The sequence below is a fragment of the Mauremys reevesii genome, linkage group 8 (assembly GCF_016161935.1).
Source record: "Mauremys reevesii isolate NIE-2019 linkage group 8, ASM1616193v1, whole genome shotgun sequence".
NCBI lineage: Eukaryota > Metazoa > Chordata > Testudines > Geoemydidae > Mauremys > Mauremys reevesii.
In genome coordinates, this window is record NC_052630.1 from 11,312,179 (window position 1) to 11,456,357 (window position 144,179).

Here is a 144,179-nt window from a genome sequence, read left to right on the forward strand (position 1 = left end):
CCATGTGATAATAAGACGTAAATTGAAAAAATATTTCTCCATCTGTCCTCAATAGCTGTTTGCACAGATTCACCATGGTGACATTCCCCTGTCTTTGTAACAGGTAGAACAGCATAGGAGTAAATCATGTAGGATGGTAGGGTCAAAACATAGGACAAGGGGCAACTTTCCTCGATGATGGACAACAAACATACTGCATTGCTGAAGTGTAGCACCCTGGCTATCCCACCCAAAGCAGGACATACAAACACACTACTATCGCTAAACCTGTGGGAGAATTAACACAGTTGTTGGATAGCTCCATGAGAGTAAACTCTTCTAAAACACAAGTTCTGAACAGGTAACAAGGCACCAAGGCTTTTATTCAGAAATAACTGGTTGTGGTTCATACCCTGAGCCATCTGTTCCCTGTCAGCCCACACAGTTTATTTTGAATTAACAGTGCAATTTACTGGGGCCTGCTGACCAGTTAATCAACATTGCTAGAAGTTTTAGCTGGCAAGAGAGGTTGGGCAGTGCAGCACAAGTGAATTACTCAGGTAAGAGATATTTCAACCCCTGCTTCCTTTTTTTTTTAATTAAACTTTTCTCGTTTCCATATAATTTGGAGGGGAGGGAGGAATCTGCAATCACCAGACAGACATTTCACGGCATCCAGATTTTTGGAGACAGGCCAAGAACAGCACCAGAGCTTTTCATATAGATCACGTCATCTCATTTATATTCATTAATGCAGCTCTTTCCAGTCTTTTAATATGAAGTCTTTATATAGATTTTTAGCCCCACGTATAAGACATCTACATAGAGGGTGACACTGTGGATATCACTTGCACAGCTATATGAAGGTAACAGGAGTGTACAGTACTGTGATGACCTCGGGTTTCTTTTGACCCAGTTTCAAATGCCTGCTGCCACCCCCAAGCTTCTCACTTGGAAATTTTATCTCAGGGCACTTCTCCCTCTTCAACTTTGTTACAAGAACTCCGTCGCCAGGAGCAGGAATCCTCTGATAGCCATGGTAGGTGTTCGAAGGCCACTGAAGAGATCCCCATTCACTCCAGCTCCACTCCAGACTGAATGAACTAACTTGTAATTTATTATTTACGATTTACAATTATTTACAAACCTACAAATGAACTCTGGTACTGACCATCTGGCAGTGCCCACTGGCCTTTTCAAGCCCCAGAAAGTCCCATTTCATACCTCAAGTTCAGGCTTCCCTTTCATATACAACAGAATCTGATGTTCTCCCTATCTGGTCTCACCACCACCATCTCCACTATTCCTCCACTCTTCAACCCCCCAATACCATTTCCAGGAAGCAGCTTCCTAAATAGTGGGGTGGCAGCTGTGCCCCCCCTGAGGCAGCATGGCTCAGCACTGCTGTCAACCTGAACCTGTGTCTAACAGGCACAATTTGGACCACAATCCTTATTTCCCCATCACAAACAAGTTCACACCCCATTAAATTAATTCTTTCCATGCCCCTTCATCTCTCCAAAGAAACAAATATATCAAAAGAAACAAAAGAATCCTCTAGGATTTGATGAATTTATGGCACTGTGTCTAATCCCAGTACATTAGCCTTCAATAAACTCCGTGTCCTTCGGTTTCTGTGCCAGTTAGTGACATTCATGTCTGCAAGAAAGGTCTTGCCTCGTTTCAAGACTGGTTTGCTAAATTCATGGGATGAATGTGAAAACCTTCCAATTTCATTGCTAGCACTTTGTTGTGGCTTACTGCAATTATCTTGACTCTCTCATGAGTTACGTTCTATCAAATACCTGATGTCCAGCACTGATTCGTTTTTTTTTTAATTTACTATTGCTGAGAAAGGTGATCTGATTTTGCTCTTGCAGGCAAATAAATGAGTCAGTTTTAAACAATACTTTTTTATTTGAAATGAAGTAACTCAGAGCTCACTGTGCCTTAACTAAGCTTAAGGGTTCTCAAAATATTTCATATCAGGAACCACATTTTAATACACATTGTCTCCTTGATGCCTCCCTTTGCATTTGCAATCACTGAGACTCTCTCCTCTCATTTGGAATCAAGTAAAATCCCTGTGGCAACTTCAACTATTGCTTGATATTGGAAAATTAATGTCAGTAAAGTAATATATTTTAATAGGATTTAGCAGCTGAAATAAGAAGTATCAGCTAGTACCATGTGACCATCCAGCTTTCCACAGACTACCCCCAAGTGCTTGGCAGGCCACCATGGATCCATGGGCCACAATTTGGGAACCTCTGACTTAAATTATTATTAAATGCTGGCTCTTACATCCTATACCTTTTTTTAGCACAACATTGGAATAGTACTGAACTTTTCCCTGCCACTTTACATTCAAAAATATTTATATAAAGAACTGATTTTCGATACATGCCAGCACACGAATCTCTCTGCTATATGTGAAACCTGATTCAGGTCATGTATGTGTGACTGAACATAAGAATGATAAATATGGAATGCCCTGCAGATGAGAGACAATTCTTCATTTTTTGTGCTCCGATCTCAGTAAGAACAGGCCTCTTTTGCATTGGCTATGAGGCCAGCAATTAGACTTCCTGGTGCCAGAGTGTCAAACTCATTGTAATATTGCCACACATTTGTATAAGAACATAAGAATGGCCATATTGGGTCAGACAAACGGTCCATCTAGACCAGTGTCCTGTCTTCCGACAGTGGCCAATGCCAAGTGCTTCAAAGGGAATGAACAGAACAGGATAGTCATCAAGTGATCCGTCCCCTGTTGCACATTCCCAACGTTGCAAACAGAAGAAATAGCTACCATTGAATTTTCCCCTTACCATTAATAATAAAACCTAGTTCTTATATAGAGCTTTTCATCAGTCGACTTCAAAGCACTTTTCAGAAAAGATCAATATCATTATTTCCATTTTACAGATTTATTGCCATTCATCAGAGATCTTATTGCCATGTACGGCATTCAAAGCACCCATCAGCTGCATGAGATACCTCACTGACTTTTTTTAAAATGTGTGAAATATGTCACAGTTGTTTCCAATTTTCAGGATTCAAAATGGACCCACTTTTCATTTCTGCAAAATATTTTGATTGAAAATGTTTATAAAAGGTGTTATCGAAGTGGTAATCAATACTGTTCATTTTACCACAAAACATGGTCTTGATAGACAAAAAATACTGATAATTATTTTGATAGCTTTTTCCAGAACATTTTCAATAAAAATGTCATGAAAATTTTCAAAAAAAATTTGTATGACAAATATTTCATTTGGGTGTGTGCAGGGGGGAGGGGGGAAGAAGGAGGGGGAAGAGTCCCTTTTCCAATAGAAAAACTTACCGTAGTTCAAATTTTTTTGTTTAGTTCTAATCATAACTACGTCTGTCTACCAAGCTGGGGAGGTAATCCTCAGTGGGGAATAACCAGGCAACAAAATGAATGTCCTCTATAACAAACTGCATCTGACCTAAATACAATATGGCAGCTGCCTCCAGCAACAGCAGGCGACTAGAAATGTAAAGTGGAGAGCACTGTAAACCTAATCGATTCATAGATTTTAAGGCCAGAAGTGACCATTAAGATTACCTAGTCCAGGGCTTCCCAAACTTGGTTCGTGGCTTGTTCAGGGTAAGCCCCTGGCGGGCTGCGAGACACTTTGTTTACCTGAGCGTCCGCACGTATGGCCACTCGCAGCTCCCAGTGGCCGCGGTTCACCGTTCCCGGACAATGGGAGCTGCGGCTCTGAACATTGTATTTTGTAATGGCATTTGCACATTGCATTGGGGGCATTTGTACATGATATTTCAACAGATTTTTGCAATGTAATAAAATCATATCAAAACCTCCTACATTAGTATAACAAACATACACAAAAATCCAATGATGACAAAATCCCTAAAATTCAGAATCTGGAGAAATATCCTAAAATGCAGATCCTTATCTGAGTCTAGGAGATCTTCCACCATACACAGCCCTTCCCCCCATTACAACCATACATCCACTGCCTTTTCTATCTTAGTGTAACGTTCCCATTTCTATCTCCCCATACAGTGTTAAAGGGCTAGATGCCAATACCCTCAATTCAAGCTGAATAGCACCTTATTCCACAAATAGTCCCACTGAGGTCAACAGGAGTATTTATGGAGTACTGATGCTAAAATATTCATGGAGTAAAAGTTGGAGGCAGGAGAGACTGTAGATTATAGATAATTTAAATTTATGTAAATGGATCTTAGAGCTCTGGATAGATGCTTTTTAGCAATATAAATCTAAATAAATACACAGCAAAATAAGCAGAGGGAATAAAACTGGTTAAGCCCTACATTTGGTTGATATTGGAGGCATTGTAGTGTTTCCCAAATTTTTGAAAACTGTGTTTAGCCTCCCCCTACTCCCTGCCCTTCAGGCAAATTAAACCCATTGTGCTCCTCATGTGTTGTTAAAAGAAATCCAAAATGAATGGTCACTCAAACAGATTGGGTAGATCTTCAGAATATGATGATTTGTGTTTTGATGAGATAGTTAATGCTGACATTTAAATGAGTATCAGTGGCCTTTGAGTTGCCATTGACATAAATGGGGAAATTCATAACTCAGTGCTACTGTTTCAGGCTCTCTGCAGACTCAGGAAAACATCACTGCATCTGTTACACTCAGATTATGTTTTAAAGATTTTCTTCACACCCATAACAGCTAGAGACTCCCTTTAAGAAAATTGAAAGATGAAAACCTATAGAACAACTGAGATGCCCATCTGCATCATCCTCCAAGCTTTGTAAAATGCAGTTGGATTGCTATCAACTCCCAACAGAAAGTCATTGCTCTGCTTTTTAAACATTGGCAATATTAGTACTGTATAACATCATGCCAATAGCAATTTTTTACTTTTTTTTTAAACTAAAATTTGTGGGTCACAACAGCAGGTTGGGTTGGGCAGAGAGAGGCACTGGGAGCATGAATTCTGTTCCGTCTGAGGGAGGAGATGCTTCCTGGGTAGCATTATCAGTAACAAGGGGGATGAGATTGGGGTGTGGATAAGATGAGGAGATGGGAGGGATGTGGTGGATGTGGATTACAGTTAGGGCAAAGTATGCTGTATTCCTGGCCATATCTGCAAAGGCACTGCAGACAGTCTAGGGGTGTATCTATGTCCTTATTGAAGTTAGGAGACAATACCTCTGTGAATCTGAGCCAAGGTGCCTGGCTATGCACGATCGTGGTATTTTCTTTAGCAGGGAGTCTTTGTCAAGAAAGACCGAATGTATCATTAGTGTTTGATTTACAGTAGCAATCAGAAAGTGCAGTCGTATCAGGGTCTCCTTTGGCTGTGTTGTACATATATGCTAGAGTAGTTAATCTGTGGAACTCATTGCCACAAGTTATCATTGAAGGCCAAGCGCTTAGCAGGATTCAAAGAAGGACTGAATATTTATATGAGACCATCCAGAGTTATAATAGAAAAGATTTTAAAACTCCAACAGTTTGGAAAGGATATAAACCCATACGCTTCAGGGCATAAACCAATCTTTAACTGTTGAGGATTAGGAAGAAATTTTCTCTATGGGCAGCTATTAAGTGCCTTCTGCAGAGTTTCTTATACATTTTGGTGCTGGCTAGTGTTGGATAAAGGACACTGGATTAGATGGACCATGAGTTGAATGTTCTTGTGTGTCCTGGCCCAAAGAGCTTTCTATTGGCTGGCAGGTGGCATGTCTCTAATAAGAGCCACTGAACCTTGCCGCTAGCAGTGTCTGCCTCACCTTAGTCCAGCCCCCACACCGCAGCACCATGGAGAGAAGGTGGGAGGGCTGCCTGCATGCTATGAACCCTGTGGGCCTGCTCCTGCTCTCACAGAAGGCAGTAGGCATTTCCATGCGAGAGAGAGGAAATGCTCTGGTAAGACAGTGGCAGCCGCAGGAGGGTAAACTGTCTCAGCAGGCTGTCAAGTGTTGGGTATCTCATGTGACGGTCAAGGGGCTCCAACTCTCCACACCTTAATATCGCACTGGCCACACACAAGCAAGGTAAATTCCACTGCAGTTGCTCCTTCCCATACTAAGGGCCACTGAGGTGCCTCCTGAGCCAGCAGCCTCTTTGCTCCCTGATCCCCATACAGCAGCAGTCAGGATGTGGGAGGGAGCACAGCCAGGCAGAAGCAGCAAGCATGGGCCCTCAGGTGCATTCAGCTCACTGCACACAAATGCCCAGCAGCCCCCATGCCTCCCCCAGGGATGCAGCCTATTGACTCCTGCAGCCATGAAGTTATCGCTCCATCAGGGTAGCATGCGGGCCTGGGAGTGCACGGAGGGGGCAGGTCCTTTTGGGAGGCCTGTGCAAGGAAGGGGGAAGTGGGTTCCTTGTATATGGCCCCCTCCCACTGCATAAAGACCTGTCACAAGCTGGAACGGGGGTAGGTAGCAGCAGCGGGAGCTGGGCAGTAGAGGGGCAGGTGGCATTAGGAGGGGTGCATGTCACAGGCACAAACAGGATGGACGATGAAGAGAGCTTTGCCCCCCTCCTCTCTGTGCTCCTGAGCAGCAGGACACAACTGCAGCCCTTGTGGTCAGTCCCCCCCTCCCCCCAGTGCAGCACTCCTCCCCTCCTAAGCACTTCCTAGGCTTCAGGACATCAAGCAGAGAATGAGACAGAGCCACAGCCCTACCTGCCTCAGTGTGCTGACCAGTCGGTGATGCAGCAGGGAGCAGGCTGCACCCCAGGAAGAAGAGCAGCAGCAGGCACGCTCCCCTTGCATGACAAGGTACACGCAGACGTGTTTGCATCTCTCAGGCAGAATTCCTCTTGGGAGCTGTGCAAGGAAACAGGAGGTGCGGGGCAGTGTGGGTGGCCATAGCCACCCCGGGTGAGGGTGTGTTATCATGTGACTGTGTGGGAGAGAATTAGAGACACTTTCTTCTAACACTGAACAAGGAACTTTATTCAAATAAGGAAATGTTTTCACTCAGCTTCACTGTAGCCTCCTGCTTCCAACCTCCCCAGCCTTTTTATTAAGGAAGCCAGACAAGATTTAAAGAAACCAAGCACAAGGCATGGGTAGCGGCAGGGAAGAGGGAGAGAGGCAGTCTTGTGGGGAATGGTGCTCAGGCATTTTGCTGTGTGTGCCACACCATATTAGTGAGGGAATTCCTCTGCTGTGCTGACTGCCTGGCTCTGAGTGGGAGAGGTAATGAGGCGTTGTCATGAGGACTAGATTGTGCACTACAGACTTTTTCAGATGATGGAGGGGAAGAGGCAGGGACAGGAGGGTACAGGGTGCTGGGCAATGCATGCTGAGTCGGTCACAGCAGGAGGCTGGGGGAGAATCCCTGCAAAGGGAGGCACGAGGTGCTGAATTAGGCCCTGCCCCAGGGGAAAGGGGTATATAGGACAGGTCTGTATTGTAGGGAGCAGCAAGTGCTGCTGTACTCGCCCCTCTGCGTGAGAAGCAGCAGAAGATGGCACTGGGGCTCTGTGTTTTGCCTGCAGTGTAGGTGGCAGGCAGGAAGAGAAGCAGCTGGAGAGGGTGTTGGTCTCTGTGGTGTGCTGCTGCACATTCTGTGGGCAGGGGAGCTGTGGGGGGAGGGAGAGAAAAGAGGTGGGTTGGGGCGTCTAGGGTTTTGTAGTGTGAGTAGGGGAGCTGCAGGGGGAGAGGGAACAGGGCTATTCCAGCAATGTGATGGCTGTGGATAGGGTGTGGGGCGATGCAGGGGCAGGAGGCTCTGTGCACAGGGTGGGTGAAAAAGGAGGGTCCAGGACTCTGTGCACAGCGGGAGTGGTAGGAGGCTGGGTGTTCTGTGCACAGGGTGGGGAAGAGAATCAGGGGGCTGCGGGCTCTGTGCACAGGGCGGAGGGAGAATTGGAGCAGGGGGCTCTGTGCACTGGGGGGAGAAACGGGGGGCTCTGTGTACAGGCTGGGAGGGGAGAAGCAGGGGGCTCAGTGCCCGGGGGGAGGGGAAAAGCAGCTGGGCCTCTGGGAGGGCAGGGAGCTCTGTGCACAGAGGGAGAAGCAGGGGACTGTGCACTGGGGAGGGGGCAGGGGCTCTGTGCACCATGTGGGGAGAAGCAGGGGCTCTGTGCACAGGATGGGAGGGAAGAATCAGGGGTCTCGGGGGCAGGGGTCTCAGTGCACAGGGTGGGGAGAAGCAGGGGCTCTGCACTGGGGAGGGGTAGGGGTCTCTATGCATGGGGAGAGGAGGGGCTCTGTGCACTGGGGGAGAAGCGGGGAGGCCCTGTGCCCCGTGTGGGGGCGAAGCGGGAGGGGCTCTGTGCACAGGGTGTGGAGAGAAGCAGAGGGGCTCTGTGCTCTGGGGGAGAAGCGGGGGCTCTGTGCCTTGGGGGGAGAGAAGCGGAGGGGTGTCTGTGCCCTGGGGTGGGAGAAGCGGGGGGGGGCCTCTGTCCTCGGGGGGGGAGAAGCGGAGGGGCACTGTGCCTTGGGGGGAGAGAAGCGGGGGGGTGTCTGTGCCCTGGGGAGGGGGCAGGGGTCTCTGCACAGGGTGTGGGAGAGAAGCGGGGAGGTGTCTGTGCAGTGGGTGGGGGGAAATGTGGGGGGCTCTGTGCACTGGGGGAGGGGACGGGGCTCTGTGCCCTGGGTGAGAGAAGTGGGGGGGTGTCTGTGCCCTGGGAGGAAGAAGCGGGGGAGGCTCTGTGCACCGTGTGGGGGGAGAAGCGGGAGGGGCTCTGTGCACAGGGTGGTGGAGAGAAGGCACCGTGTGGGGAGAAGCGGGAGGGGCTCTGTGCACAGGGTGGTGGAGAGAAGCAGGGGGGCTCTGTGCCCTGGGTGGGAGAAGCGGGGGGGCTCTGTGCCCTGGGAAGGGGGCAGGGGTCTCTACACAGGGTGGTGGAGAGAAGCGGGGGGGGTCTCTGTGCCCTGGGGAGAGAAGGGGGCTCTGTGCCCTGGGTGGGAGAAGGGGGGGCTCTGTGCCCTGGGAAGGGGGCAGGGGTCTCTGCACAGGGTGGTGGAGAGAAGCGGGGGTGCTCTGTGCCCTGGGGGAGAGAAGCAGGGGCTCTGTGCCCTGGGTGGGAGAAGCGGGGGGGCTCTGTGCCCTGGGAAGGGGGCAGGGTCTCTGCACAGGGTGGTGGAGAGAAGCCGGGGGGCTCTGTGCCCTGGGGGGGAGAAGCGGGGGGGTCTCTGTGCCGGGGGGAAGGGGGCGGCGCGCACGGGCTGGGGAGCAGCAGGGGCAGGCGGAGAAGCCGCGAGAGAGGGGGCCGCTCGCTCCTGTGCCCGCGGCCCGGCAGCGCACGGGTGGCGGCGGCAGGCGGGGCCGGGGCGCCTCACACGGCGGGCGGCGGCGGCGGCAGCCCCAGAGCCGCCCGCCCGGCCTGGCCCAGGCGGGGAGGGGATGTGACGAGGCGCGCGCGGTGCATTGTGGGAGTCCACCCCGCCGCTCTGGGGTCGACTTGTTCCAGTTCACACGGCGTCGGGCTGAGCCCAGGGAGCGGGGCGGCCAGACGGACCGGAGGCGGATCGCGGCTGCGGCTGGGGGCTGCCCTGTAAGTCCCGGGCGGGGTCGCTCCCGGGCTCCGGCCGCCGCGCGGGGTCGCTGCCCGCGAGCTCCTGACCTGGGCGGGGGGCGGGGGCTCTGTAACGTTCCCGGCTCGCCCCCATTGCCGCCACCGGGCGGGCGGGCTCGCCCCGCACCGCACCGCACCGCACCGCACCTGGGCAGCGGGGCTGGGTCAGAGCCGGGTGGTCACTGAGCTCGCTGGCAGCTGGGGCTGAGGGGCAGAGAAAAGAGCTTCTCGGAGCCCTTCCTGGGCGCAAATCGAGGGGTTCCCAGCTAAAGCCAACCCCCCCGGGCTGCCTTTCCTAAAACCAGGAGATCCCCTCCCTTCTCACCCGGGTGGCGGCAGTGGGATCGTATTTGCATTGACTCCCAAGCAGGGGGATGGGGTTAAGGTTGGAAGGAGTCCAGTGAACACCCGGAATTATAGTCTGTTGCACAGTGATTTCAGTGAATGTGTATGTGTTGAAACAAGCTCTTCCCCCAGTTTCCTCCTTCTCCTTCCCACCGGGTCATTGGACAGGAGAAGATAGTGTGTAGCGACTGCCAAAAAGAATGGCTGAAGAACAGTGGGAAGACATTTTCGGTACATTTCACTTCAGCCTGAGTAGACAATGGCACAAAGTTGTTTATGATTGCAAAATGGGAAGGATTTAGTCTAGAGAGAACTGACATTTTAAAAACATAGAGGAACCTAGAAGTGGAATAAGTAAATACTGTACAAGGAATGGGTACTGCACACATTATTTTAGGACTGTCACTTCCTTTAAAGCCTGTGCAAACACATCACAATCCATGCAGTGTGTGCCTGGGTGTGGGTGTTTCTCGCATGGGCTGCACCCTAACTGCATGTTCTGTATTGCCTACTGCAGGTGAATACAGGTTTCTCAGTCTCGGGAATAAGGCATACGATTTAACTGGAAAACTGAAGGGTATGCATGCATATGTGTGAAGAAGAAAATAGGAGGAACAAATACACACAAATTCTGTGTATTTAATCTCACAGGAGTCTTTTTGTTTGCAATGCAGTCTTTAAAAGTAACTTTTAGAATGCCCCCATTTATAGTTGTAGCAGACATTTGGGGCCAGATTTTGTTCAGTTAAACTGGTGTAAATCTGAAGTGACTCCATTTATATTTTTTGTGGGTTTTTTTGAGTTATATTTGAATGGTAGCACATTATGATTTCATATTTTGACCATTAGAATGAGTGTAGCAATTTTTCCTAAGATTACAGTATGGCTGTCATGTAGCAACAGGTGTGTAAGAAACTTTACAGCTGAGGCACCTCCCCCGTTCCTAAAGGTTTGATAGAAATAAATGAGCCAAATAGCAAGTTAGTCTGTAATTAGAGAATCAACAACTGGGTTCTTATGCACAGAATGGAAATAAGAGATTTAGACATAAAACACAACAATTACAATTTCTCTGACAAGCCCATTTCTGCTATTTTAAATGCTGTTGGTTACTAGAAGAATTTATACTGAGGAGACATTAGACAGCATATGTAGTCAATTACAGGACAATTTCCCTAGACTGTTGTTGTTGTTTTTATTTTGATTTTTTAAGCAGTTGAAGGAATTACCTTTAAATATTTTAGGGCCAAATTTTAATTCCAGGGCACTTTGTTGTTATGCTATAACATGGCAAAAATGGTGTAAACAAAGTGAAACCTTTTAGGCCACTTGAACTCCTAAGTGAAAACTTCATTTTAAATAAAATGTTCTTTTGTCCGTTGAGTTGAATGCAAACTATACACACCAGACCAAATTGTACTCCAGCTTCACAGTGATATAACAGAGGAGAATTTGACCAACTGACATTAACACTGGAAGGTACTCTCAGGTGTTCCTGATTTTAGCTTAGTGTTAGCAAAATTATAATGGCTACAAACATCAGTGTTTGGAAATCAAACATTCAAACATTTATATAAAGTGAAAATAAAATTCTCTTGGTGCTGCAGGGCAAATTCCACTGAATAACAGGGAGCTCCTTAAAAAGACCCTTTTGCTGCTGGACAGTTGGAATATTAACACTCCAGAACAGTAGTTGGGATCAAAATTTCCATCTCTCACACAATAAAGAAAAGGTGATGTATAGTTCACCCTACCATTTAAAGGCCCCGGTCAGTTCCCCTGCTCTGGGAGGAAAGGAGAAGGCCTCAGAATTTTAAGAGCTCTGTTGAGAAGAGGGGCACTGGCCCACTCAGAAATCTGCGCAGCATTATGCTTGGAAACAAGCATAGTGCTTTCCAGAGGTCTAAGTTGAGGAATGGGAGCATAACAACTCCTCCCCCTCTTTACCTGACCATCCCTACTGGATGTTGCTGGGGTAGAATAGGAGGAAGGGATGGTCCACGGTACCATCTTCTTCTCCCTTCCCAGCCCACACTGGAGAGACTAATGCCAGCATTCGCCTCATATAGTTCTTAACAGTCAAAGGAATTAAGTGTGAGGATCACATTGTGCCTGGCAGCTACTCATGGGCAGGTCTTTGTACCCTCTCCTCCATTTGTGCACCTGCACAGGGCCACGCAGTATTCTTGTCTATTTTAAAATTTATTCTACCTCAGGATTTTGGCTGAGAAACATCCACATCAACTGTTTGTTGCATTTTTGCCGGCTTCCAAAATAGTGGTTGTGAGGAAGGAGTTTCTGAAACATTCTTTATCTGAAACACATTGTCTTTCTGGACCTATAGCCCCAATTTTAAATGGTTCAATGATGTAAAGTCCTTTCTGTCTTAATTTTATGCCTGCTCATGTACATACAGCATTTCTCTTCCAAGAGGCTTCTTTTTTCCCCAGTGTCAGCACTTCCAAGAGTGGTCAAGAGAGACAACAGTATATTTGCATTAGTCTAATTATTTGCAGCAAGAAATGCCCAGCTAGGAATCATAGCACACTGCTAATATCATTCACACAGCCGTATTTATTTATTAAAAAGGGAGCAGTTGCCTAAATATCTTGCAGCTTTGTTAAAAAGCCCTTTTGTCAATATGCTAAAATTGTGTAACTATTTTCATTCTTGCACACAAACTTAGTGGAAATAAAAAGACCATTAGTGTTTTTTTAAAAAAAAAAGTAAGTTACCTTTGTTAGAAATGCTTAGACACTTTCATTTGTTATGGAACCTCAATAAAATGGACAGCCATGGAGCACTGTAGTTGAGAATTTGTCTTGATAGAATTCTACTATAGATTAATCCATTTTTAACTGTATATTTTGGTGTAATGTTTTTAGATGAGAAATTAAGTAGTAGTAGTATATGGGGTTTGTGCCTATTCTTATCACTTGATTCTTCCATACTGATTGCTGCCCCTTCATAGGCCAAAAGTAAAAAAGTTACCGCCTCTATAGAGCATCCTAGTTTCATGTGAAATCACATTGTTATATCAAATCATTGCTTGCTTACTTACTGATATAACCCTATTTATTATTTGTATTACTGTAGCTCCTAGAAGTCTTAGTCAGGGACCAGGAATCCTATTGTACTAGGCTCACATATTAGAGACCATTTTATTCATGCTTTTAGACACGGTGTATTTTATAAAGTATTCCTAACTAGCTTCTGATTAGCTGAAGCACAGAGCAAATCTGCTGTCAAAGATTGTCAGAATGCAGCTTTTCAAGAGTAGTACAGTGAGCAGTATACGGTACATCAGATGGAATGAGAGCATTTACATTGTTCCTTATTTGGGATAATGGAAAGAAAATGAATAGTATTGCAACAGAATTAATCTCTGCTGGAGCAAAAAACAAACATCTCTCTTTTGCCTTGATGGTGAGAGAAGGAAGGTGGGAAAGGCAAATGCCCCAGCTTCATCTTGATATGTACCCAGTTGCAGGAGAACATTATCCTGTGACAATATTCCCCTTGATATGCTTATATAAGAGCTAATGAAATCTGTCATCTTTGTTTGGTGAATGCAATTAACATGTGGATGCAAGCATCTAATCAGACTAGTTACTGTCTCTGACCTGATTAGTATGAATGCTACTTGCTTGACTAAAATAGCCACTTAAGAGTCAGCACTTGATGACCTCAGCTGCCAGACTGTGGGGCGGGGGGGCGGCGAGGCGCCACTAGGAGCCAGAGTGTAGAAAATGGTGTCTGCTGCTGGTGCATATGTATTCTCTCTGCTCTAGATGCACAGAGATGGTGAAGTGCTGTGCTGGAAGAAGGAGAGCACAAGAGACATAACAGGCAGGTAGGAGAAAAGGTGAGGATGTGAGTGGTGACGAGATGCCTGATCTTCCAGTTAGTCAGAGTGAAGGTGACCTGACAGCTACTGCAGCATCCATATCTTCATCTCACATGGATGTAACCATGCACATTCCCAAAGAAAAGTGTAGATCAGAGAAGAGTGTGGTGGAGGCACAAGAAACAGCTGCTGCTGAGTTTAGTTCCTTAAGTCTAGATGATCCTGGACTGTGGACCCACTTGAGCAGTAGTCTGAGGGACTTTCTTGTACTGCATGGGCCACAGGAAGTGAAAAACTTCATGTTCCCCAAAAACAATGAAAAAAGAAGTTTCCATCCAACACATTACTGGCGTGAAATCCCCAATGGTGACAAAGTGGAGAAGCAGTTCTCATTCGTTGAACTTGGTGGTCAGTGATGCAGCATCAGCTTCTAATGATGATGCTGCATTTTTTAATGTAATTCAAAGCATCTATGTATTTTTCTCTGCATCAACTCATCGATGGCAAATTTCGAAACAACATCTGGGAACATCCTCTCTGACACTGAAACCACTGAGTGCCACACAATGGGAAAGTCGAGTGGAGGCAATAAAGCCTATCAAACACCAAATTGGGGAGATAGATGATGCCATAGTTGCCATTATGGAGGATAATGCTATGACAGGAACTGTTCATAGGGGAACAGTGGCAGAGGGAAATGGAATCACCAGAAACATACATAACTTCAAATTTTTGTATGGCTTAGTGTTGTGGCATGACATACTGCTTGAAATAAATGTTGTAAGCAAGAGACTTCAAGGTGTTGACCTGATATATCTGGAGCAATGGAACAACTGGACAAAGCAAAGTCATACCTACAGTCTTACTGGTTAGATGAGGGATTTCAAAACGTTCTGAAGAGTGCACAGAAGTTGGCAGAGGAACTTCACACTGAAGCTATTTTCCCACCCATTCAAGAATACAAGAGTCATCGAAGAAGAAGACATTTTGATTACGAGGCACGGGATAATCCCATAAGAGACCCCAAACAACAATTCAAAGTTGAATTCTTTAACCAGGTGCTAGATTGTGCAATACAATCAGTTGAAGAATGTTTCATGCAGCTCAAGGAACACAGCAGGATATTTGGGATGTTGTATGATATTCCAAAACTCCTCACTATACCTGAAGAAGACCTACACCAGAAATGCAGGGCACTAGAGACAGTTGACACATGATGACATGCGCAGTATTGATGCGAGTGATTTAGGTGATGAACTGAAAGCCCTTTCAAGATACATTTCAGCAGGATCAAAGGCTGTTCTGGAATACATGTGCACAAATAAGATGATCACCTTCTTTCTAAATGCTTTTGTTGCTCTACGCATACTTCTAACACTTCCTGTAACAGTTGCCAGTGGAGAACGTAGCTCCTCCAAGCTGAAATTAATAAAAACACATCTACGCTCCACAATGGCACAGGAGAGGCTGGTTGGCCTTGCAACCATCTCAATAGAGCATGAGCTGGCCCAGACTGTGGACCTTCAGCAGGAAGCAGTTCAGATCTTTGTAACCAAGAAGACATGGAAAGCACCACTTTGATTATTCAAACAGATAAAAATGCCAGTGTTTACTATGCAGACAAGAAAAGTTACATATGCTGTTCAGGCATTTGAAAGTTGTGTTACTTAAAATTTTTGAAAAAGGCATTTTAAGTTGTTAGTTCTCCTTTATTGGGGTAGGTAGCAGAGCAGTACCATGAGAGGAGTAGAACAGGAAGAAGGCAGAATTGAGATCTTTCAAAGTTTTGGCGCAAGCTAAGGGGCATGGGGGCATCATTTGAGCTCCCCGCCTCAAGTGCCAAAATGTTCTGGGTTGGCCCTAGGGTGACCAGACGTCCCGATTTTATCAGGACTGTCCCGATATTTGCTTGTTTGTCCCGCGTCCCGACCAATGTTAGGTCGGGACACTGGACAAACAAGCAAAGGCTCCGGAACCCGGAAGGGCTCGCGCCCTCCCACGCCCTGACTCCGCCTTCTCCTTCCCCCATTGGATCCCTCCCCAAATCCCCACCCCCTCACTGCTCCATTGGCTCCCTCCCCAAATCCCTGCCTCTTGCCAAGCACACCATGCCCAGGAGACGCAGGGGAGCGCGGGGCCGGGGTGAGTGTGAGTCTGGCCTGGCCCCGAGCAGGCAGGACTCGGGCGCGGTACCTGGAGGGAGAGTAGGGGGGCAGCCCACAGGGCCAGGCGGCGGCTGTTCTCCCCACCTGGGCAGTGGGACTCGGGAGCAGCCGCCGCTGCAGCTCGAGGAAGCGGCCAAGCACGTGGCGCTCGGTGGCTGCAGCTTTGGCGCCCGGGCCCGAACCCCCCAAGCCTGGGCCTGCTGCGGGGACCCAGCAGCGCGCACGCTGCGCCCAGCCCCTGGCCAGTCGTGTCTGGGCTAGCTGCCCAGCTTGTGCAATCCCGCGGCGGAGGCATCGGCAGCCCAGCCCTGTTCGTTCCCCTGCAGGACCCGAGCGGGATGGGGGTGCTGGGGCCTGCTGTCTCCACTCCGGGGCCGCCCGCGGGATTGCACCAGCTGGGCAGCCAGCCCAGACTCGACTGGCCAGGGGCTGGGCACGCGCAGCGTGTGTGCTGGGTCCTCGCAGCAGGCCCGGGCTTGGGGGGTTCGTGGGTGCCAGAGCCACAGCGGCCGAGCTTGGCCAGCGGCTGCTTCCTCCCCCCGCGGCAGTGGGAGCTGCAGCAGCGGCTGCTCCCGAGTCCTGCTGCCCAGGTGGGGAGAACAGCTGCTGCCTGGCCCCGCAGGCCACCCCCTACTCTCCCTCCAGGTACCGCGCCCGAGTCCTGCCTGCTCAGGGCCAGGCCAGACTCTCACTCACCCCAGCACCACGCTCTCCTGAGTCTCCCGGGCTTCCCTTCAGTGCTTGTTGGAGGAATCGGGGGTGGTTTTTTTTTTTTTTTGCTCTGTCGCCATTTTTCTCCCCTCTGCCCCCCCCTCCCCCCCGTGTCCTGATATTTGACCTGGGTGATCTGGTCACCCTAGTTGGCCCTGATGACTATTAATAGCAAGTTATCAGCTTGACCCTCTTACCAGACATTAAGTTAGCGTTGGCTAAACTAATGTCAAATGCAGAGTATGACAGCCACCTGTTATTAATTACCTTTTTACCAAGATGTGCAATATGTAATATGACTTGTATGAAGCTTAGGCTTTCAAACAAGGAAGACATCAGTGTGTATCTGGAGTGTGTATTAAATGTGCCTCTGACTGCAATGTATACATGCTTCACATGCAGTGTTGAATTCAACCAAGAATATCAAGCAGGAATTAAAGAAGTAGAGCTGAATTATCCTGACTTGCATAGGTACAACTGAGCATTGAGCCTATTGACCTCAGTGAACTTAAAGCTAATTCACACTGGTGTAGGTCAGAACAGTAAAGCCCATTGCTTGTGGTGTTCTTTTCTTTCTTATTAGTTATTTTGATGGGGGGATGGAATCCTCCTTTAAGAGCTTGATCCACTGAAGTTAATGGGAGTCTCACCATTGCCTTTGATGGTTATTGGTGTAAACATTAAGCTTTAAGAAAATTCATGGCTGAACCACTGTCTGGTACATTATTAGGGATCTAACTCAGCTAGTCTGTCTTTATCCTTGATCCAGAAGTATCTGTAATATAAATCACATACTTTTGCTCTATGTCAGTGTGTCACAGTTAGAATAGAGAGTTGTATTCCCTACACATAATATTGCAGTGGAAAGGCAGTGGAGAAAGAAGAGGAATGGGCCTATTACATGTATTGTCTGAATTTTTTTTTCAAATCTTGTAACAACTGTTGAGCGCACTATGAAGTTCCTTTTGGTCAGTTTTACCTTGTGTTACCACAGACTAGCAGTGACTCATCAAACTGCTGTAGGTTTCATTAAAGTTGGCAGCATTTCAGAGTTTGTAGTTTTACAGTCAAACTGTTTGTGAGCACCATGTAAAGTAAAATAGATTTGATTTTGCTGCACCCAAACAAAAAGCGAGAACTGAGTTTTTCTCCGACACAGCCAATGAAACTGTTGCATGCAGGCTAGCTGTAGAGTAATGGTGGTGGTTGGTTGAGTTATCTCTGATATCACAATGGTTTAGCACTCTTGGCATGGCCCAGATACTTGTGTTGCACAGGTTTACATCAAAGTCAAAATGGATGAGAATTTAAAAATTGAATGGTAACAGACCACAGATCCCAGTGCTGATCGAACTTGGTGATATTCTGAACAAAGAGAGCTCGCAACCATGCTTGTAGCCGTTTCCATCACTTCACATTGACTCAGACATTTTAGGCTGCAGAGTGACAATCCTAGACTCGGTCTTGTTATACACATTGCATCTTGAAAGTGCTTACTACTAGCACAGATGCCTTGAATATAGTACATTAATGGGAAGATTATTCCACTGAGCAAGAACTACAAGATGGGTTGGAAAGCACTAGCCAGGCTCTTTCTTGCTGCCTTTGCTCAAGCCCGATAATGGAAGTTGAATTGATAACTTACTGCCAGTTGTCATCAATCGTTAACGACAACCTTAGCATCACTTAAATAGACTCTCTATATCCGCGGACAATGACATAGGTACAATCTGTTTCCCCATATGAAAGAATGACTTTCATAACTCACATCTCCATCTCTCATGAGTTGAGTCATTTTCTTGGTAGAAATAAAGTGTAATGCCATGTGGTCCCATTGTACTGTACATTGCGGCACTCTACCACAACAGTCTGTGAAGATCTTCAGTTTGTATTTTTAAAAATCAGATACGCTATATGTAACGCCAATTCAGTCAAAATGTCAGAAAAATTCTGTTTTGCTACACACTTTACTCTTATGAATTGGGCTCCAAGTGTTAGCCACTCAGGGCTAGATCAACCCCCACCTCGCCACTCCCAGTAAAATCCACAGGGACACTAAGGGAAGGAAAATTGAGACTCAGATTCCGAAGGAGAGACTGTCCCATGGAGTAAGTTGCCAGATTGCATATATCCAGAGATCGGAGCCACTTGCAGAGAGGTTTTCTGGGAACTCTGGCATCTATTTCAGTGAAGCCACATTGCCAGAGAATGGGAGCCAAGCTACCAGGGTTTCCATGGGCACAATTGTCCCAGCATCTCCTACATAGGGGGGTTTCTCAGCTCAGACAGGACACAAAATAAACCCTGAAGTAGTGTTGGGTTTTCCTAAGAAACTCCAGGGGGCTGCTGGGAAGATGTGCTCCCCTGTCCAATACCTCATTGCTGCTCACTGACCTATCCTGTTCCATGTGGTAGGGATGAGACATGCACTGAGGTCTTACCCAAATTTGTCTGCCCGTTCTCTGGGTGTCAGAGCTATAGGAACAAATATACAGACACAACCATTTGGATTGTATATTTTTCAAAAGTTTCTAGAGGTCCGACAATAGTATTTGAAAATAACTGTTTGGCCAAGTATAAAAATCTCCCATATGCAAGCCTTTAGAGAGGTATAGCACACTTCAGACCATAAGTAGTGCCACTCTAAATTTCACTAATGACTAGAAGGTCCATTGCAGGTTAGAGTTTTTCTAGTTGATTAACAGGAGGCAAACTGTAACCTGCTAAGCCAGACTGGGCACTAAAGAGATACAGCCCTTGGAACCGCTCCTTGTAAACTGCTGTGGAGTAAAAGCAGCGAAGAGTCCTGTGGCACCTTATAGACTAACAGATGTATTGGAGCATGAGCTTTCGTGGGTGAACACCCACTTCATCGGATGCATGTAGAGTAGATTGGCAGAATAAACTTCAGCCCAATGGGTGAAGTAGACTCCATGGAACATTCATTTACCCCTGCTAATGGGAGGGTGAGTGATAAGGAGAATTTATTCAGCCCCAGCATTTTTCAAAACTGTGAAGTTCTGTTTCACAGGGGTCCTCTATATAGCTGTGGAGGAGCCTAGATTTGCCTCTAAATAATCACCATTTAGAAGCAAGGATAATACATAACAAGATGCATTTTTTCCACTTATTGTGACAGATAATGTTCAGTTTTCATTTATGACCATGCTTCATTATTAAATGTTCACTTCACTAGTAAATGTTCTGTTGTAGAGTTGGAAAAATGAAGTCCTGGTAGTATGGCATCTCACTACAGCCTCAGCTAAGAAATCCTTGCTGAGAGACTGTCAGATGTTTGCATATTTTAAATTATGTGAATCAGCAAAGTTTACCTGTATTTGTAAAATAGCTGGTATTTTGTTTTCCACCTATAGCTTTATTTGAAAACTATCTTACTGAAGATTCCAGCATAGAATAACACAAGCATAAATGTTGCTTCAATTGAATTAGAAGTACTTCAGAACATGTCATATACTTCGGGGATTTCTTATTCATAGAATCATAGGACTGAAAAGGACCTTGAGAGGTCATCTACTCCAGTCCCCTGCACTCATGGCAGGACTAAGTATTATCTAGACCATCCCTGACAAGTGTTTGTCTAACCTGCTCTTAAAAATCTCGAATGATGGAGATTCCACAACCGGCAATTTATTCCAGTGCTTAACCACCCTGACAGTTTTTGCTAATATCCAGCCTAAGCCTCCCTTGCTCCAGTTTAAGCCCATTGCTTCTTGTCCTATCCTCCGAGATTAAGAACAACAATTTTTCTCCCTCTTCCTTGTAACAGCCTTTTACATACTTGAAAACTGTTATATCCCCTCTTAGTTTTCTCTTTTCTAGACTAAACAAACCCAATTTTTTCAATCTTCCCTCATAGGTCATGTTTTCTAGACTTTTAATCATTTTTGTTTGCGCTTCTCTGGACTTTCTCCAGTTTGTCTACATCCTTCCTGAAATGTGGCACCCAGAACTGGATACAATACTCCAGTTGAGGCCTAATTAGCGTGGAGTAGAGAGGAAGAATTACTTCTCGTGTCTTGCTTACAACACTCCTGCTAATACATCCCAGAATGACATTGGCTTTTTTTGCAACAGCGTTATACTGTTGACTCATATTTAGCTTGTGGTCCACTATGACCCCCAGATCCCTTTCCTCAGTACTCCTTCCTAGGCAGTCATTTCCCATTTTGTATGTGTGCAACTGATTGTTCCTTCCTAAGTGGAGTGCTTTGCATTTGTCCTTATTGAATTTCATCCTATTTACTTCAGACCATTACTCCAGTTTGTCCAGATCATTTTGAATTATAATCCTGTCCTCCAAAGCACTTGCAACCCCTCCCAGCTTGGTATCATCCACAAACTTTATAAGTGTACTCTGTATTCCATTATCCAAATCATTGATGAAGATACTGAACAGAACCGGACCCAGAACTGATCCCTGCGGGACACCACTCGTTATGCCCTTCCAGCATGACTGTGAACCACTGATAACTATTCTCTGGGAATGGTTTTCCAACCAGTTATGCACCCACCTTATAGTAGCTCGATCTAGGTTGTATTTCCCTAGTTTGTTTATGAGTATGTCTGTTATGTTTATTCCTTGCTTTCAATAAAGGCCATCTTTTTTTACATACCATAATTAGCCAGCTGGCAATGGAGACCACCTACTTCCACGCTCAGAAGGGCCCCTCGGGGGAAGAAAAATTATATTTCTCTACTTCTGCTTTTCAATTAGAAAATGAGAGAAACCAAAACCCACACCGCTTTTTTTCAACTTCCTCCCCTGCTTTTCCAATGCTTTGGTTTAGTAAAAACATGGATAATATTTTGTTAAAAGTTTGATGGAGTTAGCATCTGTAGAATTGATGGAAACCCAAATTGAGACTATTGACTGTAAAAAAAATATTTGCTAATAGGGCTATAGTAGGTAGAAAAATGTTTATACAATTCCAAGTTGGAGCCGACAAAGAAACCACACCATTTTGCTAAGAGCATGCAATGAGACAGCACTTAGTAGATGGTGCTGTTTTAAATTCGATTTTGAAGTTGTTGTTTTAAAAGGGGATGTAAACTAATCTGAGCAGTTTCCCAAAGCAACGAGGCCAGCTTTTGCTGTCATAGTCACTGAGGAGCTGTTGTGGCAACTGGCTCCGTTGGGTGGGAACTAGCAGAAGTGGTTTGATATTTTTTCCCCTCCAAGGTTGTCTGACTTTGTTTTTGAACAAAGTCAGTTTCATAACGCTAATATAACCTGTGTCCAAGTGAATAGTCTAGAGCTAGATTTTGTTTGCCTTCAGCAGGCAATAAAATAATAATTGATTTCACTCAGTCTTTCATGCAGGTATTGAATTGTTGAGTAATAGAGCCCTCTGTGAAAGGGCCAGGGAACGGGAATGCTCATTAGGTATTTAAAATAAGGTCTTAGTCATAAGAAGTAATCCTGATTTGAGACTGATGCAATCTGGAGCTCCGTGACTAGTTGAGATGTGAAAGTTGGCAAAGTATGTCAACACACATCAGAAGTCATATAGCCAAAGTTGCAGAATTTAAAAATATGGTTGGGTGAACCTGTTTTGCCTAATTTTGTACTTAGTCATTGTGCGTTCACAAGTTTGGTACACATGTTATTAGGTTTGTGTTCCACTGTAAAGAGATTGCACAGAAATAAATAATCCAATAGATGAACAGAATGAAAAATGGAACAGAGAATTGGCAGAGTGAAAAATAAACTTAAACTGTGAAAAAAGGAGAGAAAAAAATTGCACTGAAAAACCTGTCTAAAGGGTGCTCATTTGTGCCAGACTGGATTTGGGGCAGGAGATGGAAGGACTAGGGGCTCTATTGCTAATACACCATTGGTTTCTCTCTGGCTAATAAAATATTTTTTTTAAACTGAATCTCCTTTCTGAGAAAAAAATCTCATTATGATATGTATATTCTGGGGAGCGGGGGTGCAGGGGAAGAAGAGAATCATGAACTGGTTTTACAAACCATTAGCCTAACCCCCAAAAAATAGTTTGGGAGTCTGGGAGCTCTCAGACTCTATGAGGCTTTGCCTGTTTCTGTTTAAAAGTTATACCCTGGCAAATAACAAAAGGTAAAAAGGAATTTGGCAGAAGTATCAGCAGCAGGTTTCTGTACCGCAGTAAGCTAAAATACAGTTATCTGACATCTGTCATGTGTGTATAGACTAGTCATATTGGGGGAAGAAAGTAATCAGATTGAAGTTTATCAAATTCCTGGAGTTGATGTCTTAGTGGTCTGAGCATCAGTTTGGAGATAGCTAGATTCCTATGAGTTCATCTCATCCCTCTGTCCTTCCAAAACAGCTAAGCTACAGGAGTTATAGTTCACTATGCATGGGTCTTCTGGGGAACTTAAAACTGAGTGCTGCTCTTCTGCAGGGACATAGAATCATACATGTGAAGGGCTGGAAGGGACTTTGAGATTATCTAGTCCAAGGTTTCTCAAACTTCATTGCACTGCGACCCCCTTCTGACAACAAAAATTACAACATGACCTTGGGAAGAGGGACTGACACCTGAGCCCCACCGCCCCGAAAGGTGGGGTAAAAGCCCAAGCCCAGGGCTGGAGAGTTGTAACCTGAGCCCCACCGCCCAGGGCTGAAGCTGAAGCCTGACTCCTGCACCCAAGGATGAAGCCCTTGGGCTTCAGCTTCAGCCCTGGGTTGTGGGGCTTGGACTTTGGCTTCAGGCTTGGGCCCCAGCAAGTCTAATGCCAGCCCTGGCGACCCCATTAAAATGGGGTCATGACCCACATTGGGTCCCGACCCATAGTTTGAGAACTGCTGATCTAGTCCGTCTCCCTGTGCTGAGGTAGGACCTAGACATCCGTTGCTTGTATATCTGGCCTTTACGATAATTTAATCTGGATAGGCATTAGTGCAGGCAGTTACCCAGTTTTGTGCGCACACAATCATGGTGTCAGGGTTCCCTCCCCACTCTGAACTCTACCCTTAGCTGTATGTTTATGACACGCCCCCCAAATCATAGACAGTGCTGGACAGCCTGCTCCACGCTGGCTGTGATTTCTTCCTGGAACTCCAGGAGAAAACAGAATTAATAAGACACATGCACCTTTCGTTATACTACTGATTATGTAAAAACTAATAATATTTTTCACATTTCAAGGGCGATTTTAACCAGTTGATTGTGGGAAATTTTCACGGGAGAGTGCATCAGCCACTTTGTTAGAAGCTCCTGAAATGTGTGGTATTTTAAAATTAAAATGTTGGAGAGAGAAACTCCATCGAAGAAGTTTTTTGTTCTTGTCCTTGAAGGTATGAAGCCACTTCAGCGCAGCATGGTTGGTTTGCAGGTGGAAACGCCGTCCTCAAACATATGGGTGTAGCTTCTTCAGCGCATATACAATGGCGTAACTTTTTTTTTTTTTTTTTTTTTGCTGATTGACCAGTGGCTTTCCCTCTCAGACAGTTTCTTGCTGAGAAACACGACAGGATGGAATTCTTGATCCAGTCCTTTCTGCATAAAAACTGCTCCCACACCACGCTTGGACACATCTGTGGTTACTAGGAACAGTTTGTCAAAGTCTTGGGCCCTTAGCACAGGGTCAGACATGAGTGTCACTTTAAGCTGGTTAAAGGCCTGACATTCTTTTGTCCACTGAACTGCATTTGGCTGTTTCTTTTTGGTTAGGTCTGTCAGTGGGGCGGTGATTTTCTGTAGTGCAGTACAGGTTGCCTGTAATATGCACCCAAGCCTAAGAAGGATTGGACCCGTTTCTTTGACTTAGGGACAGGCCACTTTTGGATAGCATCCACTTTGGCCTGTAGGGGGTTGATAGTTCCTTGACCCACCTGGTGTCCAAGGTAAGTCACTCTGTTTAGGCCTATTTGACACTTTTTAGCCTTAATAGTTAGTCCTGCGTCCCTTATGCGCTCGAAGACTTTTTGTAGATTCTTCAGGTGTTCTGCCCATGAATCAGAAAAGATGGCCACATCGTCAAGGTAGGCGACTGCAGATTCTCCCAATCCCACTAGGAGACCATCTACAAGTTTTTGGAAGGAGGCAGGTGCATTTCACAGCCCAAAAGGAGCACATTAAATTCATACATCCCTGCATGGGTGATGAAGGCTGACCTTTCCTTGGCAGGTTCATCTAGCAGTACTTGCCAGTTACCCCTTGGTTAAGTCTAAGGTAGAGATGAACTGGGCACGTCCCAGTTTCTCCAAAGCTCATCTGTGCATGGCATCGGATAGTTGTCTGGGCGAGTTACAGCATTTAGTTTATGACAGTCCACGCAAAAGTGTATCTTCCCATCTCGTTTGGGAACTAGAACCACTGGAGATGCCTATGCACTGTTAGAGGAGCAGATTACACCCATCTGTAGCATGTCCTGGATCTTTCGTTCTATAGCAGTTTTGGCTTGAGGAGACACCCGGTAGGGTTGGGCTCTAATTGGGTGAGCATTACCTGTGTCAATGGAGTGGTATGCCCGTTTGGTCCATCCTGGGGTGGCTGAGAACATCGGCACGAAGCTAGTGCACAGCTCCTTGATCTGCTGTCGCTGCATATGTCCAAGGGTCATGGAGAGGTTCACTTCATCCACGCCACTGTCACTTTTTCCTTTGTAGTAGACACCTTCAGGCCACACAGCATCATCTCCTCCCCAGGTTATAAACTGACAAACTTCTAACTCTCTGGAATAGAAGGGCTTTAGAGAATAAACACAATACACTTTAGGCTTGAGGTTTGAGGTGGGAGGTGCTATGAGATAGTTAACAGCTCCCAGGCACTCTTGGACCGTGAATGGCCCTTTCCATGACGCTTCCATCTTATGGGCCTGAAGTGCCTTCAAGACCATGACCTGGTCCCCTACTTTGAAGAAACGCTCTCTGGCATGTTTATCATACCAGGCTTTTTGCTCTTCCTGAGCATCCTGTAGGTTTTCTTTAGCGAGGGCTAAAGAGGTTCGGAGGGTGTTTTGTAGGTTGTTTACAAAGTCCAGAATGTTAGTTCCTGGAGAAGGCGTAAACCCCTCCCATTGCTGCTTCACCAACTGTAATGGCTCCTTAACCTCGTGGCCATACACAAGTTCAAATGTTGAAAACCCTAAACTGGGATGTGGTACAGCCCTGTAGGCAAAAAGCAACTGCTGTAAAACTAAATCCCAGTCATTGGAGTGTTCATTTACGAATTTACATATCATGGCCTCCAAAATCCCATTAAACTTCTCCACCAGTCCATTCGTTTGATGGTGGTAAGGGGTGGCAACCAAGTGGTTCACCCCATGAGCTTCCCACGGGCTTTTCATGGTCCCTGCCAGGAAATTAGTTCCCAAATCTGTAAGGATGTTGGCGGGCCAACTTACCCTGGCAAAAATGTCTGTTAATGCCTGGCATACACTTTTAGCCCTGGTATTGCTTAGAGCTACTGCTTCCAGCCACTGGGTGGCAAAATCCATGAAAGTCAGTATGTACTGCTTTCCTCTGGGTGTCTTCTTTGGGAAAAGATCCAGAATATCCACAGCTACTCGCTGAAATGGAACCTCAATTATGGGGAGTGGCTGGAGAGGGGCTTTAACTTGGTCTTGGGGTTTTCCCACTCTTTGGAACACCTCACAAGACCGGACATAGGTAGAAACATCCTTGCCCATTCCCTCCTAGTGGAATGACCTCCCCAAATGGTCTTTGGTCCTGTTCACCCCAGCATGGCCACTAGGATGATCGCGAGCTAAGCTCAAGAGCTTTACTGGGTACTTAGTTGGAACTACCAACTGTTTCTGAGGATGCCAGTCTTCCTGGTGCCCACCAGAAAGAGTTTCCTTGTATAAAAGTCCTCTTTTTACAACAAACCAGGATCAATTAGAAGAGCTGAGAGGCGGTGAGTTGCTCCGTGCCACCATCCAAGCTCCCTGGAGGCTTTCATCTGCTTCCTGTTTGGCCTGGAACTGTTCCCTTGATGCTGGAGACATCAGTTCCTCACTGGATTGTGGATCGGGGCTTGGTCCCTGTGGAAGCAATGCAGGTGATGGGGCTGTTTCCATTGACTGTGAACCGCTCTCTGCTGGTGCACTATGTGGTATTTTAGGCTCTGGCTGAGCCTCTTGTGTAGGGTTATCTGCTGCTGCTGTCAGTGCAGGCTCGGTGGTGCCCTGTGGTGTTGGAGCTGTAGACGGGGTTGCAAGTGCTGGACTCAGTGCTGGCAATGGTTCTGGTGCTGGCTGCTTTGCCGGTTCTGGGACTGGCTTTAGCTGGGTCTCTGGAACTGGATCCACTATGGCTGTTGCAGTTGTTGGCAGGGGATTCAGTTCCACCACCTCCATCTGGGTGTCTAGTAACACAGATGGGGCCCTGGTGGAAGGCTCAGGAACAGGGATAGGTGTGAAAGCTTGCTTAGCCTGGCTGCGGGTGACTATTCCCACCCTCTTGGCTAGCTTTACATGGTTGGCCAAGTCTTCCCCCAGCAGCATGGGAATGGGATAATTATCATAGACTGCAAAAGTCCCCATTCCTGACCAGCCCTTGTACTGGACAGGCAACGTGGCTGTAGGCAAGTTTAAAGATTTTGACATGAAGGGTTGAATCGTTACTTGGGCCTTTGGGTTGATGAATTTGGGGTCTACTAAGGATTGGTGGATAGCTGACACCTGTGCTCCAGTGTCTCTCCATGCTGTAACCTTCTTCCAGCCCACACTCACAGTTTCCCTTCGCTCTGAGGCTACCTGGGATGCATCTGATCCCGAGGACCTTTGGTATGACTCCAGTGTAATGAACTGCAGTCTGTCGGGATTCTTAGGGGAGTTGGCCTTCACACACCCCAGCTCATTACATTTAAAACATCACCCAGCTGACTGGTCACTGGGGTGAGGTGGGTTGCTGGAGATGGTGTGGTGGGACGATAAGGTGTTTGGGTTTTTCCCTGGAATATAGGTGGGGCCTTGGGCTGCCCCAGGTGATAGGGTGTTGTCTTGGGTTGCCCCTTCTGATATCTGCTCCAACTGCTACTAGTTTTTTTCTTTTCCGCCACCTGCACCCATTTGGTTCCAATCTCCCCCACCTCGATTACAGTTTTGGGCTTCCCATCTAGGATATACCTTTCTATTTTCTCAGGAATATCCTCTAGGAACCGCTCCATTTTCATTAGGAAAAACAGATCTTCCAGAGATTTAACGCTTGCTCCTGATACCCAGGCATCCCAATTTTTTTCAATCTGGTAGGCGTGTCAGGAAAATGCCATGTCCGGTTTCCACTTTAGGGCTCTGAACCGCCGACGGGCATGCTTGGGTGTTAGCCCCATTCTGATTCTGAAAAACTTCATAACTGTTTGTGTGTTCCTTAGGCATTTCAGCTGCCATCTCTGCTAAAGGTCCACTGAGCTGTGGTCTCAGCTCTACCATGTACTGGTCGGTAGAGATGCTGTACCCAAGGCAGGCCCTTCTGAAATTTTCTAAGAAGGCCTCGGTATCATCGCCTGCCTTGTACGTGGGGAACTTTCTGGGATGGGAAGCGATACCTGGAGAAGGATTGCTAGGGTTGTGTGGTATATTCTGCTTAGCCCTGCCCTTTTCTAACTCCAGTTCATGCTGCCTCTCTTTTTCTTGTAACTCCAGGGCTCTCTTGTGGGCAGCTTCCTGTGCCTTAATTTCTAGTTGTTTTAATTTGATCAGTCTCTTATGTTTGTTCTGTTTCTCCTTTGCTTCCAGTCTAGCCAGCTCTAGTTTATTAGCTGTTTCACTGGTAGTCATGTTTCTGCTTTTTGTACTTAACTAGCCTAACCGAGAGCTATGAAGGAAAAAAAAACTAGCTTGTGAATTCCCTTGTAGAAAGTAACCTACCCTGCCCTCAGGCAGAGACAAAAATCTCCAGCTTCTCACAGCTTAAAAACATCCCTTTGTTACAAGGACCTGATACCTTTGCCTCCAGGCAAAGAGAGATAAGAGCTCAATCTGCTTTCTAAACAGCCAAAAAGGGGGAAAAAATGGTCCTTTTAAAAAATCCCACTGGGCTTTTGGTTTAAAATGATCTCTGGTTCAAAATGATCCCACCGCTCTCTGCCACCATGTCAGGGTTCCCTCCCCACTCTGAACTCTAGCAGGACCCGTGGGGACCCGTATGAAAGACCCCCTTAGCTGATTTCTACCAGCTAAGGTTAAAAAGTCCCCAAGGCATAAATCCTTCCTTGTACCTTGGATTGGGTAATGCTGCCACCACCAAGTGATTTAAATAAACATTTAGGGAGGGCCACTTGGAGCCCTACCTTTCCCAAATATCCCCCCAAACCTCTACACCCCTTTTCCTGGGCAGGCTTGAGAACAATCCCCATTTCCTGGGGAGGCTTGAGAATATATCCTCACCAATTGGTACAGATGAACATGGACCCAAACCCTTGGATGTTAAAACAATGAAAAATTAATCAGGTTCTTAGAAGAAGAATTTTAATTAAAGAAAAAAGGTGAAAGGAGTACCTCTTTAAGATTAGAATGGCAGATAATCGCACAGGCAATCAGATTCAAAACACAGAGGGTTTCCCTCTGGGCAAAACTTTAAAGTTACAAAAAGAAAACCAGGAATACCCTCCCTCTCAGCACAGAGAAAATTCACAAGCCAAAATAAAAGTAAATCTAACGCCTTTACTTACTAAATACTTACTAACTTTATAGGAGTTGGATTGCTTGCTTCTTTGATCTTGCTCCGGCCAAAGCCAGAACAGACAGAACAAAAGCCTCTCCCCTTCCCCCTCAGATTTGAAAGTATCTTGTCCCCTTATTGGTCCTTTGAGTCAGGTGCCAGCCAGGTACTTGAGTTTCTTAACCATTTACAGGTAAAAGAGGAATTAACCCTTTACAGGGTAAAGAGGGATTTTATGCTACCCTTAGCTGTATGTTTATGACACATGGTAACTGCACCTGCACATTAGCAGCACAATTATATACTGTAGTTTGAAAATCTAGCCAATGGCTTTTTCCATTAGAGTAGAGGTTTGCTCAGTGCCTTTGGTCAAAATTTTCCCTCCCTTCACTCTCAAGCTCTGTTTTACTATGACTGCCATGATTCACCCCAGAGATGGCTGCATTCAATGATATTTATCTATGGTAAAATCCTTTAGGATCTTCAAGAATGAGAGGAAGCTCTAGATGAATGTAAATATTGAATGGTCTGATTTCTCACTAGCCAATCTCTGGATCACACATTTTGTATTATAAACAAAGTCATGACAAGTAAATGTCACAATTTTAAGGAGTATCCATTACAGAACAACTTGTAAAACCTTATGTGGATATGTTTTAGGCACCTTTGATACAACTCTCAGATGCCAACTTCAAAGTAACAGTCGAGCATAGCTAAAATTCAGCATATGACATTTTAGCAGTCAAAAAATCTGTTGATTTTGTCACTGATGAAAAAGTGATTTATTCTGGCATCTATGCAAAGAGTACAATAGTCCTCTGAAAGAATTAAGTGTTGTATTCCTTACTGGGTAACCTTATCTTTTCCTTTGTTTACAGTGTGCTGCTCTAGACCCATATAGACAAAATGTCCAGCAGGGGTGGAAAGAAGAAGTCAACCAAGACTTCCCGCTCAGCGAAGGCTGGAGTCATATTCCCTGTAGGAAGAATGCTACGTTACATTAAGAAAGGTCATCCGAAGTACAGAATCGGTGTTGGTGCCCCTGTCTACATGGCTGCTGTACTCGAATACCTGACTGGTAAGTTTAATAGAACAATTCAAAATACCAGCAGTGAGAATGAATAATGCATAAATAGAATTCCTACAGTATACAAGCAATCAGAAAAAAATGGCTCTGCTGATTTATGAATGGCTAAAATAAGATCTAGTTTGGTAGTACTGTACATATAGACCCAAACTACCAGGTCCAGACCTAGATCAAAGTTTCCTTATTTTGATGACATTACAATCCAGGGTTTTGGTTTAGTCTGTTATAAAATCCTCATCTTGCGTATAGCCTTTCTAAAGGATTCTCATGGACCTCAGTGAGTGTTAATTGAACCCTCAGTGCTGTACTCCTGTTTGCTCCCATTCTTGCACCTAATCTTTTTGTTCATGTTGCATTTGTCTGTTAGACTGTAAGCTGTTTTGGGCAGAGAACTTGTCTTCTTCCATGTTTATACAATGCTGTGTACACTTACAGCATTGTACGAACGTGAGATGTATCTTAACTTCCAAATTCAATCCTTTTTGGAGGTGAACTGATCATTTTTGCTGATTATGAAGTTGAGACATGTGCTTTACTGTTAGACTTAATCAACAAAGTCGTGCTTGTGCACTCTGTCCAGCTGTACCAAATCAGCACAGCTTATTTTCATTTATAGTCTTTCTATTACTCCCATCATTGGAGTACACAAGGACCTTAGAAGCAATTAAATTATCCTCACAATACCTTGGTGGGATAGGGAAGTGTTATTTTCCCCATTTTACAGATTAGGACTTTGAGTTGCACAGAGATTACATAACTTTATTATGGTCTCATAGGATGAGGCAGAACTGGAAATAGAATCTGGATCTCCAAGTCCAAGTGCAGTTCCTTACCTACAAGACAATCCTCCCTGTCCTACAAGTCTTAGAAGTTTCACATTTGCTTCTAAAATCATTTTCCCTCTGGCATTAACTTGAAATGAATCTTAAATGTAATGGTTTCAGGTTTTTAGGGCTAATAAATGTGACGTTGTACACTGAATGTAAATAATCAGTAATAAACCACGTGCTCAGATTGGCTTATGGATCCTGTGCATATGGGTTAGAAGCGTCAATGAGAATCAAGATTCAGCAGAGCCAAATTAGTGCAAGAGCTCTGAATTACTAGCAGTAAGGGCAAATGAAAAACCTGCGTTGGGTCTCATCTCTCTCTGTCAACACTTCCACATAGTAATTGCTCGATTTGGTCCTCTGCAAGTGGTCAACAGCTGATGCTTTAGAGGAAGGTATGCCACTTCGATAATTCACTTGATCAGTTGGGCAAGGGTAGGAGGAATTAAATTAACTGCCTTTTCATGAACCTTGCAGCATGCAGTAAAGCACGTGACTTAAGCTTGGGGGGTTTTTTGCGTGGGTTTTTTTATTTTTTGGTAAGTTAAATTGATGTTGCTCTCACCACCAAGACCACTCCTGCTTGCAGTGATCTCAGAGCAGCTACAGACACTGCCACAGCAGATGCTGGAGGTAGGAGACAGTGAGTGCAGTCTAAAAGCCTTCTCCTTCGGGTTTTTTTTTGGTTTTTTTTTAAACCTCAAAAGGAACTTACAACACATCAAATTCAAAACGTTCACTCTACACTGTTCCTCCTTTAGTAGCAGACAACCATTCTGAGGCATGTCCGTTGACCATAATATCAATGGTAGATCTGACTTTTAGGCCTGCCTCTTGGAGAATTCGGTCTCTCTTTAAAGCATCATTTAAAAAAAAAAAAAAAGCTTAGCAGATTGATGGGTGATTTTGTCAGCCAGTGGTTCATTTAATTAAATAGCTAATAGTACAGGTTTGTTAGTTTGTTGTAATTGTTGCTGCACTTTTAAGAATACATTTAATGTATATTTAAAAAACTGAATAGATACCACATGGGCAATGTAAATGAGTGTTAATTCATATTCAGAAAACAACATGTGCTTCCAGAATCCTTCAGTTACCTCCCATTGAATGTGTGTCTATAGAATAGTTTTATAGCATTTTTTTTTCTTAATTTGCCCCACACCACACAAACTTTGCTACTGGTTACATTCCAGTTGGAACAACAAGGCTATCAGGTGTCAAAACTAAATGGGTGTGTAATACTGTATTTAAAGTGTTCATACTATCAGCTTGTTTTTATATGTTAAAAATAAACCCACTAAAATGTTATCTGGGTTTATATTTTAAGCTTTTTATAATATTTTGGACTACCTTAAGTAGTTCCGTCAATTTTCTTTTCGTTCCTACCAGAATTTTATCTCTCTTACTGGAATCCTTCTTCAGAGAGTATAGCTGTAATTTTACTAGCCAGCTGTAAGTTCCTGACTCCTGAGAGCATTCTGGGTACTTTTTGCATCTCAGTCATTTCTTTGCAAGACTGGAGCATGATAGTACTGATGTATCTTTTTTGTACCTGCCTTTTAAGTGGTGTTAGAACAATTTTCTGTGGCTTCTGTTTATTAGTACTTCCGTTTGCACAGCCCATAGTTGTTTGCCTGTTTTTTTTTTTACTGGCGAGTTATTTGGCATATTGCCTGCTAGCCTCTGAGAATTGAAGACATATAAGGACTAGTAATTTAAGGGAGTTATTGGTAATCAGCCTGATTCATGTGCGTAGAAACTATTTCAATTACCTTGTTTTTCTGCCAGCCACCAAACTTCCCTGCCTTTCTATATTTTCTTGCAGATTGATTGTCTTCTTTTTTGCTGGACTTCTTCTTTAAAAGAACTCTTAAACCCTGTAGATTCCCTTTGAAATGAAAATCCCCCTGCCCCCCTTGAGGCTTCACTTGAGCACCCCCAGCTGAAATGTCCCTTAAGAAGAGAGTGCTTTGAATGTTGTCCTTTTAAGCAGAGCAGTACAGGTGTGCTTGAGGTAGTGCTAATGAGCGGCACGTTACCATTTAAATGCTTGACTTAAAGGCTTTCCAGGGCACGGATAGCTTAGTCCAGTGGTTCCCAAACTTGTTCCGCTGCTTGTGCAGGGAAAGCCCCTGGCGAGCCGGGCCAGTTTGTTTACCTGCCGCGTCCGCAGGTTTGGCCAATCACAGCTCCCACTGGCTGCAGTTCAGTGCTCCAGGCCAATGGGAGCTGCTGGAAGCGGCGGCCAGTATGTCCCTACTACTCTAAACATTGATTCACAAAATACTTGTGCTTGTCAGCACATCCAACCTATGTAGGTTTCTACAGACATCCTTAATGCACATCTTTATTGTGCATTTATTTCAAGGAAATAATACATAACATCTACTATGCACCAGAGGCTAACGCTAAAGCATGTGTGGGAGAAGAAGGAGGCGAAGGCATATATTTATTTTGCCAAAGGTTCTGAGGGACGTGGCTGTGAACACAGCAGCCACACACTAAAGCTATAGAATGAAATGAGTACATCAGTTCTACATGGATACTTCAGCATCTCACATCATCATTTTGTAATTCATGGTTTGTGACCTCCCCTCCTTCGATCCAGGCTAGTTCAGACAGTGCTGCCAAATATGCAGGGGAGCTAGGTCAGGACATCCAAAATGCTTGCTCATGCTCCAGAGCCAGTTATGTGGATTACAGACTGGTTCATGCGATGGTAATAATCTTTAAATCCCTGAGGAGTCTCCTCACCTTATCGTGGCACTGTTGGTGGCATGTTGCTGGCTTCTCTCCCTTATCCTCTTTAGCAGGAAACTACAATCCATCATGCCCCCAATTTCCTCTGTAAACTAGCACACAAGTTCTGGAATACCCATGCCTCCAGTTGTCTCGGCATAAGAGATTATGGCAGTCCAAGAAGTCACATATTGAATCTTGGGTCTCTCAGGCAGGACCCCCATTGAAATGATGTTGTGCTTGAACTGGCCTAACCTACACCAAACCACATGTCTTTCCTTTGGGCCCATAATTTGCTGGAGTTGTTACGTCTGTATATTATGACTATTTTGACAGAAGCAAAGACACTCCTTGACCCTCAAAAAGGAAAACAGAAATCTCCCGTGCATGCTTTAAACGCAGCAAGAAACAGCCCTAGGTGATTTTTTTTTTGTTGTTAATTGGCTCCTTTACACAGAAAACAAATTTCAGTTGCCAAAATGTCACAGCATATGAAGAGAGGGAGAAGTGTTTAAAACAGCAGGAGAACAGGAATACAGAAAAAAAATCAGACTTTTTGATTTATGTTTGTTCTGCACTTACTGAAGTCAGGTAGGAGAGAACTTGAAATGTCTGTTTTTTCCATTAATTTTTTTTCTTGACTGGATTTTATTGTCTGTCCATGTATTTTGTTAAAATATAAAACAAGTACTTTCTGAATTCCAGAGCTAAAATTCCATCTCTGGGGTTCTGGTGACTTGAGCTTTGTTCTCATGCATTATGACATCAGTAGAATTTCTCAGTGGAGTTTCAGGTACTCCAAGTCAGTTGCCTGCTGTTTCTTCTTGATTCATTTTAGATGTAGAAAACTATTCCAGGCCATTGACTGGCTGAAAAATAAGTCATGTTCAAGTCCAATACATTTAACTGCTCGCCCCAAATGAACACTTTGTATGATGTCCAAATTCATTAACTTATACTGCTGTTCACCTCCCGTGTTCTGCTTGCTGCTCAAAACCTACACAGGCTCATAAAATAGGAATACAACTTAAATATGTTTTATTTTTCAAAGCAAATGCCCCAGTGAACATTTTTCTGGGGATGCGAAGAGAAAGTGGGTAGCCTAGCATTCCACAATAAATAAAAAAAATCAATTGGTTAGAAGCAGATTGGAGTTCCAAGTTTTCTACGGGTTATTGTTAATTGTAGCACATGCGGGGTAAAATTATTCATTGACCGTGTTCTTTTGAAACAGTTAAAACATTTTCATCTCTAACATGATACATTTTCTTCCATTCAAACAGGCAACTTTTAAGCAATGATCCCATTTTTGGCTCTGCTGTGATCTGGCATAAGCCATGCACTCCAAGGCTAGACTTAAGCATGATCAACTTAAGAGACTTCTAGAGCAGGGGTAGGCAACCTATGGCACACGTGCCGAAGGTGGCACGTGACCTGATTTTCAGTGGCACTCACCCTGCCTGGGTCCTGGCCACCGGTCCGGGGCGGGTGCTCTGCATTTTAATTTAATTTTAAATGAAGCTTCTTAAACATTTTAAAAACCTTATTTACTTTACATACAACCATAGTTTAGTTATATATTATAGACTTATAGAAAGAGGCCTTCTAAAAACATTAAAATGTATTACTGGCACACAAAACCTTAAATTAGAGTGAATAAATGAAGACTCGGCACAGCACTTCTGAAAGGTTGCCGACCCCTGTTCTAGAGTATGTGTGCTTCCTTCAGCATGGGAGAAACCGAGAATTCAGGGGAAACAGTGTCGCTGACCATACACAAAGTGATGTCTAATGCACAGTGCGAACAAACTGAAAAAGAAAAATGCGTTCCTCTAGCTTCTTTGAGTTCTTTTTTGTATGGCAACTAGAAAAGCACCATTAAAGGTTGATGTCCTTTTTTTATATTTGCCCTGAAAAGGGCCATTTTGTTTGAGAAGGTTGCTTTTTAGACCGTGAGACCACTGATCGGCATTCAGACACCACGTTGGTGACATTGGTCATGCTGAAGCACTTAACAGAGGGTTGGATGAAGGTTGCCATCTTCCTCCCTTAAGCTCTAGTAACTTTAGCTGTCCCTTGTAAACATTTACAGACAGATGTGGCTTTTTAAGTTGATGGTGTCTCTCTTACACTGAGTTGTACCAGTGCCAGCCGTGGGCTTGCTAAAGAACTGTAGTGGCAAAGCTTCTTTGTAACATTTCACTTTCTGTGTTGGTTCTGTGCCATCATCCATAGCAGAGGTGAGACTGTCGCAGTTACTTTAGAAAGCTTTATACTTGTAAAATGTGCCTGTTTAACTTTAAAACTTTGTAATGTTATCAATTAAATGTTTAACAGTCTTCCCTTCTAGCCCTATAAATGCATGAATCAGAATGCTTCCGACCTATATAAATGAAGCATTTCCTTTCTCCTATAAGCCCTGCTCACTTTGGCTCGGAACCTGCAAATACTTATGCACATGCTTAACTTAACACACAGGAATAGTTAATTTCAGCTTCCCAGAACAGTGTGTAGTTTGGACTGTTAAGTAAAATAATGAAAACAAAACGGTTTCATGTACTAAACCTTCATAGTACACAATGGAAAATGCTAGTAAACAAAGCTATAGTTCAAAATATAAACTTAAATCAAAATCTGGTTTGGGATGGGTATCTTTTTGGAACAGTGTATGGGACAAAACATGTGGTTTGCTGTCTTCTGATTTCAATCACTGTGATTTATTTCCTCCTTTCATAAATATTAGCTTTGGTTAATATTTACCTCCTTGAGTCTATAAATCTTGATATTGACATCAGCAAAAGTTGATATTTTAGTGGTAATATCACATATATTACTTACCTTCCTCCCCCCCAATAAAACTGCAGCACAAAATTAAAACTGGTATATTTTGCTATACATTCTTTTTTTCTGTTCTAAAAACCTTGCCTGATCTTGGGAAAAGGGTATCTCTTACTACTGAGAGAAATCAAAAACCATCTCTTCATGCAGTTTGTGGTGCCTCTTCATCTCTCCCCATTTGGGACTAACATCATCCCAGGACAGAGGAGTGGGAAGGAGGAGGACATCCATTGTTGTGAACTATGTAAACGTTTCCCTTATTCTACACCTCCTGCCTTTGGAGGGCAGTGCTCAGGGCTAAGCCACATGCAGGCTTTGACTTGTGACTGAGAGGACAAACTCTTTTTCTGAATCTCATTTAGTCTACACGTATGGGGATATGCAAAGGTGTGTACACACTTCAGCTAATGGCTAGACAGCTCCTCTTCGCAAGTTAAATTTGACATTAGAATGACAGTTTATGCAAATGCAACTTCTTTTAAGTCAGCATGTCACTTTTCCAAATGAATTTGCTCTGAATGAGTCAATATTTAAACTCTGTCCAGGCAACATATTTTAATTTTTGATCTTGAACTCCACATTAGGCTGCTAGAGAGAAGTGTGATCTGAACACAAGACTAGAACGTCCGAGTTTTAATCCCTCTTATGGCACACATTGAATGGAGACGTTACAATAACCCCAGCTTCTCCACCTTTTAAAATAGGGGTAATACTCACAAAAGTCTTGTTAGTATTAATTGTTAATGTTGACAAAGTATTTTGAAGAAGTCAAGTGCAATAAAAGTATTTCTGAATCAACAAAATCCAAAACCTGTTAGAGAAGCAAACGTATTTAATCCTTGTATGTGGAAGAGTTGCCTGTACTTTTGTGCAGATGAAGTTCTTCGCTGGCCCACATTGTGAAGGTTCCCAAACCTGTTGCTGCATCTCCTCCACTTTCTTGAAGGTCTGTGATAACGAAAACTTTTTAATGGCAGATGGATTTGATCTGCAAAGTTGGAATCTGGTTGTGAATTTACCCAAAAGTTGAGAGTGCCTTGTTCAATGGTTGGGGATCCAGATCATCCTAACGATGAGAGGCCCTAACTTTGAGGTTCAGGTCAGAATGTAGGTTCAATTCCTGAATCCTCCATCAAAATTTGAGATGTTCAAACTTGGGCTTTTGGTGACATCATAGAGAAAGAGGACAGTTGCACAGTTTGTATCTGGATTTCTAGCCAAACTTTCTCAAAGTTTTCAGACCCAGGATTCTGGTCTTGGAAAAAGTTCTTCTAATCATTTTCATTCTCCATCAATGTTGTCCAAGCCCCTTTGAGCTTCAGTGACCCTGGGCTTTACTCCCTCCACACTAAGAGCTGTCTAGTCCCCTGAGTTCAGTCAGAAGACTCCAGTCTCTGGGCCTGTCAGTCCAGCACTTGCTTACCATGAGCACCAACTTCATTTAGAAGAAAAGAAATCAAGGTGATTTATTATTTTGGGTGTTCTTCTGGTGGTACAATGTGGAAGTTTGCAACTTAACTCAAATGGAGAGAGAGACCAATTGTGGCAGTGATGGCTTAAATATGCTACATCGTCACCACTGCACTGATTGTATGAGATGAGCAGGACAAAACAATGCTGTTAAACACATAAACATTCACTTTCAGAATAACATACAAAGATGTACTGAGTGCAAAAATTTGTGTTTACTATGGCCTCCAAGAAGAGTATCTTTTGATACAGAAAAGATTTGGGGCGTGGAAAGGATGATGGTATGCAATCACTTTTTTATTATTAAAAATCAAAACATTCTCAATCATTAGATCTAGTTTCTTTTTAATCTTAGAGGCAGTGGCTAACTGAAGTGAAACAGATACTATGGTGTGGAGAATGGTATGAAACTCAGAGAGCAAAGCAGTAAAAATATTATTAGACTTGGCTAGATAAATCTTGACTTTATAGCTGTAAGAACTCTGTTAGGACAGTGAAGTCTTGAGGGTTGACTTGTGACCTTACTATGCACCAGTGCCTTGCTATGCCTAGCATGCTTACACGTTATCTCAGCACACAGATACGCACACCCTCCGTACACACACACATTCCATGCATCCTCTCTTTCTGCTCAGACACAGAATATGGAAACTCTCCCTTTTACATAAGTTGAGCCAAAAACCAGACATTCGGTATGAGGTCATCTGCTTTTCTTTCATTACTAATGCCACTGGCATTCGCTGTTTCCCTAAACGTAGGGCTTCAGTGGGTGATTGGCATCTACCACCGTGTGTGTGTGTTGTAAATGCAGGTTTATTACATATGCCTGCAAAGGTCAAAGGCTAAACCAAGACCAAGTCTTAAGACATTAGTAGTCTTCTGTACTCTGAACCAGCTAGGCCAAAACATACTGCTGTACGATCAAGTAACGTCTGGCAGCAGTTAGGTTAATCATGTTTGAATACATTTTTTTAAACATATGTAAATTGTTAAGAGTAAGTGTAAACTACTAGGAAGAGGAAACACCACTGCAAAAAAAAATTTTTTTTTTAGTTTGAGTTAAATAGGAATATGCCAAGTTAAGGGAAAGGAACTGTTCTGTAGGCAGGATCTGAACATTGCACATCAATTTGCATTTAAGCTTGAATTCACTGTCAGAGTGCCCTAAAAACTGAACTACGTGTACCTTTTTAAGTGATTAACCTGGAACTTTAAAAAGCCCGACAGTTGAGTGATATTGATGCTTACAAAGAATAGCTTAAGAGTAGAGAAAGGAGAAAAGAGCTGAACAGAAGTTTGAGTCAGATCAGAACGGTTTAAGTGGAAGTGGCTTTTGTGGCCTCAGCTTGTATTTTATGTAAACATCAGTCTGTTATCTGCCTCACAAAACTTACAATAACTTGACAGAGTTAACAGTTTTTGCTCAACAGGGCCCAGTTTTGATATAGCCCAGATGCCAGTGCATGAAGGTTTTTTATCACATTCCTAAGACTATGATTGCCTTGTTGAGGGTTGAGGTTAGTGGGTGAACACCACGGCTTGCACAGAGTAAAAAAAAAAAAAAAAAATCCCTTTAATAGATTTTCACTACATCAAATTTCTCTGACTTTGAGTCAAGGCTGAGAATTGTTTTATAGGAATGTGGGGTAGGAGTGGGAGGGAGAGTTATTAAATGATTCTACCATCATTAAGACTAGAGGTTCCATGGGGGATTGAATGGAATATGTAGGGGAAAGAATTCAGGAAACTCTTAACAATCATACTTGATTGGGGTTGATTGGGGTAAAACCTTCTGGAACCATGTAAAACAAATCTGAACTCAGTAAAATGCTGATGGAAGGATTAATTTACAGAAATACAATAAACAGATTCCTTGTCATGTACTTGGCTTTGTAGCAAAGACATGTTTTCTCAATGGGATTACACCAACATTCACTTTTCTTTGATTTCTCAGTGTTGTTTTTAATTTTCCTTTGGTTAGAAGAGAGGCTTCAAACAATTTTCAAAAGGCTCTGACTTCTTTTCGTTGGAAGTCCTTTATTCAAAAATTGGCTTTGTCTCAACATGTCACCTGTTAGCTGTTACAAGCTGAATTTGCAAAGCTATGATTTCATCTCCCTGAAGAGAAGGTGGACAAAAGGCTTCCATACAGCAGAAATCATTTAAAACTAAACAAAGGGGAAAATCGTTCATCTGTCCAAAGAACTTGGAGAACAGGGCTGTCAGCCATATTCGTATTCGGAAAGCAAGGCTAGAACTCTGAAAGCCCGCCAAATGGAAAGGCTTTGTCATTTAGACCAGAAAAGACTTTAAAAGACTCACATTCAATAAGGAGAAATAATATTTTTTGTTGAAGATGAAAAATATAGAAACCACCCACTATCCAGAGGGAGGAGAATGGAATTGAATGTGTTTTCATCCAGGTCAAATGTTGCTACTGTGCATGCTTCATTTAGGACTTCAGTGACGTGTTTTATTTGAACCTCAGAAAGTTCAGTGCTTGTTCCTAAATTCTTTAGACCACGCCAGAACAGTGAAACACCATAGTGAAGAAAAGTTTATAAGGCACACAGCTGGTTTGTGGAACACACAAATGAAACTATTTCAAGAGAGAATTTTGTGAAATGCCCAAGAGGTGAGCAATGTTGAGTTTAGACAAGTCTTCAGACGCTCATCCCAACCCTCTAGGATGAAAATTCACTCTGAAAAATCACCCTAGAACACGCTTTCTGTGAAGATTTCTAATACAACTTGGTTGTGGTTCAATAGGAAATGCTGAGAGAGCAGCTTTTCCTGTGGTCTTGTCTCTGACTTATGTGCAGAGGTGCACAACCCCTTTTGTTTTCTCTTAAAACTTTTTTTTTAACTGAACTTTTAAAAACCTCAATAGCCCAAAAAATTAGTTCAGATTTTAGGAACAGGTTCAGACCAGTTTTTGTTACCCAAATCCGTTTGCCCAGTTCTGAATTTTGCAAGGGAATTTTTTTCAGTTGATACAGATAGTCATGGACACAGCATCTTAGCTGGATTGTATTTAAGAGAAATCTTTGTAACATGCAAGCCTCCACTTTCTTCCATTTAGTTTAAAAATCTTAATGGACAAAATATAAACGTAAATCAAACAAACCAACATGCTCACATTACCACTTCTCTCCAAAGGCACTCCACTCTTTTGCTTCATAACCAACCGTTAAAAACAGAGCCACATGACATGCAAACTGGTGTCTTGCATTACACTTTTCTTCCCTAACAATACACCTATCTCAGCCTTTCTTTTACTGGAACAACGTTGTTTTTAAATCTGCGACTACAATAACACGTATTTTTTTAAAAAACGGGATGGGAAGCTGCTAGACCAGGTGTTCTCAACCTTTTTCTTTCGGAGACTCTCCCTCTCTCCCCCCCCCCGTTTCCCACAACATGCTATAAAAATTCCACAACCCACAATTTTTTGTGCATATCCAGTAGATTAAAAGCCAGGGCTGGCGTTAGGGGCTAGCAAGCAGGGCAGTTGCCCAGGGCCTCCTGCCACATAGGATCCCACAAAGCTAATTTGCTCAGGCTTCAGCTTCGGTCCCGGGTGGTGAGACTTGGGCTTCAGCTTTCTGTCCTGTGCTCCAGAGAGTCTAATGCTGGCCCCTCTCTGGTTTATTTTGGCAGATCACTGAAACCTGCTTGCAGCCCTCCAAGGGTCCCCAGACCTCGGGTTGAAAACCGCTGTTCTAGAGATCTATTTTTTAACCCTTATGTTGATTAGCTCTCAATTTTCAGAGGGACTCAATGAGAAAGCTCTCCTATGTATGCGTACGGGTTACAGAATCAGTCCCTTAAATGTTAAACACCTTCTGATACTTGTGTGTTCCTTACTGAAACTTTTTTTTCCAAAATAAATATTTTGATGTGCGATTCTTTTAGAAGGTCTATCTCAGATGTACAGCATCCTATGGCCCTTTACATAAGGGTTGCTATAGTAACTATCCATCTGGAAACAAAATGCTTGAGTACCGTAAATAAATGACTAGAATAAAGGTGTTGCACATCTAGCGAAAGCCTCAATCCTGTTTATTTACCCTCACTTTTGAAAATTGCTTTAAAATTTTGTTGTTCTTGCAGTTGGATGAATGTCTGTTTCCATGCCTTGCCTATTCAGAGATTGGGGCCCTCTTTGATTTCTCTAGGTTGATATGCTGCCTTTTAAGGGAGTCCCACCTCTCTGACGTTATTCTTGTACCAGCCATTAGCAGGTCTGGAAACTGTGCAGTATGATCACTACCTATTAATCAACACACAGTAAATGACTGCCTTGATTGCACTGAAATCTGGGGATGCAGAACATATTTGGTCCTTTGTCCCATTGAAATCTATGGGGAAAAGAAGGAACTTGTTGAAAATGTTAGACTCCTTTCTAGCCTTCCCCATAAATTCTGCCTGTGGCACTGTTCAGAATGACTGTGTGTGTGTGTGTGTGTGTGTGTGTGTGTGTGTGTGTGTTTTTAATGGATATATGCTAGTGGGTAGCTTACTGGGCTGAACATCGGGTTGGAAAGATCTAGACTCCTTGTAATACGAGGTGTGAAACTGAACCAGCAGGGTCGACTCAGCTTTTAAGTCTTGTGAGGTACATAACTTGAATTTCCTGCCTTTTGTGTGTGGATCTTTCAGAAAAGCCTTAAAAATTGAGGTCATGCCTCCTTTGCATGGACACTAAGTGCGAGATGTTCAAAAAGAGAAGCCCATGTCAATTGCATGCTTAGATTTGCACATGCATTTACCATGCACCATAGACATGTGCAACACATCTTGAAGAACAACAGTTACAGAAGGTTAGTAACCATTTTTTGTATGTGCAAATGGCCAGGTAGGCATCTAAAAATACTCATTTGTATGCACAAATACCCAATTTGTGTGTGTAATCATAGCTGTGCAATATTTTTACATCTTTGTTTTAAAAGTGTGTTGCTAAACATCTAGTGGCACTTTCTGAAAGAGCAGGGCTTTGCCCCAGCGTGTCTGTTGGGAAATGTCCTACTTTGGTTGTTAATCTCCTAGTCCCAAGGTAGCAGCAATTCAAGCAGGGCTGTATGTAGTCTGAAGTGCCGTGGGTACACCTTAGGGAGTTACGCATGTATGCGCCTATGTAATTTCACACATAAAACGTCTGACTATGCATTGTCACATAATATTACATAATATTCCTTAGCAGACAAAGACTATGAAAAATGTTGGATCACACTGAGAGTCAAGGGAGCATTGACCGATTTTTGCCAGAAAATGCCATGGCAAAGATCCCATATTGCACATATACCCGCAAAAGAGAGAGTAAAAGATTTTCCTGGACAGGTATTGGAAGATGGAAGAAAAGTCTTTTGCAAAACATGCAGTGTTGTTCTGGACCCTCAGAGGAAATCAACAGTTCAAACCAACTCATCCAATCACAGAAGCATTTAAACAGAAAAGCTGCATTGCATGGAGAATCTCAAAAAATGCAGCATACGCTTTCAACATGTTTCAACATAACCACAGTAGTGCAACATGAGCGCTTAGGTGTTGTCCGTGACTGTATCTTAACATGAGCTGCAGCAAACATACTGTTATCTAAAGCAAACCATCATTTCATATTCCAGTTTCTAAACACTTGAGTGAAGAATAGTAGTGCAATTCCAGGATGTTACCAGCTTCAAGAGGCAAATCTTACAGATGTCTACAACACTCAGAGAAATAAACTTAAGGACAAAGTGAAGGATAACTGCGTGTCAGTTATTTTCAATTAAATGACTGATGATGAGGGCTGTTATGTACTTAACATTTTACTCGCACCAATGGTGTAAGCCAGTACTGGGAAGGGGTCTTCCTATCTTGCTGACATGCACTTCTTGCAGAAAACAAATCACAGCACTGTGTCTCAAGCAGTCATTCAAAACTGTGCAAAGTTACAAAATTGTGTTTGACACGGATATGCCGCATACATGAAGAAAGCTTACAAAATAGTACTGTCTGGACTGTTTCCCGGTAGCATCCATGTAACATGCTTTGCTCACATAATCAGTCTGGTTGGGGGAAAGCTTTTTGTAAGCCATTTGAGGATGTCAGTGCACTGGTAAAAGCTTTCTCACAAATGTTCTATGTGGCAGGGGACAGGAAAATGAGGTACTTAAATTACCTCAGGCAGAAAGTTCCCAGTATAACAATGGCACCAGACCCAGTAGCAACTAGATGGAACAGCTGGTTTACTACTATTAAGTACCATGAAAAACACTTTCAATATTAGCACAGCTTTGTTAAAGAAGCAACGGAGATGTATGACAAGTTGGCACCATATTCATTGCGGGAACTTGAAAGAGTGCTGTCAGATGAAACCCAATGTTTAAGGCTGAAGATTATGTTTTATCAATGAAATGTGCGAGCGAATCATTGACCTAATGGCTATATTTGAAAGCCAGAGACTGTGCACTCTCTTTGCTTTTCAGAAAATGGACAAACTGCTGTTTTTCCTTGAGAGAGACACTCAGTTTTTGGAGGAAACCATTCAAAAGTTTCTCAGGGCTGAAGATGTTAACAAAAACAACTAATCAAAGTAGCTAGTTTGTGCACCTGTTTTATTCGTCTGTTGACAATTCAGCTGAAAAGCTGAAGAATTACATCAGTGATAATTAAAAGCTCATGCTGCAAAACGTCTGTTAGTCTATAAGGTGCCACAGGATTCTTTGCTGCTTTTACAGATCCAGACTAACACGGCTACCCCTCTGATACTTGGCATCAGTGATACCGAGAGTGGGCAACCCTCAATTAAGTTACTAAAATGCATAAGGATTTTCATCCCCAGAAGAGTTCCTGTAATATTTCATGTGAAGAAGGATTACACCTCAATTCCTGGCTTCAGTGACATTTCAGCAGAGGAGTTTGCTTTATGTACCGGGAAGGTGGCACCCAACACGATCCAGAGAACTCTGAAGTCACAGGAAACTGACATTGCCATGTTTTCGTCATCAACAGCTGACCGTCTTCCGAATTTGAAAACATTAGCTTTCAGATACATAAATGCTATAACAAACACAGCTGATGCTGAGTACAGCAACTCACTGTATAATCTTGTCCTCTCCTGTTGCAGATGTTCTTTTTCAGAAGACAAACTGAAAGAGCTGGTGTTCCTTCATTTCAGTCTTGGAGTTAAAAAGATTTTATGTTATGTTAAAAAATCCATTGGTTTAGTCTTATTAATGCTTTATTTTATTTTATTTTTACTTACTGTGCTAATATTTTGGTAAGCAGTGTGACAGCAGAACCCAATATAACTGCACAATAATTTTGTTACAGTGCACAGTACTTGAGGTACCGCAAGGACTCAAAGCATTCTCTTGTTTTAATTGTTTTTTTGTATTGCACTTGGACTTTGAAAAGATGTGAGCATTTAAAGTACTGCAGAAAAAGGGTCGTTTTGCTGAAAATTATTTAAAACAAAAAACAAAACAAAAAAAACCTAACCTCAATTTAACAAGTCCTTATTTAACAACTTTATTTAGCTTTAAAAATCACACCTTCTTCTGGGTCACTTTTTTTTTTTTTTGTTCAAAGAATGATAAAGCACTACAGTAGATTCCGTCATAGTGGAATAAATCTCTTTAATTACTCAAATTTTGTAACTGACAAAAGTGCACTATCCCCAGGTTACTATGTGAGATGGGCCTGACCTAAAAGTTTAGATGTAAACTGGATAGTTAACTCCCACCAGATGCAAACTGGATAGTTAACTCCCACCAGAGTTCAGAGATTTGTATAATTTTCCTATGGAGAGAAGACCAGATTTTCATTTCACTTAAAATCGTGGAACATGTTGAAATCTTGCAACTTACAGTTGGTGTAAAACTGATGTTGGAGGAGAATGACTCTGGCCAAATTATTAGGGTCCAATAATAACTTTTTGACTTATTGACCCCTAAGGTTTGGAGGAAGTGTTGATCTGGAGGGTTGATTTGGATCTGGCTTCAGTTACTATCTTTACTAGATGGGTTCTGTTGCCTGTGCTGGTTACATTTATAATATTGATAATGCTCAGATTCAATGCAGGAGGGGAGGCCAGAGAGGGCATCAGTGCTTGAGAAGGGACATGTGCTTGCAGCTTACTTTTGCTGTGCTGTGAGTCATTTCAGTGCACTTGCAGCTTGTTGGATTCTTGTTGGAGTGATGGCAGAGGAGTAGGGAGAAGCAAAAACAAGAGACACCCCCCCCCACCCCATGGCCCTCTGCTCCAAAGCAAAGCTTTCTACTTGCCTTCTGTGCCTGAAAAGGAAGTGGGTTACCTCAACTTCCCTAAAGGACCATTAGAAAACTGTAATTTCAAAATGAGTTTCCTGTCCAAGGAAGAGAGCTTAGCACTTACAAGAACAGTTCTCCACTGTAGGAGGCAGACATTTTAGTTTTATGAGGAACAAATAAAACATTCCTCCATGCTTTACAGGCATAACACTTTCTTAGGCTCTTTCGTTACAAAATGACCTGTCTACATAGTTATGCTGATAAGATGCAGAGAATAACATGACACAAGTGTTAGCAGTGGCTGATGTCGTAAAGAGATTGGGGGAGGGGGGGCAAACAAAAAGTAACACACTGTGTTACAGCCAATTCCCCCCTTACCTTTCAGTCAGTACTAAACCCTCACACATAAGGATCACGGTGCCTGGATTGAGGTGTTTCAGTTCTTTATTACAGTGGTGCAGTCCTACCAAAATCAGTGGGGATGCACTAGGTGTTACTTAGAGCAGAATCCGTCCCTTGGAATTTAACACATTTCCAATATCACAATAGATGTTTGTATTCTGTATTGATGCAGCTAAGCATTGTGTGTCTGAACTTTGGCTCATGGTGAGTGAATGACGAGGATTATGCAGGCTTTAGTCTGCTCTATGAAGGTTTGGGAGGTGCCTTACCCTACTAGTTCTGATTTTTTTTTTTTACCTGATTTGTTGTTTGTATGAAATACGTTAATTCATATTGAAAGACCAAGGACATGAATGTTCTTTCTCTGTGCCACACTCAAGTCATCTACCCTTTAAGAACATGAGGATATTGAAAGCTTGCTGAAGTCCTTGATGAAACTGAACTGTAATACAGGCAGAAGCAGCTATGAGTTTTCCAATAGGTGTCATAACTGGCTTTTTATGGGAGTCATGATTAAAAGTAGCTAGGGAGTCATATTAAAATCAGTATAATATAAAGTCATGGGCTGTGGCTGTCTAGCACTGCTTTCTCAAGATTTATAGTGTTGGAGGAAAGTGATCTGATGTGAGCTTTGATATATTTTTTAAATCATCTTTTATTCATTTCCAGGATACTGTCTTTATTCCCTTCCACTTGTCCATTAAAGCAAGTTTATGCTTCAGCTTTCATTGTGTATTCAGTTCATTTGTTAGCAGGATGGAATGATTTCAGTCACCTGTTTTAATTTTGTTTTGCATTTGTACGTTTTAGTAATTTTCCTAAAGAAAGGTTGATTCTTATTAGTTGGCGACCATAAAAACTTGTTGTTTGCAACTAAATGTAGCCTTTATACTAAATTTGGTGCTTCTTTTTGCTAACCAGGAGGGTACACTATATTTATATACATTTGTTTAAGCAAATGTATATCTTAACTTACCTTTATTCAGAATCTTAATTTTTACATTTCTTATTACGTTAGAAAATAACGAATGATGCATTATTTATTTACCAGGTGATGACTGATTTTTTTTTTTTTTACTTGTGAATTGTGTCCAGTTCTGTGGATGGAAATTCAAATTAAATTAAAATACACAAAAACAGCATTTTAATTTTTTTATTAAATAAATCTCCCTTAAAATGCTGTATACATGAGAAAAAATTATCAACGTTTATGAAAAAATGTGTTTTTAAACTAACTGAATTATTAAACAAAGGAAATATCTGTACTTCATGAATTGAACTAGTTATTTCAGGTCACCATGTTCTTCAAGATTTTAGAGCTAGTAGGTGTCATTCTCTTACACGTATTTTTTATTTATAGCTTGGAAAGGGAAAACAACTTTCCTGCTTTTTCAACTCCCACTTGATTTCTTAAATTTGAATGAACTAGTCATTTAATCGAGCTAGGTGAATAAACTAAAATGAAGAAAATATTCTTTCTATACTGCAGAAAAGGCTATTGCTGTCAAAAACAGGTTTAGCACTTCAACAAACACTGGTTCCAGGTGCTTAGCTAGTGACTTCCACCAGTTCAGTGGTTTGACTTTACTTAAATAATTGATTTTTATCCACCTTGGTGGTTCAACGAAAGAGTCAGATTTCAGTAACCCTGATGCTCAGTATTCTTTGATATAATTGTGTGTGGTAGACTGAAAAAAGACATTTTCCTTTAATTTCTCCTCTTCAAATATTACCACTCACAGGTTTGCAAAACCAATGATCCAAAAGCAGTAGACAGTGTCTTTCATCTCCCTCTGTACAGACAATCTAAAAGTGAGAGATAGCAATGGTATTTGAATGCGGAGCCAGATAAACATGAGCATGTTGTTGTAACTTCTGTATTTGTGCCCCATACTCTCTATTTTAATTACTGCTGGTTCCCTCAGATTTTTTGCCTGAGGCTTTTTGAGCCGAAAATAGATAAGTTAGTGGATAAAGCACTGGCCTTTCATGTTGTAGACAGTTACACGGAAACAAGTTAATCCCCCCTAATTCCAATCAAGAAACCATCATCATACATGCAGTAGCTAAGTACAATTTGACATGATTGGAAATCTCTTCTAAAGAGATAATCTACTAGGAGTGAACAAACTTGACATGTCAATTACTTCCCCTCTTGGAGGGAAACCTTTCCTTGAAGAGCCAAAAATCACTGAGTCACTGCCATAGCAAAGAGATTTTGCATTTTTGCCTGCCTGCCTATAACCTAACTTAAATGTCTGCCTGCCTGCCTAATGGCACTACAAATGAGAAACACAGAATAAACATCCTCATTCAAGTACGAAAAAAATGTAGGAGGAACAAAAGCCATCACCCAGGCTGGTGCTGAGTGCAGCAAAAAGTTCTAGTTTTACGTGCACACAGTACTTTGAAGTCTGGCAATAACAAAATCCTAGAAAATGTACAAAAAGTTAGTTCCAGGAACTCAACAAACAGTCAAGAATCAAGGTTTCTGATTTAGGAGGACATGAAACATAACTATAGTTTAAATAGTAGGACTTCAAACAGGCATTTAATCTTCACTGGCATAAATATAAAAGGAGACAGTGAGAACTGTTGTGCTCAATCTTTCATGAGACTGTATTTTAGCACAGTTTAAAACAAATTGGGCCTGTTCTCTCTTACATTGGTGCAAATTAGGAAAAACTCCATTGGATTCAGTGGAGTTACACTAGTGTAAAATTAAGAAAAGATCTGAATCCAGCCCTTTGAGTTGCACTAATCTCAAATGTACAGTGTGCATTGCTACATCTTCACAGATCTATAAGTGCACAAATGGATTTTGTGAAACTTCCAGGGCTATGCCTCCGCTCCAAGATTAGAGTCCATCCTCTACCATTTATATTGTATTCCCTGACCAAGTGAGGCAAATAGTTCTCAAAAAGTACTACATAGTGCTTTAATGTTTGTTTATATGCAGTGTTGTTGTAGCCATGTTTGTCCCAGGATATTAGTGAGACAAGATGGGTCAGATAATATCTTTTATTGGACCAACTTATTTGTTTGACTGTTGAGAATTGACATCTTATAGCCCTGTTCACCAAACATCCACTGAGTTTTAACTATCATATTTTAATTAAGAAGGGTTTATTTCCCCCCAGCGGAAATTCTTGAATTGGCTGGAAATGCAGCGAGGGACAACAAGAAGGGTCGAGTCACTCCTAGACACATCCTGTTGGCTGTAGCAAATGATGAAGAATTAAATCAGGTAAGAAAAGTCTCCATCATGTGAGGGCCAGGATTTCCTTTAGGGTTTCTTCCATTATCCTTCCGTATTACTGAATTGTAATTCAAAACCTCTGCTTCTTGAGCAGGCCACTGGAAAGCAGTTCATTCTTTCACTATGTAACTAGTTAAAGTACGCCGCTTAATTACATTTCAAGGAATAAAATGTGCAATGCAAAGGAGATACAACACAACAGTTGCCTCCTCTGAGACACCCAGGGAAAGCCTCCTAGGAAACTGAGTCAGTCAGTTCCTTTGAGTTAATATTCCTGTATGTATTCTGGTTATGTAGGTCTGTCTTTTTTGTCCTAAAACTTTCTTAACCCATTGGGGCCAGACTTCAGGAGTAAGAGGGCTGGATTTTTTGAGAGAGTCAAATAAATTCAGACATAACTAGTATTTATTATTTATCATTTATTTGCATTGGAATACATCACCCAGAGGCACTAACCGGGATCACAATCCATTGTGTTAAGTCCTGTACAAATGCATAATAAGAAAAACTCCCTGCTGCAGTCTAGTGTTCCACTGGCTGAAAAAACAATCTACTCCAGCCATCCTCCCTAGAAATCCCATAATACTACCCTGTTCATCATTCCTTTTGTGGGTCAGGGGCCATACCTTATAGATCCTGAGCTGCAATCAAGGAGTACTCCGCGCAGATCAAGATGGGGAATGCCACAGGGGCTTTAAGTCACTTCTTGCACCCTCTCTAATTCAGGAGAAATCTTGATGCTGGTCTGGTCCAGGGCACTCATTGGAGAGCGGAGTTAAGGTTGTGTTTAGAAATATGCAACTGGATATATTTCCCATGTACTTTTAGTTAATAGCATGCATGGACTCTGAGTGTATTTGAATATTTATCTACCTCCGTGGTTCTCAAACTGTGGGTCAGGACCCCAAAGTGGGTTATGACCCATTTTAATGGGCCCCCTAGGGCCAGCAGTAGACTTGCTGGAACCTGGGGCTGAAACCCAAGCTCCACCCCCACCCAGGGAGGCAGGGCTTGGGTTGCAGCCCCCACCCCCACCCCCCAGGTCATGTAGTAACTTTGTCAGAAGCGGGTCACGGTGCAATGAAGTTTGAGAACCCCGATCTGCCTTTTCTTAACTGTTCTATTTCCATGTTTTTTAAGACTTAGATTCTTTATAACTGTAACGTTTCTGGATATACACCTCTACCCTAATATAATGCGACCCGATATAACACGAATTCGGCTATAATGCAGTAAAGCAGTACTCCGGGGGGGAAAAGGGGGGCTGCGCACTCCGGCGGATCAAAGCAAGTTCGATATAACGTGGTTTCATCTGTAATGCTGTATGTTTTTTTTTGGCTCCCAAGGACAATGTTGTATCGGGGTAGAGGTGTATATACGTTATATACATACATGTGTTATAAATGCATATATACACATTACCTTTCATGTGAAGTTTCTTGTCTGTTAATTTCTTTAGTTTTTAAAGATTCAGGGAAATGCAAGTTTAAGAGCTCCATATGCACGCCTCTCCCTCTTCCCCTCCCCTCGCACTCCCCGCAATGTGAAGCTTAGAGTGCTCCCTTTCGAACACATGCTGCCCTGCAAAGCTCCTGAGTCCACAGATCTGACTTCCCTATTTTCTCTCTAATCTATAGCTGAATAATTTAGTCTTTGTTGCACACATTTGACAGCATAGATGAAAAATTAATCGTGTGTGAGCACAAAAGACATCCGGGATGCATAGCAACATGCAAGAATCTGTGCATTTTCTGACTAAATTGTTCAGTATAAATTCATGTTGTGTGGAAAGTGTTTCTTTACTTCAGAGATATTTATTGAGATATATAAATACATAACTAGGAATAGACCACACAGAATACAGTGCATAGTAATAAACACTGCTTGCTCTTTATCACTGTGGAAATGCTGGATTTAATTAATTGCTACTTTATTTGCATTTAGCTATTGAAAGGTGTCACCATAGCCAGTGGTGGTGTATTACCAAATATTCACCCAGAGCTGCTTGCAAAGAAGCGGGGGTCTAAAGGAAAACTGGAAGCCATCATCACTCCACCCCCAGCTAAGAAGGCAAAGTCCCCATCACAGAAGAAAACTGTATCAAAGAAAGCAGGAGGCAAGAAAGGATCAAGGAAGTCCAAGGTAGAGTAATCTGTATATATCAAACCCAAAACGTGTAATGCAGGAGCTGCTAAAAACTGGAGAATCAGAGAGACTAGATGTGTGTATATATACAGTATAGACCTATATAGTAAATATCTTTTAGGCTATTTCCCAATCAGGGTGCGATCAGGGGTAGCAGTTTCAATAGTAACATAAACAATTACCAAAGGTCAAATAACAGCCCTCACCCCAGAGTGTCTCAAAGCATGAATGTCAGTCAAACTGGCACATCTGCTGTGTATAGGCCTGAGGAGGTGGAGATTGTAGCTGTGGCATGGCAGGATTGTGGCTAGCACATTAACGAACTAAATGAATCCAAAAATCTCATATAGGAGCTATAGTGGCAGCTGTGCAGTGGATGCACAGGTGTCTGTGCTCTGCCACTGGATGAGAGGGGCAATTTAAATTTACTTGGATTTAGCATGGGGTATAGTATTTGGCACTCAGAGTATTTGGATAATTCTATCAAAACTAAAATCACATTAGAACAATATCATTTTTCCTTCAGTTGCAAATATAAAGAAAAAGTATAACATTTCAGTTTGCTGATTTTATTAGGTATCTTATCAATAACATTGCAAAGGCAAGCATTTTTTTTAAAAAGTAGATTTAATAAGGTTGTTCTCATTTAATAAATTTGCTGAAATTCAGAGATGGGTTTTGTTATTGCTTTGAAGTGGAGATAGATCTCTTTCTGCATGGAGAAGTCGTGATATTTAGCTTGCCTAAATACAGATTCTTCAGCAGAAGCAGTGCCATAAAAAAATTTTATTCCACATTTTTAGGTTGCTGTAATGAAACTCTTCTGAATTTTGAGCTGGAGACTTCTTTAATTCCTAAAGACTAAATGTACTTCATTCAAAATTTGAAGAAGAAAAAAGAGTGTGTGGGTGGGGGCCATCCAGATCATGATAAATTTCTTGTACTAAAATAGGGAAATTCATTTTTGAACTTTTTTACTAGAGTTTCCTTTTTTAAAGGTTAGGAATTTCTTTCTAATTCATATGCATACATGCAAGGTTTAGTGTGTGGGAAAAAATTGTGGAAAATTACACATGAAAAATTCTAGATGCACAAACGTTCAGAGGCATTTAATGTGCTGCATTTGAAAATGTTGCCTTCTGTGTTCAACAAAGACAATATCTTTGTCTTGAACACTCTGTTCTGAGGTCCTAATTATTTTCCTGATTTTACAATTACTTTTTGAACTCTTGAATTTTCTCTCTCCTTGTAGAACACCTAGTAGTTGGCAGAGTGCAGAGCTTCTAATAACCATGCACTAATAATTTCCTTAAATCTGGATTTTGTTTTCTTACTTGATTACAAAAGCAGGAAGTCTGTTGTGGGGTTCTGTTTTTCTTCCACACAATAAACTTCATTGTCTGCTTACTATACTAATATTTGGCTAATAATAAACTCCAGGAGAATTGAAGTAGGAGCCATGAAAATCTAATTTTCAAAACATTTGTATAATGTTTGGTTATGGTTACATTTCCTAGAAACACAAATATACTCCTGCATCTTCACCACCTTACTTGTTTACTCGCACACTATGTTAACTATACTTTTGGGGGGAGTATAACACAACAGTAGCTTTGCTTTAATGTCCCAAGTAGAGGTTTGGTTCACAGACGTGTTGTTGAGGCAATACATATTTATGCTGAATGACATTATTTATTTATTTATTTATTTATTTATTTTTATTTATTTTGAATTAAAATATTCCTACCTCTCAGTTTGGCAGCAGTTGAGCTAGTTGCTACAGCAGTTGTTTCACTGCCATGATTGACATCCCTTCAAAATGATACAGTTCTAATTTATATCCAACAATTTGATGCAGGCCAAACCTGTGTTGTTCTAGTTAAATAATCCAGTTAAATGGATGGAATAAACCCTGTAATTTTACTGGGTAATGGAAGATGACTTGGGCCAGGTTTGAAAAACATAATTTTTCAGCCAGTGCCCACAACACCTCTAGTCAGGCATACAGCATAATGGAATACATTATTGATGTTATTTACGGTAACAGCCAAATTTTCAAATAGGTACCTAAAAACACAGCTGTGAAATTTCCAAGTGACCACTTTCATGCACAGATACAGGATTTCGTCTGTGAAGAAGGTTCTTAGGAATGCCAAGAATGTCCACTTGCAAATAGGCGCACATTGCCCTTCTGCATTTTGAGAAAATTGTTAAAAATATTTTCGGAAATTTTAGAAGGCTAGTGAATTCTCTCTAATTTGTGTGGTTTCGTAGGCAAGAGGGGACCTCGGTGGACATGCAAACACTGAGGTCATTTCTCCTCTGGATGCATATGTATAGCTGCCTTTAACATTAATCAGTCACATATGTGACTAAAGGACAGACTCCAATACCATTGTTTGTATTAGTTGTTTATAGCATAATAAATATAGATGTGTGTATTGCATGTCATATTATCAGTATTAGTGAACCATATTTCTCACCTCTGGTTAACTAATTAATTATATTTTTGCAAGAAGAAGCAGGGAGAAGTCAGCAAATCAGCAAGTGCTGACAGTACAACAGAAGGAACTCCTGCAGATGGATTCACAGTCTTGTCCACCAAAAGTCTTTTCCTTGGCCAGAAGGTATGTCTATGCATTTTATAAGCCAATACCTATCTTGAAGTTTTGCTTAAGAGATACACCCAAAAAAGGCCTGTGCTTGATTAGCAGTCACCCAGTCTTGTAGTTCATCTGCACATGCAGTACAGAGCGGATTTGGATAAGCATTTTTAACAAAGAAATCCCCTGAAACCATTTTTGAATTTTTTTTTTAATAAATGGGTCTTCATGTGCATAATTAACCAAACATTCTGATGCAGTGAAATTTTGCTTGCTATGAAACTTTCCACATTTTTTTATTAGATGGCATAATTATTACAGCTAAGCTTCTCCCAATGATGACATTTTGCTAAGGACAAAAGGGCAGCCTGCTTTATTGCCAATATAAATGATTTACAGGCTTCTATCAAAACCTATTTAAAATATTTATTTCTAATAGTTTTTGTAAACAAAAAAAAAATCTAATACCCTACAATAACGAATGAGGCTTTTGCAAAAAGCTATTTATCAACAATTTTATTTACCCTGTGAGCATACTTTGAGAGTTGGGCATGTCAGGGTTTTAATGCTAAAATAGCACTTTAAAAAGACATTGTTAATTCAAGAAATGAACCTGGTCTCTTTTCTTGAAATCAGTCTTTAACTTATGTGATATACTATTTTGCAGTAAGACTCCATCTGTCTTTTATCATTCAGTGACTAAATCATTGTATTGTAAATTGTAAGTGACGAACCATTTTTGTCCCATCATGGAATGTCTCCTTTAACTCATTTTAATTTCATATCGAGACTGTATTCCATTTATTGTTGCACAGCTTGTCTGCTAAGTTCATTATGCATGCAAGTAAGTTTATTTTATTTTCTGCAAATGGTTTCTGTATTTTACATGCAGTTTACACTTGTGGTCAGATTGTCATTTGAAGGGGAGAGATTGGCTGCTTCCCCTGGAATCTTCTTGAAAATATTCAAATTTTAAGACCTTTTGATTAGTTAAAATCCAAAGTTTATAAACTAAATAGTCTCTCTACAGAGCAACCAAGTTAAGGCTCTTGGAATTGATTTGGAATTCTTTTGTTCAAAATAGGAATTAATGTCATGGTATCACAGACCTGACCCTGATGACAACATAGCCAGTGGAATTTTGCTATCCATTTCAATGAGAGAACGCTCTTCGGGGCAGGCACTGGTTTTGTTTGCAGCAATCACAATGGGGTCTGGATCAATGACTGGGTCACTAAGTGATAACAATAATACAAATAATTAATAATAAGCAACTCTGGGCCCCAGTGCTCCTGTGATATGAATCACAGATATAATGGGTTTACCTTGCAGAGTTAACCTTCCTTTGTCCCCTTAACGGTGAGGGATTTCTAACCTTATGCTGGTGAAAGAGTGCAACCTAGCAATGCAATAGAACTCTAGACAACTGGTTCCTTATTCACGTGGAACACAGCTCCCTGAGCGGTGTACTGCCATTCGGTCTCCATGCAGCCATGCTCCTTTCTCCCTCTGAGCAGCTTTAACTCCTCAACAGAACTGCTCACTGCTATGTCTTTGATTCCCCTGCTCAGTGCTACTGGTTTTAGCTCCTCTCTGCCCATGCAAGTGAAAGAGAGCATCTGTTTCACTTTGTGTGCAAATCTAAGTGACATAAAAAAAATCATGCCTATGTATGGGAAGCACAAATCATGTATGAAGGAGCTGTTTCCCAGTGGCTGTATTTGATGGGGCAAATCATGGCTCACGTTGACATTAGTGGGAGTTTGCTTGTCTCATATTTGTAACAGGGAAAAAAATGCAAATATGATGCAAATTACACCTCCTATGAAGAAAAACCCAGGTAAAATGTGCACTTCTGCTCATGTAGAGAGAATACATGCTGATATACATCACCCAGCTATTAAAGGCCATATTCTGCTTTTGCCCCATATTAGGAACTGTTATTAAAGGCAGTGAGTGCTCAGTGCAGAAATCAAGGTTATAAAATTATTGTTAATGAATCTAAGAATTCCCTAAATCCTACTCTCCATCTTTATTAGGTTAAAAATAGAGGGCATTCTTACCTTACGTGAAGTGACAAATAATAAATCTGTTACCGTGGTAATTTTTTTCCTAGAAAAAACATTTAGGGGACTAATTTGATTTTTCATGGATTCCTTTTAAGCCTGAAAACATGGAAAGCTTAAAAGGCAAAGATCTCACTGCAGTGTAGTATATAAAGTGATATCTTTGAATGCATGCATTTAATAAAAACACAGGATAAAATAGTTTGTTTGTTTTGTCAGCTCATTGTTTAGGAATATTTTCAGAAGCATTCCCCAGAAATTATTTTTCAGCAGCTCAGCGTGCCTCAGCGTATTTTCCTAATGATCCAACATAGTGTATTTTTTTCTATATTGAGAAAAAAACAAGGGCAGAACATTGAGCCTGATCTGTGGTTGCTGAGTACCTCAGGTGAAGTCCTGAGCACCCTCAACACTCATAGATGCAGTGGGAGTGAACAGCCCTTTTCACCTACTAGGTTATAGGCCCATTCCACAGAGGCTCTGTTGAATAAGAAAGGCTCATGGGTGTTACAGTATGTCTGTTGCTAAGATACTTACTGTACTAAAGAAGGCAAGCAGGTTAACAGACTGGTAGCTAATTGTTATTGTTAATGATGTTTGTCTTGACCCATTGAAATTTCAAACAAGTCCTTTCATTATTCTGAACATTTTACAGATTACTTATAAATAGTGCATTATCTTGGAATCAATTAAATGCTTCTAAGTCATTTCTACATGCAACTGCTGTTTTAAAAAGACAATCTTGATTAAAATATTTATCTAAAGCATTAAGTCAGAAACTGTGTTTCCAGAAAGAATCTGAAGTTTTGTTGTTGTGGGGAGGGAGGAGTGTTTGTTTTTTTAAATAAGAGTCTAATGATACTAAATTTTCTAGGTCTTCCTGGCACAGCAGAAATTTATTTTAAATGACTAATGCAGCCCAACAATGTGATGAGCGCTGTAATTCTTAGAAATTCCCACTGTACAGTATTTTCAGAGTGTGGGGGAGGGAGAAAGAGTCATGGAAAGTTACTGGGAAGGCGAGAGAGAACCTGGTTTTGCTTTCTTCAGCACTACCTTGCTCTTTCAGAATTGTGGGATTTTGTGCAAAAGGTAAATTACTCATAGCTCTCAGAATACAGTTACCCTCATACTTAGAGGAGACAATGGGATCAGGGGGCTAGTAAAGGGGACTGAGAGTTATGATTCCTGGGTTCTAATTCTGACTGTGCCATACTGTAAATCATTTAATCTTTTGGTATGTGTTTCCCCATCTGTAAAATGGAGATGCATACATACATTCCTCACAGGGATGATAGCAGGCTTAATGCACTAATGCTTATAAGCATTTTGTGATGGAGACCATTCTTCCTTAAATATTGATTGATTTTAGTTTATTTCAAGCAACCTTCCATTGCTCTGGGTGCTCTTACAAAAATTTGAATATAAACATTCAGAACACCAAACAGATTACTGTTACGGCCTCTTAGATATTACTTTTATTCACTGTAATAACAACAAGCACTACAAATAATAAATAAGAATATAACAGATCCAAAAGATAACTACTCTTCCCTAAAACCTATAATCAATAACCTTCAAATGACCCTTCTCCTCCCTGAATGCCTCTATAAGCATGTTCACTAGATCTGCAAATCGGGGCTGTGGCAGACTTAAGGGGAAGCAAGGAAGTAAAATCATATACTTACTACCATGTCATCCATGATGCCTTAATGGGAAAAATCCTTTTTTCTGGCTCTTCATTTGGAGGAAGGAAAGGGTTTACTAGCAAGAACTGGGCTCTGTCACTGCAATATCCCCCACAGATTTAATTACTGAGAACATTGTAGCACACACAGCAGGCTTGGGTACAGTCCATTTCTAAAATGTATTGTTGATTTTAAACAAAATCTTTAAGCAGACATATTAAGCTTCATTTAAATTTAGAGGATTTCAGAAATTGTGTTGCTGTCATTTTCCATAAGGGAAACCCCCCTTCATTTATTAAAACATGTTGAAATCTATTTATTCATGTTATACAAACCTTAAGATAATATTCTAGTTGATTTTAAAATTACTGTGGTGTTCTACAAAAGATGCCTTTGTGGCAACCCAGAATTATTAAAATATTGTATCAGTTAACTAGAGGTGTCCACACTTGTTTTTCTGGAATTGTTGACCAGTTGCTGGATTGGAAAACTTTAGTGGTAAGCATCTGGGTCTGGCTTTTCAAAGAGGGTTCAGCTAGGCCTGAAATAGGCATTCCAGTTTTGTGTGTGCAAATTAAATTAATAGGTAATTACTCAGTCCTTACTCAGGCAAAACAGCAAAGAATTCAAAGGAGTTTTGCCTGAAGTAAGGACTACAAGTGTTGGCCAAATAATAATAATTAGCACTTCTGTAGCACTTAACATTTTCTAAGTACGCTTTTACTAATTCATCTAATTAAATGTTAACTAATTAGAGGCCTACCCAGTGTTGTACGTGCAAGTGCAATTTGTGTCTCTTTTTAACAATGTGACCCTTTAGGGATCAGTTCTCTTCTCTTGCCTGATATACAAACTTGTATTATATGATGCATGCTCACATATTGGACAGTAAAATCGAGCCATTAGTCATCAGGATTTAATTCTCATTGAAAGCTTTTGATTTATATTGTAAATATGTGACAGATACCTAACACTTCACAATAAGTGTCTAATTGCTGCACAGTAAAAAGGCAGCATAAGACTGGATGATGGGTCTTTTGTAGGTGGCTTTTTTTATAGTTAAATTGGGACATACATTAATAACTAACATAAATGCATGAATATCAAGGGGACCCCAAAACTGAAAAGCCAAAACGGTCTGGAGTTAATAAAAGTGAGGGGAAAACTCACAGAAATCTGGGAACTAGGGAACAAAAAGAGTTAACTTTAAAATGAAACAAACAAATATGTCCAGGCCTCTATTACAATTTAAATCCCGTATGGTCAGCTTTTTATTTCAGTGTACACAAAGTTTTTTTCAGTTTTGATTTGATTTAAAGAGAAAAAACAGCAGTTGCTTGTAGTCATACTCAAGACTCAAACTGGATTATGTGAAAAGTCAGTAACTAGATGTGTGAAATATTACTGGGTTCAAATTCTATTTGAAAGTCACTTTCCCACATTTCATTACGAAGTCAAAAATGGGCCCATATTTGCACAGATGTTCAAGTATGCTAATTTTTGGAACTAAAATGGGCCCATTTTTTGAGTGAAAATTGCTTACAGGTTAAAATCATGCAAACAATTATGCATTGGCAAGTTTTTTAAAAACAGTATTTCTATGTCTGTGTGCATAATCACATGAAATGAAACGGTGACAATTTTTGTTGGAAACTCCACAGCAAAAATTATAAATTTTGCACATCTCTAGGAATGACATGTTGACTTTACTGGCATCTAGGTCATACATTACATGAAACCAGTTGTCCAGTATATCGACACGTTTATATTCCTGCTCAGTAAATTAACACACACACAGGAAGGAGATGTGCACTTAAAATTAAGTAACATGGATTAAAATACAACAGACCAAATTCAGCAATCGGTGGAAGTAATCTCTGGGTCTCAATATACTTGATTACACTGAAATGTTATACTTCATAGGTCAGATCCAAAGCCCATTAAATTCAAAAGGAATCTTTCCATTGACTTCAGTGGGCTTTAGATCAGGGTTTATGTAAGTGAAAGAGAACTTTGTCTTTAGTTTTCTTTATCTATAAATATTTGATAGAAATTTAGCATTAGCTCAAATACATACTTGGGTGGCCTTCTGTACTGCGTAGTCAGACACTGAAAAAGTCACTTTAGGTGCATGGATAGCACCATGCTAATCACATCTATAGGCATAATTATAATGTGTATATATCTGCTTATTCTCACTGTTGTGCTCTACAAAAGGGATTAGGGAGATTACAAGTATAAACATTATTGAATCATCATATTTTTAAAACATTTGAGTTAGTTTGGTGCTTATGATATTAAAGACTTTAGAACACTGGCTACAACAAGGGCACAGTGTAGCTAAGCACAAATTCTACACACAGTTTTGTCAAAGTGCTGTCTTCACTAGACTCTTGCTGTCCCAGTGGTGGGTACGTCATGAGCAGAGTCTGACATTCCATATTCAGTTGTCCCAGACTACAGAGTAATTTGTGATATGTATTAGAGACTCCCAAACTTGCGCTCAGTAATGAACAAACTGCACTAATAGTGTGTCACTGAGCACATTTTTACAAATATGTTCTTACTGGTATGGTATTGTAACTTTAATTCTTCTTCGAGTAATATACCTAGGGTGCTCTACTTCAGGTGCACATGTGCCTCTCGTGCCCTTGATTGGAGATTTTCCATTAGCAATGTCCTTTTGGCCTGTGCATGCACTCTATACTACCTCGTGCTGCACACCGAGGGTTTGTAGAGTTGTGCTGGCAAACCACCCTCAGTCTCTCCTCTACTGCCTCAGCCTGAGACAAACCTGTAGCATGTCTGCCTTTGATAATCTTAGCATATTCTACAGTTGTTGTTTTAGTTAGTTCAGTGTTTCTAGTTAGTGTTAGTATAGAATTAGTTAGATAGTAGTGAGGGGTTTGGGTTTTTTCACCCTTTTTTCCAGAAAGCCTTTTTGGCCTGGCTGGGTATGCCTGGCTCACCAGGTTTCAAATGCTGCCTCTCCTGGTCAGCGACAGCCACTTGACGTGTATCCATTTGCTTCAGAGAGTCCCATATCGCCCAAAAGGGTAACTTTCACCAACCTCTCATATTTAGCATGGAAGAATCAGGAGACAAAATGGAGGATGGAACACTCCCTTCAGCCTGCTTCTGAGTCATGTCAGAAGACACCTCCCTCCACCCCTGATACATCTGTGTCCGGACAGATCCAGCACTCCTTCAACCTCAGCCCAGTCTCCCGTCAGAGGGGGAAGACAGCAGAGGACTCAGGGAATGCTCCAAAGAAGAGGAGCTCTGTCTCCCACCAGAAGGAGTCAGCTGCCAAAAGCCCCTCCCCCCCGCCCCCGGGGGAACATTGAGGAGAATGAAGGAGACATTCAGTCAGTCTCCTCATTATCAGTGCAGGGTTCTCCTCAATCTCCATGCAAGAACCCATACTTTGACAAGGATCCTCAACCACAACAGGAATGGTAAGATCAGCCCTGAGTGTAATCCCCTCTTCTAGATGCCCCCCACCCCCAATGGCCTTACTGGGATCTTTGGGCAGCATATTGGCAATAGCTTGCCAAACCTCCAGCTTCATTGCACTGAGAGGCTGGGGTCTCCTGTACCATTCTCACAACACAAGGAGACTTTTGAAGAATAGGAGTCTAGGGTAGATATGGAGGCCACCCCTCAACTCCTGTTTCATCCTTGTCTCTGGAAAAGTCAATCATGCCTCCACTACCATTGACGGTCAATGATTTTCATCAGTTCAGGACCTTTTGAAAAGGGTGTCTGACACCCTTCAGATACCTCTTGAGGAGGTTAAAGACTCACAACACAGACTCTTGGACATTCTGCAGTCAGCAACACCCAGCCAAGTTGCATTACCTGGTAATGGAGTGCTCCTCCATCCAGTGAAGACTATGTGGCAAACTCTGTCACCATCCCTCCAACTTGCAAATAGGTAGATAAGAAATATTATGTCCCTCCCAGGGACTCAGAATCTTTGTTTTCCAACCCTTCACCTATTTCCCTGGTAGTGGATGTTGTACATTAGCGGGGCAAACTGCATTACTGTACATTACGTACAATAAGGACCAGAAGAGATTAGATCTCTTTTGGCTGAAAGGCCTACTCATCCGCGACCCTCCAGTTTCAGATCTCAAACTATCAGGTGATCATGGCCAAGTATGACTTCATGAATTACAAGAAGTTTGCTGCCTTTATTGAACATCTTACATATGAGCATAGGGAACACTTTCAGGCCATCATCACGAAGGGTCAGTTATCAGCCAGAACCTCTCTCCAAGGGTCCTTAGATGCCGCAGACACTGCAGCCAGATCCATCTCCACAGGGTTCAGGGTGTCATGGCTCCAGCTGTTGAGGTTCCCGAGAGAGGATCAGAATACTGTCGAGGACCTCCCGTTTGATGGTCAGAAATGCTTCTTGGGGATTACAGATGAGTCCCGACACACACTGAAGGACCCCAGGGCCATGTTGATGTCTTTGGATATATAAACAGCTAAGAACAAGAGGAGATTTTGCAGGTCTCTAACTGCTCAGAGATCGCGCCTGGCCCAGTTGTCTGGATTTCACTGGACCGCCAAACCCACTAGAAAGAGATAAAGATTCCAGAGGAAGAGAGCTCCTCACCCTCCTTCACTGAGTACCCAGTCATCACAACAATTTTGACAGGTCGGTCAATGGTTTGATTTCTCACCTCTAGCTGGCAAGCTGCAAATTTCACTGACCTTCCCACTTTTGGAGACTGCCTTTCCCACTTGTAACAGACTTGTCATCATATTACAACAGCCAAATGGGCCCTGAAGGTTATAAAATTGGGCTACACCGTCCGCTTTATGTCCCTCCCACCCTGCCACACCCCTTCCCCGTCCCTCTTCAATGACCCCTCTAATGAGACTATACTGAGTCAAGAAGTGCATTCTCTCCTTCATTTAGGAGCGATAGTGCCTGTCCCATCCCCTCACAGGAGGAAAAGGTTTTATTTGAAGTATTTTCTCATGCCCAAGGATGAAGGGTGGAGACCAATCTTAGATCTAAGATGACTGAGCAAATTAGTGAAGTCTCAGAAGTTCAGGATGATGACTCCGGCAGCTATAATTCCTTCTCTAGAGGCAGGAGATTGGTTTTCAGCCCTCTACATACAGGACATCTATTTCCATACAGTGATTCACCCAGCTCACAAGAAATACACACATTTTATCATGGGCCAGGAGCGTTTTCAGTACTAGGTACTTCCCTTTCCCCTCAGCTTGCCCCTTCGGCTACAAGGTGTTCTCAAAGGTTCTAGTGGTAGTAGCTGCTTTCCTTTGGCAAGAGTCGATTTTAGTTGTTCTGTATCTCAACAGCTGGCTACGTAAGGGCCAATTTTACAAAGCAGTGCTGACCTCCACCCAGGCAGCTCTTACTCTCTTCCAGGACTTGGGTCTCCAGCTGAATGTAAAAAAAAACACAAAACACACACTCCTCTTTGCTCTGGTACAGATAATGCAATTTATAGGGGTATACTTTGATTCATTGGCACCCAGTGGGCAGATTCATAACCTTGACAAATCTGGTCATGACTGTTCAAGGAAATCCCTGATCCACAGTAAGGAACTGTTTACAGTTGACAGCTTTCACCTTTGTAACAAGATTTCGCCTTTTGCTGCTTTCAGGGCTGGTTCAGAAGGATCTATTCCTCAACTAGAGACATCTTGGACAAACAGGTCACAGTTCCCCTCCAGATGAAGAACTCCCTAGTCTGGTGGAAAAATCAGCTCCATGTCTGCACAGCCATCACTTTCATCTACCCAGCTCCAGCAGTAACTGTGACAGACGCATCACTTTAGGGTGGGGAGCACACCTCCAAACTATGACAACTCAGGGCAGATGATCACCTAAAGAAACTGGTCCCCATATCAACCTGTAGGAACTCAAAGCAGTCAGGAACGCATGTCTTCAGTTGCTGCCACTCATCAGGGGCAAATCAATCAGGATCGTGACAGGCAATGTGGCTTGTATGTTCTGCATCAACAAACAAGGAGGAGTAAGATCTCCTTCCATGTTCACTGAAGCTATAAAGTTATGGAACTGGTATATAAGCCATCAGATTCAGATCTCAGCCGTTTACCTTCCTGAAGCCCAGAATAGCACTTTTGATATGCTCAGCAGGTGCTTCTCCCAGGACTATGAATGGGCATTGGACTAAAATTCTTCATGGGGTATTCCAAAGGTGGAGACTTCCAGAGGTGGACCCATTCAAAAACAAGAATTATCCCGTTCTGCTCCAGAGGAGGCCTAGGTCATCATGCTTTGAGGACTGCTTTTCTCCTTCCTTGGATGAAGAGCCTGTTCTCCAACACCACTAATACAAAGAGTGATTAACAAGATTAGACAGGGCAAAGACAGGACTATCCTTATAGTACCGACCTAGTTAAGACAGGCTTGGTATTTTTCCCTGCTTCACCCATGTGTCCAACTGGCATTCAAGCTTCTTACCATCTCTCATCTGGTCTCCCAGGATGCAGGTTGCATGCTTCACACAAACCTAGGGGTTCTCCACCTCTGCACATGGCTTCTAAATGGTTCACGGAATTAAAATCCACCTGCTCGATAGGAGAACAGGTATGACTAAACATTAGAAGGGAGTCAACTTGAATTAGTTACCTTCAGAAATGGAAAAGATTCAACCACAATTCAACCGTCTTGTGCCTGAATTCTCTTCACTATCAGACATCTTGGATTACCTGCTGGACTTGAAGAAATCAGTATTATCAACTGGCTCTATTAGGGTTCATATTGCTGCGATATCAGCATTTCATCACCCACTAGAAGGGTTTTCCATATTTGCTCACCCTATGTCCTCAAGATTTATTAAAGGTTTAGGGAACCTGCAGCTTGCTCCTTGCTTCATTTATGAAGACAGCTTTTCTAGTAGCTATCACATCAACTAGCAGGATTGGGGAGATTGGGGCCTGGCTGGCAGACCCTCCATTTATGGTATTTTTCAAGGACAAGGTCTCTTTATGGCTGCACCCAAAATTCTCACCTACAGTGTGGTCAATTCACATCTTCACTGATTTATTCATATACCAGTATTTTTCCCAAACCACATAAAACTCAGCAGGAGACCCCCTTTCATATTTTAGATGTGAAACGGGCATTGGCCTTTTATCTAGATTGGACCAAATAATTTCAGGAATCACCTAGACTGTTTGTCTCCATCACAGAGAGATCCAAGGGGTCTATGATCTCTCTGTGTGTGTTGTTACTTTCTGCAATGAAGCTGGTGCTCTACCTCCCCAATGGATAATAGCGCACACTGTCAGTTCAGGCAACTTCTGCAGCTTTAGTTAACAACATGCCAGTGTCTGAAATATGCAGAGCTACTACATGGGCCTCGGCGCCTACTTTTTACTAAACACTGTGTTTTGGTCCACATCATCAGCTCTGATGTGGTGCTTGGTACTGCTGTACTGTCTTCAATCTTCAAATCAATTCCTAAGCCCCCTCCTCTCTGTGGTGATCCTGCTTGGGAGTCACCTGAGGTGGAGCAACCATAGAGATGCTACTCGAAGAAAAAGAAGAAGGGGTTATCTTTTGCAGTAGCTGTGGTTCTTTTGAGATGTGTCCACCTCTGGGTGTTCCACTACTGACCCACCTTCCCTTCGGCTTTGGACATTCAGATAGAGAAGGAACTGAAAACGGTTCACCCGCACAGTTCAGTGTACCTTCGGTGCATGGCACGAGGTTGTATCAAGTGCATGTGGGGGCCGAATGGCCGTTGCTAATGGAAAATCTCCAATCAAGGCTCAAGAGGTACATTGTGCATTGGCAGTGGGGCATCTATAGGTACTCACATCTCAAAGAACCACAGTTGTGGCACAAGGCGTATATTTCTTATTTGAGCATGACTTGTGACTTAATGAACACTTAATATGCCTTGCTCAAAACATGTTGCTAGATGTTAAAACTATATTGCCTGAGATTCCACTTGATAGTTTCATTTTTAAAGAACTTAAGATATAAATGTGAGGTTAATCTCCTGATGGCTGTGCTAATTGATTTCCATCACCCTGATACCTACCAATGATAAATTCTCCTAATACTGATGGCTGTGGGGATGCCCTGTGTGGGTATAGTTCACAGGCTGCAGGCAGAAAAATATTTAACTAAAAGAAAAAGTAGAACCCCTAAAAATATTCCACTGGATTCCAGCACAAGCATGCACCATAAACACCGCAGATATACAGACAGGGTCTTCCATTTACTCAGTGATGCTACTTCACCAGCCCTTCTACCAATATAACGCAGTCCTGGACAAATGAAAATTTAAGCTACTAAGGTGCAGATCATGATGTCTGCTTCTGTGACTGAAAAGGAAAGACTGGCAGTGTCATTGGAAATAAATGCCTGATTTCTCCAAAACATCTTCACACTTAATGGATTAAGCAAAGAAGGGGAGACCCATTAAAACCACCATGTACTCTGTTAAAAGTCCTGGCCTGTCTAAAGAATTCCTGGCTCAACTTGATGCATAAGAAGTCATTAGAGTATCTTTGAGCCAGGAGTTCAAGGGGGAATGGTTTATCCTTTATCATGTCAGTGCAGGAATTTCAAACAATTCTGAACATAAAACATACACTGTATAAGAGCAAAGCACATTAACAAGAACATTGACTTCCTTTCCATATACAGAACAATGTTTGAGTCTTGTGTTTGAAATTGATTCTTTGTTGGACCAATAACCCCTTTTATGACCTGCACTTTATTTTGCGTATTTATTTGCAGTGATGCTATCTCCATCTGTGTTGCAAAGCTTACTTTTCTGCAGCTTCTCTGATTTCCCAGCTGTCCTGTTATTTCCCACCTCATGCTTTTCTTTTCAGCTGAACCTTATTCACAGTGAAATCAGTAATTTAGCCGGCTTTGAGGTGGAGGCCATTATCAATCCTACCAATGCTGACATTGACCTTAAAGATGACCTAGGTAAATGGGGAATGGGTTGACAAACTAATGGTCACATGAAAATTATGGAACCCAGAATTTATTCTCCAGGACTTCATACATTAAAATATAACTTCAAATTCTTAAGTGCTCAAGAAAGTAGAACCCGGAGAATTCAGTTAAGAAGCATGATTTGCACCAAATCTAAATATTTGTATATTAATTATTAGTGATTGTCTTCAAGTTGATTGCAATTAAAATAAGAAGTCATCTAAATTCCTTTCCATAATGCTCATAATTGACTGTTAGCTACTTTGAGGGGGGGTTCTTATGTGGATTCATTAAGGATAAAAATATTCTTTGTCAGATTACTTTCAAAATAAGCAGTTTCTCCATTCTATCTGCAGTCCCTCCTTTTCAAAGTAGACACAGAAATTCATAAAGAGGGATGATCAAATAATCCCCCAAATTGGCTTTCTACCTTGATTTCATGTTTAATTCAATCAACTGGTTTGTATGTTTTCATTAGTCTTCAATTACCCCTCTCCATCACCTTCATATTCAGTTGAAAACCAATACTGATTTTATAGCAGCATAAAACTTGAAAATATATTACAGTGTACGGTGTATTGCTTTTATGGCTTCCACTCTATTTCAAATAAAATATTACCCTTCAGCAGAAGTCTGTCTACTTAAAAAAAAAAAAAAAAAAAAGTACTGGTCTAGATACACTTCATGTAATACTATTTTTAATATCTGTTTTATACCTGTTCTTTTTTATTACTTTTCAGATTTCCTTAATGGAACAGTAAATTTGGTTCCATTTTCACTGCATTTTATACATGAATGTATATGTGTAAATTACCAAGACAAAGATACAAGAAGGTTACATCATGCACGTATTTTTAAAAATATAAAAAACCTTTAAAATCTAACTTAATTAGATGGATAAAATGTGGATTTTTAAAAAAAATTACTCAGCTCTGTTTTTAAAAGGACAACTCTGCCTGAAAATATTTTCCCCCAACATGAAGGTTACTTTCTTTTTAGAAGCTGACAACGTGATGAAAATTGCAAATTTAGACGTGACAGCAGTGGTGGCAAAAAATGGAGAAACTAATTATTTTGTTTGACTTGATGATCCAGAATTTCTTTTTAAACAGATACCATATTTTAGTGTCATGGTCTGTGGGGTGCTGGTATTAGAGGTTTCTGCAAAGTGAAATGGGGTTTTTAGATGGTTTTAAAACTTTCGAAATGATCTCATGTGATTGCTCTGACTTGTCATCCAAACATTTATTTAACCATGTCATACTCAACATTCCTCCTCCTCTTCTCCACACACCCTTCTTTACACAGACTTGCACGCACCACTCAGAATACTCTCTTGGCCCAAGGTTTGGAGATGTAAAGGTAGGAAAACATGGACGTTGGTACATGTGTAAATGTAGAGCCTGTCCTCGGTCTCTGTCCAACGTGGTTGATATACATTTGTTTACCTGTTGTAGTTGCAAGTTGTACAGGCTGACATTGCCACGATCGACAGTGATGCTGTCGTTCACCCGACAAACTCTGACTTCTACACCGGTGGTGAAGTAGGTAATGGAAAGTTCAGTGCTGCAGAGTTTGTATGTGTGTGCATGGTCAATCAGCAGCAACAAGCTTGTCCAAGCTATGCAGATCTGCATTCCTTTCTCGCTTCCAGCAGTCCTGACTGATCGTAAAAACAAGCAAGTAAATGCAAAGTCATTGGACAGCTCTGACTTCATAGTCAGATCAGACTTTTAAAAGCAAAGTTATAGAACGCACAACCAAAACGCAAGAAACAGAGGTGCAGTGCTCATGTGTGCCCAATTAAAGGGTACTACAGGATTGTTTGTTTTGGCTGTGTAAATGCCTAGACTTGAATAAAGTTGGGCCAGATCCCTCAGATTTCTGACTTAGATCCCGTTTCCCCACTCCTCACCAAATGTGAGGTGTTCACATCTGACATCTTAGGGCTGGCCTCTCTGGAATTTCTAAACTCATATGCTCAGTCATCTGGTCACATGTTACATACGGCTCAATTGTATTTGTGGCTCTCGTGAGCTGTTTCTGTATTCTCATGTACACTTGCATAGACATGCTAGAGCAAAGAGAGAATGCACGGGAGGCAGAATGACTCAAGGAGTTCCATTTAATTTTTTATTCTTAAGATTCATTAAGATGTGTAACTCATTATTTTTAATCACTTAATTCCCTGAGAAGCACCTTGTATCTCAATGATTTTAAAGCACTTCTCAAACTTTAGAATAGAAATGTAGACAGAGGAGGGAGCAAAAGAGTATTAGATCGTACTGAACCTGCCTGGAAAACTCAAGGCAGAATGGAATTATGCAAACTGGAATTTGGACTGAATATTAAGGTTGCTGCTAAGAGTAGCAACCTACCCTTATAATAGGATGTGACAACAGGGATCACAGGCTCATTTTACCACTGAACTTAACCACATCGCCACTGTCCGCACAGGGCACCTTAATGCCTGGGATGTTATTTCACTATTGGCTTCAAGGGGAGAGTGTCTTCTACAGGATCAGCACTTCCTGCAACACCTTGGGTTTTCCTGAAAGACCTCTCTTCCAAGCAACATCCAGACAAACCCAATTCTGCACAGCTTATTAGAGCAGCAGAGACAACAGCCTGAGCTGGTGCAGCTGTAGACTAGCTGGCTGAAGGAAATTACACAGAAGCCTCAAAAATAAAATACAAGAATATTCTGTATTTGAATAATACGCTTCTAAAGTCTATAAGGTTCAGCTAGCTAATGTACTCTTCTCTTACCTTTTGAAGAGATGCTTTTGAAACTAGTGGACAAAGAAACTTCTTCTATGAAAAATGCACTGATTATGCTTTCATGTATGTTCTAATTACATCTGACTGCTGGAAGAAAGAATAAAAATGCACAAATGCTTAGCTTCCGAATATTAACTTTTACCATCCTTCTAACAATTAAATGTACTGTGGGTTTATCCTGAAAATGTTACAAGCCTAAATTTCTGCTTAGGCTGTTTTTCAACACTGATACCCATGCCTGCTTGGAAAGCATGAGATAATGACCTTACTCTCATGGAAGTAACACATATTTATGCTTGTGAGTAAATAAGCCACTAACCTTGAAGCTGTGAAGCAAGACTTTCACCAAGAACCTTACTAATGTAGTGGGAAATGATTGAATACAATATGCCCTTTTCTAGATACAGCTCATAATTGCACAAGAAGGTAGTGAAGTATAATGCAAAATTAAAACTTCACTATCAGTTAAAAAGGCTGAATTTAATTTAGGAATAGATGCAGAAATTAGTGTTGATCTGTATGAAATACTTTTTCTTTTCACCACATCTTCAAGGAGATAAGTATTTGGATTGTTACATGAAAAGAGAAACCACAATTTTAAAGAAATTGATTTTATAGATTTTGTTTTCACAGTAAATGAATCTTCATCAGAAGGGGTGGAAGCTCCATTTCTTGACACAATTAAAAGTAATCCAGACAAAATGCCATTATGTGTACAACAATGCTATAATGGCAGAGTGCTGTCACTCAGTGACCTAATATCCCTTTTCTCTCTGTAGATTCTCTGTGGTTGTGCTAGAGGGTATATGGTCCCTGCACAGTGTGTGCCCTAGTTCTGGTCAAATTCACTAACAGCCCCAAATGGGGTATTTCTGGGTGGAGTGAAAGCTCATTTTCCTTCATCCCTTTATACTCTGGAGTGGCTGCACAGTGCACAGCGCTGGCTAGGCCTGTTAAATAGTAAATGGCACCCTCTCCATCCCTCTAGCCCTATCAAGATATGTTTTTCTAAGGCATAATACTCTATTCAGGTGGTGCAACTTCGCTTTATCCCCAGTTGGCTCAGATGTAAGAGTTCTCCTGATTCTACAACTATAGCTATAAAAATGTGCCATTTGGAACATATCTACTAGATGTGCAGGTAACTTCTGAGATATCATGGAGGTAATCAGGAAAGTTGCACTCATTTGTGAAAATGACCCTAGACCAAAATATTTAGGTGTAAAGTTGAGATGTTTACTGTGAATAATTTAAACGCTGAACAGATTTTGGGTTCATACTAGGACAAAATTCCCAGGGTCTGATTTTGCAGTCCATACTTGGACAAAATGCCCAGTGTCCGTCAGTTATGGCGAAAGAGCATGGGATGCATACTTTCTAAAATTATTAGCATCCGAATGCAGTAGAATAAACTGCATTTAAGAAAAGCAGAGTCAAAGTCAAAAAGTCAGTAGACAACAGTTATTTAACAAACTTTTAATATTAATTTTGGAAGACGTCTAATGATGTCAAAGCAGGCTGCTGCAGTGCTGTTAGCTCTTAGAATTGTAGCCTTGTTTAGCAAAATGAATCTCGTAGGAGGGTCTCTGCTTCACTGAGCATACAATATGTGCATTTCCATCAGAAAATGCAGTTTTCCCCTCCCAATCAGTAAAATGAATGGGCTTCACCAAATAAATATGTGACTCTACTACAGTTTCTAATTCTGATTTATATATTTATTTTAAATCCGTTTTCAAAGTAATATCACAAATCAGAAGCTTTGATACCACTTCTTACTTTGCCTGTCTTATAATAAATGTGCACAGTGCTAAATGGTTTGGGATGCTTAAGTAGTTAGGGAAATGTTTTCTTGGGCTATTTTTATATTAATATATGAAACTAGAGCTGCAAAATAAGATCTAAACCATTTCATGTTGGACTGCCTTTGTAGACTGCACCTTTTGTTGCCCTGAACCCATGCACAGCTCTCTTCCTCCCAGAGCGACAGTGTCCCGCTCATTAGCAGTAGTTAGTGGAGTTCATTGGAGGAGTATGTTCCTTAGAGATTCTCCTTATTTCTGAGGCTCTTCCTCTTGGTTAAAGGTGGCTCAACAAGCTGGGCAGTTGCCAAGTAAAGCAGCCCGCTGCACTCACGAGACTGTTTCATTCCTGGTGCCACCTGTTGGGGTCAGGGATCAAGATCAGGTGAGTTTCAAGTTCTTATTGTGGCAAATTGCTCTTTAAAACAATTTATAAGAGAAAGGGGAACTGAATCCTAGGGGAAGAATTATGAACCATCAGTCACCATTGAACTAGCCCATGAAACACAGCATGGTACCAGGAACTATGTGGTATGGAGGCTACTAGGAATGTCACCACACATGTTGACATTGAAATCAGAATATGAGTGTTAGAGAAGGGATACAAATGCGAGGTCCTGGTGGGATTTATTTTTAAATGACTAGTTGACTCCAAAGTCCCAAAAGGTTTAGATCTTACTTTGCAGTCCCCAAAAAGATGTTTGGGCAGAAAAATCTAGGCTATATGACCACCTAAAACAATGAATCACGTGTCTGCTTCAGCAACTCAGGAACAGACGGATAAACTAAAATATGTCTTTGTTCAGGGAGCACTTTGGAGAAGAAAGGTGGCAAAGAATTTGTGGAAGCCGTCATTGAGCTTCGCAAAAAGAATGGGCCATTGGACGTAGCAGGAGGTGAGGCTTAAATCTCTGAAAATGGACGACTAGAACGTCTGCATGCGTTGTGATTTCTAGTTGACTTGCAGTTTGGTTTTATTGTATATTATGTATAAATCAGTCACAAACAGACCTATTTGAACATAACACTTGCATGGGTTTCTCTCTTCTTGCATGACCCCCATCAACATAGTTTAAGTATTTGAGTGTTCAAAGGTAAAAAACCACACTGAATCCACCCTAAAGTGATGGTCAAGTGGTGTAGTGGTGATATCAAAAACTAAAAATTCATTATTTACAAACATATATTGATGTGTATGATTGATAGCATATGCCTGTATACATGTGTGTCTATATACTTAAAGATAGTATTCTTGCTCTTTAAGGCCTCAATACAGCAAAGCACTTAAGCATGTGATAAGCACATGCTTAACTTTAAACACATTTTCAATTCCATCCTTATTCAGCAATGCACATACTTACATCCCATTGACCTTAACGAAACTTGAGCACACGCTTAAAATTAAGCATCTGCTTAAGGGCATTGTTGAATTGGGACCTAAGTCATCTGTATAAATGTGATTCTTTCAAACAGCTTACGAATTTTTGATGCCCAGTTATCAATATCTCAGTAAAAGGAGAAAATCTCGCATATGGGCAATAAAGTTTGATGAATTGCAAAACATAATATTAGGCCATCTGTAAAATTGTTGATATATGTTGTGAATAAAGAATTCTGATTCTGCCATCTGTGTTTACACTGTAAAAATAAATATAGAGCATGCAGTTTACTAAATGAATACTGACTACAACTAGGACAGAATTTATGACAGGAAAAATTATCACTATTTATGTCTGCTGTTTATCTGCACTTTTTTTCTTTCAAGTTGCTCAGTTTTTATCATATCACACTCACTGCACCATCCTCATTTGTCCAAACTTGAAAATGGAGACATACATTTAATCATAATGCTTACTTTGTTACTAATGGTTCTTGTTTCATGAAAATTATAGAATGAACTGTTCCCATATTCTTGACTGACTACAATACTCTACGGTATTCCTAATTACTGTATAAACCAGACCCACAAACCCAGCTACGCTGAGCTCAGCATAGCATCTGAGACTGCAGGAAAAGTGGCTCTCAGTCACAAATCCACTTCCCCAATCCTGGGACCAGCTGGGCAGCCTGGGCTCTTTGAAGCCAGCAAAAACTGCCACCTCCAGTATGTGACCACCGGAGAATAGTGGGCTCCAGTCATGCCCCCAGCATCCTCTGGACATTTCCCCTGTCTCTGGGGATTCTTGTTCCATAGTGGAGAGTAAACCATCGTTCTCTTCCTGGAGCATAGCTGTAACCATAGCAGAATTCTGCACACAGACCTTGTATGTTTTATAGAAAACTGTAAAATACTTCCTCTTTCAAAGCACTTTAATTTGAAAAAAGTGAAAATTGCTTTGGATAATTAACAATTGTCCTCCAGAGTCCCCATAGTTCCATCAGAAGGCTCTCTCCATTTCAGAGACAGTAAAACTAATGAGGCATATCGGCACAGTATTTTCCTCTTGCAGTTTGAAGGTATTACAAGGTACTGAACTGGTCACATCAGAGTCGCACGATACATAAAATACCACTGACTGGAGATGTGTCTACTGGCTTTATTAGATTTTTCTTGGATTTATGATATATTCTGAATCTGCCAACTTTTTAGAGCTAATTATGACAAAATTGCCTCGCACTGAGGTTATTCAATATGTTAAGCATCTGCAGGCCCCAAAGTGCACAAATGCTTATGCTTCCATTGCCCCTTAGAATTTACCCCGCTGCAGTCAGAATTCCACATGCCAAGGTCTATTTTCTCTTTTTTGCAGCACCTACAGGATAATATCCATATGTGATAATATGACTCCAGGAGTTATTGTATGGAGTTGTTATTACAATATGGCCACCATATTGTAATAACAAAGTGCTCCATAAACATTCCAGCATGGAAGAGAGAATTTCTGCCAAGAGGAGCATTTGCAGGCCTGATTGTTAGAAGCAAGCTCCCATTTCGTACCTACAATTTTGTGGGCACAGATAGCTTCAGCCACAGATGCAATTAGATGTCTGTAAACTGCTATTCAAGTTTGTATTTTGCAACTAACTTTGTACTTGAGCCTATGAATAGGGATTTTTTTAATGAACCAAAGTAAGTAAAATAAAATATCTGTATTTTCCACCACTGAACTGCAGGTGCAGAGTAGAGACACAATCTGGCCCTGAGCTCCCTGGTATGCACATAGTCTGCTCCCTTCTCTGCACCCAACCAGCTGTGCAGAGGAAGGTGAGGTGGTGAGACCATAGCCCTGCTTCCTGCCCTGTCCTCTTGGGAGATGTGTGCTCCCAAGTCACAGGAGCTGTCTCGGCACTCGCTGAGCCTGGAGACTGAGTGTCACTAGTCCATTTGTGGGGTGTCCTTGTGTCCCTTGCACATCTGTGCCAGGGTTGAGGTTCCATGAAATAATTAGCACATAAAATGCCCTCTTCCATTCCCTGGCACACACAAGGTCATGTCTTCTGATGTATAAAAACAATAAATCAAATGCTGTAAATCCATAAATCCATACTGGACAGTTGTCTCATTAAATAATGAAAGAGGTAAACTAGAAAACAACATTGTTTCAGTCATCAAGAGTGAGGTGATGCATGTGACAGAGAAATTTTAAAGTAACATCAATCCAAAACTGTCTGTTGAAATTAGACAAAATAGACTCACTCATACTAAATCAGAAACAGAGTGTCACATTGGCAGGGAATAAAAGAAACCAGTTGGATAATTACTATAGCTTTTCCTGTCGATTTATAGATACATCATAATCTTTGCATTTGAGGTCATTTGGGCTGCAGTCTAATCAAAAGCTGGCTCAACAAATTGTATATTAACACCAAACCTCTAAAGATCACAGAGGTGGTTAATCTGAGTCTGGAACAACATCCCGGCACATACTGTAACTTGACAGTAACATTACAATAAAACAACAGCGGCCCTCTAACAGTTTTATACTCCAACAGACAAACCCAACTTTGTAACATATTATCTAATAAAATGAGAAGAAAGTCGCAATAAAGTGCCCACTTCAAATTTATGTGTCTTCTAAATTGCCAGTGATAGATTTTGTTCTCTATTCATTGAGGTCTATTATAGTTGTAACTTACAAATTACTCCAACAAAACGTGGTAGCAAATGTAAAACAGTCTATGTAATCATGTTATCTCTTCAGGCTATTTGATTTGTATGATAAAGGATCCACCGGGATTATAGCAGTGTCTGTCAGCTGTTCACAGTTTTAATCACACTGCCACATATGTACTTTTTTAATCCTGACAAGATGAAAGCAATTAAATTTCACTTTCTGTTTCTTACTAGCTGTTGTCAGTGCAGGCCATGGACTGCCTGCTAAATTTGTGATCCACTGTAATAGCCCAGGTTGGGGTTCGGACAAATGTGAGGAGCTGCTGGAAAAGACAGTGAAGAACTGCTTGGCTCTGGCAGATGAAAAGAAGCTGAAGTCAATTGCATTTCCTTCAATTGGCAGTGGCAGGTAAGGTTGTCATGCAAACCTATTACCTAACTTGGTGTGGGTCAGATTTTCTAATGCAGCCCTATGTCCTCCAGCCCTTACTTGGGCATAACTCCCATTGCTGCAATATTGATTTATTCTTGTTCACCCACTCAGTTCCAATCTCTTTAACGAAATTGCCCCTTGCTTGTAGTCTAGTTCAACCAGTAAATCCCAAGTGAAATACTCTAGTGAATCATAGTTCAGACTTGAGCAGGTTTAACAATAATCCCTGCAGAATCATAAAGTACTCAAATACATTCAAGTGAATACAATGCATTTTATGAGTGCATTCAAATATATAAAATTAACACATTTTAATAATCTAACAAAAACGTGAAAAATAAACATGAAGAAAAGGAATCTATCTTACCAAGGTTTAGTGTGTAGTCGGCCCCACTGCGAATATGTCGTATGATAGAAACAAGACGTGGCTTAGTGTTAGTCTAAGTATTGGCAGTCAAACGCCTAGGGTACGTCTACCTGGCAATAAAACACCAGAGGCCAGCCCATGCCAGCTGATTCGGGCTTCTCGGCTCAGGATGTGAGGCTATAAAATTTCATTGTAGATTTTTGGGGCGGGCTGGAGCCCAGGCTCTGGGACTCTCCCCCTTAACCCTCCACCCCCCCCAAAGGGGCTCTATTTCAGTGGGGAATTGATTCCTGTATAGCCTTCATACAGTGTAAAGCACTGTTGGAGCCTTTGGAATAATTTGCACTATAAAATGTAAACTATCCCTATCATTTTTATTGAAACAGAAGGCATATACGTCGTACCAGGTTTAAATATACAAGTTAATAGCTCATACAGAAAGAACGTTGGCATATGTCACGTTAAGAGGATGTAACATTATGCAGCTTCAAGGAGACTTTTTGTGGAGAACAATGTTTATGCAAAGTGTACTGCTTGACATGGCAGTCCTTACAAAACAGAACATGGTATATTTTTTTCTCAAGTGGATGACTTACAGAAGCTGTTGTTACAAGGAGTGTATTGCTGTTGAATAGAATGAAATCCCAAATAATCATTCCATTCACATTCAGTTGTGAGCCTGTCTGACTGACGGACAAGATTTTGGGGTATATTCTCTTGGTATGGGCATGTAATTCTCACTGAAGCCAATGAGAAGGTTGGGGATTGCAGCCTTCAGAACATGGAAGATATAAACACTTAGGTGTTTTCTTTCATTCAAGTGAGTAAGCGGAATGTAATTAATTTCTATGAAGGAGAATGTATTCATTCTGTCTCTACTGTTGTTTTATAAAGTAAAAAGTTTTTTTTTAAAAATAAATAAAGCTTTTAAGGACAACAGACGCCAAAGGCCGCACATGCACACAGCTGTTCTGGTACGGACATCTGCCAAACAGACATCACCCAATAAACTCACGTAAACAGCTTCATTTTCTTTTATGGCTGAGGAATGGGATTATGTGAGGGCAGTTACAATAAATCATTTTGTACTTCAGGGGGGAAATAAAATCGCTTGCTTGTAGCAGTCAGATGCTCAGCTAGGGCCAACCTGCAGAGAGCACAAGTCGGGGTGCTGTGCAAAGGTGGCTTAAAGCCCTGGGGAGAACCATGAGGGAGAGAAGTTTACTGGAGGTTCAGTGTGAATACAAAGTCACCCCCTCTGAATGGGGTTTTATTGCAGGGTCTCTGACTTTAATCTGTATTGACACCAGTTTGGCAAAAATCTCAAACTGCAGTTTTACAAGAATTAAGCTCAAAATACAAATAGTGCGACGCTATACAAGTAATTCCTGTTTTCCCTGAAAGCCCTTAAACTGGTCTGTGGTCAGCACCTCACCCCCCAGGTCTCTCTTTGCTCTTTCTAACACGTTGACCCTAAATAAACTCCTTTGCATCTAGTAAGTTTGCAGATGTGAATGCCTCCTGGTTGTTGTTATTTATTTGTATTACCATAGCACGTACAAGCTCCAGTCATGGAGCGGGACCCATAGTGCTAGGCACCATACAAACACCAAACAAAACCACAGTCCCTGCCCCCAAGAAGTTAAGTCTAAATAGAGGTTACAGTCTAATCCTGGAGCTCTCCTAATCCTGGGAATTAAGTCCCCAGAGTCCTGCCTGTATTCTCTCTTGGCATCTAACTGGGACACCATTGGGGTGGGGTGCAGCAGGATCCCTGGGTCGTGCCAAAAATTATACACCTTATCACTCTCCTTTGCTCCTGGGACTAGTCTTCATAAGTCCCCCTACTGTAACCCTGTAATAGAAACAGCGTGAAGGCCCCTCTAATTTATATCCAGCTGAGACATCCACAAGGGACCAGAGAGGGAGCTGGGGAGTGGTGGAGTACAGAAACATACTGGCCACATGCCCTGTTCTTTGCTAAGCCAGCAGCAGGGAGGGTAAATGGTATAAAAGCTCCTATGACAGCTGTGCACCACCACTGGGTTGTTCCTACGTAGGGTGCGCCTCAGTAGGACAGCTAAACTAGCTTTAGGAAACCTGTTCTGATCAGAGAGGAACAGCATGTGCAATTTCATGTCATCAATTTCGAAATATCCCAGGTTTACTACAGGCAGCTTGAAGAATAAAACAGTATTTATTGGCCAGATTCAATGCAGGTATAATCCAATGAATGCTAAGTGATGTAGCACCTGTTAATGCCACGGGTGAAATTGGCCCTATGTCTTCAAAGTGCTGGACAAACACTAATTCCCAACGCTGTTGTGCAGTTTGTAAGTAAGGAGTAGTATTCCCCTGCATTACTAGTAGGTGAGTATCTCAGTAACGCCAATACTACAATTAGGCTTGGAAGGATTAGATTTTTATCGGTAAATATCGATAACCTTCAGTTTCACCCTAGACACACAAACCGACAAAAACAATTTGCATTGATGGTAATTGAAATTTATAGATAGGTGGAATAAGAAAAATGCTGCTTGAGAACTTATTAGCGTTTGATTAAGGCTAGTTACTTTGTATATTTTGACCAAAAAAATCAAAATCTAATTCTGCCAAGCCTAACTATGATGTAAGCATTCTCTCTGCTTAAATGCAAGAGTGGCTTTAAAAAAATAAAACCTTTCCTTTACTATGTAAAACTTTCTTGAGGAGAAAAAACCAACCTTGTTTCCTTAGGGCCTATCCTATTCTCATTAAAGTCAGTGGCAAAATTTTTAATTGTGCAGGTTTTTGACCCTTTCCTAATATTTTCTGAAAGGCAAAAGTAATTTAAGAGCCTAAATCATTGAAAGTCAGTGGGCGATTTAAAAAATTTTAGCCATTCTTTTTCCATGTACCAAGTACTGTTGTTCCCTATAATGCATGTCTTGTACAACAGAAAGCACTATGCCGGCACAGAGAAAGAGACAAAGCCCTTGTCTAAATAGACACAGTGGCCAAAGGTGGGGAAGAGAAGCGGGTACAAAGAGGTGAAGTGACTTGCCCAGTGGGCACCCAGCGGGTCATTGGCAGAGCCACCCCTGACTCTCAGTCCAGTGGTCTGTCCGCTACATACGCTGCCTCCCCACAATCCATCTACCCTCTCTTAGCAACCACAGTAAATGAGGGCCTTATAACTACCCAAGTGCCTCAATCTTTAATCTCCCTGTCAGGAAACAAAGTAATGCAGCTGTAGATGCTTTTCCCAGAAGTGGCAATAACTTCATGGTGGCAGCTGTGGGGCTGACGGTTAGGAATGAGAGGAGGCCCAGATGTTTCTCTCAAACCAAACTGTCAGAGTGAAGGAAACCCTAACTTTTGTGCTCAAAGGCCCCTACTCCCTCCAGCCATGTTGTGGGCCCACCCACACCTCTCCAGTAATCGGGATAGGCCAGATACCCCCATAATCACAGAGGCCCATGGCCTGCCATAATTTGTTCTGCCTCCCACTTTTGTGGCCATGAATGGGGTTTCTTTGGCTTTACAGTCTCTCTGGTTCCAGTGGAGAAGGGCAAAAAAACGCTGAGATAGAAGGTGGAGAGTTCTTTTTGCAAACTCTCATTCCTCCAGCACTGTACCCCAGCTCGATGGCATGCAAGGATGAGAGGTGGGTAGTTGGCTCTTTGCAACAGATTAGTGTTTTTACAAAGTGAGTTGAGCTGTTGTGTAGGCAGCCTATGTGGCCTTCCAAGTCTGCAGAGCCCAGACGGTCACAGAGAGATTCTCCTGGGTTGGGCCAGTTGTTTCCAGTGGAGCTTAAAATGCAAGTCCCTTTTTGTGTATATTTCCCAATACAAGATGTGCAAAAGACTTGTCACATATTGTCAGCACAGCCAACATTCAGATCTGTTATCTGACTGCTGCAATGTAACTAGGTGGTTGCATTTTTATTTTATTTTATTTTTTGAGACAGGAGATTTTACAAGATTTTTATAGAGCCAAATGGCTTTCATAAAATAGATTGGGTTGAACTGGAATCCCAGATATATGGAAGAGGATGTGACCTGGAGTGGGGCAAAACATTTGTTTGAAATCTGTAGGAAAATTCTAGTGTAAAAGTATTGAACACCTGTGGCTGGTCAGTATAATTTTTATAGTTTCCTGTGTCGTGTAAATCTTTAAAAATACTTCCTCCATTCCATTCAGCTCCTTTCTTTACTTCTTCATTTCATTTGTTCCCTGTCTCATCTGATTAATCCAGCTGCTGCATAGTTACTATGCACAACTGTGTTTACATTAGGAGACCGTGGACCAAATTCAACAAACTGGATGCAGAAGGTTCAAATTATCTTGGCTTCAGCCAGCCAAGCCCCTTTTGCCTATCAGAGAGTCACCCAAGTAGAAAATGGTTTTGCTGCTGCTTTCCATGAGTTTTTTCTGAAAACCAGGCATTTTCATCCCTGCTACTTCTGTAATTATAGAATTTAGGAGACAAGATAAGATGTAATGTTTAATTTAGGTGAACAAGTCTCTCCCATTGTGTAACTTACATGGCTTTAACTCTGAATTTCAGAGGGGCCTCATTAGGCCTCCTATCTGGCAAGCAAAAAGTATAGTAAGTATCCTTTATACCACTTAAACATCACTGAAATTCTCACAAGGGACTGGGAGTCACAACTATAGTGTTCTATTCCTGGGCCTGCAAATATCTTTATACACAAACAGCTTTGCCCAAGTCCTTTGGTGTCTCTGTGACTCAGTGTGCCCATCTGTTAAATGAAGATAATAAATAACTTCTTCACTGGGGTCTTGTGAGGCTTAATTCATTACCATGTGTAGAGAGATTCAAGATCTTTGGATGAAAGTGCAAAGGATTATTGTTTTATGAGTATTTTCCTTCACAAACGTGTTTTTAATTACCAGTGCATTTGAGCTCTGTGTCTCAATAGCTAAAAAACTGTTAAAACCCAAATTCTATTTGGAACTCACACACTGTTATTTTGGAGGTTTAATTACCATACAACATACGAGAGATTTCCCAGATATTGTTTGCAAGCTGCAAGGCTAGTCTGTTGAAAGCTTTCTGTGCAAGTCTTTCTTTTCTTTTCTTTCTCTCCCCTAGAAATGGCTTCCCGAAGCAAACTGCTGCCCAGCTGATCCTGAAAGCCATTTCCAGCTACTTTGTGTCGACAATGTCCTCTTCAATCAAGACAGTGTACTTTGTGCTCTTTGACAGTGAGAGTATAGGGATTTATGTGCAGGAAATGGCCAAGCTAGATGCCAACTAAGCCTAGAAAGCTACAATACCAGCCCTCCTCCTACCCATTCTCCCCACCCCCCGTCCCCAGTCCTTAACTCATTGTGAGGCAGAGCACCCCTTATTTTAAATTTTGCTCATATAGGGGAATAAAGTTTTTTTTGTTGTTGTTGTTGGTTTTCTTTGGTTGGTTTTTTACTTTCTAAAATGTTTTTATGTTGGCACTGATGATAGTTGGCATTACTGCTGTTAATGCACTGTATTCCAGGCATCGTCTGATTTTTAGTGTAATCTAGGAGATTTTATAATTTTATTTTAATGAAGTATGGATTGATGCAGAACGTTGTTAGCAGTCTGTAGTCTTTTACTTGTGGAAGAAACCGGCAAGCCCTATTTTGTAACTGTGTTGTGGTGCTTTATCCATACATCGCGTGGCGTTCCTTTCATTTTTTTTAAAAAAAAAAGAACACATGCTACAAAACTAATTTGTTTGTTTATTGTCTTAATGATGAATCTGGGGGAAAAAAAACAAAACAAAAAAACTGTCATCCTTAATTATATTTGCAATTTGGGATTTGTGTGACTTGATTTAGTAAAATGTTTGAACTGTTACCATTGGTGTGTTTGAATTATTTTTTACCCCTTTGTTTGATACACCTCGACGGTTTGGGGGGATGGAATGGGTGACAAAATGCACTGGACTTCCATCCAAAATCCAAACCAGAATACTTCAAACCTGGTGCCCAGAGGTGCTGAACACCTGCAGTTCCCATTGACTTAACTGCACCTTGGAAAATGAAGCCTTTATCAATTGAAATAAGTGATATCATTTTCTGGTAGGTGCTTCAAAAGTTTCCCATGCAGTACCTGACTTCATTGTTTTTTAGCTTGAAAGTCAATAGACGTTTAGTTATCAATAATATTTCATCCAAAGCATGCTGTTATAATTTTTTGAAGCCCCCACACTGTTCCCATGTGTTTTGAAGGTAGGTGGGTAATTTGTAATCATTGGTACTGGATTATAAAAATTGATATATAGGATCCAGATTAGCTCCCAAGCGCTAATACTAGCCTGTTTTATGTAAAGGGTTTTGTGTTTCCCAAATACAAATGAATCCTTGTATTATAAGCCCACTTTGTATTTGGTTACCATATTGTTCACACAGCCCAAATCAGATCCGTGTAAATACAGTCTTACTTCACAGCAGTCACTTGTTTGCACTTTGGGGGTGGGGGGAAGTTTCAAAAGTTATAGGAAACCTATATTTCATAGGACTGCTAGCCCTTGTTCAGAAGTTTTTCCTTTGAAAACTTGTGCTCATTCCATCTATCTCCTAGACAGAAAATGCACATTTGCTGTTGTTCAGAGAATTATATTTGCTGATGAAACAGATCCCTTCAAATTCATTCCGACCTGATCCAAAAGCCCATTGATAGAATGACTGTTACTGACTTCAGCGAACTCAGAATCCAATCCTGTTCAGAATCTGATTTTGAGTAATTATCAGATACATCCGATTTATGGTCACGTGACCTCTGTTGAGATTGTTTGTCACTGTGTGCTTGTAATTCCGATTGTATAGAAGTGTTACAAGGTGCAGAAAGAATAGGTAAGTTTTCAAATAAGAAATAATTAAGCAATAAAAAGCCTCAATGGGGGCTGTTTGTGATTTTTTGAGGGAAGGGGTGTGGAGGGAGGGAATAAAGTAGATAATAATTTGAGCCTGAGAGAGAAAGAGTTGAAAGTTTAGTTGTCTTATCTTTCCGTAAGAGTGTCATGCCACACATTCCTAAAGGAAAAAAAGATTGAAAGTGGAAGTGAAAAAAATCACTTAGACCGGTATAGGATTTAAATAAAATGTTTTACTTACTGCAGTCACATTAGAATCTAATCACTGAATTCTAGAACTGCATTTTGCACAAACTCCACTAGATGTCACTAAAAGGATTGAAAAATAAGTAAAAGCATAAAATATGTTTGATGTAGATGTTTTGCTGCAGAGGAGTAAGCTGATTTTGTCAGTGCGGTTTACATGGACTTTAGGTATATCTGTGACTTCCCGTAATGCAGATGAGATGTATACTCTATGTGTACAACTCATGTTTACATACAGATGTAAAGAGGATGGATCTAGACTGTTCTCAGTGGTACTAGATGACAGAACAAGAAGTAATGGTCTCAAGTTGCAGTGGGGGAGGTTTAGGTTGGATATTAGGAAACACTATTTCACTAGGAGAGTGGTGAAGCACTGGAATGGGTTACCTAGGGAGGTGGTGGAATCTCCTTCCTTAGAGGTTTTTAAGGCCCGGCTTGACAGAGCCCTGGCTGGGAAGATTTAGTTGGGGATTGGTCCTGCTTTGAGCAGGGGGTTGGACTAGATGACCTCCTGAGGTCCCTTCCAACCCCGATATTCTATGATTCTATACATCAAAACTTGTGTGCACTGTGCTATTTACAACATCCACAGTAATGTTTAACACCAGAATTGTTGACTGATTTTAGAGCAAATGTCATTTCCAAAGGGTCACTGAAAAACACAAATGTTCCATTCAGCACATCCAACTTCAATTACAATTCAGATAGTTTCAAAACTGCTTAAATACCTCTCCCCTTGTTGCCCCCCACCCCCAAGCGTTGAACCAATATATACTATTACTTCTACAACATCAAGGCAAGTACATGTTTTTCTGTTTGTTGAATAAACTGGAATACAATTCAGATTAAAAAGCCTAGTTTGTCTTTGGCTTCAAGTCTAATACACTTACATTGAGTACTCCACAAGCAGTCCTGTTATTTCAGTGCAACTGTTTGTGAAGTCAGGTAGTTGTCATCATGAGAATGGGAATCATAATCTGGCCCATTGTGAATTATGTTAGTGATGATAGTGAATCACAGTGGAAAAAGTCCTAATAGGCAAATGCCCCATCTCCATGTGAACAGAAGGTTTCTCCCTTGAAAAACATTTGTCATTGTTTTATCTGCTTTAAAAAAAGTCCCAGATAAAATGTCTTCACTACTTTCCTTGGCAGACAATTCCACAGGTGGATAGATTTCCCCTCACAGGAGGTTTCTTTAGCCTAAATTCTCCCTTTTCTTTAATTCCCTCCAATTAATCCTAATTATGGAACCTGATGTTGCACTCATTGAAGTCATTAAGAATTTAGACATTGATTTCAGAGGGGCAGTACTGAGCTGTATGCTCCTTTGTATCAACCTAGATCTTTCCTCTTCCATCAATTTATTCTCAGTCATGTCAATAGAAATGATCAGCCCATTTGAAATAGGCCCAACAAACGCTAAATAGTTAAAACTGATTTGGTAATTTGATTACTTAATATTTTAAAGGGACAGTTCTTAACCCAGCATGCATCCAAGTTGCTGCCTTCCAGCCTCCACACAGTTGGTGTCCAGTGCACTCCCATTCTGTGGATGCAAGTGGATTAAAATTGGGTTAAAAACTGGCCAACTGGTGGGTCTAAATGTCATTGTAAATGGGAAATCATCATTGCATGGATGTGTTTCCAGTGGGATCCCACAGGGATGGATACTCTATTTAATATTGTTATCAATGACCTGGAAGAAAACATAAAATCATCGCTGATAAAGTTTGCAGATGACGCAAAAATTGAAGGAGTGGTAAATAACAAAGAGGACAGGTCGCTGAATCAGAGCGATCTGGAACACTTGGTAAACTGGGCACAAGCAAGTAAGTACGCATTGTAATGTGGCTAAGTATAAATGAATACATTTAGGAACAAAAAATGTAGGCCATACTTACAGGATGGGGGCTCTAGCCTGAGAAGCAGTGACTCAACAGATTCAGGCAGTCATGGTGAATAATCAGCAGAAAACATGAGGTCCTGGTGCAATGCTGTGGTCAAAAGAGCTAATGTAATCCTTGGATGCATAAACAGTGGAATCTCAAGGAGGAGTAGAAAGGTTATCTTACCTCTATATTAGCTTGGTGCAATGGCTGTTGGAATACTGTGTTCCGCTCTGGTGCCCACAATTCAAGAAGGATGTTGATAAATTGAAGAGGGTTCAAAGAAGAGCCATGATAATTATTAAAGGATTAGAAAACATGCCTTATAGTGATAGACTGAAAGAGCTCAATCTATTTAGCTTAACAAAGAGAAGGTTGAGTGACTGGATAACAATCTATAGATATCTACATGGGGAACAAATATTTCACAATGGGCTCTTCAATCTAGCAGAGAAAGGTATAATACAATCCAATGGCTGGAAGTTGAAGCTAAACAAATTCAGACTGGAAATAAGGTGTACATTTTTAATGGTGAGAGTAATTAACCATTGGAACAATTTACCAAAAGTTGTGGTGAAGTCTCCATCAGTGACTAGTTTTAAATTGAGATTGGATGTTTTTCTACAGAACTGCTCGAAGAATGATTTGGAAGAAGTTCTATACAATGTTATACGGAGCTCAGACTAAATGATCACTGTGGCCCTGTGATAGGGCAGAGTGGCCCTGCACTGGTACCTCAGGGGTTAATCCTTCCTAGCAGAGGAAGCCACGCCCATGAGGCTCTGCTGGGCATGCTCCAACTGGAGAACTGGTATAAAAGCCTGCAGAGCTGCTCAGTCTGGGCTGACCGCCGGAGGGGAAGGAGGAATGCCGCCAGCTCCTGAGGACAGACAGCCTGCGCTCCAGGATCCGGAAGCCAACCAAGCCTGGACGCACCCTGATGCCCAGACAGAGTACATCACAGGAGGGGAGCAGACAAGAGGAACCCCCCAAAGCGGAGAACCCATTGTTTATGGTAGGAAGTGACCATGGGGAACTTTAGAGGAAAATGGTGTTAGAACCACACAGACGCTCAGCATGTTTTGGGCAGATCCCCACTCAGCTGGTGGCAAGGGGTACTTGCCACTACCGGGGCCCTGGGTCAGGACCCAAGGGAGAGGGTGGGTCTGGGTCCCCCTACCACTCACCTGCCACAGGAATCATACGGATTCCGGATGCTAGGCCATGCTACCCTGTCTGAGAGGGGTGATTATATGGACGCCAGCCATTGGGCCGCACTGCTCCACTGCAGGGAGCGATTTATATAGACCCTTGCCATTGGGCCACACTGCCCTGACACTTGGGCAAGTTACATGGACTCCGGCCTCTACACCGCACTGCCTCGCCTGCGAGGGAAGAGTTATATAGACTCTGGCCATTGGGCTGCACTGCTCCAACACTGGGAGCGATTTATATGGACTCTAGCCATTAGGACACACTACCCCGCCGAAGGGGTGATTGCGGGGGGAGAGGCCATTCGGCCGCATCGGGCCTCCCACAGAGAGGCGAGCATGCGAGCTTGGGAGTGGTGGGGTTCCGACATCCCATCCCACTCCTGCCACAAAGAGGCGGTGTGGGGCCAGCCCCACCACAGGCCCTTTCGGGTCTTGAAACCTATGAATCTGTAGGTGAATGTGCATGGTCCTAGATACACCTGCTCTTTCCTTGACCTGGTGCTGCCTCACGCCAGAAAACACCGAAGCTCCAAACTGCAGAACAGCTCTGTAGGGTTCCCAAATCCGGCCTCCTCTATCAGCAAGGAATTCAGAAGTTAAGGATCCAGCAGCATTGTTAATTCAGCCATGCTACACAATCTGCAATATGACATTTAGTATTGTGGTGGTCTGAAAATCTATCAGGGGACACATTTACAGTAGAAAAACAGGAAAAGAAAGTGCTACTACTATGTATATTGTGGCCAGGTTATTCTGCCTTCCAGAACCTTAACTTTTGCATTTTGTTTTTCAAATTTAACTGGGCAAGCTCCATTTGCCCCTTTCCCTCCCCCACCACCTCACTCCCAAAAAAAATTCAGGCAGGACCAAGTATGGAAAGCGTCAGACCCAAAAGTGAGTGTTTCCATAAGATTGTTTTTAATGTGCCTCTCACATGAATGTTTCAAAACAGGTTAAAAGGAAACTGTTTTGCAACCTTAACTATGGCACTTTTAATTCTGTCTGAAACCCTTTTATGATGGATCTGATTCTTCACTCTGTTTTTACTCTGGTGTAACTCCATGAACTTCCTACACTGTGCAAGAGAGAGCTAAGCTTGCTACTGTCCTTAGCATGCATCAAACTACGTGACTTTAGATAGTCCCTGTGCATATTACAGCCTACTATCCTCCCAAAGGCTCACTCATTCTACGCTGTAAGCCCATATGATTTGTTTATATGATCGAATGAGACTATTGCATTCATGGTCAGGTTGCCGTGCTGGGTCACAGCAGCAATTAGCTGTTGACAGCAGCGTTATTTTGCCTCCCAAGAGGAAGTAAGTGAAAATGCAGTTTTGTCAAGAGGAAGAGTTCACAAGCATTGTACAGATCTTCTACCACTGGAATTTTTGTTTCCTGAAGTCCTATGTTAGTCACCTGAGGGATGGAAGCAATGAATAATAAATAACATTTATATAACCCTTTTTTGCTAAAAACAATTTGGGAATGGAAGATTCTTTGGCAATGGAACTGGGAAGGTGTCTTATATATGACTGACCTTGACAAACAAGTATTCTTCTGCATTCTCTCTGCCTATGAACTGCAGCCCTCCATAGCTCATGATTAATTTAGAATTCAGTAACAAATCACACTCTTCTTATGATTACAGATGGGCTTGATGTGTTTTGCCAAATTACAGAGATGTGGGCCAGCCCCCAATGTTCACATCTGGATCTAGACTGAAATTTTCTCAGTGTTTGGGCATGCTTTGTGCTAGAGATTTAGCATGAGCCCATATCTACTTCCTGCTCAGATGGGACATTGGGCATCCTACCCTGAGAGAGACCGGGGCATGGAAGAAGGGAAGGGGGCTGAGGACCAATCCAGATAAAACAGGTGATGCTAGAGTTGAAAAAGCAAATGGAAAATATGGTGGAGACTGTACCTGTTCTGACGTAGCACGTTTGTTTGCCACCTAGAAATCTGGTTGCATTTCCAACTGCTTTCAGAAGACCTGCTATCAGCAGTGGACAGGATGGCTTTTAGTCACTTTGTCCCAGAAGTTGCTGCCTTCTCTTTTGGATGCAGACCTCGCCACCGTGATTCGTGCCTCTGTCCAGGTTAAACCATGGTAACAAGTTCCATTTGGGGGGCTACATTCTAAACCCACTTGGAAGCTGAAACTGGTGCACTGTATAGTAGCCCACTTGTTAAAGCATGTATCTCACCATCAGCCTACTACACTGATGCTTTGTGATCTGCACTGGCCACCTCTGGGTTTCCTGGGGGAGGAGGAGGTGGGGATTAAGGTGTAGTTTTAAAACCTAGGAAGCCCTAAATAACCTGCGGCCTTCCTGCCTGAAAGGTCACTTCTGTCCTGGCGCCATACTGCTGCAACTGTGATCAGATTTGGTCCAAAAGCTAGAGCCCCTCTCAATGTGATAAAGAAACATCTGCTGGCACAGTGATCTGGACAGAAACCCTCTCTTTCACCCCAGCCTTTCTGGCTTGACATAGCTGGAATTTGTTGACCATGCTATCAAGATGAGCCTTTTTAATGGGCTTGCAAGGAGAGGGTTGATATCTGGGGAGAATGATGGGTTTTCTTTTATTTTTTTGCTTGGCTGGTTATTTCCAGTCTGTGTTGGATTTCTATTGGTTGTTGTGTGTGGTTTTTAAAGAAACATGAAAGGCCCAAGAGCCTCCCATTGGCATCTTTTTAACAGTGATATTATGAATTGAAACTCATGATACATCATAATGATATTTTCAAAGTACTGAGCTATTTCAACTGTTTCCCTTCTCTCTACTCGCTGTTACCAAGCATTGATCTCTATTAATCTCACAAACTAGAGTAATTAGGATTCTTGATTATACATGAGATAATTAATTGACAAATATTTGAGACAAATTGAGACAATTGACAAATTGAGAACATACTGCAGAGGCTCCTTAGTTATTTATTACATTATATTTATATGGTCCAACATACCCGTAACCCACATGCCAATTAAGTACCATGGGGTAAGGAAACATCTCTCTGGGGAAGATTTCACAGAATGCTTGAATATATTGTTTGAAATTTCATAATTACAATAAAGTAACCCTCAAGTAGCTCACATTAGGGCTCAGTTACCATGCTATATTAAAACTGTAAATAGATAGTCTCTCTCTCTGTCTATAAATACTTAGGTATTTAGGAGAAAGCAAGTTTCAGTCTACAGACAAACTAGATAGAAATCAATAGAATTACTCTGTATTCACAGAAGTATGACTGAGATTGGACTCTGACCCATTGTTCTGGAGCAAAGCATGTTCAGATATGATTAGCTGGTCCTAAACACCAAAAGCAGAACATAATTTCTTTGTTTGTAAACTTCCCATAACCACTGTATGTGTGTAGTGAGCCTGGGAATTATTTTAGGAACTCAGAAGAATTCCTCCTGACGAGTAACAGGTGAGACAAAATAAAGGAACCTGGGATTCACTGAAACGCTCTGGGGCTTCCTTTGTAAGCCAAATATCTAAAGATTTCAGAAAGAAGAGTTTCCATTTTCTTGCATTTGTTAATAATAGCTGATGTGGAGCCCCAGATTCCAGAAGCAATAGGAGTGAGAGAACTCTGCTAGCCTGAAATATGACGTTCAGGGGAGTTGTGAGTACTGATACTCTGCCCTACAATTTCTTTACAGATGGCAATAACAGCTGAAGTTATAACAGCAAGTCAGTGGCAACAGCATAATTGATAGGCCTGAAGAGTGCAGGTAAGTAGAAGGATTGCATTTATATCCTGGTATGAAACCCAATGGGAACCAGACTAGTACACACTGACTAAAAGACTTGAAAATTGCCACCAATTCCTTTTTTGTGTTCTGCTCTTCAGAGATTTAGTTCATTCCTCCATAGAATCCAACTTAATGCCTCCACAACTCATGTTTAACCATTATCACTAGCAACCAGCTCATCAATGCCTTTGCTCTCTACTGGATTTCACAAATAGGAATCAAGGGGAGATGATATTGCTGTTTTCTAAAACAAATGGTGACAACATTTCACACTGTAGCCTAAGAAATCCCAACTCTTCCACACTTTTGCACCAGCCTGGCTAAGAGAGGAAATCTGATATTTTTGTACCTTGAAATGACTAGCCTTCTTAGGCTTAGGAGAATAAATTAAAGTTGAGCCAAAGTATGCCTCAGCTGCAGTGGATGGGCAGATTGATTTGCTTTCCATCGGGGAGATTAAATTCCACTTCCAAAAAAAATGGCACCAGCATAATTAGCTGTCAGTCAAGTTGCAAAGAGACAGACTAGATGGGATAATTGAAAGCCCTGCAGCTTCTCATTACATTCTACAGTAGCACTATTTGCAAATTTCCACCTTGAGGTGCTTCTCGGAACATTGTCAGAAATTGTACGTATCCCTGCTGGCACATTCTTCTGAAGTGAAACACGAATATTGCGCAAAGATTGGATTTATTTTAAGTATTTTTCACTTAACCTAACTTTGTTGTAATATATTTGTCAACAGTCATTGACAGCTTCACCAGGCTCTAATTACCAACGATCCAAACAACTGGAAGGACATGGTAGTTCTTCATCTATGGTTGTGTCCAGGAGGCATTCTATAGGCATAAAAATCTCTTCTTTTTTTTTTTTTTTTTTTTTAAAAGCAGCCTATAAGTACCACTCCTTAATAGATTAACTTCTTTAGCAAAATGCAAGTAATAATGAACCTGTCAGCATGTATGTTTCATATAAGATAATCAGTCCTCACATTTTGTGGTTCATTTTATGAAGCTAGAGCACATTTTAGATACCACTGGTTGTAAAGAAAAGTTTGGGTGACCAATACTATTCTGATGACCAAGAACCTGATGCAAATGTGACTGAAGTCTATATGAGGTATCTCCATTGATTTAGTTGGAGTTGAATCAGGTCCTGAAAGAATAAAACACATTAAAATCATATTCCTCCTTAAACCATGGGGAATAAGGGCCAGGCATATTTTATATGGAAGATATCTCAAATATGTGATTATATCTGAATTGATGTGTATATATATTAACAAATAATGGAGATGAGCCAGAAGAGATTTTGAAGCATGTTTGCCCACTCCTGGAAGCGCCAAAGTTCTCCAAACTAGAAAAGTTACTGCTTCTCACAGAAGCAGGAGCTACCATCACAGCTCCCATGCCGGAAACCTCCCCCTAAATTAGCTTGACACTCAGTTAATAAAGCCTAGTAGAATACATGAATAACTCTTTCTTTTAAAATTGAAGCTTCCATTATAAAGTACTAATTTATAACTTATATTTATTCTCAAGAGCACCAGAGGTCTGGATCCTCTTACAGGCATGGATTTTCCTCTCTTCCACTGGCGTACACACACACACGCACACTCACTCCCCCAAAATCTATGGGGATAACTGGGAGGAGAATCAGGTGGGTAACAGGTGGTTTATAAAATTATTAAAGTGGGGCAACTACCATGGCAGGATGAAATGGTACAGAAGTAACATGATGAGGAATACCATGTGACAAGACAGAAAATGCAGAATAAGCTGTTAGAGGCCTGTTTGATTACTGATGACACCCAGGCTGTGTCAACGCTTCACACTATGAGCACCCAAAGCTACTTTTGAATCCAGCCCGAGTTTTGGGTAGACCATCACTTCAGGTTTGGGCCTTGTGTGTTACCTGGCTTCATGTATGTTAGGAAAAGGAAAATTGCCCTCTTTGTCCACATACAATGTCCCCTTATGATTTATTATACAGTCCTCATTTTTTGCCTCAATTACTTCAAACCTGGGTAGAAATGGCACATTCCTCACCTTAATGCTAAATGCATGTAGTCAGTAAAAAAGAAAAAAAATGCTGAAAAATGTTTAAAAGGGAGGGTGCTTAAGTTATTGCAGCCCACGGGAGCATTAACATACGTGCCAACAAGTTACTGTATGCAGCTTCAACATGCTTTCATTTATTCTGCTGTGCAATAAAAGTTTGTCTTAAATAGAGCCCAAAACCATTTGCCATGGTAACCCCACATCATATATGTGCTCCAGGACTACTTCTGAGCACCTTCTTGAAGAGAAATATTCAGGATCAAATTGCCTGTGACTTTTGTGGCATTTTAAGCACCGAAAAATATTACCATGGACTGAAATATTTCCCATGGATTTTTGAGAATAATTTTAAATAGTGGGCCAAAGCTGTTTGCTGTTTTCTTGCTCGTTTCCCCTTAAGTGGCTTTCCAAAGAATCGAGAAAAAGACAGAAGGATTATACCTGGCAGGTCTCAGAGTTGTTGCCATTCTGTTTTGGAACATAGCAAGAATTTTGGCTGGTTGTCTTTAGTTTCAAGTGCACTATTGTTGTTTCTCGTGTCGTCAGTCCTCCTTTATACTGGCACAAGAAAATCGGTGTTTTCTTCCTCCCTCCCATCTGTGCTTAGCGTTTGTTCAGACCAGCCACTTTCCTTAAATTCAGAGCGCGCACATGTCCACCATAAATCCACATAATGTATATCATATTTAAACTTAAAATTACAAGTATCGAGTACTGTGCAGTGTTGATTCTGGATCCTCATTCCAATGCTTGTTTGCCTTTTTACTTAATGAAACCTTAGACTTGACCTTGTTTCTCACAAATAGGAAGTGGAGGTGTTACATTATACCTCAAGAATATATACAGTTGTTCTAAGATCAGAACAAGGTGAGAAGCAGATCAGTTGAAGGTCTCTGGGTAAAGATGAAATGGGGGGAAATTAGGGTGACATCATGATAGAGGTCTACTAGAGACCACCAACTCAGGAAGAGGGGGTAGATGAGGCATTTCTATAACAAACACAAATATCCAAAACAAAAAATAGAAATGGAGGACTTTACCCAGACATCTGTTGGACAGTAATATGCCCCAACACAAATTTCCAGTAACTTCTTGGAATGTACTCGGGACAACTTTTTTTTTCTTCAAAAAGTGGAGGAAGTAACCAAGGAGATAGCCATTTTGGACTTGATTCTGACCAACAGGGAGGAATTGGTTGTGAATCCGAAGGTGGAAGGCAGTTTGGGTGAAAGTAGTTGTGAAAGTACTGATTTCATGATTCTAAGCGAAGGAATGAAAGCAGTGGACTAAGGACAATGGACTTCAAACGAACAGACTTTTACAAACCCAGAGAACTAGGTAAGGTCTCCTGGGAAGAAAAATCGAGGGGATAAAGTTGTTCAGAAGACCTGGCAAATTCTCAAGGACACAATGTTACAGGCACAACTGTGAACTATCCCAATGTGAAAGAAAGATAAGAAGAATAGTAAGAGGCCAATATGGCTCCACCAGGAGCTCTGTAATTACCTGAAAATTGAAAAGGAATCTAAAAGTGGAAACAAGGCTGAATTGCTAAGGAGTACAAAAGAATAGCACAAGCATGTAGGGAAAAATCAGAAAGGCTAAGGGAAAAAATGAGTTGCATCTTGCAAGGGATATAAAAAGCTATAAGAAGAGGTTCTATAAATATATCAGGAGCAAGAGAAAGATGAAGGAACGCGTAGGCCTTCTACTTAGTGGAGAAGGAGAGCTAATAGATTGCATCATAAGCTGAGGTGTTTAAGGCTTATTTTGCTTCAGTCTTCACTAAAAAGGTTAATGGTGAGCAGATACTCAACACAATTCATATTAACAACAAGGAGGAAGGAACGCAAGCCAAACTAGGGAGAGAACAAGTTAAATAATTTTTAGATAAGTTAGATGTGTTCAAAGCAGCAGGGCCTGATGAAAATCATCCTAAGGTACTTGAGGAACTAGCTGAAGCAATCTTGGAACCATTAGCAATTACCATGGGAGACAGGTGAGGTCCCAGAGGGCTAGAGAAGGGCAAACATTGCACCAATCTTTAAAAAGGGAACAAAGAGGACCCGGGGAATTGCAGACCAGTCAGCCTAGCTTTGATACCTAGAAAGATACTGGAACAAGTTATTGAACAATCCATTTGGAAGCACCTAGAGCAGGGATCGGCAACCTTGTGCTTATTCTGCAACAAGGGAGATTTAGGTTTGATATTAGGGAAAACTTTCTAATTATAAGGATAGTTAAGCACTGGAACAGACTATCAAGGGAAGCTGTGGGATCCCCATCACTGGAGGGTTTTAAGAATAGGTTGGACAAACACCTGGGGGAGGGATAGCTCAGTGGTTTGAGCATTGGCCTGCTAAACCCAGGGTTGTGAGTTCAATCCCTGAGGAGGCCACTTAGGGATCTGGGGCAAAAATTGGTCCTGCTAGTGAAGGCAGGGGGCTGGACTCAATGACCTTTCAAGGTCCCTTCCAGTTCTAGGAGATTGGTATATCTCCAATTATTACCTTACTTTACCTGTCAGAGATGGTCTAAGTATATTTGGACCCACCTGAGCTCAGGGTCTGGACTAGATGACCTCTCAAAGTCCCTGCCAGCCCTGCATGTCTATGATTCTGTGATTCTTCAATGCAATAGAGGAAAGTCACCATAGATCTCAGCAAAAATTATATTAAACAGACACAATACAAGTTTGACAAACACTTAGTGATAAAACTGCCTCAAACTGTGATTTTCCATAATGAGAGAATCCCTGCTGCTCCTGGCTGTCCCTGCTTTTTCTTCCTATTTTGTAACAGCAAACAAGATGGCCCTTATTTTACCAACAAAGGCCCAATCCTGCAGTGCTTTCAGACAGAAAACTCGCATTGACTTCAATAAGCTAGGCTAGTCTGAGGGCTACAGGATGATAGCGGGGTTGCTGGCCCTCATTTACAGGCCCTTATTTTTTAACACTGTCTTTCCCAGTGTTTGTTTTAACAATGAATCTGTTACTGATGTTTGTAAACTCACTGGGATACCATGGGTCAGGGCCTCAGCTGGTGTAAATCAGACTAGCTTCACTGGTGCTACATAGATTTACACCACCTGAGAATCAGGAAAACGGTATAGGGCCATTCTCCTCTTCACCCACCCACCCCCTTTTAAAATTATTTTTAGATTTCTACATTGCGTCCATCCACCCTTTGAGTGCATGTCAACAATTCTGGGCCTAATCTCCCCACCCCAGAGCCATATGCAGAGACAGGGCTGACACCAGGCACCGGCGAAGGAAGCAGGTGCCTGGGGCAGCCAATAGAAAGAGGCGGCACGTCCGGGTCGTCGTTGTCAATTCGGCGGCAAATCCTTCACTCCCCGTCTTCCTCTTCGGCGGCACTTTGGCGGCAGCTCAATCGGGTCTTTTTTTTTTTCGCCACTTGGGGCGGCAAAAAAGCTAGAGCCGGCCCTGTGCAGAAAGCACCACTCTGTATCTGAATCCCTCCTAGCAGGAAGAAGGAAAGAGTCTGGTACCTCTATCATACTATCTCCTTCTCCCAGGGTGCCCATCTGTGTGGGGGGAGAGGGGACTGGAACATGGTAGGAGTGATGCCAGGGGGTACTCACATAACCCCCTTAGCCATCAAGCAGTATGGCCCCAGAAAGCTAAAACAGATGGAGATTTCATTACCTTTGACACAGAGCCCCCTCTGTTCTGGAGAACTCCCCATTGGAGCCACCCTGCCAGGCAGCCAGCCAGCGGAGGCAAGAGGTCCTGGAGTCTGAACAGGAGAGCATGACACTGCATGGATCTCAGGGGACCCCACTCCTTCAATTACATTATTTGAGAGGAAAACAGTGAGAGGAATGATGGAGTTTTGACTTCCCCCATGGCTCCTGTCATGAATTTCTCCACAGGAAGAATCAATCTGGCCTTTAGAAATGACACATCTCACTGAACAGTGTCAGCCTCTAACAGACTGTGCACACACACACACACACATATCTAACACACTCACCACCCTTCCCACCGTCCAGCAAAAGCCTGAGAATATAAGCTTTATGCTGTGCTGCGCTGAACCAATGGGGCAGGTGGGGGAAGGGAGTTCCAGAAGCAAGAGCCCTTCGCTGAGAAAGTCCTGTCTTCAGTCACATTTAAGGACTGTTAGCAAGGGTGCCCCAGGTGACCTTCAATCTCAGGGCCGTGCATAGAAGGAGAGGTGATCCTTGGGGTAATCAGGAGCCAGACCACAGAAAGCACAAAATATTTGTTTTTGAGAGAGAGAAAACGAGAGAGTTAAGCAAGACAATAAAACAGCCTGTTCATAATATCCGGTATAAATAGTACTAAATACGCTGATTACTGGTTTGCTGGGGCACAGAACAGGTCTGTTCTTTAAGCCTATCAGAGCGTAATTCAATAATAGTTCAGGGAGCAATTCTGCTGTTATTACAGTGTCTCTGTAACTAAGACACTCAAAGCTGCATCTTAGTAACTGACAATGTTTGTGATTTCAGTGACATGGTGCACACAGGTACACCCCTGCAATTGCGTAATCTACAAAAATCAGATGTTACATCTCTGTTCCTTGAAATGATTCCTCCTTTTATTTCACAGCCTGATTCTGTACCATCGAGGTTATTGGGTATTCTACTTCAATGGCAGCAGGATCAGGCCCTTGTAGAGCAAGCCTGTCAAACACGTAATACCCTTGCACCAAAAATGATTTTTGAGTAACTGTGTGTGGGTTAGAATTAATGCTGAAATGTCTGATTGTGAATATTTTTGCCCATGTCCTACTATAACTGGGCACAGAATCTTTACTGCCTGGAGACTTTTGAAAATGTAGCCCTAACTGGTATCAATGAATGATACCCATTAGTGCGTCCTAGCAGTCTAGCCTATCATGAGGCATCACATTACTTCAGGGCATTATTATTGCTTGAAAATGGCATGAAAATCAAGTGAACTCTCCAGACCGAATTAGCATCTTACAATTGCTCACACCCAAGTGACTAATCCATAGGAAAGGACTGTTCCATCCAGGGTGATCAGTCATTTGTCTCACTGAAACCCTATGACTCCAGTTTAAGAGCTTTTTTATAGACTCGTATAAAGGAGAAAGTGAACTTTTTAACATGTTTGCACTCTACTAAAGCAATACACATAAAAAGGAAATACAACTGGGGTTCCTACCTACATATATGGCCCAGCAAGTGCTAAGGCAGTAAAGAGTAGAGTTACTACAGTTAAGAAAGAGATGGGCTTTGAATTGCCTTTTCTTCACTTTGGGGGTGTCCTGTGCTGAGTTACAGGGTTCCAGCAGCCATTGTAGTAGTAACAGGCCAGATCTCGTAGTCCTTACTCAGGAAAAATGTCCCACTCACTTCAAAGGGAGTTCCACCCTGCACTAAATCTTTGCTCGAGCAAGAGAGGAGGGTCAAAATGACACAAGTCTCAGACACATACCTCGCATTGCAGCCAATAGAAGGATTGTATCTGTAATGATGGCACAACTAGGCCCTATTTCCATGCCATCCGAAATGATGTTTATAAAACAATCCCAAAGCACAGGTAATGTGCGGAGATCATATTTCCCAGCATATTGTAAGGTCCTTTAGTCCAGCTTTAAATAAACCACAGGGAGGCCAATAAAATCCAGGATAGACTGTATTCTGAGAAGAAAGACAAAAACCACCAGAGAAACATGGCTTTTGTTTGAAAAGAACCTCGTATTTCTCCAGCATTATCATAATTTACTGAAAGAAAGGCATACTTACAGTTAGCCAACAGGATAATATTGACAGGCTTTAGATTTATATAGATGTCTCCACAAGATTAACTCCTGATATATTAACAAGCAAGGCCTAACACCGACACTGTGACTCATATAAGTAATTCTCACCTGTGTAGTACATTTGGATTTAATGGGACTATGTGCATCAGCAAATAGTGAAGCCATTGGGATGACCTGAATAAGTAAGCAGCAAATACAGAGCCGGCTCCAGGCACCAGCAAAGGAAGCAGGTGCTTAGGGTGGTGAATGGAAAGGGGCAGCACGTCTGGGTCTTTGGCGGCAAATCGGCGGCAGGTCCCTCAGTCCCTGTCGGAGGGAAGGACCCGCCGCTGAAGAATGAAGCGTTGCGGTAGAGCTGCTACCGAAGTGCTGCCGATCTTTTTTGTTTTTTTTTTCGCTTCGCCACTTGTGGCAGCAAAAAAGCTGGAGCTGGTCCTGAGCAAATATACCGGCCCGTGTTTTGCATTGTGTAGCATTGATTTGATGAATGAGGAGAAATAATCAAATGAACACCTCCGTGAATATTATCAAAGTTTCGAAAGAGCTGGTTGGTGACAGAAAATAATAATGTATTTGAGGGGAAATTCCCAAATTCACTGGATGAATTATTCACACAAAATAATCTGACCAGTAGTAGTTACTAACGTTTGGAGGCTGTGTTGATGGTACTTTTTGCATAGATGTCTGCAGGCCAAATCCTGTGGTAAGACAAGCAAGATCTAGGCCCTTGTGCAAGGGTACATGGCAGATGTTACTTTATGTTGTAACATGTTTGGATGGGTACATATATTCTGTGCGTGAATCCATATATCCCTACATTTATTAGTTATTTTTAATAATAATTGTTTGTACAAGCCTAGAGGCCACAACCAAGATTTAAGTCCCCACTGTGCTAGGGGATTTATTTTGTTCAAACTCACAATAAGAGTCAGTCCCTGATCCAAAGAGCTTATGTTGTACATAAATAATGGACAAAGGGTGGAAACAGACTTCCCCAATGCCGAACAGCAGGTGGGGATTACAACCCAAGTCTTCTGAATTTGTGCCCTATCCACTTGGACACACTCCTTCCTCTGGATCTGGATCATTTTATAAATGATATATGTACGTGTGGAAGTGGGAAAAGGGATAAAGGAAATTTGGATGCAGACATCTTAGTTTTCAACAGAATAGAGCAAGAGTCAAGCTAACTCCAACTCTAATAACGCGAGACTTTAACGCAGGGCTTGGGCGAGTGGGAAGCGAGTGGGAGAACTGTAAGAGATGCTGTTTGATCTTGTGTTAGATCAGAATGGAACGCAGACTGTAGCAGGAACGATTGAGAAAAGTAAGATATCAGGAAGGAATATGTCTAAACAAGATGTGGCTGTTGATCATTATTGTATGCAGCAAAAGGTATAAATGCTTCCCCTAATTGTTTATCTGGCAGAGTCCTGCCTAGGAAGGGGGAATCCCTGTCCGTGCGCACTCTCCCCCTTGCAATTGCTTGAGAATAAACTGTCTCTGACATGTTGCAAACAACCTAAGAATGAAGACTGTGTTTTCTTCCACATACGTCAGACAGGAGTCTGTGACCATTTTCAACCACCCTGCAGATTAGGGGACATTCTCATCTGAGAAGTGAGAGTTATGCACTTGACTGGTATCACCACCACCATCTTGTGGGTCTGGGAGTACAGAAACTCAGAGCAGTCGCAGAAAAGGCAAAATGCTGGGTTAAGTGATATCTCTCTTTATAGAAAGAAAAATAACCTCTTTATTTTATTGTTTTATATGTACGTCGCAAAGCCCCCTCCCAGATGGGTGCTACATGGCAAGTCCAAGTTAGAGGAAACATGTCAGAAAATTGCTGCAGCAGCACGATAGAGTCAAAAGAAAGAGGCATGTTTTTAACCAGAAGCCATCAGTGCAATTGCAGCTGTCAGTTGTGCTTTACCCAAAAAGTGATTTTTTTTTTATGTAACTCTGTAAAAGTCTCTAGACCTGGAGCATTCAAAACATTTTTTGTTTAAAGTGAAGGTTCAAAATGGTGGAGCCTTATTGAGAGACAATGTTAGAACAGGAGCTTGGGCTGAGGAACAGATGAGATGTGATTAATTATTGTAAACATTTCCGTCCTTGACAGACATTTACCGGCTTTAGTTTTGAACTGTCTGGATAAAGAAGAGCAATTAGGGTCCTATAGCTAAGGAAATAATAGTAGCCACCCTTTCTCCAGCTCATTTATTTTTCTCCATACAGAGGTGTATATGAAACCAACACATACATTTTGATATTGATTGAGTCTTTTACCAAGTTTAACAAAGGCAATTTAACCCCAGACAATGCTATTGTTATGAATACCATCAGGAGCCAGGACAGTTTTTGACCAATCAGATTGCAGAGAATTTGAATGGCACTTTAAGAATCAATGAAAGCAACAGGAAAAAGTCTTCTAACAGCTGTTATTTATGGGCCAAACCCTCAAGCTATGTAAATCAGCTTAGTTCAATAGACTTCAGTGGATCTGGCTCCTGGAGAACAAGCCACCTGATGGGACTGTGCCTAGCCGGTAATTGGAGGTGACAATCAGAGTGATGGGTTATCATGATAATGTAGTAACATGGTGGGTTCAGGTGGAAGTTGAGGATGCAGCAGAGGAATTCTACAAATATTAGAGCCTTTAAAATCAGCCTTCACAGCCCCATCCCACTGCTGTCATAAGGTCACTTGGGCACTTCCTTGTCATTGATGTGACATGCACCCAGAGATAATTTTTGGAGGGGGAAGTTGAGATGAGATCACTGATAGTGCACTGCAGGAGTGTATATATTCAGCAACCGTCAAAACAACGTCACAGTCTACAAGCCAGATTTGGATGCTGAAGGGGACTAGCTGGAAACTGCCCTCATCAGAAAGATGCAGATGGTACCCATTCCAGATTAACTAACCGGACACTTTTCTATAAGGACCTCTTACTAATTATTGACTTTGCAGATGTTCATTTCCCAACTCACCCCCAGAAGTTCTGTTATAAATGGAAATAATAAAATCCAGGCCATGAGCTGTTAATCTCCAGGGGTCAAAGGTAACTCTTGGCTTCACCTCATGCTGCCTGACCACCCTAGACATGCCAGTATCTATAGCAACACTCTATGTGCCCTGGCATTGTTCAGCTAATATATTCTATGCATCCGTTCTTCTAGCTCATACTGAAACAAAACCCTCCTATTTTGTGGCTATGTGGAGATAGGCCTGAATTGGAAGATGGAATCCTAAATGCCATCCTGATACTGGCACCTGACTTCACAACTCTGGCTTTTCTGTGGCATGGGCCGAGTCAGAGCCTGACTTTCAAACACGCCCCAAACTCCTGGATGTGGATGTGAGTAGGGATCCTTTCTAAATGGAATCCCTTCCATCAGAGCTAGTTGGCACAGATTGCTCTAGCTAAGGTAGTTCAGAGCTCTGGGAGCAAGGGAAGGTCGAGGACGGGAAGGAATTGAAAATCAATGAGAGAAACAAGTGGCTGGATGAAACATGGAGAGGAAGGGTAAAAGGGGATTTGACAGGAGTGGGGCAAGGAAGAGGAGAGGTGAAAATGTCAGGAGTAAAACCAGAGAGGAAAGAATAAAAAAGCAAATGAGATGAGAAAAATAGAGGTAAATAGAGACTGAGAAAATCCAACCATCCAGAAAAAAGCCCTTCATGTCAGCTCACCGAGTCAGAGGAAGTGTTTGCTGTGACTTTTGCAAAGTCTGGCTTGGCTGGGGTTTCAGTGAAAACCTTCCTTTGCGTCGCCTCAATTTTCATTTGCTTGAAATGTGCAGGTATTTGTCAGAGCTCTCCGAAGAGCGGGGAAAGGCTCTGAATCCCCAGCCAGAGCTTCAAATGCCAAGCTAGCTGCTTTAATTCAAAGCATTGTCTTTTCTGTAAAACAGTGTCCCAAGCTGTTATTTTATTTGACCAGAAAATCAAGATGACATTTAAACCGGTGAAAAATACAAGCTAGAGAAAACTTTTATTACGTGTTTTGTTCACAGAGATGTTTATTTAGCTACACGACAATAATTCATGTCTTCATAGAGATTCAGGTTCTACAGCCTGGCAGCACATACGAAATGTTTTCATACCATTAAGTTTTCTTTCCTCTCTCTCTCTTCTTCCCCGCCCCCCACCCAATTGGGCTCTATGAGCATGGATTTAATTTTGTGTGCGCTAAAATAGTCTTATTCCATTCAGAAAGGGATGAGAATTCTAACATCCTATCTAGGTACCTGCAAGAAATTGAGTATCCTCATTAGCCTGCTTCCTCAAAAATGGTTGTCCTTTATTCTTCAGGCAATAGTTAGTACCTGTCTGCAGGAGGACAAGATGGCAGCAGTTCCTAGAGAAGCATTCGTGAAGCTTATGCTCACAAAATGTGGGGGCAGGAGGCAGTGGAACCATTGTGATTCCGCTGGAAGCAGAATTGCATGCTGTGGGAGTCCCACTCTGAACACTGCAGAGATGTGGTCTCTGGAAGCTCCTTCCAGGTCACGATGGAGCAAGGGTTTCCAGGTAGGGTAGGGGGTATTGGCTGGGACCAGTGGGTCTGAATGACATGGATTCATGTATACAGCAGCAGACGGATGGTCCTGGGGTTAACCTGAGAGTAGAGAGGCCCAGGTTCGATTTCTGGCTCCTCCACAGACTTCCTGTGTGACCTTAGCCTAATCATTAGTACCCAGACCCACAAAGGTATGAATACCTTTGTGGATCTGGGCCTTAATCTCTCCGTGCTTCAGATTCCATTGGTAAAATGGGGGAAATAGCCCTTCCCTACCTCACAGGATAAATGTGAGGATAAATACATTAAAACCTGTGAGATGCTCAGATATTACGGTAATGGAGGATAAGTGCCTGAAATAAATAGATCCACTTGCTGTCCCTGAGATTGCAGTCCAAGCTGCTCCCCAGAGTAGTTACTCAAGTAATATGCTGAGCAGCGAATTTGTTGTGGAAGATGTTAGGTGGATAACCCGGGAAACTACAGACCTGTCCATAGGGCACATGTCACATGAGCAGGGGCAATGCAATCTTATCACTCTGACACAATTAATAGTATCAAAAGCAGCTGCCCAGTGTAAAGGGATCTTCATCCAGGCTCAGGACTAGTTCATCGGCCAACATAAGTAGCACAAGTTTCAGAGTAGCAGCTGTGTTAGTCTGTAGTCACAAAAAGAACAGGAGTACTTGTGGCACCTTAGAGACTAACACATTTATTTGATCATAAGCTTCTGTGGGCTACAGCCCACTTCTTCAGATGCACAGTTTCTTATATTAAACCAGGCTGGCAGATGTGACGGGAATCTCTGGAAACCACACCTTGCCAAAGTTGCATCATCACCAACTTTCTCACCCTTCTTTACCAAAAAAAAAAGAAGTTTAAAACTGGTCAATGATTTGGCAAGATTGTCATGGCCAGGGATGGTTTTGTGTGCAAATGCCTCCTTAAGGACAGCAGTCAGCATGCCCTCCTGCAAGGGCACTAGCAATCGCTACCAGCAGCTGGCTCTGTACCTCACTGGCTTTCAGTTCACAGCTTCTTGGGAAAGGATTTGCAGGAGGTGAGGACAGAGGCCGTGGGCATCAGTCAGGACGGGCAAGCCACATGCAAGCAAATTGCTTAACTTGTTCTGCTGTTATACCACCTTTGTCCAACTCCCAGTGTGTTTTATAAAATTGGTTTGATTTGTGATGGGCACTTTTGCACCCGTTTGAACTATGCAATATCAAAAATAAAATCCGGGCCAGCCAGGGAGCAGTCTGTGCAACAGATGATATTTGGCTCAGCTGTTATCAGATGAGAATGTTGCGAAGCAGCAAAAAATAAAAGTTTGAAATGCTTGAAAATTCTGCTTTGTTATCTCACGTCAGCCCCTTGTTAATTAGGCCTAATTTTAATCATCATCCACCTCGCCTCATTTAGCTGCAGGAGATATTATCTTCTCACACAAGACTGCTCATGTCAGGGAGAACTGCACTAGGTTTAATCAAGGAGCAGCATTCCTGGAGTGTTCACCATTCTTAGTTTCAGCAACAACAGTGAGTATAATTTTATCTAGCCCTGCTGGTGGCCTTGTGATCAGGGCTGCCCAGAGGATTTAAGGGGCCTGGGGCAAAGCAATTTCAGGGGCTCCTTCTGTAAAAAAAAAGTTGCAATACTATAGAATACTATATTCTCGTGGGGTCCTGGGGCAAATTGCCCCACTTCCCCCCCCCCGCCCCCTCTGGGCGGCCCTGCTTGTGAGCATCTTAACCACCACGGCAGGTTTCTAGCATTATAGCGTTCTCCATGCCGCCCAAAGGGAATCCCAACACCATGGGTTTTCAAGCTGTGCGCTTTGGTAGAAATACTATTACTCAAACCCTAAAGAGAGGCCAGAAAAGATGGTAAGTCATTGTGAGGATAATACTTCAAATAGGCCGGCCAATGGGGATTCCTTATGTTATGACAGTGCGTCAAACTGGAGTGGAAAGAAACTATAACCATCCTAAAATTCTAACTCGCCAAGTTTTCAAGCACCCCGTCTTATTTACTTTCCTTTGTGAAGATGACCTGTTAAAGAAAAAAGTCAATGCTCTGCTGAGAGAGAAACAAAACCAAGGCAAAGTGTCTAGGATCCACCCTCTGATATGCCGTTCGTGCATGGTTAATGGATGCTGGGCATTAATATTTCTTACCCTTTTGTCTGTGTTCACTGTAATAGAAACCCCTGTCTAGACTGAGTGGCTACTGCAAGTAATCCCAGTAATATCCAGTAAAATCACTCTGAAATGTGATAGCCATAGTTATCAAGGAGCACCAGGATTAACTTGATTGATTGAACAATGGACTTCTGGTTTTTAACATGATCTATATGTGTCTCAAAATCAAAAAAAATATAGATGGTTTGTAAACCCTTCATTGCAGGGTAACTTATCATAGTCAATAAATGTACTGACACACCCTAAAAGGAGACAGCTTAGCAATGTTGCCTAAGTGAAAGGATAAACGGCAATAGCCATAAAGAAATACTTACATTTAATCAGCCACTGCTTCTGCAAGGACAGCATCCAGCAACATACTTGTTGTTGGCCAGATAGCACAAAATACACAGTTGGTCAAGCTTCCTGTAACAGCTCTTGTTTTGAAACATCTCATTGATGAAGATATTTGCAGTAGGCCCCCATCAGGGCTGCCATATTCCTTCCACAAAGCAGTCTGAGCAGAGACTCAACAAATTGCTGGCACACCTAATATTTAGCAAGAGTATATTAAGCAATACAGATCTACACAGAATGCACTTGCCCAATTTTTAAATGGATTATTAAATCAGCCAGGCATAGGTGTAGCCGAATCCGAAGCATCGCAATTATATGCCCCATTCCTGTTTATGCTGACTGGAAGTGTGCACCTGACACATGTGCATTGAGATGACCGACATTTTCTGTTGCTCCATTTTTACCATCTGGAAAACAGGCATAATGTTTCTTTTCATGACAGAGTGTTGTTAGGTTTGGTTAATTAATGTTACCAAAGAGTTTCAGGCAAAAAGAACAAGTGCAAAGTGTTATGACTTGATAGTGTAATTTTGTAGAGGACGAGTTTTCTCACTTTAGAGTTAAGATGAAAAAAATGTATCCTGTAAAAGGACTTTCTTCCCAGAGAAAAACATTTATGCCCAAACCCAGCTGCCCTTAACTTCATTGGAAACCATCCTGACACAAGAGCAGATTTTGGCTCTAAAGTTGGTGACAACGGGATAAATTCTTGATTATCATGAAAATTCCCTGGATGAGATTCTTCCCTTAGACAGTGTCCATTGCAGTCACACTACCGTGGAATTCATCATATCCCAAGACAGGGGGTTCTTTTCACCCAATACGTATGGAAAAGTATGAGGAAAGTAATGTCGATGCAGGGTGGACACCACATTGGGATTAAGTGGGACATCACTTGACTTGGACAAAACATTGATTACGATGGATTCTTCCAATATTCACATTATTCATATGACACCGCATGGCACCCATATAATATCCAATGTAACTTAACCTTAGCTAATGGTCAATTTATTTTAAAGCTTTGTCACATTTCGCAGCCAAGAAAACAAGTTCTATATTTGCATTTAAATAATTCTGTCTTATTTTTATGATGCACCCTAAATTGTGTTCCCTTTTGCCCTTGCGATCCAAAGACTGAACAGGTGGTTAAGACTTTATTTAAAGTGTTGGGTCTATGTGTGTTGCCTATTGGGTTGCTCATTATAACAATGGATTTGTCCACTATGACAGGGAACACTTCAATAGGGTTTCTCATTACCTTTGTCTTTTTAATACGAACACCGCAGGGCCTACATTTTATGAGGGAGGCAGAACCAAAATGAAAAATCCCCAGGAAAATCCCTTTTACCTTTCTTATGATAGAAACAGGAGTTAATTCTTCAGGGTGGGACTGTAGTCACGAGCAAGACCTTTGAATTGCTGATAAAATTCATGAGCCCAATCACCTTTTATTTTAGAACTAGAGAAACTACCTTCTCAGAGGGACAGATTCTCGTCAGAGATACACCAACCTAGCTCCATTGGCATCATTAGAGCTGCATCAATTTACACCAGCTGAGGATGTGGCTCTTGGCATGGTTGTATATACTGTAGCTTGGCAGAAGAATTCTCTTGCGTTGACCTGTTATTGACCTTTCGCCCAGCCTTCCGCAGCACAGGAATACATTTCTTCTGTTACAGCCCTGCAGAACTCATCCAAAGCACAGACTTCCAGATTAACAGCAAACATGTTGAGCTCCTGTTAGGCTAAATTACGTGAGACGTAGGCTCGGGATTTTATCTAACTTCTTGAGCTGATAGTGTTGCTGAAATGGCACAAGAGTCTGGGGTGGGAAATGGTTGTAACTTAAATAGTTTGTGGCATTTTGCAACTTTAGTGGGGGATTCTGCATAAAGGGGAGTAACCCTATCATGTGTAAAATGCATATTTGCAGAGAAATATGGAACATAAGCTCTCAGCATCCTGAGAATACTTTTTTACAAGAAAATTCATAGGAGCTTCCTGGCAGACAAAGCAACTTTGAGTCCCTCAACTTCTGGATATGTACTCTGTGGTCACAATGCAGGGCCTGTGGGAATGAATGGCAAAACTAGAGAGGTGCTGAAAGGGGTAGAAGACGAAAAAGGGATGTAGGCAGTCAAGTTGCGGAGAGGAGTTCACACTAGATTGGTGTTTTTAGGAACAATACAGCCCCTAGGGGTTTAGATCTGACTCTGGGAGTCCTGAAATTTGATACACGGATCTTTCTGACCTATATTGTGTCAGGACCATGCAGTGACCAATAGACAAATTAAACCAGCTCATACATTTCTGTTTTTCATTGCATTAACATCTATTTCATTGCATTTAGGGCCAAAAGAATTGTAATCCCCTAGGATTCAATATCGTTGCAAGTTTTTCTCACCCAAATTTCCAAGTTATCTAACTGCAAAGATAGTTGCAAATATCCTGTTTCCTTTCAGTGCTGGGCTGATATATCAGAACTTGGATGTGAGGTATGTGATATTTCCGTTATAATCCTTATGTCTCCTTGGGAGATATACAGTGTCATTGAATATTGTACTCTGTAAGCAATCACTGCAAACAAGAAGTTATATACTAAAAATACTGCATCAAACAGTTCCTGAATCACCAAATATGAGACAAAAATAATGAAAAATAATGTATAACAAAAATCTAGCCTCAGCATTTTTTCCATTGTCGTGGGAAAAGGAAAACACAAAAGATTATAAAATCCCATAGCAAACAAATAGCAAAATGAAGTATATGAAGTGTGATTAGTGTATCTTGCCTTGTTCTCATGAAAACATGGGAGACAATCTTATGTATGGAGGTACTGTCTGAAGACACCCTGAAAGTTCACATGTTGTAGTTAAAGCATAACTACATGGATGTAGCAACTGGGATCCACCTCATTATTGTCAGGTGGATTCAATCCTGTTTCGAAATTGCTTGAAATACAAGGAAGCATAGAATCAAGCAAACATTGTAAACTACCAAAAGTTAACCTGCTATCTTGGCACCACTACGATTGTTGTAGTTCAAAAGGCAGATGGAGTGTGGGATGGATATTTAGCTGTCCCGCATAAGTGTCCATCTTCTGAGTGCACTAGGAGTTGGCTACTCAATCCAGAGTTGTTAAATCCCAGTCCTGAGAATTTGAGTCTCCCCAGAGAATTCCACAGACAAGAGTAATCCAGGACATACCCACCTCAGGGGTACAAACTATGACTGAAATACAGCAGGTCCAGCATAACACACCCTGGAAAGAAGTGATAGGGAAAACAATGGCAAAAACATTAGGAAAAATAAGATCATGTGAGTTGCCACTAAAGAAATACAGAAGAATTGACAAAAATCAAGGCAAAGTTAAAACAAAAATCTGCAAAAAGTAAACAGCCTGGAAAGGGAATTTGATATGTATAATTCTGCTTTAATAGCCTAAGGTTAACCTGTGATTTCTGCTGTGTGCCCTTGCTAGGAGCCAGAGCCTCCTCCTTTATGTCAAATTTGGGTCTGGATGCATGGGATGCAAGTGGGGTTTTGTAACCACCCACTTCCTCTCTGGACTTTGTGATTCCCTGGCCAGAGTAGCTCAGCAGTGTGTGTGTGAGGGTGGGGGGAGTTGTAATTTGCTGCTGGTCTGGGCCAGCAGGTATAGGGAGTGCTGGGCAGATGAAGAGACACGCACCTCCTCCTCCAACAGCTGGCCATCTTTCCAGTCTCTCCCGCCTTGACTCAGCTCTTGCAGCCTCTCCCTGTCTTAGCAGGCCCATTATGCCCAGGTAGAGCCAGGTATCATGGACAAGCATGGGAGAGTGTCTGATAATGCACACAGATATGCCTGATTCCTGTTTTGGGGGGTCTTCCTCTGAGGACCTTGCAAGTTTCAAGGAGAAATGTGACTGTCCTCGCTCCTAGAAACTAGAAATGTAGCCAAAGGTGGAGGGCACAGGTGCTGGGTGCTTATGGCACCTTCAACAAAAGCAGTGCAAACGGACTTGTTTGTGACAGCTGTGAGCAATGTCCTTGCTGGAGGATTACAGGTATCTTAACCCATTGTCCCAAACTACAAGGTAGTGCCTGGGAAACAAGGAAGTTAAAGGTACATTAAAGTTTGCACACTAAGGCCAGCAATAACTTCAATGGGCCAGGACTTCACCCAAGAGTTTACTGCACAGGCAAGAAGACACTCTTACAGATGAGCCGCAGGCTCCACATGGGAGGAGAGCTACCTGGGGTTTGTGGGTAGCAGGGCTGTTTGGATTATGATGACAGGAAACTGGCGGCCACCTAATAATGTCTACAAGCAGCCCCGACAATGAAAATTGTTGTTTACTGACACCTAAATAATGAAAAGAAATTGCATCAAAGCTGACATACCATGTAATGTGTTAATGCGCTCTGAAATAACACTGGGGGGGAGGCGGATTTTACCCCTCTATCCTTGCCCAAAGATTCTACCCCTCTTGCCCGCAGCTTTGTGTGGTGAGGTGTGCACCAGTTGGCTTCCACCCCAGAAGCTGCTGCATTTCAACAATGCCTGATTGTGATCTCACCAATTGTGGTCCGAGATAAATTAAAACTAGCTTCACTGGTTTCGCTGGGCTTGCATCAGTGTAAAACCATTTTAAGCAGGAACTGAATAAGGTAGTGCTGAAGTGCAGCCATCTCTGGGGTGCTGTGAGACAGCCAACAGAAGCAAAGTTTTCTACACAACAGCTGTGGAGGAGAGCAGTGGAATGGCCAAGGACATATTTTGTGAAACGGGGTAAGGTCCTCAGTCAATGGGATTTGGGATATGCAAGGAATGCAAGATCATGCCATTTATAAATGTAAAATAATATGAATATTTTATAATTAAAGATAGAGGACTGAACATCATGGGAAACACTCCAAGCCCTTAATTATGTCAGGGGAAGCATCACTTCAATGCAACATGTGACTTCTACTCCTGGTTTACAGATTTATTTTCACTCTTCTTATGATTTGTTGAGCCAAACAGCCAGACAGGAAAAAAATCACTGTAGTTCTCATTTCTCAAGCACCGTATCTGTTTTAAATCAAGGAGAAGGGAGACTTCTAATGAGGCTGATGCAAAATAATGTGTTTTACAAGCGATTCCCAGCAGATTCGCTGTAATATGTCACTCTTTATGCCTCGTGAGACACACATGAACAAACAAGAGTTTTGAGGGGAAAGGGGGACTGAGATGGGGGAAAATCTGCATTTCTGACCAGTTCTGCAGCTAGTGTGTTGGAAGAGAGAGAAAACTGGAAGATCATCTAGAATTGTGCTTTCAAAACATCAGGGCCCAGAGGTCAGCTGCAAACTCTACTCTAGTAAATATGAACATTATAAGACTTAAGTGTCTTAAAACTTGTTTCCAAGGAAGTGTCTCATTTTATTACAACGTGAATAAGAGGCTCTAAGGTAATATTGACTTTGGTTTACGTTTCATAAAAACAGAAGACTGTAATTTCATGGCGGCTATAGCAGGAATTCCTCTTTCCATCCAAGCGGAAGAAATCATGTTCAGGACCTTTCCCTGAGGGCTCCAGGGGGGAAAGCACATTAACATGGAAACTCCCACTCTGCTTTATTTGTGGAGCTAGACTTTCAGGCGGATAAGGCTGGAATTGAGAGACGCTATAACTGGACTAACTGGCCAAAGCCTGTGACATTAAGTGGTAGGCAAGGGGAAAGGATGCAGTGCTGAAAGGATAATCCCAAAGAGCCAGCACTCCAGCTGATGAAAATCAGAAGAGCCATTTAATCAATGAGAGAGAGTCCTACCTAGAAAGAAGATAATTGCAGAGACTTGAAGAGGTTGGTGCCGTAGTTTAGTCCAATTCAACCTGTCACGTCTTTCACAACTGAGTAGCCCAGCAATGTCTTTAAGATGCTAGAGGAGTCACTGAGGCCCTTAACGAAGGTGAAGGGCTGAGCGGGAGGCTTGTGAAGAACAGGAGTGGAGAGAGAGAAAGAGGAAAGACATCTGCAAAGAGCCCAGTGCATGGGGGAAATAGTGCAGGAGCCCATTCCCGATGCAGGAGCATCTGAAGCACAGATGTCTTTAGACTGCACCCCATGGAATTTTGGCCAGATGAATGAGTCACTTCTAGATGTAGCTGACAGGTGAGGCAGTGTGGTCCCTGAGGCAGCACCAGGACAGAGGTCTGAAGAAAGCAAACCAGCCTGGAATTATAAGAACAGCGTCCTCACCCTCTGATTTCTTGATGAAGGCTGGCTCAGAAATATCTCCTACCTCAGCTGTGACTGGTGAGTCTAGCCTTTCCTTGGCTGTTGAAACTGTCTTTGATTATGGCATGGTTGCTAATCTTTCAGAAGCATGTTTCCTTGCAAGTTATAGTCCTTCTGTATTGATAGGGGCCTCAGTTTATCCCCTTTCTCACCCCACTGTAGCAACCTACCTTCTGGCAAGGACAATTGGCTGCAGTTCCCTCATGTCTGGCAACATAACTCCTTCTGTTGGCCAGAGGGGATCAGTGGAGATTGGTACGTGCTACTTCCAACTCTGTCTGCCTGGAAATGAGAGACTAAGCTTGGAACTCAAACCCAGATCTTAGCATTTTGCTGCCATTAGTCCACAGGCTGACCCTTTTGGTTTCCTTAAAGGCCGTCTGACTTCTTTGTGGCCTCATCAGTGATCCAGTCATAACACCACCATCAGCCACCAGCTGCTGTCTATTCCCACGGTATAAGCTATCCACTTCAGGGTCTTTCCCTGAACGTAATACTTGGTGCATTTGTGTCTGGTCCTGTCTTTCATTTCTGCAGTGGAAATTCTATCTCTGCATGGAGAGTGCCCCAAATTCTGCAGAGGCACTTGTTCTTGAGTACACATTTCATTGCTGAAAGCCAATACTGCTTTAACAGATGCAATAAAATTGTGTGCCTCTAAAGTTCATTCTGCTGCCATAACTACTACAACTGGGAAAAGTCACCTCCGGTTTGCACAATTCTTCTCTGACTTGCAAACACTTTAGAAGTAAAGGCACTGATTGACGCCGCTATGTATATTTTTGTGTGTATATATAGTTACGTGTTGAACGTAATCATCAGGCTTCCTCAAATCAATCCCACATTACTTGGGCTCCATGGTGGCAATTTCAAAAGCAATGTCATATGGTGCCATTCGTGATGCTTCCACACCCCATGAAGCATGTCCCCATGCTGTGTAGGTCCCCGTCCAGACTAATATCAGTGGCAAACACCCGGCCTGCACTTGGAGCCACTCTGATAAAGTTCCATTCATCCTTAGACGTGCTTAACTTCTTGTATAATGATTGTGTTGCCTGGTACGTTTTAAATGGGATGTCACAATGGAACAGATTATACTGACAAGTTTCCTTGAAATAATTTTAAAAATACAGAATCTGTTATTTCTGCATCTCTGCGAAAACCTGGGCAACATGCCCTTCGTCTAAACAAAATCCATTCAGATTCTCCTTTAATGTCACTTACACCTGTGATTTAGACTAACTTGGATTAATACTCTTCCTGCCTCATAGAAGATAAGCACTATATTCCTAGGATCTGTTCAATATAGAAGAATCATGGTCCCGTGCTATAAGATGGGACACTAGGGTGGACCAGTGCCCTGAGGTGGCACTGAGCATTCTCTCTCTCACGTGTTTGGCTGGCTGGTTCTTGCTCACGTGCTCAGAGTCTAACTGATCGCCATATGTGGGATCGGGAAGGAATTTGTCCCCAAGTCAGACTGGCAGCAACATTGGGGCAGAGGGATTCACCTTCCTTTGCAGCATGTGGGTGCGGATTATCTTGCTATATCTCATTTAATATTTCCCTGCCATTGCAGGAGCCTTGAGCACTGGTGCACTTTGGTCCCTCCTATTCTCTGCCAGTGGCACATAATAGTGTAGTCTCCTGTGGGTGGCATTTCCTTTGGTCTCATTTCCTTTGTTGGGTTTGGTGTGCAGGTGCTGGGTGGTGTTGGTGGCCTCTGATATACTGCTTGCAGGGACTTTGGGATTTATGGTTACAGCCCCACAGAGGAATAGTTTATCTTGAAAGTTGAAACTATTTGCAAATGGCTCAAATGTAGCTTTCAGTTTAATGCTGTTTCCCTTTTTAGAATTGTTTCCTAGTGTCCTGTTAGAGCACATGGGTCTAGCTTGTCCATGTTACTGCAATGAGATAATTGCAGGGATAGTTCAGGAGTCTGAGCCAGATTCTTATTTACACCAAGGCTACTTTACATCGTGTATAGAGGCCTTAAAGAGTACGTAAAATTTAGTTCCACTTTAAGGCCCCTCTACAGTGCTACAGCTGTGTCACATGGAGGACTATACAGTGGACACAGGTAATGCATTGTCTGCACTAGCACCAGGATGATGGAAGTAGGTCAACTTTGGTTCTAAGTTATTCAAGAAGGTGATGTTATTGTGTCCATGTAACAGGGTGTCTATGTTGGCAGGAGATGAATTTAGGTGTGGATGCATGAAAACTAAGGCAAAATAAGTCAACTTAGGTCAGTATAACTTTGCGGTGTAGATCAGGCCTTAGTGTAAATGAAAATCAGATCCTTTAACTTGTGATTACTTGTGAGTCTAAAATCTAGATAAAGGTAATTTCGCTATTAATAAATGAGATTGAAGGCAGCATTTTTAAATATGCCCATGTAAGTGACTGAGGAGGAGGAAGTAATGAGATTTAAGGGTAACAGCCCAGAACTAATTCCCACTGAAGTCTTTAGCACCAAGAGAATATTTTTACACTGTGATGAGCCTAAACACAAAGTCAGGATCTGAACTCCCCAAAATATGATGTGGTGAAGATGAGCTAGGGAATTCAAATCAGCATGTAGAACCAAACTTCCCCGCCAGCTTCTAATCTCTATAATGGCCAAAGCAAAACTCTAGACCTGAACACACAGGAGAGTGTGTGTGTGTGGTGGGAAAGAGTTAAAAAATTTGGATTTGGATCCACACTTTGCTCTTCAAGACCATCCCTCCTTTTTTAAGGTTTTTAGTTGTTTTGGGTTTTTTAGTTTAATACAGTGTCCAAAAGATACAGGAAGGGGAACTCAATTAAACGATGGCTTGGTTTCAAAAGCAACTGTGTGAGGAAAAAGAAAAGGAGCAAGAGACAAAACCTAAAGCAATTTCCTGCCAGAGTTTCTTCCTTGAGTCAGCCTTGAGTCGTGGTAGCTTCTTTCAGGCCATCTTCTAAAAACTGCTTCCCACACACACCAGCCATTACAGGCCTCCCAAGTAGAGGCACAAAGAACTTCCTCTCCTTATTGGGTTAAGGATTTGAGCTCCACATGCCCACACACACCTCTTTCAAGCCCAAGGTGAGAGGTTTATTTCAATATTCTGACGAGTCAGGTGCCTGAGGGTATAACAAACATTCTGAAAAGTAGATTTCTACCTTCTTATTGTACCTGAGACCTGAATGACCAGAACATCAGGTTTGAAAGGAAAGGATCCATGCATTCTGTTATCATCAGAAGTTTTTCAACCTTCGTGGCAATGATGTTATTATTGTTAGCATGAAGATTCAGCATAATTTATGTTTGTATTATGCTAATGCTGCTCACACGTGGTAAGGAGGACAACAGCTATCTGACCGAGTAAAGAAAGGAATAGGAAGTCCTCAGTATAGGAAGTCCAGAACAACGTCTTCTGTGGAAACAAAACTGCATGCTTACAGAAAAAGTTCAGATACAAAGAATGAGTAACAATTACCCAGATTTGGTCTAAAAAGGGATTCTCAAACTTTTTCACAGTGTAGATCCCATTTTGAGAGAGAGATTGCCTCTCGGACCCCATGAAACTATTCATTTGCAATTGAATGGACCCGCTCTTCAGCCATTCAGAATAGGATAATATCAATATGAAAGCTAGAGCACTTGCTTCCATGGAAAAGGAAAATGAGGGAAGTATTTAATGTATGTTTCACTGTAACAGCTAGAAAGGAAGGGGAGGAGAGCCAGTGCCGTTTGGCCAACAAGCTTCCTGCAGACTACCAGCAGCCCATGGACCACAGATTGGGAAAATGCTGGTTTAAGAAAAATGGGTGGAAGGAGAAGTCCCACTTACAGAAATTTGGGCATAGGCCTTCTGAAAAACCAGGGCAAAGTATAAGTACATGATTCTGCCTTTGTGCAGCACTGTCTTCCTTTAAGTTTTCAGACTTGTGCAAGCAGACACTTAAAACGGCAGAGCTGATCTCCAGTGTTTCACAAAACCACAATCACACAAATTCCAGCTGTGACTGGTCATTCGCGGGAGGGCAGGACATGGAATAGTGTTTCTTCTGCCCATTTTTCATTTCCCAACACAACACTATGTTGGGGATCCATCCTGCAATCTCCCCTCAGGGCCTGCACTGTCATCAACACTTGTCAGGATTGTGCCTCTAAATATATACCTAGCACTCTGCATCCACAGATCCATTTGGTCTCCATGGTTCCATGCAACCCCAGCCAAACACCTACCCTGTTAAAGATTCACCAAAAACTGTATACCAGATTCTGCTGATTTTTATTTAAAGAAGAGCTATATAACCAGTAAAGAAACCATGATGATTTGTACCTGGTTTCCTCATCACTGGGTAAAGAGATGGGGGAAAATATTCTAATACCTTGATCCCCAAGACAACGAAGAGCAACATAAAGGTAAGAAAAAATAAATATGCTTAATGAGTGACAGGATATGCTCCATAATAATACAATTGTGAAATGTACATGCAATTTATCGATAGCCATGTCTTGCACCTGACATCTTTACCAGTCAGATTTCTTTACAGACCTTCAATGTCTTGCAGTTTGAAGAACTCGTACTAAAACACAGGTTCAGATCTTACTTCCTTTCATCTGCAACACACTGCCTCTGCTCAGCCTGCATTTCTGACATCTTCGTCCACTTGCAGACAAGAGCCTCACTCAGCACAAGTTTTAGGCAATATTCAGATTGCTTTCAACGCTAGGAGTGCTTAATTCTTCAGCCTGTCGGAAATACATTGGCATCAGTGTTCAATAATCCCCCCAAATCATCACATAGACCTTTTTAGAGAGAAATTTAAATGGCCCAAATATGATTATTTTTCCAAGGAGTCCTTTAAAATCAGTTCACGGGCTCATGCGCCAACATACACGCTGAAAATACAATTAAAAAAAATAAAATAAAATGTGACACATATTTGAGCCCAAATTAAAACTACCTACCAGCCAAATCCTCCCACCTTGCCCAAAGCAAATAAATGGTCTTTGCACAGAGGATGTACACAGCGGCTTGCTGAGTTTCTTATAGAGAAACCATACAGCAGCTTTTCAGCCCACAGACTATACGAGCATCCACTCCTCCCCACAGATCCCTGCACACACACAGGTGGGTTAGACCAGTAAATTTTCAGACCCACTGGTCACACCCCAGCCCTCATCCTGCACACATCTCACAATGACCCTACATGGAGACTCAAACCCCTTGCACAACCTTTCTGTTCCCAGTCTACCCCCATGCACGCACAGCAGAACCACAACAATTCCTCTGCCTTTGCGTTCATCAAAAGCTACTTGCAGGCTGTTCTGAGTAACACTGAGAGGCAGGACTGGCTCAGAGTGGCTTCAGTTCACTTTTGCACCCTACCTCCTCAGCTGCACTGTACATTCCTTGGTTTTAGCCAAGCATCGGAGCCAGAAGATTATGCAAAGTTTTCTGGGAGGCATCAGCAACTCTGTAGGGGATTTACTGTAAAATCTCCATGAATTATAGCCTTGTGTAACTGAAAGCCACCAGTGTTTTAAAACCAGTTTTCCTTCAAAAGCATCCTAACAGCCACACTTATGCCAATACACATGTGAAACTACCACTATCTGCAAATTAGTGGGCCTAATTCACCTGTCGCTGACCCCACTTTTACAGCAGTGTAACGCCATGGATTTCGACTGAGTACCTCCTGCATACGGCGGTGTAAGAGAGATGAGAATCAGGTCCACAACGTCTATTACATTGTGCTGCAAAGCAGGCTCCTTGAGAACTGCACTGGTTTGGTCAGTGAGTTTTAAATCTCTAAGCCTTTAACGAAACAGACTGCAAGTGTGTGCTGAATTCATCGTTATTGCCAGGGTGTCTCTTCAGGATGATCCCCAGGAGGAGTCTTGAAGCTTCTGCTTGACAGGTGGATGGAGTGTTCCAAGATCCAGAGAACAATCCTACCTTGACAAATGAAACTGAAAATGAGTCAATGAACAGACAGGATAGAAAGTGGATTTTGTGTGTGTGTTAATTTATAACACCTCTAAGCGTTCGTGATTTCAATTCCTGCAAATCCTGTGACATTCTTTGACACTATATGAATTATAACCTCTGCACTATGTGCCCAATCTTGCTGCTGATGAAGGCAATAAGATCAGGCCTTATACTTATAGATATTTCAAGAGCTAGTAGCTAGCTTCTTTCCCCTCCTTTTATTTAATCCAGAAGGCATTACAGTACATTTCTGAGTTAGACCAACTCCAGGCCTGGTTCTCCTCTCATATTTTTCATGCAGGCTCTTAATTTACCATTCAGTAAAGTAGCCTTTGTATATACATTCTTACCACTGTATTCAAAGTAAGACATTTTGTTCTGACTTTTACTCAGGCAAATTCCTCCCTGGAGTAAAAACTGAGTCTCAGGCTGTGACCCCATGCCAGGGCAGGTCAAAGACAAATCTCTTTGCTCCAATCCAGAGCAAAATTTAACTTGAGAATATTTTGCCATAGTTTGTCATACGACAAAAGATGATTTGTCTTGTACAACACACAAATTCCAGCCGGTCAGTACACCTCACACACCCCCCACTGAACTCAAAGGGTTTGCATGAGGTGTTAATCAAAGCAGGATTTGGCCAGGAGAGTGTGTTTATACAGGGTGTAGAAATGCACTGAAATATCCAGAGATAATTAGAGTATCTAGCTAACATACTGGCCCCTCGGTTTAGAATAACAGTCCTGCTGCAGAGCAGTGTAACCTAGTCCCAGATTTTCCATCAATATCTTCTAACAGGAAGAGGTGCAGAATGCCAACAATTTCACTACAGGCTTCTCCCGAATGAAGACTGCTGTCTCAAAAAAATGGGAATGTGAGCTAAGAGAAGTTAAAATATCAAAACCCAAACCGTTTTGAAAGGAATAAATACCAACCAACTTAAATACAATATCAGTACAGCCTAGATTATCCAAATCTCCATTATCAAAATATCTCTGGTATCTGAAATGGGGTCATGTCCCCTGATATCTGTTAATTACATTGGAAATTCCCTTAGCCATCCAAAACCTACATCCTAAATTATTCAGCATCCACTGTTACATTCAGATAATCCAGGGTTGTTCTGGGTTATTTTGTTATTTGTCAAGTACCAGAGACTGTAGGTGTACATGGGACTGTAGACTGGTCATTGGAAATATTGGATTTTGTTGTTGTTGTTTTTTCCTAGTAGTTTGATTTTTTCTGTTTGACTCCCCATAACAAAACCTAGCCTACTGATTTTACAAAGACTGAGGGTGTATCATGTACCACTCTCCATACATTACATTCATATATGCAGGCAAGACACTGATAGCCCACTGTTCAGATGTTCTTTCTGTACAGATGGATGTCTTCAGATATAACTAGCCTCCATGCCTCCATGCAGACATGTAGGGAAGATTTCACACAGCACTGTATGAGAAGAAACATATTTTTGTGTTCATTCGCCATCTTGAAGCCATGTATCTTTGGCGCTAACTAAATGCTTTGAAATAAGGTTCTGATCAACTTATGTTAGCACTGAGTAGGAAGTCAAAAGACCCCAACTGGGCCAAACTGATAATGAAGGCAGGATACCCAGATGGACCTTTCTCCTGAGCTTTGATGATTTACACCAGTGGGCCAATTTTATTTATTTATTTATTGGTAGCATTACAGAGTGTAGGATAGTCCCTGTGACATAGATGCAATATGTTGAAGAAATGTTATTGAATTAAGTTTAAATATCTTAGGAGCTCATTATATCAAAAATTCAACTGTTTATATGTTATTCTGTGTCGCTTGTCTAGGAGATATGACTAATGTAAACCTTGGAAAGTGTTATGCGCTTCAAAGGATTTTTTTTTTAAAGAAATGGGCTAAGACAAGAATGAACTGTTAGTTGAGTAGGTTTCCTAGGAAGTACTTGGGAGGAAGGGCAAGCAAATGCCCACCTCCAGATCTGATTTTTTGAAGCCTTGCCCTGGGGAGGAGCCTTTGTCTACAAATTACCTGTTCCCAGGATCAGAAGGCCCACACAACATAAAAGAGGAAAGGATTCACAGGGGTGCTTGTTCTGAGCAGAAGAAGCGATGAACTTGTAGCCACAGTAAAACTCCTGGGTGGGGTCCAAAGGAGCCCTTGTTGGCACTGGGAGTGATCTCTGGTAAAATTATTAGCATGTTTGTATGTTCTTTTAGTGCCTTCAGTAGGTTTTCTCTGTAATGCTTTTACCTTAAGAATAAATGTCCTTGCCGAGAAAGACTGTGGGGTAACTTAACTGTGGCAATTACTCTGTTTACTGTCTCTGAGGAGAAAAGCAAAGCAGGCCTGCTGAGGCAGTCTGACTTTGCTGGGGAATTCACAGGAGGGAGAGAGATATGTGTCTCCGCCCAAGAGACATGACAGCTGGGGAGCTGGAAGCCTAGAAGCGGGTGCCCTGGATGGACCATAAGGGGGGAATACAGATGCACTTACCCTGAACTGTGACAGACCCAACATAAAGCCAACTTCACTTTCCTCTTCTGAAAGTATTTTTAAATGTTTCAAATACTTCACCCCAATCCCACCCTCCCACGGGCATGACCTACTTTTGATAAGAGAGAACAGTGGTAAGAGAAAGTGGCCCCCGCTGACCTATCTGACTCCAAGATACATTTTATTTAGCAATTTCCCTCCTCGTGACCACATCAGTAAGTAGTGATAACAGTTCTTTTCTCCAGGGCCACATCAAACTGCTTCAGGGCCTCTGTCACACCAGGTTGATTGTTTTTATGTCCTCTCCTTTCATGCCATAATGCAAGGGTTTCATGTCCAAAAAAATCCTCTGTCACATCCAGTTCACTCATAATTACTCTGACAAAAATCAGTCACTGAGGAAAATCCTTGATGTCAGGGGTTTCATCAAAGGCAAACTCATAAATTCTGCAGCAGCCAGCTTGTCTTTGGAGTTCTTTTGGTGTTGCCAGAAATCTCACTTACTCCTTCAACCACAGCACAGTCAAAAGAATTACATTTGTTTCAGTTTCTTTTTCCTGTTGCGGGCTTTCCCCCCACCCCCGGAAATTAGGAGCACATACAAGCAAGATACCGTATCATCCTTATCACTGCACCATCTGTAAATGGTTTCATTCCTCTGACAATTTCACATGCAACCTTATAAAAAGCCCCAGCAGCCTAACTCACTTATGTTGCTAACTTCAAAGATGTACATGACTGTGTTGGACCAGTCTGTGCTGCTGGGGCAGATATTAAGGGTCATGCTCACTTTCTGTGTCAAATTGCTGTTGGTTAATTGAAAGTTGCTTTCAACTGTGTAGCTGAGTGTCCTTCCAAAACGAAGGACACATACCAGCCAAAGGTGACTGGAAAGAACTGGAAGTGGAAGATGAGCCTCTGAAGAATTCTCTCTACCTTGCACACAAGACCATGAAAGCTTTCAGCAACCCCATGGCCATTCCAATGAAAGTTAATGCAGCTTTGTCTTGCCCTCAACTCTGTCTGCCTTTTACCTACTAAAGTGAGGATGAGGATGCGAATATATGGCCAAAAGTGAAGGAGCCATGCTACTGGGAACAGGCAGAGGTCTTGGCCAAGCAGAGAGGGGCTGGCCCCTCTACACAGAGGCTCCATATCCTGGGTTTCCCTGCACATCTCAGGATATCATTATACACCTCTACCCCAATATAACGCGACCCGATATAACACAAATTCGGATATAACGTGGAAAAGCAGCGCTCTGGGGGTGGGGGTGGGGCTGCATGCTCCGGCGGATCAAAGCAAGTTCAATATAACGCAGTTTCACCTATAATGCGGTAAGATTTTTTGGCTCCCAAGGACAGCGTTATATCGGGGTAGAGATGTAGTTAGTAACTTCCTCTACCCCATCCCAAGAGCCTATAGAAACCTCTCTCCTTTCCAGTGATATATGAACACTCCATGGATTTAAAGTAACAGTCTCTGAAGCTACTTCCCTTCTGCCCCTCCCCCCATGGTGTTGAGCATTTCTGAGACATGCTCAGCATTTTTAATTCCCATTAAAATTGGCGTTGGAGATGCTCAGCACCTCACAGGCTCAAGCTCCATACGGGTAGTTCCTCAGGAGTAGACGATTAACAGCTTAATCTTCATGACAAATGACGCGTATGAGACAAAGAAGACCTTTCTACCTCCATGATAAAGGAGCCTTTCTGAAACCTCCTATAGTCATATTTTCTTTACAGCCAAGTTGCGGTTATCAATCTTAACTTATTTATTAGAGCTGGTCTGGAAATTATATTTTTTCCTCTGTGAAAAATTTCAACAAAAACTAACATTTTTTCATCTACATTTTTTCTATGAACTGTTTCAGGCATTTTCATTAAAAAACTATTGAAAACTTCTGAAGAACCTCACCCCTCCCCAATTTTGATGACAATCAAAACTTTTCCCCAAAACTTTCAGCTTTGTTGAAAAGCTATTTTTCACTGGAAAAAAAAGTTTTAATGACAAAATGTTTGAGCAGCTCATGAGTCCTTATGCATTGAGATTCAGATGGAACTTTAGATGGAATCAGTAAAATCAGTCTCACACGATAATCCTTTGGTCAATATTTATATATCTTCCTCATCCCTGCCTAGCACTTCTTAGGTATAAAAACGGAATATAAAATGGAGGAAAAGGATCTTAAATATTCTGCTTTGGCTCTGTGTTCAAACTCAAGTTTTTCATTTCTTTCAGTGACTGAGCTTATTTATTTTTTAAAACATCTCTCTGAAGTGAAGCCTGTGGATCTCACCCTTCTTGTCTCCAGGAATCAGTTATAAAAGAAACAACATTGAAATGAGGAATTTTGGTACAGTAACTCCTCACGTAATGTTGTAGTTATGTTCCTGAAAAATGCGACTTTAAGCGAAATGATGTTAAGCGAATCCAATTTCCCCATAAGAATTAATGTAAATGAGGGAGTTTTTTTCACCAGACAAAAGACTATATTTTATATATATATATATATACACAGACAGTATAAGTTTTAAACAAACAATTTAATACTGGTACACAGTGATGATGATTGTGAAGCTTGGTTGAGGTGGAGGAGTCAGAGGGTGGGATATGTCCCTTACTGCTAAATGATGAACTAGCAATTGGCTGAGCCCTCAAGGGTTAACTCTCTCACTCTACAAGCAGCAGGAATGGAGGGAGATATGTGCATTTCCCCTTTAAGTACACTGACTTGTTAATTAGGTCAGCTTGCTGAGACCGCAAATCCTGAGCCCTGGTGTATCTCTCCCTGCTCTATGGAAGTTGGAGTAAGTGGGGTGCAGGAGCAGGGGGGAGGGGGACACCCTGAAATTAGCCCCCATCTTCCTTACCTCCCCCCCCCACACACAGCAAGCAGGAGTCTCGGGGAGCAGCTCCAAGGCAGAGGGCAGGAGCAGCACATGGCAGTGAGGGGAGGGACAGTTGTCATTGCCAGCCTGCTGGGCAGCTGCTGCACAGGGAACTTAGGGGAGCAGGGAGCTGATAGGAGGAGCTGATATCGGGGCTGCCGGTTCACCCTGGTTCCAAGCCCCCACCAGCTAGCTGCAACAGGCTGCTTTTCCTGCAAGCAGTAGACAAAGCAGGCGGCTGCCAAACGACGTTAGAAAGGAGCATTACACAACTTTAAATGAGCATGTTCCCTAATTGATCAGCAATGAAACGATGAACCAACCTTACCCGGGACAACTTTAAGTGAGGAGTTACTGTACTCCGTCCATGCTCTGGCTCATTCTTTGGTCTTGCCGTTATCATAAGTCTTTGCTTTTGCATCTCCTACACATCACAGCCTTCCAGGCCTGTATCAATATATAACTATTGATTATAATGAGGAGCATGTGATCATGCACTCGGCATTCACATGAACATGCCAGGCATTCTCACTCATTCTGCTCGGAGACATGTTCAGACCTAGCAGCTCACTTGCTCAGAATCTGCAGAGCTATTTTAGGCTACATCTTGACCGCAAACTTAACAGGTGATTTCAGGCTTGCCATGGAGACATATTTCAGCAGCTTGGAGAGGCTTCTTTTTCCTTGTTTCAATCTCTTATGAACAGTTGGCCGAACTGTTACTTAGTACATGATTAATTTAGCATCCAGCTCTTATGCACCTGGAACAAAGCTGTACGGTGTGGTCATGGACTGCTGATGCTATAGACCCGGGCTGTCTGAGGAGGTGGTGGTGGTGGTGGTGTCTAATATGCACTATTGCTTGCAATATAAGAGTGGGATTCAGGAAGGGTGTTTAGGCACTGAACTCCCATTGATTCAGTGGGAGTTTGACACCTAAATACCGTTGTGAAATCCACCCTAAGTGTCTAGAGAATGTACTATTAACTATATAGAGTCTTGCAGAGCCAAATCATGAGGGCCTGACTCCGGGTTTGCTCAGTCCTCGCTCAAGCAAAACTGCTATAAAAGTCAGTGGGAGTTTGCCAGAGTAAGGACAGCATATGGCAAACATAGGTGCTGCCCCACAGATATTTCTTTTCGATTATTTAGTTCCAAAAAGTGCTGTAAGTGTTTTGCTTTCTCTTGTAAATTGTATGAAGGAGCTAATGGTATCAAGCCCAGTGAGTCAGTGTGGAGCTTGTGACCATCCTGTCTTTCCAAGATTGCTAAATGGTACAAGGGTCATAAGATAGAAGTATGAGGGGTTCTGGTAGGGTGACCAGACATCCCGATAAAATTGGGACCGTCCCGATATTTAGGTCTTTGTCCCGTGTCCTGACAGATCTTTGGTCGGGACACAATTTGTCCCGATATTTTCTTCCACCAGCAGCACTCGGCTTTTCTTTTTTTTTTGCTTCACTGTGGTAACCCCCCCACCCCCTGTCTCCCTCTCATCTGGTGACCCTAGGTTCTGGGGCCCAAGTATGGAAAAGGTTGAGAGCTGCTGATCTAAAGGATATAGCCCAAAGTTTATTGTGATAATGCTCTGTGTTAATTTTCTCATACTTTTCCATGTTGCTGAAAAGAAAAGAAAAAATAGGTCTTTTAGTGCTTTATATTCTGTTCCAGCAAAGATACTTCTTGGATAAAGAAAACCCTGGATTTGAACCCATGGCTCCAGAGATGATGCTTAAGCCACTGAACCACCTACAGTCGCTCCCTTGAGCAAGCCTCACTTAGCATGTCTCATTGTGAGATCTTCCATTAATCCAGTTAGAAGCCATATGAAGTATTTCATATGATCACCAAATTCTCTGATCTCAACCAGGCCAGAAAACAAATGTGTTTAATAAGGATTAACCCCTCATTGGCACAGGGGAGCAATAAATATTATATCACCACCATTTCTATTGCTATAGTTAGCATTGTGTCAGCATTTCTGTTATAAACCAGGGGGGGGTTTTGGGGTGGGAGGAAGAGGGGGAAGGGGGAAGAGATTATAACTCCGCCATAAACTTTTGCTCCACGCTAAAACTTGGCACACAAAAACACCCAACTCAGCCTGTGATTAATCTTTTTTTTACTCTTTTGGAAAAAAAAATCTTTTCAGGCTATTTTAAGTTACAAAAAAGCAAAATATATGAGACTGTTCCCAAATTCTTGAGATCAGCATCCAGTCCCTTGAGAACCAAGAAATAGTATGTCTAGGACTACACTTATGGTTGAGTTTTCATCAGGATATAAGAAGCTTAGTGATTTAAAATGCCTTTTGGCATTTATAGAACTCCAAAATGACTTGTTTTTCTAAGTGAAAATTTGCAGTGCATTACGCTGTCGTAGAGACCACTGCTTTGGGGATGTTGTTGCAGTATTTCAGCACCCTTTTTTTTTTAAGTCAGAAACATTAATGTCATTAAATTGCTAGGACCATATTTCTAAAGAACCTTTAAAGCTGTGCACACAATCTTGCTGTGCTTCAAACCCCAGGTAAATAATCCTGAAGGAGGTTTCGAAAGGCAGAAAAGGAGTTAGGCATCTAACTCCTATAGCTTTTCAATGGGCATTGGGTACCTAATCTTTCCCTTACCCTCACCCCCATTAAATCTTGTAAATGTCATGCAGAAAAAGCTCCTGTGGATTTGAGTCAAAGTTTTCCCTTCACAAGGACTATCATTCTGTAATATTTATATTTTGGTGGTGCCTAAAGGCCCTGGATCTAGGCCCTGTTGTGATAGGTATTGTGCAAACAGAAGCAGACAGTTTCTACCTCAAAGACCTTATTTATGGTCTAAGAAGATGAGCAACCTAGGAATGGGAAGAATTAGGGAGGTGATAAAAATACACAGTCTTTACTACATTTAGGGAGAGACTTTTAAAAGCACAAATCGGAGTTAGGTGCTCAACTGCCTTTGACTTTCAATTGAATTTATATGCCTAGCTGCCCTGTTTGACAGTCACCCCACACACATTTGATATACATTTGCCATTTATATATTCTTTCTATTGTATTGATTTGGTTTTGTTAGTATTTAAATAACTATTGACGTTGCTCACCTGTCTAGCCATTAAGCAGGGGCTTATCTGGCATCAGTTCATACCCAGAGTAAGCAACTCATTTTTACCCTAATCGGCATCCAAGGGCAAAGACAACAGCAGAGATCATGCTGCTTAATATCCATTGCCCTCCACCTTTGTGAAAAACTTCACTCGACATCAGTGAGTGTTGTACAATGGAGCAAGGGGCAAATTAGTGTAGGAATAATACGTTTGTAGTTGGTTTATCCTGTGCCCAGGCCTGGTCCACAAGCCAATCAAGAGAAAAATGACTTTGCTTTCAGAAACCAGGTGTATGGTCAATGGGATCCGTGCTGCAAGATCAAAACAGATACTGATGGAACCCGGCTAGGGGAGTAGTAGCTAGAGGCTTTCCATCTGCAATGATCTGTGGACATATGGACATGCAGTGATAATTTGATGCAGCTCCAGTCTGTGGATACACCCCCCTCAACTCCTATCTCCTCCTAGGGCAGCAGGACCAGACTGGTTTCACTGCTAGCAGGATATCTGCAGCTAGGGAGGAAGAGGCAGGATTTGCCCTTAGTGCCTTACTAAAACAGTTCCCAATTCTTTACATGGCCAGCAGGAGCAGAACATGAATTAATTTGTTCCCTCAAAATAAAGTTTCTTTTGAAAAACAGAAATGTTATTTTATCATCTCTTTCATAGGGGACCGTGCAAGTCCGGTTTTCTTAAAGAGCTGAACTTCATCCTTCTTGTCCTAGGATGGTTTTATTTTAGTTACCAAATATTTGAGGTTAAAGTGAATAGTTCATCTTTAATGGGATTATCTCTTTCAATGTTTGCTTTCATTACAGTTTGAATTGCTCTGAGCATGAGAATCTAACCTCACCAAAAGCATATTTTTGTAATTTGATACAAACTAAATTTAACCTTTGACCTTCAGCTATAAAGAAGTTACTTTTTCCCCTCTGAAAAACAGAATGTCAGATTAAAGATCTGCCAGTTTCAATTTCCAGGTTGCTAACCTTGCTATGGATTGAGTTCTGAATCCTGGATACCTGTGCATTTAGCATCTGTATTAATATTAATAGTAGCATATGTATTTTTGGCTAGTCAAAGTGGTCTGGTCCCTGTTAGCTTTAATAACTAGATGGAGGAACTCCATAGACCTTTTAAACACAGAATAATTTAATTGAACTGCCTCTTCATCAATATTGTGGACCTGTTTGGAGCAGAAACATAAAAATTAAAAAAAATTCTTCAGATACATTCCCATCTTGATTCTTGTGTTACAAGAACTGTTTGCAGCCTAATGTTTCAAAATGTTAGGCTGGAGCTTAGACATTTTATGCTCAGTTTTTCAGGGGTTATCTTGTTTCAAGGTGTCATGGAAAGGAAAGAAATGTGTTGTCTTTTTATTGTCATTATCAGATTATTTTTTTTAAAGACCAGATTATTTTCCTCAAAAACAACAACAACAAAACATTTTTTTCTGCTCTTGAAAAATATCAAGGATTCCTGAGCTTGTTTTTGCCGGAAGGCTCCTCAGAGGACTGAAGAACTGGACCCTTTCCGCCCAGTTGTAGGAATGAGAGCATTGAAGCTTTCATACGGAAAGTTTTTTTTTACCAAATGTTTGTATGGAAGCCGAGTGAGGGGAAAAAAAAAACAATCAAGTGTGAGCAAAATCTCACTAGCTCTCCAGTCCTCCAAAGGATCTACCAGCAGAAACAAAGAAGTCAATACCCAGGGGCAGCTTCTCAGCTGATGTAAATTGTCATAGCTCCACTGTGCAGTTATGGCAATTTACCCTCATTGTGGCTCTGACCCCTGATATTTCCACAGTAAAGAAACAAGCGGGGAGGGGGGAGGGCGTCTTAGTGAAGAGAATAAAATCTTTCGGGCCTTCTTAATGCCTCAGAATGCAAAAATGAGCATGGACACATTTTTTCCTTTGTAGGGAAATTAAGAACTTAGCATAAGCCTTAACAAACTCATTCCACCAATAGCATTTGCACCACTTTATTTTTACCCAGCTCACAAAAAATGTCACATTTAATTAACTTTGTATACACACACTCATGTTTAATATACCAGATTGGTTCTTGTGCAATATTTCCAATTAAATCCTTTGATGTACATATTGTACAGTGTATTTATAGTCTGACAAATAAGAAAAGGAAAGAAGCCTGCCCTTTTATTTCAGCTCAGCAGTCTTCAGAGAAGGATAATGCAACTAAAATTCAAATTGTAATACATACTGCGTTAATAAATGGTCAGCTTAGAAGCATTTCCTGTTTATACATTGTGTTAATAAGCATCCATCACCCATGTCATATATACTGAATACCAAATTCAAATGTCAAACAAAATGTAAGAGGTCACACATTTTCCTTTGCTAACTAAAAGTATAATTCATAAATATTATTGCTACCAAACTCTCCATCTACAGCACTTGTTTAGAAATATGCACATGTAATATAAATTGTGATTAAGTTAAATGGGTATATTATTTCCTGTTTTAAGGGTGAACAGCAGCATGAATTATGTTTTGCTCAATAGGCATTTAAATAAAAACATATAGACTAACAAGCTGCCATCATACAGTTCAGCTGCACATTCGAACATGAGAATAGATTTTTATGATCCACCACTTTAAGCTGTTTCTGTGCCTGAATTTCTACTGATACACAGAAAAGTATTTCCTTAAATTAAAATACCTTTTAATCTCTCATAAGAATAAAATCTAGTAGATAATGTTAGATCTGTAAACTCAGAGCAAGTCAGACAAATAAACCAACTGAACTAAGTTTTCCATCTACTCTCTTTTCAGTGGATTAGCTTTTGAAATGTACTAATTTAAGAAATGAAACTACTGGTAAAAGAAACAATGAACTCTATTAATGTTGTCCTTGAAATAACTACATTTCAGTTTTTGTGAGTCAAACTCTTGAAGAATCAAAACAATAAAGATGGAAAAATCAGTGTAGCTTGGTCAATACATGTGCAGAACTATCTGGCTACACTTCTGTCAGTTGTACTGACATGACAATATATATTGTATTTTCAATTCATTCAACCATTTTAAGGCCTGATCCAAAACCCACTGAAGTAAATGGAAAGGCTACCATGGACTTCAATGGATTTTGAATCATGCCCTTAAAGAAAAAAGCTGCAATCAATCTAATTATCGGTTAAATGTAAATAAGTCAATAGATAACAGACTGACAATCAGTTTACAAATTACAGAGTAGTAACCAGTGACAAGAAAATGTTCTGCTACCGAATCAAGTTTAAGATTTTTCCTACTGGCAAATAAGAGTCAAAATGTAGAATGTAGTTAAAAGTTTACCATTGCCTCCACTGCTATAAAAAGGCTGCCAGAGTCACTTAGCTTCACTGAGTACAATGAACAATAGATGTAATGAGGGTTACTTTCAGCTAAAGAAATCTCTCACATTGTATGCAAAGAGCTTTATTCCCACAGAGTGAGTTGCATTTAGCCCAAAGAAAGCATGCTCGGTTATTAGTTGTCTTGAATAACAGCATGCAGAACTCGGTTGCAAACATTGTCAAATCAAAGACTTTCCAGGCAAATAAGAATGCCACACATTCCCAACTTATCTACTTTTCTAAAAGCTTTGGTAGAAATGAGATTTTACCAAGTTGCTGGAGTCTGGTGTTCTTTTAAAAGCTTGTAAACTGGGAGTCTGAATATTTTCTTTTATTAGTAGGGACGTGGTGCATAGCAAACGCATAGAAGATTGCTCAAAAGGAAGGAGTGCTAAATCCTTTAAGATAGCCTAAGATGAAAATAAGTTCCATACTCTACATATCATAGAAAAACACTGATGTGTAGAAGAATTACGCATTAATATAACTCAGACTATTTTACAATAGTCTAATCTCTTTGATGTGACTGTATTTATGAAGTGAAGGAGACTCCGAGTCAGCTTCAGCAATGAGATAAGAGGAAAATATTGTTCTGTCTTGAGGTTCTAGGGAGCCAAAAAGGGGTTCTAGTCATTAAAATTCACACAGCAATGAATAACTAATAGTACTAATTACCAGCTGATGATCTTTGTGCAACCATGCCACTGAATTTCAATAGTTACAGAGGAGGTAATTTATTATTATTGAATTGAGTTGTGTGATTTTATGATTCGATTGTGTTATTGTGGGATTTCTCTGGTATACACAGAGCTGTCGGAAAGGTACAAAGAATGGATTTGTGAATATTTTTATAAATACCAGTGCCAAGTCTGGTTTGTTGTGAGCTGTGGAGTCCTATTATTCATCAGGATTTGGATGGCTCCTGGGTATTCATGACAACATGCTCAGATCCTGAAAGCGGCATACATTTTATTGTTCATTTATCTGAAAGTTAATCAAGGGCCTGATTCTGCCCTTCCTCACCTTACTCTCTAGGCATCCCATTGAAGCCCAGGACTGTAAATGTGACTTTCTACATTTAAGACAGTCCCTGAGGAAGCCATGGCCAAAGACGTCCTAGGCAATACACCAGGAATCAGTGTGGAAGGGACACTGGGGCTCCAGAGTTGGTCTGGAGGAAGAGGGCTTTTGCATAGATGAGCCAGGCCTCTTTGGATCCTGGGGGATCCATGGAGTTTATGGGCAGGCCCTGCAGCTCATTCCATGGGGACCACATCCTGCCCTCTTGACTGAATGACATGTAGGAAACTCCATATGGAAAATCTCCCCCAGGATTTACCAAAGGAGATGGGGGAGGAGGGGTGATCCAGCCCCAGGTTAGGAATCTCTGAAGCCACATTCTGAATGTTCAAAGGAAACCTTTTAAGAGTAAAGACATTGTCCTTATATGAGTGAAGATCAAACCTTCCTTAATCTTCTGTTTCAATAGCCAAATGACTTAAACATCTGCATATTCTCCATGTAAGCTTTTTTAAAATTTAACTGACAAAGTTAGTAGCATTGGTATCTTTGAACGCTGAAAAACAGAGACTGGAATAAGTAAGAACTTTTTTTTTTAATCTCCAAGAGTCTGAATCTTTGCTTACTTTATTTACACAAGCAGTACCACTCCCTGGGAGACAAGTATATTCCCCAGAAGATAAACCAGGCAAACAACATCATGCAAGGGCATATTCTTCTAACCTGTAGTTCTCTATACACCTTCTAGCTAATACTAAATCCTGCTGATGGTGGGTCTACACTCTCTCCAAAATCTGATCCTTTTCTCCATGCTTATGACGAAAGCCCTAGTCAACTTCTATCTTGACTATTTCAACCACCTCCCTCTCTGCTAAAGCACCTTGGAAATCTGCAGTGGGTCTTCTGCTGCTGCTAGGGCCACAAGCTGGGACGCAGTGGAGTGGGAGGGCTTGCGTCCCACCCACCCCCACCCCCACCACCCAACTTGTGTGTGGCAGCCTCCCCCTCTCTCAGGCCTTCAGACACAGGGCCTGGGCTCACTGTGTATATTGCTCAGCCCCTGCCTGAGGGCCTGAGCGCCTGACTCACCATTGCCCCGCCCTGACCTAGGGCCTGGGCTGATGCCTAACTGTGTTGTTTCTACCCTCACAAAGGCCGCAGAGGAAGACTCCTGCGGCTGGACAAATTCCCCGCTACTTCCCAAACTTAGTGAGGCGGTGTGGGTCCCCACTGCCCCAGAGAGAGGTGATCCCTGGCTAACCTCTCTACACTACCAGACATACATACAGCACAGTGATACCTTTATGCTGGTCATTGTTCCCCCAAGATTAAATAGGAATCTCAGCAATCTTTAATGGGTAGTGAAAGAACATGGTGCTGTTTCAATTCATATTGACCATTGTTTAAAGAGGCTCCTTTTAAATCCCACAACAAAGGAGGTGAAAGTTCAGGACTTCTGGGTTTCCATTTTCTTTACATTCCCACTTGTGAACCCTTACACCTAAAAGGAGCTGAAATTGCATCAAGCCACTAGGAGAGGAAGATGCATTTTTAAAGGGCACCAGATACGGGTCTTGAGGAGTGTCAGTACATATGGCTCCAGTTGGAGAAAGTGGATTGGTAAGTTAGCCGCCGTGTAAGGCAAGGTTAAGCATGTGCTCAAGTGTCAAACCAGAGTCTAAGTGAATGTATCAGACAAAAATGATGCGTGAAAAGAGATGTCCTCTTTATGCCTCTTTGCTCCCCGTTTCCTGTTTTCACTACAAACACTTTATTTTTCATCCAGCAGGGCCTAAATGATACAAAAACATAAATAAATGAAGTGGCTTTCAACATCATGTCCAAACAGTTGTCTAAAATAAATAGCCTTGGAAAGGGTTTTTAAGAAGGAGGGAGGGGCAACCCAGTGTGCTGTGGTGTCAGGGACATCACAAAAGTGACAATCTATTATGGTAGGAAGCATACGGACATTGATGTGTTAATTTAAACATACCAAATAACTGATCATGTCCAATAAATTAAGGCAAGTTGTTTAAGAACTGGCACTATCCTTCTCAGTTTAATGTGAAGGGGAAAAAAATATCCAGTAGGATAATGTATTCTCTTCTAGTAAGAGATCACTTAAAGATTGTGCTCAGCTGTTATATAGGTGCACATGGATGGCAGGGCATGCAACCTTAGTTGTAATTTACATGGATTTCGCCATCTAGGTTCCCAAGACTCTCCAAAGGGATTAGGAGAGGAGGCAAGGATACATGGCCATACATACGGGCCCTCTGTCCCACCTTGCACTACCCAGCAGATCTGGTGGGAATTTGCTTTGCCCTCTGAAGGGATGTGGCAGTGAGTGTGCTCACCCCAGGGAACTCTCCTGGAGGCAGAATCTCTCCTGGAAATTTGCTGAGGTGATAGGACTCTGTACTGCCCCAACACAGGGCTATGCATACATGGCCCAAGTGAATCCTTACAAAATACTGTAAGCCCACACTCAACCTTTGCTATGCACACAGTCCCTGCCTATGAAATAAATGCCAGTTCCCCAGGCAGAAGGGAGGTAGAAAATTTCTCATACAGTGTGTTTTGCAGCAGTTGCTACAGAATCTAGGAAATGAAACAAGGGTGTGACCATCCCCATGTTATAGTTGATTGCATGGGAAATTTGATCAATCCAACTCTTTTAACCTTGGTTCTCTCTGGTTTACAACTCTATGGACTGCCATTGACATGCACAAAGGCTGAATTAGAGCTGTGCTCTGGAGACAGGGATTACAATTAAAAACTGGGCCTCTGCAAAGATGGCGTCTCAGTAATGCCGCAGCTCCCCTGTGAGTGATGACTTCTGAAAGGAGAATGAGGAAAGAAGCACTGTGGGACACAAGAGCAGAATTTAAAATAAAAACTAGACTCCATTTTCCTGTTTAGAGCTTCAAAGCTTTGAACGTTCTCATCAGCATCACAGGTACATCTTCAAGTCACTGAGCACATGTACAAAAGGGACCTGAAGCAGCATTGAACTGCAGAGCGGCCAAATTAACACCATTGTCAGATCACCAAAAGAGAGAAATTTTATCCGTTCATGGTCAATTAAACTAATTTAATTTCCCAGCACCACTTTGTATAACGCTTAACCGTTACAACCACTTGTTTTGTTCTACTGACATTTAATCACTTATTTATCTCTGTCACCCTGGGAACGCAGGCCAAACCTGGAAAGTATCACAGTCTGGATTTACAGAGAATAGTTGCAAGCGGAGAGCAGTCAGTTAAGTTTCTGTTTAGTGCGCAGCACTTTCACTTATCCAGTTAACTTACAGAGACACCGTCAACTTAAAATTCACCCTTCTGTCTGCAAATGGATTCCCTGCTATTGTTGTAACCATTCATATCACTGGAAATGACAGATTCAGAAGAAAAAAAAATCCTCTTTATCTTTTCAGTTTGTTCCCTGCGTTCAAGGGTGGCAGCATTTATGTGGACTCAGCTTTCATGGCATAGTTAGCTAGCTAGTAAATTTGTGTGGGTCCTCCAAACAGCAATGGGGCAATTTGTTTTAGTAGGAAAATATGGTAGTAAAACGACAAGAACTAGCAATGGGTTCTAGGGACAGATGTGGCCACAGAAACTTGACAGATACAGAACGTTTGCTTACCTTATCCAATAAGACCTAAGAGGAGCAAGTGTTGCTCTATATTGCACAATTTTGAGGCCAGAAAGGAGTGATGCTATTTACCAAGAAAAATAATAATAGAAAGACTGCATTAGTGGGCTATTTTTCCTTATTTTTGACTGTTTTGACTTGGCAATGCTGGAGGCTAACAATAAAAAGTTATGAATGCTTCTAGCATATACTTAACAAGTATATTGGTAAGCTTTATACGTCAGGATGTCTTATTTGTCTTGCCTTGCTTACACGTGTGCTGCATGTACAAAACTACATACTATCACCCACAGGAAAAAGTATTAGTTGTTTTTTTTGTTTCTTACTTTGGGTTATATTTTAGCAAACTAGCTAGTTCAGTGCTATTTATCTTCAACAGAGTCAGATTTTGCAGGCCTGAAAAGCCAACCGCCATGGGCATCTCTAATTTGAGGGTCCTAAACATGTAAATTAGAATCTCAACTTTCAGTGTAAATTTAAAAGAGTACGTTTCTCCCCCTTTTTCTCGTGAAGACTGCCCGGCAAACGTAACTGACTCAGAGTGCTCACTGTCACGGAAATCCTGCCACAGCTGTTTCCTTAAGTTCAGAAGTTATTCTCTGTCCCTGGCCTTTGGAGTCAGGAAAAAGCATAGCCCATAGGCATCTAGATTTTTGGGATGACTCCTGATCAGTTCACAGCTGAAGGGGTCAAACTCCCTACCCTACCCTACCCAGCTATCGAAGACAGTCTGCTCCTCTGCTGAGCTGCAGAGAGAATTTTGGTCACAAGGAGGGAGACAGCTCAGTATCACGAAAGGCAGCATGATCTAGGGAACTGATCGATGGACCGAGACTAAACTAAACATAGCACTAACGCTGATTTTCTCTGTAACCTTTGTCAAGTCACATGGGATATTAGACAATAGGTTGGAGCATGAACATTCAGGCTATGACTTAAACCTGAATGTGATTTGCTCACCCAGTCAGAAGTTTGCTCTGAGCCTGTTCCTGGTATTATTATTTGAAGACAGAAAGCCATATAACTAGGGCCAGACCAATATTTTTCTATCAAAACTGTTTTTGATGGAAAATTGGTATATATTTTTGTTTGGGTTTTTTATTTTTTAAAAGTGTCTTTTTTTCTGTGGGAAATTTTGATTTTTTTTTTCATTGCAAGCTGCCAGGAAACTGAACTAATTCAAATGGAAATAGAAATTTTTCAGGATTCAGGTTTCTGCCAAAAATCATTTTTTTCCTGTGGACAATGTAGATGAAAATGAGGTTTTTTTTAATATCAACATTTTCTGTTGGGGGGAAAATAAATCTGTGATGAGAACTCTGCATATAACAGATATAACGCTATTTCTAAAACACCTGCTGCAGCTCTTCATTTATTCCTCTGTTCTCTAAACATGCTCTTTATTATATTCTCCTCTGTTAAGGGAACAAAAGCATGTGTTCAAAAATTGGAGAGGGGAGAGAAACTATTTTGCGTAGCTTGTCTTTCAAATCTATAAAGAGAAAAATGTCAGATCACGCATCAAGGAGTGCTCTGTACATGAAAAATGTTTCACGGAGGCAAAAAATTATACATTCTAATAATATATTCGTACTGCATGGTAAACTGACACAGATGGAAATATAGGATTTATGGTCCATAGCGTAATTCTCTTAACAGTATCCAAATGAACCAAGAGAACTATATAATATGGTATCTGGTAATAGCAATTTACCTAATCTTTTCTGGAACTCATAGGATTTTGGCTCATGTCTTAATGTATTAGAACGTTGCCAATCCTGCAATAAATCTTCTGAGTCATATTCTTTTACCTATCATACAATTCACAGAACAAATGAACCATCCGCCAACAGCAAACACCAATGCAGATGATTTGTAAAAGAGAACAATAATAAAAAGAATTGTCCTATCTTCTTACAGCCTTTGAGACAAAAAACAGTTATAATGTAGAACATCTGTACAACACAATGAAAGTCCTGGAAATTGGTTACAGCTCAGAAAAGCTAACTCATGATCATTACATAATGCTGTTCCCATGATCCCAGAATATAAATAACATGTAACAACAGCTATAGGAATCAAAAGAGAGAATATTCTTGCCTACGTATTTTTAAGATGACAGAAATGCACTAATGCAGGGGTAGGCAACCTATGGCATGTGTGCCGAAGGCGGCACACGAGCTGATTTTCAGTGGCACTCACACTGCCCAGGTCCTGGCTCTGCATTTTAATTTAATTTTAAATGAAGCTTCTTAAACATTTTAAAAACCTTATTTCCTTTACATACAACAATAGTTTAGTTATATATTATAGACTTATAGAAAGAGAGCTTCTAAAAACATTAAAATGTATGACTGGCACGCGAAACCTTAAATTAGAGTGAATAAATCAAGACTCGGCACAGCACTTCTGAAAGGTTGCCGACCCCTGCAGTAATGCAATTCAGCGCTGAAGGTCAGATGTGGACGGGAACTCCTACTGTGGAGGCTAGAGTGAGCGAATCATTGATTTTTTTTTCAAATTGTTGGCTGAACTGAAAAATCCAAAAGAGAATTTAGTTTCAAGCTGAAACTGATTTTTTTCTTACCAAAATGAAAAACCAAAACCCATTTCATTCAGATCAAACCAATGTCCACTCGAAACAACATTTTTGAAATGGTTAGTGTCAAAAATGTCAAAACCAAACATTTTGACAGTCCTGAAAAAAATTCAATTTTTTTCAGCTGACGCTATTCACCGAATTCAACCCAAATTCTCAAACAGTTTCAACGCCCCCAAAAATGCATTTTTCAGCATTTTCACTGAAAAACAATTCATCTAGTTCGAATAATGACCTTGCAAATTCAGCCTGTCCCCCTATTATTGCTGAAGGGTATGTAGTCATACATTTTTGAGACCAGGAGGGACCATCGAGGCTGGCCTCCTACATGCCATAGAATTACCCTTCGTGATTCCTTCAGCAAAACCTGTAGCATGTGGTTGAACCAGAGCATGGCTCTGAGAAAGACATCGAGCCTTAATTTAAAGACTACAAGAGATAGAGACTCTACCACATCCCTGGGTAGATAGTCCAGTGGTTAATAACTTTTACAATGTAAAAAATGTATATCTTATTTCCAGTTTGAATTTCTCTAGCTTCAACTTTCAGCCATTGGTTCTTGTTATGTCTCCCTCTGGCAGCTTTCAGATATGGTTGGAGGCAAGCAATAAAGGCAACTTTTCACAATATTTTTGCAATTTTGTTCCCCCTTTTTAATCAGTGCTTGATTAGATATTGAAAATTAGCCCACTTCAAGACAGTTATATTGTCCAAAGCCCAGTGACTCAGCTGGGAGACGCAAGCAATACAATATAACAGGAGCTGTGTGTAAAGGCACTTGGAAAATGCAAATGGCAGGGAGAGGGGAAGAATGAAAAATTCTACAAGGGACATGAATGAGAAACCAATTCCTGGGAACTGCTTGGAGTGGAAATTGTTGCATTGTTAAAACTTAATGTTTGAAATCTTAGTCTCAATTTGTGTAGTAATTGCTGTTAATGCTCATAATGGAATAAACCTAGTGCAGGTGAGATACAAATAAGGTTACTTGAATCAATTTCTGCTCTCAGCTACCCCAGTAATGGAGTTACTCTGGATTTACAAGTGTAAATAATATCATCATTTGCCCTCCTAACTCCTGATTTATCTGGATAGCACCTAGCACACTTTGGGAGCTACATAAATATTAATGTTACTATTCTGTTATTCTTTGGATGGCCTTTATGTAACATTACTGGTTGTACTGAAGAATTTGGGATTAACTCTGAAGACATATGTTGCTGATTGGATTAGACTTCAAAGGGGGTTGCCTAACACAGAATTTTAAAAGAGGCTTTAAAAAATGGGCTGTATTGATATATAGGTTCTCTTCCTTTGAACATAAACAAACAGCAGACTTTAATATTACTTAAATACGTCAAACAAATGCAAAGGGTTCCTTGCAGCGCTCCTGCTCTGTATTCAGGAAACCACATGGGGAGGTTTTCAAAAGACAGGGGACGTTTTAATGATCTTATGAACAGCCCTGTTTTTCAACTCCTTTCCCAATTTTCCACTGTAAAGACAGCCACCCCTGTTACACAACCAGAAGGTACTTACCGAAAGAGGGCAAGCCACGTAGAAGAAACTGTAATGTACTATCCTCCAAAGGGCACAGTACAAATATTTAAAAGCAGGATCAAACTTACACGGGAATCAACCGCATTAACCTCTTACTAAGCCAAACCAATGCAGATACTCAACGATTACAGAGCATCTTCCTTAAACACCATCTTCTATTAAAAGTTGTTACTTCTATGCTGGGTCAAAGCCAAGTACCAAACAGGTGTGGTTACTATTGCAGCTCTTACACTGAGTAGACCTTATTCATGAGATTAGATCGTTCAGAAGTGGGCCCCAAAGGAACATGGGATACCAAAGCATGGCCCTATATGAATTACATTTGGGACAGAAATCCATGCTCAGTACCAGCTGAAATAGAAGAATATTATGCAATTTACAAAGAATCTGAAACTTAGTTGGAAGAAATTTGCTTCCCTTCCACGTATAGAAATACTTCTGCTTGGTAATCCATTCCTTTCAGTTCATGGGTAATGGAAAACGAATGGAGATGTGGTGAATATATGTCTGACCACTTTGAAAAGTGAAGCTCTGAAGTGATGGGGCAGGTTCAACATAGTAAAGAAGATTGAAATTGTGAGTTGGTTAATTTCAGTTCAGCCCCTGCTGGTCAGTACTGTCTCCCACAAAACCACCACATATGCTCAGGCAGAAAGTAATTAAGCACATATAGAAACTTCACATGCAAATGCCAAATGTTATGTTCCCAGCATACATGCAGCGAAGTTAGATAAAAACACAAAATACTGTTGCTGGAAGGCTGCTCTGTAACACTACTTTATTTCTTAGACTTCAGAATGATAACACACAACAACTCAAATACAGAAAGAGACAAAGCAGGCTGCTCCCTAAAAGAGTGAGGCACAGCTAAACCCACCTTTTTCTGTCTACGCTGCCTTTCTGCAGGGTAACTAACTGCACCCTTCTCCACAGAGCCCATTACCCTGCAAGCAAAGTCTAGCAAACCCCTGAGCATCTAAAGTGATAGCATACAATTTTAAGTTTTCCATATACCACCCCAAGGAACTGTGCATTAAATCTGATATGCTATCACATCCTTCCCTTCTGCTGCTTTCTGTTAACTCAGCGCTCCACCAGGGGAAGGTGCTGCTCAAGTTCATCATCATAAAATTATACATACAGCATTTATCATCTGCATTTTCCAAATGAATATTTGCAAATTGTTACTGAGTTGATGTAGCTGCTGGCCAGACTCCACCCTCCTGCAATAATATTCTACTAGGAAGCTCCATATCCATGCTGAACAGATGTGTGGACCCTCCCATTAACAAATACCCTCTCAGACAATAGGTGTCAAATGCTCTCACCCTTACCTGGCTGACACCATTCCCCTTCCATACCCACACAGCCCTTAGTTTTATCAACTTTAATATGTGGTCCAGTCATTAGAGCAGGAACATGAAGTCAAATCCCTTGGGTTCCGTGTCTGGATGAGCCAATGTCTTTCTGTCGCTATCCATCTATTTTTAACGTACTCTTCCCTGGGGGGAATGCAGAGCATAGACAGCTCTTTTATTTGGCTGTCCTAGTTTCTCTTCCAAAGTCAGTGTTTCCTTCATTTATGAGTGCAATCCCGAAATGTGTCCGTGCCATGATATGGGCACCACTTCCGCCATCGCCCCAGCCTCAGGCAAGTTAATTAATCTCTCTGTGCCTCTGTTTACCCATCAGTAAAATGAGCGTAGCAATAATCACTTCACAGGGCGGTGTGAAGCTCATTTAGTGATTTGTGAAGGGCACTGGACCCTCAAATGAAAAGCCCTATAGAAGTTCAGCATACTGTTAGTCTATAGGTCCTGGCCTACTATGTAGAGACTTTCTACGGGGGAGAGTCAGAACAGAGGGTAAAATGTCAGTCTGAAAAGTCTGGGAATTTCAAGCAATTTGGAGTCAGTTTTGTTGAACAAAAATGTTATAGCAAAAAATGCCAAAAACATTATGAGCTAGATTGTGCCCTTGTAACCCAGCTCTGTACTGGGGACAGTTTGAGGATCATAGCATCATGGTGCATGCTGGGGTGGGATTGTGATTCCAGAGCTACTCTTTTAACTTTATGGTACCTTAGTTTCCCTGTTTCTAAAATGGCAAATAATAACACCCATGTTTGAAAAGTCCATTGAGAACCTCTAGCAAAAAGGCACCATAGAGCGACCAAGTTATTATTTCAGCCTTTCAGGCTTGTGCCTTTACCTTATCCCTGCAGCGCACAGATTTAAACATAGCTACACTGCAAGTCAGTTTGCTTTCCTTTTTGTACACAATTATGCCCACGTTGGAATACGGGTCATCTCTAGATAAGTGTGATTCTGTAGCACATATGGATTCTCACTGATGGAGAGGCATAACAGAATGAGTATGGAGGACCAGATTCTCTCCTCTGAGCAGCTTTAAAATCCAGGCAGGGTTCCCTAAGATCCCCGCCAGTGGAAACTGCCAAGGTGTAATGCTGCATCGGTGAACTTCCCGGCTGGCCTGCCCCACCTAATTTTATTACTGGATGAAAGTTACAATTTGAAGCCAGGGTCAATTTTTATAAATCTGTAAATTGACCAAAAACCCCATTGTGATGAATTTGCTCCAAACTACCCAGAACGTCTCTCATTTCCCTTCTAAGTGAATCTTTCCATTTTCAAGCCAAAATGAATTTTCCAAGATAAAGTTATAGGGGAAGCTGCATGAGAAGCTGCCTATGGGCAGGTTGCTGCTGCTCCAAAACTGAGCCCTTCTTTCAGCACTTGTGCATTTGTGTGGTATGTGCAGGAGAGATCCGAGCTTGCCGCTGGCTTTCTTTTCTTTCTTCTCTCTTAGTTACAGTTTGAACAAAAAGAGAAATCAAGGGGAGGGCTGGGTAAAGAATTATGACAGCTGTTAGGATGCCAAGTGTCTCCCATTTTTTTACAGTTGTGTGAACAGGAACATTACTTTAGTGCACAACCAGTTGAAAAAAAAACCATCCAGCTTCTATCCCGCAGAATCCTGCTGTAAGACCAGGGAAGCGCCAAAAAATCAATTTTCCACAGCTTCTTCAAAAGCCAGGATTTATTTTATAAATGCACTCCATTTTATCAGCTGTTTTAGCTCAAATAGCCACTCGTTTCCAGATTGGTGGTGGCTACTTCTTAACCTCCCCCTTTCTGAATCATAAAAAGCAGGAGTCATTAATTAAGCAGGCACAAGATGCTGGTCAAAATCTGGTTCATGATGTTCATTGTGACTGATAAAAGCAAGGAAACATCAACCTTTTCTCTTCCTTTGGTATACAGACCTTATAACACATTATGGTCAAAACAGCTCAAGACCTAAGCTCAAGTCAGACCTCTGTAATTGTGAATTTCAGGCAGATTTTCAGCCCGAACTTTCAAAACCCTGGCTTTTACAGTTCTTGGCACAATTACAATATTACTTAAACAAAGGTAGTTGTTGTTTTTACTGTGGGCCAAAATTTGGAATTGTAGGGCTGAGTTTGGAAAGCCACCGCTGTTATTTAGTTTCAGGGTTCCCGTTTGCTTTCATGAATTGGATGGCAGATTTGGAAAGCTGCAACCTAGATGCCTAATGTATGTGACGCCATCTTGAGGATTAATAGTGGCCTGATTTTCAGAGGTGTTGAGCCTGGAGGGAAATGCAAAGGAGCATTGTGAGCAGATGGCTTTCTCACCCTGTTCCAAAACACCATCCACACACACTGTAGAGAGCAGGGGTATCTAACCTGTGATCCCTGGGGGGGCCACAGTCTATGGCTAAGATTTTCAAAGGGGGCCTCACCTCCATTCAAAATATTTTAGAGGTCTGCAAATGAAAATAGGTTGAAAACCACTGGTATAGAGTCGTAACTCGCCTCTTCCTAGAGTCTGGCTTCATTTGCATACATTAATAACAATCTAACCCTAATAACATATCATCTATTCTCCCTAAAGTTGGCTGCTGCTAGGCTTCCTCCATGAGAACCATTCAGTCAAGACTATTTCTGTCCAGAAATCCACCCCCATCTCCTTTACATTCAGGATGGAATTGTTGGGCCACCTGCAACAGTGCATAAAAAGGGTCCACTTCACATCTCCCAAAAGACCTGGTGCCTGTACAGGTGGGTTTTCAGAAACAAGGTCACAGCTACATATGCATGAAACATTCCCATTAGCACAGAGGGTAATTACATTCCCTTTCTATATTGAAGAGAGACTAGGTCCGTAAATGTTCTAAACCAGGCAAAATCTTCTACTAGCAGTAGAAAGGATGGAAAGGAAAGGCAGAGCTGTCAATCTGGAGTCTCCTCCACTCTTGTACTTTGGGTCAGTATTTTCAAAGGTACTTTTGAAGATGCAGGTAGGTGCCTAAAAGAATTTCCAGAAGTGCCCAGGCATCTAACTCCCATTGATTTTTCAATGGATTCGATAGAATTAAAGTTGATAGTAACTGTGGCTTTGGGGGGAAAGAGAAGTTAGTTGTGATGAGTTGGAGCTGTCATTGTCGTGGTTAAAATCCAATCCTGTTCCCGAGAAGGCAAAACAAGACAAACACACACACAAGGGGAGAGAAAACAGCAGCGGCAAAGGCAGAAAATGCAGCTTCTGTCTCTGGTGTTGATTCTCATTTGCAACCTCACTGCTGGAAAAACACAGGCCCATCACACAGTCTTACCAGCCGCTCTGAGACCTGGCAAACTTGTACCAGCTGTTTAGGGCTTTTTTTTTTTTAGTCACCTCTGGTCAGAGGTTTCCAGAAGTGTAAAAAATGCAGTCTTGGCCGGCTAAGCCAGACTCTTATTAGACAAAACATGAAAGAAGAGGGATAGGAAAGGGTAGAAATAAGATGGGGAAGGAAAAGGAAACCTGGTTGGGGGAGGGCGAATCAAAATTTTACCTCCCAAGTGGTGTTTGGGATGCAGCCAGACCTGGGAGAGGTGGCAATTTCATCTGGGTCCCTCTCTCTGGCCCCCTCTGGTCAAGACTTCTCTCAGGAGCAGGCTGATGAAGCCTAGAGTCCCAGGAGATAGCTGGGGTGGCACCCATGATGAGGATGCTTGCTCCAGTAGCCACTTTTTCTCCCACTGTAGGACCCCAAACGGGAGAGGAAAAGTTTTCTCCACCAATTAGGCCTAATTCCCGATACACTAATTTCAATCAATTGACTGCCAGTCCCACACTTCTTTGGTTTACCAAGCATGGCCTAAACACAGTCCTTATGTTATACCAGTCGGCCTTTTTATTTGGAGTGAGTCAGTCTTCCTGTCCCCTTTTTTGCACCCTTTGCCATCAACAGTTGTTCTGATAGGTTATTGCGATGCTTCATGAACTTCATTCACGTCTTACCATTGAGCTCACAATCCGGGTACATTTTGTAGACCCTTTTGTCACAACAGGCCCCTCTGAGCTGCAGGAGGGGAATGACTGC

General features: G+C 41.8%; 1 protein-coding gene across 4 annotated transcripts; it reads left to right on the forward strand.

The window, feature by feature from the left end:
- The first annotated feature begins 9,345 nt into the window (after positions 1-9,345).
- On the forward strand, positions 9,346-82,794 carry LOC120369952 (core histone macro-H2A.1). 4 transcript variants are annotated; one of them, XM_039483811.1, is made up of 9 exons: positions 9,346-9,472; positions 30,050-30,249; positions 49,931-50,037; positions 51,994-52,191; positions 54,711-54,821; positions 67,417-67,516; positions 72,915-73,004; positions 76,397-76,571; positions 82,064-82,794. In XM_039483811.1, the coding sequence occupies exons 2-9, from the start codon at positions 30,078-30,080 to the stop codon at positions 82,227-82,229; spliced, it is 1,119 nt and encodes a 372-aa protein (XP_039339745.1). In that variant the 5' UTR covers positions 9,346-9,472; positions 30,050-30,077; the 3' UTR covers positions 82,230-82,794. The 4 variants fall into 4 exon arrangements, with proteins under 4 accessions (XP_039339745.1, XP_039339747.1, XP_039339746.1 ...); XM_039483813.1 differs by lacking the exon at positions 67,417-67,516 and adding an exon at positions 68,983-69,073; XM_039483812.1 differs by having other exon boundaries at positions 54,714-54,821.
- Positions 82,795-144,179: the final 61,385 nt, after the last annotated feature.

Excerpts from the sequence above, each read along its gene's own strand:
- LOC120369952 (XM_039483811.1), top strand. The coding sequence starts at position 30,078 with ATGTCCAGCAGGGGTGGAAAGAAGAAGTCAACCAAGACTTCCCGCTCA. Across the intron at positions 54,822-67,416 it reads GTCTTTTCCTTGGCCAGAAG|CTGAACCTTATTCACAGTGA; the intron begins GTATGTCTATGC and ends TTTTCTTTTCAG. Across the intron at positions 67,517-72,914 it reads TGACCTTAAAGATGACCTAG|GGAGCACTTTGGAGAAGAAA; the intron begins GTAAATGGGGAA and ends GTCTTTGTTCAG.